Genomic DNA, 144179 nt, shown 5'->3' with positions numbered 1-144179 from the left:
TGTTTCTTTTCTCAGCTCTGACTAGTTTCCTAATGAATGTGCTGATGTAATTCTTCATCTTAATGTCATGCTTTCATTTATTTCTAGCATTTGCATTTGACTTATTTTTCTGTCTCTGCATAAATTCCCCATTTGTCTATGCATGATGTCTATTTTTCCCCTGGATTCTTTAACATTTTAATCATTAGTATTTTACAGTACGTGCATATGAATTCTAATATCTGTGTTATCTGAGTCTAATTCTGTTGATGTCTTTATGTCTTGGCAATGTTGTTTTGTTTTATTTGTCTTGCTTTTATGTGAGTCTCCTAAACTCTAAAGGGAGGCACAACATCCAGTGTAAAAGAATAGATCATGAAATACATATTTATACCCAGGTCAGGGGAGGAGTCAATATATTCAGTTGTTGGCCTGGGTTGGGTTTTGCTGTAGTTGTGGTAACAATCAGTAAACCATATCATTAAAACTCCTCCAGCAGTAGACTACTACTATCTTGTGCCCAGTGTGTGGCCCGAAGCTTTGGAGGGGATATGTCAGTGCTCTTGTGGCATGTTAGCTTTCAGCAGTGTGTGTACCCCTTCATCACAGAGAGGCTCTCCACAATCTCTTACTCCTCTAGCCATAGTACACCATTGCTGGGACTAGGCACAAAATCCATGTTGGAGGCAGGTGGATGATTCATGGCTTTCAGAAGCCAGCCTGAGAACCAGACTCAGAAGTCTGGCATTCTCAGCCCTCCCTAACTTTCACTCCCCTGGGAGCCAAATTATGCTTTTTATCTATATTCCATTTCTGCAATAAAAACATTTCTTATCCCTCCTTCATCCTCAGTGGTAACAAGCCTCTGAATTGGGTCTTTGGAAGTTTCCTTCTCCACACAAAAGGGGAAACAGTTTATCTTGTCCTTTAGCAGGAGCAGGGTCCCCTTTGCCTGATACCACTGGCTGAAGGTGTTCCCACTCTCCACAGCAGGAGCGCATCTCTGCATTTATTAGTTCAGGATACTGGGCCTCAAAGTATTTCCTGTCCCTCTGATGGTGTGGAAGTATTTTGCTTCTATACCTGCCCCTCCCCCCAACAGAGCAGTGATCCTTTTCCTGGACCCAGAACCAGAGGAAGGGAGAGTAATGTGGGGCTTCTTGAGCTTCTCTGCAGGCCGGTATGTCTTCTCCCACTCTCCCTCTGAAACAGTCGGCTTTCGCCTGGATTCGTGGTACCAGATCATTTCCTGCCCTTCTCTCCTAAACTTACGGTTTTTGATTCCCAGAAGAGAAGCAACTGTTCATATAATTACATATTTTGTGTCTTCATTTTTCTTATTTCAATAATGATAAGTGGAATTGGATCATTATTTTCAACTTAAATTTCTTGCAACTCTAACATTTAAGTTACTTAAGTCCCGGTTTGGTATTTCAGCACTAAATCAAATACATATAGTCATCAGTTATGTGAATAAAGTGTGTTGATTGAGAATACGGGTGCCAATATATTTGGGATATTAGCCTTCTTAGCACCATACGGCCCTGGTTCAAAATGTAAAAATGCTATCTAGACTGAACAAAAAATGGCCCCTCAAACTATTATCCCCCTTCACCAAAACACCACTTTTAATGCTTACATCTCATGCTTGGATTATTATGACAACTCCATACCTTATCTTCCTCATTTTATGTTCTCTGCCTTCATGACATTCATTAAAATTCACTTTGAGTAGTCTTCTCTAAACAGCGATAGACTGTATTTTTCTCACAAACTCATCAAGATCAATTCTACCTTTAGATTCTTTCCATCACTTTCAAATCCCAAGTGAGTGAAAAGATTTCCAATAATTCCCTCTGATGCCAGAAGGCCTTACATCATTTTTCTATCCTTTTTTCTCAAGTTCACTTATGAATTCTGATATTAAAATATTCATGTACAATTTTTTACCCTGAATGTAGGATATTTTCAATCTGAGTATAATAGTGTCCTAACCTGGAAATACATTTTTCTAGAGGCAGTTAAATGTCTTACATATCTTTTTTGTTCACTCGTGGGCAAGCATGAAGAGAACAACATCATTATTTCAACTCCATTTTTCTATCTGTACTAAAAGAGTGGTAAATATTTATTGAGAAATTACTATGTGCCAGGGACTGTGATTCATTTGATATATATCACATTTTAAGAACTGAATAACTAGATACTCTTATTCCTCTTGTATTATAAAAAATAATATAAAATCATAGAAATATTAAATAATTGTCCCAAATAGCATAGGGAAATTGGAATTCTGAACTTTACACTATGATGAACATTTGATGATAGGAAAATCAATGCCGGCTAAATGTACTTATCAAGCTGTCCTAGATGTTAGGAGGCCTCTGGGTTGTTAGGATCAAGTACAGCGCAGCTTTGAGGTTGTGGTTAACGTGGAAGATTTTTTTTTAAAGAATAACTATGTTTATAAGTTTTCCTATGCAAAACTTGGCTAGAAACCCAAAGCTGCTATTCTTTTCACAAAATAGCCCTTTTTGGGAAATTCATGGTAAGAAATCCTTGTTCATAAAAATGTTGGCATGACATAGAAGTGTAAATTTAAATAAAGAGTTTTGAGGGATGAAATTTTCTATATCATATACTTCAGCTTATATCCTTTATTTGACATGACATTGGAATTTCAAGTCAACTTAAACTCTTCAGCAAATTAATTTATTTATGATTCTAAATTTATCTTGAAGATGCAAATGTTAAATAATATCTCTAGTTTTAATTAGATTAACAGAAAATAATTCTGATGTTTAGTTACAATGACAGAAATAGTCTGTCTCCCCCCTCCCCATCTTTATTTTTCTAGGTTATTTATAATCCTATAGCTATGAAGCATTTTTGGAGCTCAGCAAATGCATCAGTCATGAAAATTAAGTTAAATATCAGAGGAACCGCTTCATCTAAGATGAAATATTTTGTTATTGCGGTTTAGGTTAAATATCTAACTATGGTTTATAGAGGTTTTATACTGATATATGGGCACTAAACGGGGAAAGGGTTCCCCTGAGAATCTCTGCTTCCAGTCAGGAATCTCAACCACCTTTATTCATGGGGGCCCTGGGAGCTTGGCCATACACAGAGATCTATCTGAAAAGAAGTTGTGAAGGTTATAACTTTGGGAAAGATGCTTAGGCCTGTCAGTGTTTCTGTATTTTCCCCAGAAATTTTCCTCCAGAAGGGTATGACACTTTATGAGAATGTTTCACTTGAAGAAAACAAATATCAACATCTTCCTATAAATTATTTTTTTAGGAGCAAAGCTTTATTCCACGTTAATTTAGTTGGCTAACACTGTAGCTAACATTGCATGCCCAACACATTGTTTTTAATTCTGTAAAGGGACATGATAAATGTGTGGAGAACCAGTTGTCTTTTTAGTGGCTTACAAAGAAGTTAAAAAGAAAGGGCATTAGAAGAACTTTTTGATCTTGTAAAAAATCATTAAACATAAACGGAAGTTTAGATGATTGATTTATTTGAAGGACCAAAATCTTAATAAGGAAAAAAAGTGTGTGTGTGTGTGTGTGTGTGTGTGTGTGTGTGTGTGTGTATCACATCTTCCTTATCCATTAATCAGTTGATGACCATTTGGGTTGTTTCCATAATTTGACTATTGTAGATACTACTATTGTAGTAGATGATACTGCTGCAAACATCAGAATGCATGTAACCTTTTGAATTAGTATTTTTGTATTCTTTGGGTAAATACCTAGTAGTACAATTGCTAGGTCATAGAGTAGTTCTATTTTTAACTTTTTGAGGAAGCTCCATAATGTTTTCCCAGGTGGCTGTACCAGTTTGCATTCCCACAGTGTAAGAGGGTTCCCCTTTCTCAACATCCTTGCCAGTACCTGTTCTTTCTTGTGCTATTGATTTTAGCCATTCTGACAGGTGCAATGTGATATCTCCATAGGTTTTGATTTGTATTTCCATGATGATAAGTGATGTTGAGCAATGATGAACAATAAGTCATTGATTCATGTGTTTGTTGGCCATCTGTATGCCTTCTTTGGAAAAAAGTCTTATAAGTGCTTTATATATTTTAGATTCTAACCCTTTATCATATATGTCATTTGCAAATATCTTTTCCTATTCGGTAGGGTGCCTTTTACTTTTCTTGATTGTTTCCTTCACTGTACAGAAGTGGTTTATTTTGATGAAGTCCCTTGCCTCAGGAGACATAGCTAGAAAGACATTGCTATGGCTGATGTCAGAGAGGTTACTGCCTGTATTCTCTTCCAGGATTGGTGTTGTTTCCTGTCTCACATTTAGGTTTTTCATCTATGTGGAATTTATTTTTACATAAAGTGTAAGTAATGGTCCAATGCCATTCTTCTGCATGTTGCTGTCCAGTTGTCCTACCACCATTTGTTGAAGACACTGTCTTTTTACCATTGGCTGTTCTTTCCTGTTTTATTGAAGATTAATTGACCATATAGTTGTGGGTTCATTTCTGGGTTTTCTACTCTGTTCAATTGATCCATGTGACTATTTTTGTGCCAGTACCATACTGTCTTGATCATTATAGCCTTGTAATATAACTCAAGTCTAGAATTGTGGTACCTACAACTGTCCTTTTTTTTCAAGGTTGCTTTGGCTATCCGAGGTTTTTTGTCATTCCATACAAATTTTAGGATTTTTTCTCCTAGCTCTGCGAAAAATGCTGTTGCTATTTTGATAGGGATTGCATTAAATGTGTAGATTGCTTTGGGTACTATAAATATTTTACCAATATTTGTTCTTCCAGTTCACAAGTATGGAATGTTTTTCCATTTCTTTGTATCGTCATCAATTTCTTTCAACAATGTTTTATACTTTTCAGAGTACAGTTCTTTCACCGCTTTGGTTAGTTTTTCATAGGTATCTTAGTGTTTTTGGTGGAACTGTAAATGGAATTTATTCTTTAATTTCTCCTTCTGCTTCATTATTGGTGTATAGAAATGCAACAGATTTCTGTACATTGATTTTGCATCCTGTGACTTTACTGAATTTAACTATTCTGGCTGTATTTTGGGGGAGTCTTTCAGGTTTTCTATATAGAGTATCATGGCATCTGCAAATAGTGAAAGTTTTACTTCTTCCTTGCAGATTTTTCATATATGGCCTTTATTATGTTTAAGTATGTTCCCTTTAAACCTACTTTGTTGAGAGTTTTATCATGGATGTAGGTTGTACTTTGTTAAATGCTTTCTTTTCTGACCTCAATACTATGAAACTAGAAGTCAACCACAAGAAAAAATTTGGAAAGACAACAAATACACAGAGGTTAAACTTAATATGCTACTAAACAATGAGTGGGTCAACCAGAAAATCAAAGACAAAATAATAAAGATGGCTGGAAACAAATGAAAATGAAAACACAATTATCCATCATTTTTCAGTTCTAAAAGGGGTCCTAAGAGGGTAGTATATAGCAATACGAACCTACCTTATGAAGTAAGAAAAATCTTAGATAAATAACATAAGTTTATACTCAAAGGAGCTGGAAAAAGAACAACAAGTGAAACCTAGAGCCAGCAGAAAGATGCAGATAATAAAGATTAGAGCAGAAATAAATGATATAGAAACAAAACAAAACAACACACACACACATACACAGCAGAACAGAAAAATAAAATCAGGGTTGGTTATTTGAAAAAATTAATAAAATTGATAAACCTTTAGCCTGACTTCTCAAAAAGAAAAGAGTAAGTACCTAAAATAAATAAAATCATAATGGGAAGGGAGAAATAACAGCCAACACCACAGAAATACAAACAATTATAAGTGAATATTATGAAAAACTATGTGCCAACAAATTGGACAACCTAGAAGAAATGAGTCCATTCCTAGAAACATGCAAACTACCTAAACTGAAACAGGAAAAAATTAAAACCTTGAACAGACTAATCACCAGCAAAGAAATTGAAACAGTAATCAAATATCTCCCAACAAGCAAAATTCCAGGGCCAGATGGGTTCCCAGGGGAATTCTACCAAACATTAAAAGAGGAGTTAATACCTATTTTTCTCAAACTATTCCAAAAAATAGAAAAGGAAGGAAAACTTCCAAACTCATTCTATGAGACCAGCATTACCTTGATATTAAAACCAGTAAGACTCCACTAAAAAAGACAACTACAGGCCAATATCCCTGATGAACTTGGATGCAAAAATTCTCAATAACATACTAGCAAACCAAATCCAACAATATATTTAAATAAAAAGTTATTCACAACAATCAAGTGGGACTTATTCCTAGTTTGCAAGTGTGGTTCAATATTTGCAAATCAATCAATATGATACACTACATTAATTAAAGAAAGGATAAGAACCATATGGTCATTTTATTAGTTGGTTTTCTTTGTTTTTTATGTGTCTTCTTTTTAGAAATTAAGAAGCTGATTGTAAAATTCACATAAGAATTCAAAGGACCAACAATGCCAAATCACTTTGAAAGAAATCAGTGAGATGTAGAGAACTAACACCACCTGGTTTCAAGGCTTATAAAGTTACAGGAATCAAGACATTACAGTACTAGTGTAAAGATAGACCAAAAGGAACAGCAGAAACAGACCAGAAGTATATTTTGTATATGGTCACTGATTTCAACAAAGCTTCAAAGACAATGCATGGCATAAGGCTAATATGTTAAACAAATGATGCTGAGTCAATTATATATCCATATGTAAATTAACGAGTGGGGATTACAAAGGGGAGCCAGGAAGTTTCTGGAGGTGTTGGACATGTTCTTTTTGTGGAGTGATTGTTTAATGGGAATATATAAATGTCAGTTTCCATCTTGTACGCTTGACATATGGGCAATGTGTTATGTGTTAATTATTCATAAAAAACTATGAAAATGTCCTCCAGATATACACTTAATAGATATTTCCTTGTGTATAAATGAAAAATTCATATATAAAAAACAACAAATATGTAGTCCATAGAGCCAAAAGATAAATACAGGCAAGAGGTGTTACTCCCAGGGCGTTTTAGTGCATGCTGAATTTCTTACGATCGAGGGGTGTCCATATGTGTGGAAGCAATGGAAAAGAAAAAGATTTTTGTCAGGTAGGCATGATTTCTATCTAATGAAACAGATAAACTGCAAATATTATGACTCCTGGTCTTGTTACACACTAACTGTGTCTATAACAAGCTAAATCATAACTTTGGCTATAAACAGCCAGCTTCTTAAATGTTTCATGGAATGGTTTTAATGTGTTATGGAAACCTCATCACTTAGTCAAGTACCGTTTCGGGTAAGTGCTTATTTTATGTTTCCATGAGTCCCAACTTTACCTGTTATAAAGTGATATTTTAACAAATAAAATAATTAAACAATACCTGGTATTTGATCATTTGTAATGTGTCAACTGTATGCATTTCATTTCAAATTTTATTAAGGAGAGCAAATATACAGTGAATTTTAGAAATGTTAAGGAAAGCATGACTCTTGAAAAATGTTAAAGGGGCGCCTGGGTGGCTCAGTCGGTTAAGCGTCCGACTTCAGCTCAGGTCACGATCTCGCGGTTCGTGAGTTCGAGCCCCGTGTCGGGCTCTGGGCTGATGGCTCAGAGCCTGGAGCCTACTTCCGATTCTGTGTCTCCCTCTCTCTCTGCCCCTCCCCTGTTCATGCTCTGTCTCTCTCTGTCCCCAAAATAAATAAACGTTAAAAAAAAATTAAAAAAAAAAAAGAAAAGAAAAATGTTAAAAACTGGGCTACAGGTAAGATTCCATGCTAGTCTCCTTCTGTGTAAAGCATCTAATTTAAGGGAATTTTCTTTGAATCTGTGGCATAATGAATAGTGTCTTATACTTTGGTAGCGAGTACATCCTTAAAAAGCATTGTAATCAGAATGCCAATATGTATGGATCTATTATTTTGTCTGAATTTTGATCAGCATGAGAAACAATAATACTTTTATATTATTTTGTTATAGTGCCAAATTGCAATGCAGTAACATTCACTTTACACTTTGGGAAAAACAATTTCAAATTTCCAGCTTCCAGCAGGTTTCTGTTATAGCTTCAAATACAGTATCTTACCAAAAGCCACAGTCCTTACAACTTATAAACAATGCATTTTTTTTCTTTAGACATATTTTTTAAAGTGCATGTTAACTCCACCCTGTCACGTTTTAACACAGACCTTTAGCTTTTTGCATTTATTATTTTTTTAAATTTTTTAATGTTTATTTATTTTTGACAGAGAGAGAGAGAGAGAGAAAGAGAGAGAGGGAGAGAACATGAGCAAGGGAGGGGCAGAGAGAGAGGGAGACACACAATCCTAAGCAGGCTCCAGGCTCTGAGCTGTCAGCACAGAGGCTGACGCGGGGCTCGAACTCACAGACCTTGATATCATGACCTGAGCCGAAGTCAGACGCTCAATCCACTGAGCCACTCAGGCACCCCTTTGCATTTATTATTAAAAGACAGATGTTCATTGAATCAGTCTCCTCTCACATATCACATGTTGGAAAAAACAACTATGTGTGTCCATTGTACATTCTGCAGATTAGTCTATTTTACAAGGTAGTCTATAATTTATAGTGTATTCAATCTTTATATTTACATTTGAATAGACTATAATAGTGGTAGCTATGAGATAAGTTATGAAAATAAAATCAAAATGAATTCTTCTTTTTACTAGTATGGTTAATTATATAACTTATGCACTATCCCAAATAAAAAAGTACAAACAAAATATTGAATATTGTACCTATACATATATATGGATGTGTGTGTATATCTATCTATCTGTATTCATTATCTTTTATATATCTAGGTATATGTGCATACTATTTGTATATATAAATGTACATGTATTTTAAATATATATATGTATATATATATATATATATATAGTGTATATGTATGTGTGGTAATGTTTGTGTACATATAATAATGCATTGTGAAGCTGGTATGAAAGTATCCATAGGACCCCAATTACAAAAATTTTTGGAGGTACAAGATCTCTCTATACTTTTATGTTGGAGGAGATCTTGGGCTTCTGTTTTCCTGGTTGCTTGGAGAACTGACAACAGGATATTCATAGGTTTTCCCAACTGAAGTGTTTAATACACATAACCATAAAGCTCAGACTTTCAGTGGAATACATTTTCATGGACAAGATAAATGAGAAATTTACCTATGTCATAGAAAGAGACAATAAGAAAATATGTCTCTACCTTGGAACTGAGTAGGAGGAAATAAATTACTTCTGAAATTTCTAACCATAAGATAGCCCATTAGCAGGAGTTTTTGTGCAACTTCATGCTCCTTAGTCTGAAAATCTTAAGCAAAATAATAATAATAAAATAATAATAATAATAATAATAATAATAATAATAATAAAAGTACTTGCAGTTTGATAGTACTTCAGGAAGGATTATTACCAGCAAATCTTAAGTTCTCTCTGGAGAAGCTTAACTTCCACCTACTTCTAAAAGAATTCTTATGGATAAACTTAAAGAAAACAACAGCTCATAGTTAAAGCAATAACAATTCAACATAAAAGAATCATATGACAAGAATTGACAAGATATCTCAGAATTAGATCCATAAAGACTTTAAGAGAACAGATTTTTCAGACACTAAATATGAAAAAATGTGTTTATATATTCAAAAATAAAAGAAAAACTTGAAAATGTAAGCATGTACAAGAGTCCATAAACAAGATTCGAAATTAAGATAACAGTTAGAAATTCTTGATCTGAAAAATGTAATTATCGTAAGCAATGCACAAATGTGGAATTTTGCTTCCAAGTAGGAATATAGTATATCATAGCATGCCAACATTCCAACTGCAACAACTAAAAAAAGTGAGATAAAGTTAAACTATATTATAGTCCTTAGGGAGCCATGACACCAGGAAGAACTAAATGATTTTAAAACATCGGACAGGAAAAACTCTTCTAAAATGATGTATTATTTCTATGCACTTTTCCCCTTGGACATTTGCTTATCTCAGGCATCATTAAAAATTTAGCTTTAGCTTGGGAAGACTCCTGATGGGGTTAAGAGAAACCAGCAAATCTTCTGGTGGTTGCAAGTGACTAGATACAAATTGTAAAGGTGTAGCAACTTAAAACTCACTGCTTTCCTCAAGGCTCATTTGTTTATTTGTAGATCTACTTGGGAGGCCAGAAAGCTAAGCCAAATGTATAGGAAAGGCAGAATGGAATCTTCTACAGTCCCTGGAGTCTCAGATAAGAAAATACCAGCCAGAGGGAGGTGACCTGCTTGGAGCACATAGCTGGTTTTTCACTCAAGAAATCTGTCACATTTTGAAATTGAGTGTTCAGGAGTCTGAAGAATTAGACTGAACACTTGAAGGGCAAAATTGAATTTCTCACAGTTTTTAGGGCTAGGAAGAGACAAACCTGTGACTTTTTAAATTAAAACCTAGGAGATTCATGTATCAGAAAATAAGGTTAAGCAGAAGTTCACTACTTTTCCTAAAACGTCAAATAAAACACAACAAACCCACTAAGTGTTTTGAGATTACCAATTCCTTATTGTCTTAGTATATGAAAAGTCAAACCTTTTCGGTAAATGATAATGTGGTCAAGAGAGTCTTCTGTGTGTAAAGTCCACCAGACAACCTAACATAGCTAGATACATGAAGAGGCAAGACTGTAGCAGGACTGTTGCACAGAGAGTCATGTCACCGAGGCTTTTCTTTCCATAAAGTACCTTTATTCCTGCTGGCACCACTCATTTGGGTTCATACTCGAAGAACTGACCCCGAATGACCCGTGGCATAGTTTTTTTTATTTTTTTACCTCCTTGTCTGCCATATATGGTAACACATAAACATGCAGTCTGATTAAGTGGTCTCATGTTACAAGGTCATGAGGGATGTTGTCATGTATGTGTATAGCCAGGTTGCCTGTGTGTGATTTTTCTCTTCTTTCCTTAGGGAGGGGACCCTATCACACAACCATTACTAAAAAATAAGAGGAAATGTAAACGATAGAGGCAGGCCCACAAATGACTGAGAGGGGTATTTAGAAGATAGACTTTAAAATAACTTTGATATGTTCATGAAAATAAAGAAAAATGAATAAATTAGATGAATACATAGATCAATTCAAAAGGGAATTTAACTTTAAAAAAATAATCAAGGGGCGCTTGGGTGGCTCAGTCGGTTAAGCGGCCGACTTCGGCTCAGGTCACGATCTTGCGGTCCGTGAGTTCGAGCCCCGTGTTGGGCTCTGTGCTGACCGCTCAGAGCCTGGAGCCTGTTTCAGATTCTGTGTCTCCCTCTCTCTCTGACCCTCCCCCGTTCATGCTCTGTCTCTCTCTGTCTCAAAAATAAATAAACGTTAAAAAAAATTTAAAAAATAATCAAATAGGTAATTTTGAAAAAGAGGTAGAGAACCGTATCAGACCAGGATAGATGAGCAGATATTAGACTTGGCCTCCTACTCTAAATATAAGGAAATTAGAGAAATTATATTTCAACATTGGCAGCTGAAAAGGTCATACAGGGATCACCTAATTTCAGTCTAGAAGGACTTTCTAGACTTCAGCACAAGGAGGGAGGATGCATGGTAATCTCATTGAGTTTAAGAGGCAGTTAGGAATTTGGAAAGGCAGTGTTGGCTGGATTTTCAAGAAAAGAGTACTAAGGAAGAAAGAAGTACCTAGAGGACAAAAGGCCGGAAATCTCCATAGATTCCTCTCAAAAATGTTACCAAGTGTGATGATAGGAAGAAACATCACATAGCTTCACAAAGGACTACAGGGCAGGGAGGGGTATAAACTGAACAATATGGGAACTGTTCACAGAGCTGAGAATCTTCTAAGTTCTAATCAACACTAAAAATACACATTATCTAGGGCAATTTTGCACATGCTTAATGGACTGCAGACAATAAAATGTACAGAGAAATTTTACAAAGATACTTTAAAACAAGTCCAGTTAATCTCTCCATTGGAATATGTGGGACATATAAACAGAGACTTTGTCTTATTTCTTTTCTGACTCATCAATAACTTTAATATTGCCTTCTACCTACCTTTTAGAAATTATTTGTTGTGTGAAGCAAAAAGAACTGTACTGTGTTATTTGATAAACATATTCAGCCATTTCCAGTACTATTATGGGCTGTCTTTCCTATTCTCCATTACCAAATTCCTTAAAGAATGCTAAACTAACTAAAAAATAATAATTCTCAGAAAAATTAAGTGACTTATCTAGGTCACACAGATATTAATTGTAAACCGTGGTTCAAATTCATGGCTTGTGAAACCTTACCTAGAAATGTTTCACTACATCATGCTTTCAGGCCAGATTATATTATGTGTACGTCTATCCATAAGCAAATCTAAACCATTGGTTCACCTAACAAACACATCCAAATCAAAATGGCAATTTTCAGCCTATTCCTACTGTCATACAGGAGAACATGAAAAGCCTGTTCTATATTATGCATATGTGTGTGTGGTGATGTTTGGCTAAAACTCTTGCATTTTTCCATATATCCTAAAGAAGATAAACTTGCAATTTACTTTTCATCCTCTCTGTATGAATGTGTATGTTCCATTATTAAGTTAGTAAAAGTTGTTTGATGATGTTTTACTTGATAGGCACCTTTGTTGTTTCACATCATAAGTAAGTTATTGTTGATAATCTCTTCTATTTATGACATCAACTGAATATTTTCTATTTGCCTATTAGGAGCACACCATATATGATAGCCTTAATTTTAAATTTTTTTAATGTTATTTATTACTGAGATATAAAGAGAGACAGAGCATGAGGAGGAGATGGGCAGAGAGAGAAGGAGACACAGAATCTGAAGCAGGCTCCAGGCTCTGAGCTGTCAGCACAGAGCCCGACGTGGGGCTCAAACTCACAAACTGCGAGATCATGACCTTAGCCGAAGTCGGACACTTAACCAACTGAGCAACCCAGGTGCCCCTTGATAGCCTTAGTTTTAAAAATTAAATATATATGTGTGTGTGTGTGTGTGTGTGTATACATATATATGAATTATTTGAGCAAATTATTACAAATTATGTACCTAGTAAATTGAATTTTCATTTTTAATAGTTAAGTAAATTTAAATCTTTAGGAAATACATATACTATTTGTTAAAAAAAGAAAAACTATCTGAAATTTTTATTAGCTGATTTTAAACAAATTGTATAATTATAAATTGAGGAACATCATGTGTATTACTGCAAAAATGAGTTTCAGAAATATGCACACATTGGGGCACCTGGGCAGATCAGTCACTTGAGCATCCAACCTTGGCACAGGTCATGATCTCACGGTTGGTGGGTTGGAGCCACGTGTCGGGCTTTGTGCTGACTGCTTAGTGCCTGCTTTGGAATCTCTGTCTCCCCCTCTTTCTGCCCATCCCCCACTCATTCCCTCCCTCTCTCTCACTCCCCCAAAATAAATAAACTTTAAAAAAGAAAGATATATGCACACATCAATAAACTAGGAGAGAAAGTTGAACACAGTTGACACAACAGCTCTCTGTGAAGGTCACTGCTGTCCAGAGCAGTTGTTTTACGCACTTCTGTTTTCTTTCCACAATGATAACATCTCCAGTGTTCTTCCCAAATATCACTGGAGATGTACATTTGTTGCCACTCATTTTTTTTTCTTCTTTTTAACATTGTCTGCATCAACACTGTTTTCTTTTTACATTGTCTACCTAACCTTGCTATATTGCTCACCTGAATTATTGCAAAAAATGCTAGCATTTATGTTTGACCTCTAATGTTTGATTTAATAATTTGCTACCTGCACGACTGCCAGAGTTAACTTCTTAAATTTTGTAACGTTTTTCTATTGTGCATGCCTTTCAACAGTCCTGCGTTCCATGTTGATAGGAAGCCCTAACTTCTGTGTCGGGCAAATCAGGTGAATCGAATGTTATTTCCACCTACCATCCTACTACACCCTTCATTTGTTACACTTACTCTACTCTTCCTTTACAATTTTCCTAGATTTCTTACAGTAGTTTATTTTATCCCTCCAAGAGTAGTTTCGGGAAAGCATGAAAATTAGTGACCTGGTGCACTCATCTATATTTTTTTCTCCACTGTACTATTATTCAAGGTTGATAAGATATGTTGTTTGTATACCCAAATGTATTTAATGAACAGCCTACAGTAAGTGCTCACATGAAAACTTTTTTCAATTAAATAATATGTGAATATACATCAAGAAAGGTTGAATGTGTGCACATAACATGCACATATTGTCACATAGTTTTAAAAATTAAAACCTGAATAAAATTTCCACAGTTAATCCTCTTGTTTTCATCAGTGTGTTCCAGTGGATTACTTTACAAGACATTGAACTGAAGCAGTAGTAATTTTTCTAGTTACCTCACCAATTTACCTAGTCACTAAGTATTGAAAAGTCACACAAATCATAATATTAGGCATTACTGATTTTTCAAAATTTTGCCAAAAGTAATAAAGTATTGTTAACATCTTCACTGTATCTACCACCATTCTTACCATAGTACTAGAATTCAGAATTCTCCTTAGATCATCATATATTTTCAGAAACTGTAAACATGCCACCAATGATGAACATGATATGTAATGAGGAAAGCTCGTTTCCTTGTGTCTTAACAAGTGATTCAGCAAAGGATCAATCATTCTAAGCAATTTCAAGACTATAACCAGCCCTAATGTCCCTAAAGTGAAGTCTATTGGAGATTCAGCAACATTTAATTTGATGATAAACCAATTTAACTTAGAATTTTCTGGCTTCCATGTCTTTCAGATTTCAACAACTTCAACAATAAATAAACTTTGTTTTCTAATAGAGGATAATGGTGGGGGGGGGGGGGGAAGGGGAAAAAAACAGTCTGGTTAATTCAACAGAGAATTTTGATCATATCTTTCTCATTTTACACAAGTTCTCCGAACTGGAAATGTTCTATTTTCATACTTACAAAAGTATTAAAAATGTTTAATTAAGATGAAATAACTGGGGTGCCTGGGTGGCTTAGTCACTTAAGCAACTGACTCTTAATCTCAGCTGAGGTCATGATCTCACAATTTGTGAGGTCAAGCCCCACTTTGGGCTCTGTGTTGATGGTGCAGAGCCTGCTTGGGATTCTCTCTTTCTCCCTCTGTCTCTGCCCACTCTCTCTGTCTCTCTCTCTCAAAATGAATAAATGATTTTTAAAAAAATGATTAAATAACCAAATGACATAGTTGCCCTTCAGAAATTTTTCCATCTCATATATTTTCAGAGATTGAATAAATATATGCATTTTAAGTGTAAATACATATGTGAATCTCCTCTTTAACACTGTTTTATGGTTTCTAAACATTTAATAAGTATTTTATTTTATTAAACTTTTATAGCAGAAAATTTGCAAGGTTTGTTCAGATAGTTCCCATTACCTGAGTCAGTTTGAGAATGCACTAATTAAATGGACGACAGCATCCCTAAATCCAATGTTGGTTCTTTTCTTTAGAATAGGGCTGATGGTAGAAAAGATAGTCCCAGGATTTGGCTTATTAATAGCAATGGGGATGACAGATCCCCAAAGTAATAAAAACCAGATGGGAGCACATAACTTCCAGAAGCCATGATGCTACATTTCTCATAGCAAATGGCAAGGTTGGAGGGACTGCGATGGGCTGTACCTGCAGAGAGTTCTGGAGATAGTTAATATAACATGGTATTCTGTCTCAGGGGCAAAACACATGAAACAAATGAAGACACTACTTAACATCTACAAGTGAAAGAAAACACACATTTAGGAGCAAGAAGTTTAGAGAAATTGCCCTAATAATAAATCACAATCCATTTTTCAGTTACTTAGCTTAGGTCAGTATTCAGATAGAGTTTGTTGACTGAAAGTAAACTCCTAAGAGGAATGGCCCTACAACACTACATCACGTATATCTTACAATGATTACTCCAGCCCTGCCCCAAAGAGACCTATAGCCATTTACTTAGTTATATTTATTGTGGGCAATGGGTAAAAACCAGGACATTTCAAGACTGTTTGCACAATGAGTCTGAGTTGACATCGATAACTAGAGATCTCAGGCATCAACCCCATACCCTCTTGCAGTAGAAGCATATACGGGTCAAGTAATAACTGAAGTTCCAGATAAACTTCACTGGCTTAATGTCCCACTTATAATTCTGACACTGGATCCTTGGCCTGTGGGATAAGGGCTGTCATAGTGAGGAAGGCCAAATGGAAGCCTCTGAATCTGTTCCTCCCACCAGTCAAGATAGTGAATAAAAATAATATGCATGCCAGAGTGGGAGGAAATGGTGATGGTGGGTATAAGTACCACCTTTAAAGATCTAAATGGTGTGAGGATGGTTGTCCTTATCATATTTTATATTTAATGAACCAGTCTGTCTCCTGTAGAAACCAGAAGGATTCAGGAGTATGAGTACTTAACCAATTGGCAATTCAAATCACAGCTACCCTGTAGAACACAGTCTTGTTGCTCAAACAAATTAGTAAGACCTCAGATGCATGATATGTGGCCACTGATATGGCAAATGTATTGTTTTCTATTCCTATTAGAGAAAAGAAACTAATAGTATCCATTGATTTGAATGGACAACAATATGCGTTCACAATTTTGACAAGGGTTTACACCCCTGGCTATTCCCCTCTGTCATAATATAATCACAAAACATCTAGACCACTTACACATCTCGAGAAACATCAAAACATCACATTAATGTACTACACCGATAACATCATTCCTTGGTATACTAGATGCCATGATAAGACACCTGAATGGCAGATGGTGGGGTAAAGTCAGGGATTTGCACTTCAGGAAAAAAAAAAAAAATTGGGAGCCAGTACTTAAGGGCAGGCATAACAGGACAATCCCTCCAAAGTAAAATACAAGTTGCTAATTCTCTAAGTTTCTAAATGTTGGTTTAAACTTGATATATGTTCTTTTTTTTTCAATAAAGTCTTAGAATAAAAATAGCCATATTCTTACACTTAAAGGCAGAGTGAATCTTAATCTGATCTAACAAAAAATATGTATATGCAATCTACTTATCATTTTCTTGTTCATTGAGCTTTCCCAGCTTGGATATCAAAATACATATAATTTAAATATATTAAATGAAATTATATTTAAATTTAAATGAAATTTAAATTTGGATGACTCCAAATTTAAATAATTTTAAATATATTAAATGAAATTATATCAAATTATCTTGATTTTATTATTTTTTTAAATTTTGGTTAAGTTCTAAGCAAAAATTAAATTTACTTTGACGTTTTTGACCTGATTGTCATAGAAATTCATTTTTCAGTGTACTAGATTCTCACGGTGTTTGGATTAGCAAGGTCCTAAATATCACTGTTTAGTACTTTTCAGGTCAGTTTAACCAATGAAATTGGTTTTCCATGCGAAATACTTTCTAAACATTATAAAAAATAGGTTGAAACAGACTTGATTTTATTAAAGTAAGGGTTGCAATGTGTTTCTGGGGACTTAATCATCTCTGAGAAATCCCAAGGCTTCACAGAATTCATCAATTTCAGTGACTTCATTTTTAAAAAAATGAAGAAAAACTTATTCATGAGAGTGACATAGTAGATAGTGGCAGGACTAGGCAAACTGTTCAGAGTCTTGCTTTTTAATTCTGGTGTTTACATTATATCAGAGTAGACAGGCACTAATGACTCCCAGATGATAAAAATTTGAGGTTAAAGTATTTCTGGCATATATTTCAAAATAATCCATTTAAAAAGGGTATATATGGCTGTAAACATCATTCCACATTTATGGCTCTAACCCCAATAATTATTTTCTGATAGAGTAATTAGCCCCATAAAAGTCATTTTCATTAGCACTTATTCTATGGTGCTGTAATTAACCCTTTACATTCCATCACCAGCTGCGATATAATAAACATAAACAACCTGAAATTTATTACTCCATGCTTTACCTAGCATAGAAATTGAGAGCTAATTATAACATAAGTAAATATTTGTTGGACTGATTAATCCTACAGTTTGTGCCATTTCTTTATACCTTTGTAACTAAAGGGATATTGACAAAGAAATAAGTATTTGTTAGTGTTTATTTAATATTTGAAAGTTTTTTTTCCATGTGAAAGTTTTCTTTTTTTTTAAATTTATTTTTTTAATTTACATCCAAGTTAGTTAGCATATCATGCAACAATGATTTCAGGAGTAGATTCCTTAATGCCTGTTACCCATTTAGCCCACCCCACCTCCCACACCCCCTCCAGTAATGCTGTTTGTTCTCCATATTTAAGAGTCTCTTATGTTTTGCCCCCCTCTCTGTTTTTGTATTATTTTCGCTTCCCTTCCCTTATGTTCATCTATTTTGTATCTTAAAATATTCATATGAGTGAAGTCATGATATTTGTCTTTCTCTGACTAATTTTGCTTAGCTTAATGCCCTCTAGTTCCACACATGTAGTTGCAAACGGCAAGATTTCTTTCTTTTTAATTGCCGATATATATATATATATATATATATATATATATACACACACACACACACACACACACACACATATGTATATATACACACCACATCTTCTATATCCATTCATCCATCGATGAACATTTCCATACTTTGGCTATTGTTGATAGTGCTGCTATAAACATGGGGGTGCATGTGTCTCTTTGAAACAGCACACCTGTATCCCGTGGATAAATGCCTAGTAGTGCAATTGCTGGGTCATAGGGTAGTTCTATTTTTAGTTTTTTTTGTTTGTTTTGTTTTGTTTTATTTATTTTTATTTTTTGTAATTTAACTTTATTTTTTATTTTTTAAAATTTACATCCAAATTAATTAGTATATAGTGAAGAAATGATTTCAGGAGTAGATTCCTTAATGCCCCTTACCCATTTAGCCCATCCGCCCTCCCACAACCCCTCCAGCAACCCTCAGTTTGTTCTCCATATTTTTGAGTTTCTTTTGTTTTGTCCCCCTCCCTGTTTTTATATTATTTTTGTTTCCCTTCGCTTATATTCATCTGTTTTGTCTCTTAAAGTCCTCATATGAGTGAAGTCATATGATATTTGTCTTTCTCTGACTGACTAATTTCACTTAGCATAATACCCTCCAGTTCCACCCACATAGTTGCAAATGGCAAGATTTCATTCTTTTTGATTGCTGAGTAATACTCCATTGTATATATATACCACAACTTCTTTATCCATTCATCCATCAATGGACATTTGGACTCTTTCCATACTTTGGATACTGTTGATGGTGCTGCTATAAACATGGGGTCCAGTGTCCCTTTGAAACAGTACATCTGTATCCTGTGGATAAATGCCTAGTAGTGCAATTGCTGGGTTGTAGGGTAGTTCTATTTTTAGTTTTTTGAGAAACCTCCATACTGTTTTCCAGAGTGGCTGCACCAGCTTGCATTCCCACCAACAATGCAAAAGAGATCCTCTTTCTCTGCATCCTTGCCAACATCTGTTGTTGCCTGAGTTGTTAATGGTAGCCATTCTGACAGGTGTAAGGTGGTATTTCATTGGGGTTTTGATTTGTATTTCCCTGATGATGAGTGATGTTGAGCATGTTTTCATGTGTCGGTTGGCCATCTGGATGTCTTCTTTGGAGAGGTGTCTATTCATGTCTTGTGCCCATTTCTTCAGTGGATTATTTGTTTTTTGGGTGTTGAGTTTGATGAGTTCTTTGCAGATTTTGGATACTAACCCTTTATCTGATATGTCATTTGCAAATATATTCTCCCATTCTGTCGGTTGCCTTTTAGTTTTGCTGATTGTTTCCCTCACTGTGCAGAAGCTTTTTATTTTGATGAGGTCCCAGTAGTTCATTTTTGCTTTGCCTTGCCTCTGGAGATGTGTTGAGTAAGAAGTTGCTGCAGCCAAGACCAAAGAGTTGTTTGCCTGCTTTCTCCTCAAGAATTTTGATGGCTTCCTATCTTACATTGAGGTCTTTAATCCACTTTGAGTTTATTTTTGTGTATGGTGTAAGAAAGTGGTCCAGGTTCATTCTTCTGCATGTCGCTGTCCAGTTTTCCCAGCACCATTTGCTGAAGAGACTGTCTTTATTCCATTGGATATTCTTTCCTGCTTTGTCAAAGATTAGTTGGCCATACGTTTGTGGGCCCATTTCTGGGTTCTGTATTCTATTCCATTGATCTGAGTGTCTGTTCTTGTGCCAGTACCATACTGTCTTGATGATTACAGCTTTGTAGTATAGCTTGAAGTCTGGGATTGGATGCCTCCTGCTTTTGTTTTCTTTTTCCAGATAGCTTTGGCTACTGGGGGTCTTTTCTGGTTCCATACAAATTTTAGGGTTACTTGTTCTAGCCCTGTGAAGAATGCTGGTGTTACTTTGATAGAGATTGTGTTGAATATGTAGATTGCTTTGGGGAGTATCGACATTTCAACAATATTTGTTCTTCCTATCCAGGAGCATGGAATCTTTTTCCATTTCTTTGTGTCTAATATTTGAAAGTTTTAAAAGAAATATTTTTAAAATTTTATAGAACCTCAATTTCATTTGTTTAATCTCTCTGTCCCATCTATTCCATGAGCCAAACTTCACTTTCAGACATAGTTTAAGAAGACTTTGATGCCTCATGTGTATTAGAAAATGCATTTTCTGAACAAATATTGAGCAATGACCAGGCAAGGCTATTTTTGTATTCATAATGGCTATTGGAAACACAGCAGACACACACAAAAATATGAAAACGTAGTTAGTATGAAGCTTTATCCTAAGTCTTATAGTCAAAAGAAAAGACTTAATCTTGTTACTGGTTGCACATTCAGAAGTGGGCATGTGTTTTGTATCTGTCTATGTGTAAATGTCAGTTAATGCACATGACAAGACTGGATTAATGCAATGTGCTGGAGAATACTCACACATGTACAAGAGGGATACCCAACAGTGTCAATTATCGGTGGTCCAAAAAGTAATTTCAGTAAATGACAAAAAATTCTGGATTTTTCTGTATTGATCCCATAGAAAAGCATGGCCCATATTGTCTTAATTATACCAGGAAGAAGCATCTCCTCTTCTATAAGAGAATCACTTTCCTTGTTCTCCCACTGGTTTCTTTGTCTATGATCAGAGAATGTGTAAATTATCTTTGCAACTACATAAATACATTTAAAGTTAGGAGTCCTTTACTTAGTAGTTCTTGCCAAAAAATCAATTCTATTTTTACTCATAGCTATGCTTTCCGTGCTTTTTGGAAAGAAATACTTTTGCTGAAAATTCTAATGCATGCAAATTATAACATGGGTAAAGAATAGTTTTGTATAGAATTATGACCTAATCTGTACTTGAAACAATAAAGTCTCATGGTCCTTAAAAAGAATATTATTTGGAGCTAAGCAGCACTTTCTTTATCAAAATAACTAACACTGCAGCAATACTTTTTAATATGCATAGCAAAGTTAGCATTCTCACACCTCAACCCTATCATAAGCAACCAAAGTCAACTGTGAAAATTTAAACACATTTTCAGATATTAGTGTTTAAAGCATAGACAACCATACCTGTGATACCACCTGAGCTATCCTACCTTGTTACCTTCTGCCCCACCCTTTCTATTGTCATTGAGCTATCAAGAAGTGGTCCTTTGGTGTCCACCTTGGAGAATCCAAGTATGATAGGCATCAACATGAGTGACCCTCTCCTGAAATTTTTGGAATTTCAGGTTATTTATTTATCTATGGAGATAATGCCTGTGTCCTCAAATTGCGATTTTCTTTTTTTCTTTTTCCAAAAATGTATCACACTGTGCACTGCCAGCCACTTTAGAGATTTCTCTGTGCAAACCATTGCATGATTTTATTTAGTTTTTATTTATTTTTAATTTGGAGGACTAAGTAGAGGAACTAATAACATAACTGATTGTTCCTTCTTTGGATTTCACTTTCATCTGTTCCTCATGCCTCTTTTTAAAATTATATTTAAATATATAAATATGTAATGTGTATCGCCTGGTGCAATACAGGTGCCTGGATGGCTCAGTTGGTTATGCATCTGGCTCTTGATTTCGAGTCAGGTCATGATCTCAGTATTCGTGAACTTGAGTTCAGCACCAGGCTCTGTGCTGACAGCATTGATCCTGCTTCCAATTCTCTCCCTCTCCCTCCCTCTCTGTCCTTCCACCGTGTGCACATGCTCGCTCTCTCTCGCTCTCTCTCTCAAAATAAACCTCTCAAATAAATTTCTCTCAAAATATATGAAAAATATATATTTTACAGTTTCTATCTATAATGTGTATGTATTTGTGTTCTCCTTTACTCTGTTATCAGCAGAGAAGGCAACTGAATACACGTAACTCATCTTGAGGATTTTCTCCCTGAGCACAGAATGCTGTTTAAATTCTTATATATATGTATAGATTTCACTCTCAGGCACCTGGAAAACTACCCCCCCCACCTCCTTGTATGTAAGAATCTTTCCATTCTCCTCAAGCCTTGATATCAAGTGTCACTAGTTCTGTCATGAGGAACTATCCTATTTCCAAATTTGCCTACACAGGTCCAAAAGAGTGCTCAGAAAAACAGACTCCTTCATGGCTTCAATATCTTTCTCCTTCTGAATAGAGTATGAGATGGAAAATCAAACCAAGTAAACAGTGACAAAACATTTTCTATCACAACGGTATAAACTGTAATCTTGAGATGCTTCTCCAATCCTCCACCTATCTCTGAGAACTACAGTTCTACTTCAGAAGCATGTAGATCTCAGGGGTTCTCTTCTCTGTCTAGACTCTAACTCTGTATTCTGTCATAGTGTGTCATGTTTCATTAAGCCTTGCTCTTTGTATGAGGAATACATCTCCCGATTGTATTTTTAAACTACAAGGATTTTGTTTTCTAAACTTCCTCTGGTAACCTGACCTTAGAACTTAAACCAGTCCCTCCCTCTAAATATTAAATTCCAGGGGCACCTGGGTGGCTCATTTGATTAAGCGTCTGACTTTGGTTCAGGTCATGATTTCACAGTTTATGGGTTCAAGCCCCATGTCAGGCTCTGTGCTGACAGCTCAGAGCCTGGAGCTGCTTTGGATTCTGTGTCTCCCTCTCTCTGCCCCTCCTCCACTCATGCTCTGTCTCTCTTTCTCTCAAAAATGAATAAATGTTAAATTAAAAATAAATAAATGAATAAATGTTAAATTACCAATTATTATAAGTTGCCAGCACCTCTTTATAAAAATCCGGACAGTTACCTTGATGATCTAATAAATATTCCTTTTAGGTATTTAGGCATCTTATACTTGAACTGATTAAAAATCAAATTCATCAGTCTGTACTCAATAACTCTCCTATAATCCTGACTTTGTATTAAAGTTCTAAATATCCCTATACTTGAAATTTCGGAATACCCATTGGCACCCAATTTTTGTCCTCCTATGTGATATCCAACACTTTCTTCAAATCATTTGTTGTCTAAATCACACTATCAGATATATAACAATATTTTTTCTCATTCCAGATATGTATTTGTGTTTTCCTTTACTCTGTCATCAGTAGAGGAAGGCAGCTGGGTACACATTACTCATCCTCAGGATTTTCTCCTTGGGCACAGAGTGCTATTCACATTCTTAGAGGAGGAAAAGAGCATTCTAAGATTACACTGAGCATTCATTTTTAATTGGGGATATAATAGATGCTTGGAATATATTGCCTTATTTAAATTTTCTAGAAATTGTAAAAGATATATAGTATTATTTCTTTACTTACAAATGCTAAAAAAAAAAATAGGTATGAGGGAGGTGTATTCATTTGCCAAGGTTGCCATAACAAAGCACCACAAACTGGGTGGCTTAACCAAAAGAAATGTATCTTCTTATAGTTCTGGAGGGTAGGTAGTCTGAGAAGAAAGTGTTGGCAGGGTTGGTTTCTTCTGAGGATGGTACTCTGTCTTTAGCTTCTAAGGAGCCATCTTTTTTGTCTTCACATGGTCTTCCTGAGCATGTCTGTGTCCTCATCTCCTCCCCTTACAAGAACTTTAGTCACATTGGCTTAGGGCACACCCGAAGGACCTCATTTTACTTTTTAAAATACCTTATCTCCAAGCACAATCACCTTCCGAGGTAGTGGAGGTTAAAAGGGGACACACTGTGGGAGGGGGCACAACTTAGCTGATAATAGGAGGTCTTATCCTCAACAAACTGTCAAAGACAGAAAATGGTAGAGCCACAGAGTCATAGATGTATGCAACCATGCCTCCTGGTAATCGGTAAGGTATAGATTAGGAGTATTTAAGAGAAAAGTAAACTGTCAATTATATCTTAGCCTAAATGCACTGGGGATATGTCTACCAATTATATAATAACAATGCCTGTCTTAGCAAATGGAATTTATAATTTTCTACAAAACTAAAGGCCAGAATGAAAGCACTGTTTTCTTTTTTTTTTCTTTTTATATGCCTCCCCAAAGAGGACAATTCTTCAGATGCTTCCTCTGTTAGTCTCCCAGGCTTATTGAATTTTGCCTTTAATGTAGTAATTCAGGTAATTATGCAGATCTCAATCACTTTTCCATTGAGCTAAAACAGTTTTTATTTTTACTATGACATGCCAATCCATTTTATATTAAATTTCAAAACTTAGGGTTATAAACTGTAAAAGGATTTATAACAGATTATAACTGTTTATATGCAATTTTTATTACAAATATGTGGCCACAATATTGGTTTTTATCTCATTTCTTTTTTAAAAAATTTTAAAATGTTTATTCATTTTTTAGAGAGAGACAGAGCATGAGGGGGGGAGGTGCAGAGAGAGAGGTTAGAAACAGAACTCGAAACAGGCTCCAAGCTCCATGCTGTCCGTACAGAGCCTGAAACAGGGCTCAAACCCACGAACCGTGAGCTTATGACCTGAGCTGAAGTCAGACTCTTAACCGACTGAGCCACTGACATGCCCCTATCCCAACTTTCTAATATAGCATCTAATGAGAACCAATGAGTATTTGGGAATTTGTATTGGGTACTTTCAAGAACTGCAAAGAGTCTGAGATTTTTTACCTTACTTACAGTTAGCTCGACACAGTTTCATGGATGCTGGTAAGAGACGTGAGACTCTTGGGTCAGAGACAAAGATTTTATACTCATTTGGTTTTCGCTCTTCAATCATTCTTGAAATGATAATGTGAAAGAAAAGTTGTCAGTGTCTCTGCTCGCAAGATGTGTGTAAATGCAAGAAAACCACAGAGAATTGTGTTCCATTAAATTAATAAGAAAAGGGATCTTGTATCTGCTCATTAAAAGTCATGCATCATCTAGTATTTTTCATTCTGAGTAAATTTGTTTCAAAAAGTAAATAGCTTATCTTTAATTTAATGCTGCTTTTTAGGCCAGGCATGAATGATTTCCAAAGCAAGTCATTTCTGAAGTGTTCAGCAAAAAAAAAAAAAAGTAATATGGTACAACTTCAGTAATTGCTACAAAAGTTGTATTTCACTCATGTATACTTACGCATAAAAGTCAATAAGAGTTTCCCCACATTCCAAAACGTATGTGTACATCTAATGCATCATTTAGTTCAACTCTTCATCTGAAAGGTAATATTTGGATAAGGTCATGTGTGAGCCATTTTTGTTCAAATAATGTTCTTACATTTAGTTAGAGCATAATATCAAATCCCTATTTATTGAGGAAGTACATTCCTTATTTTGTCTATTTAGTAGTGAACTGTAATTTGTAACTAATTAGATATGTGGGAAAGAAAGCTACTATTTTCCCTGTTCCTGTGTACATATACTCTAATTTCATGTTGATTTTGTAATGGGGTGTGTGTATGCCATGCAATTAGATGCTGTCAACAAAACTGTTCTTTACTTAAGCTTATGAGGTCAGCAGTGTAATTGCTGTAATGTGGTTGACCAAAGGAGTCAACTAATTGGACAGTAATGAATGATGCAATATCCCATTATTTCATCAAGGATGAAATTCCTTGAGGCTAGAAAACTTTTTTGTTTCTCATTTGTTTGTTTTGAGAGTCCCTACAAAGCTTTTATATTGAGAGGAGAAATTTGTTTAGTATTCACTTCTGGTTGGTAGAAATATTTGTGATTGTTTTCAAGTTCTGAGAAGGTTTTCTAGCTGGTTGTAATTAACAGGCCTCATTTCTTTATCTGCCTTCAGTTCAATAACAACTTAACATTATATGATGACTAAGCAATGTATCAACATGTTGCATGGACAGCTGTATGTTTGGGTTTTTTTCATGTGAAAGTGGTTTATTCTGAACACCACTATGTTGCCTAAAAGTAACTCTTTTAATAACATTTCCAAATAATTCCTCCTGTCCCTGTTACCTTATATAGCAATTTATAGATTAAGGAAATTTTTATCATAAACATCTTCCCAAATATATTACACATTAAAAGATTATAGGTTATTTGACTTTTATATATCTAAATCTCATACAGAGGAAAGAGATACTTTTAAATTCCTCATTTTTTAAAAAAATTCAGTGTATTTTTAAATTATTAGAAGTCAATCTGATACTATAACTTTGATCTAAATCTGCTAGGTTACCCAGAAGCAGAAATGTTACAATCTTTATGTGTTTTATCACATAGTTTTTATCGCTTTAATATGATAATGGGTCATTCTCCACTCAACCACTGCCAAAGCATGACATTTTTACAATCCCCATTACCTCAGCAGTACACTTAAATTTGATTTATAGCTACTATTTTATGGCATGTTTGTCCTTAGGAGGCACTGAGCAATGAGATAAAGAATATTAATGTGATTGGTTTTCAGAATAAATGAATATCTTGGTTGTCATAGTCTGGAGACACAATGCTGACAGCAACAACAAAAATATCAAATTGCCAAGCAAGAGAAAACCAGCATTTTGCTTATTCACAAATGTAAAAAAAAGAACAAGAGAGAGAGAGATAGGCTAACGCAGAAACAACTGGGAAAAGATGGATGAGTTATAAATAGAAATTCTAAGAAGAAAGAGAGAATACAAAATGGAATTATATAAATGACAGAAATCATACCTCTCTCTCTCTCTCTCTCTCTCTCTCTATATATATATATATATATATATATATATATTTATCAATACCTCTACTGATATATGTATATATATATACATGATTTATAAATACCTCTATCAATACTTCTATTGATATATATATACATATAGATAGATAGATATAGATACACACACACACATACATGATTTACGTGCAATATGACAGAATGAAGAAATGACAACTATATCTGGTTTAAAAATATGTGGAATCTTGAACAATTCTGAGTTGTAGTTGTCAGGGAAATGGAAGAAGAGGAGAGTTCACCTGGAAATAAGCCATGTCTTCTGAAGCATTTTTTTGAACTCTTAACACCTTTTCTCTTTCATGTTCTCCTACTTTGCATTCATATCCATGTCTAACTATATATGAGATCTTTATCTTTACATTGAATGTTGACTGACTTAAAAGTGATCTGCGTATCATTGCCTGACTCGTAAATGAAACGGCTGTGATTTGGAATTATTTTATGTTTCTTGTAGTGGATTGTTAAGGGTTATTTTTCATTTATTCACCTGGACTAATAGTCATTGACTTCAGCATACTATATGTTTAGATATCTTATTTGTAGTATTCATAATAAGTAGGAGATAGAGTCTGTATTTGTAGTGTATGTTATGTTACAGGGAGTAACACATCTGATCAAGGGTGAATGAGGGATAAAAGTGAAAATGTAAAGTGGATTACAGTAAACTAATGCAGAATTTATCATTGGTTTCCATTTTAGCATTGATTTCAACATTAGTTTTTATTTTGATCTCATAATCTGTGATGAATAGACATAGCATACACCTGAATATCTTTTGCTAATTTAAACTATAATTGTGGAGTCCTCACCCTTGAAAAATATAATATGAATTTGACAAGATCATATATATATATGTATATATATATATATATACTCACACACCTGTGTCTGTTTATTATCTGTATCTACACACACACTAGCACAGGTCTGAGGCAGCATGCTTATATATGTCTATATCTCTATGTATACGGAGAGAGAGGGAGGAAGAAAGAGAAAGAGGAAAAGAGACAGAGACAGACAGAGATATATAGCAATATATAGACACAGATCTATGCAGATATATATGTAAATCCCCTTACTACTACATAAGCTTTAATTTTTTTAAGTTTTTATTTAAATTCCAGTTAATACACAGTGTAATATTACTTTCACGTGTAAAATATAGTGATTCAGCACTTCGATACAACATCTGGTGCTCATCACAGCAAATGCACTCCTTAATCCCTCCTCTTCTCAGGGTTACCTTTCCTTTTTTGAAAATGTTTTACTTATTTTTGAGAGAGAACATATGAGTGGGGGGTGCAGAAAGGGGGACTGAGGATCCGAAGTGTGATCTGTTCTGACAGCAGGGAGCCCAGTGCAGGGCTGGAAATCATGGCTCAAACTCACAGCTCAAATTCACCAACGATGAGATCATGACTTGAGTAAAATTTGGGCACTCAACGAGTTGAGCCACCCAGGCATCCCTCAAGGTGACCTTTCCCTAAGGACACATAAGAACATTCATACTTGATTATGCAAGTGAACTTTTTTCCCCTGGATATAGATCTATGTCTACGCTTTTAGGACTCTGAGGTTAGAATGTATCCATGGTTAGCTCTGATTTCTAACAGTTCCAGGCATATTTCTTTATCAGATATTAATGTTATAATTCAAACCTTTTTTTTAATTTTTAAAAATTTTATGGTTGTTTATTTTTATTTGTTTATTTTTTTTAAAGTACATTATTTATTTAAATTCAAGTTAGTTAACATACAATGTAGTATTGATTTCAGGAGTAGAACCCAGTGACTCATCATATACATACCACACCCAGCACTCATTCAAACAAGCTCCCTCATTGACACCCATGCCCCATTTAGCCCATCCCCCCAGCCCCCTCCCCTCTAGCAACCCTCAGTTTGTTCTCTGTATTTAAGAGTCTCTTATGGTTTGCCTCCCTGTTTTTATCTTATTTTTCCTTCCCTTCCCCTATGTTCATCTGTTTTGTTTTTTAAGTTCCACATATTACTGAAATCATAAGATATTTCTTTTTCTGACTGACTTATTTTGCTTAACATAATGCACTCTAGTTCCATTCACATTGTTTCTCATGGCAAGATTTCATTCTTTTTGATCACCAAGTAATATTTCATTATACATATAATTTATATATTATATAAAATACAAATTATATTAAATATATATTAACATTATATTAAAATATGATATAATATATTTTATGTTATATATGCATATATTTTATTATATTATATATATTAATTAATATATATATTATATTAATATATTAAAATTATATAAATCACATCTTTTTTTTACTTTTTAAAAAATGTTTATTTAGTTTTTGAAAGAGAGAGAGAGCAAGTGGGAGAGGGACAGAAAGAGAGGGAGACACAGAATCTGAAACCAGCTCCAGGCTTTAAGCTATCAGCACAAAGCCTGATGCGGGGCTCAAACCCATGAACCATGAGATCATGACCTGAGCCAAAGTTGGTTGCTTACCCTACTGAAGTCACCCAGGTGCCCCTGTATCACATCTTATTTATGTCCTACGACTCATCAATTGCACTACTAGGTATTATCCAAAGTATACAAATTGCTGACTCAAAGGGGCACATGCACTCCAATGTTTATAGCAGTGCTATCAACAATAGCCAAATTATGGTAAGAGCCCAATGTCCATTGAATGATGAATGGACAAACTAAATTTATTTAAAGCAAATTATATAGGGTTCAAATTTAGATCCAATAGTATGACTGTTTTATCATATATAAACTTAACAATAGTTTTGGTCTAAAAGAAAGTACCACAGGTTTTTGTTTTTGCTTTTGCATTAAATTTCTTTTTTAAATTAGAAACTATAGGCATACCTGGGTGGCTCAGTCAGTTAAGCAACAGACTTTTGATTTTGGCTCAGATCATAATCTCAGGGTTTGTGATATGGAGCCCCCTGTTGGGCTCTGTGTTGACAGCAAGGAGACTGATTGGGATTCTCTCTCTCTCATTCTCTCTTCTCCATCTCGGCTCATGTTCTTGTATACACACATACACACACAAACACACACACTCTCTCTCTCTCTCTCTATCAAAATAAAGAAACATTAAAAATTTAAAATGTACAGAAGATATTTTAAAGCACTATAGAGTATCAATTACCCAAAATAAATAAATGTTGACATTTTATGTTTTCACATAATATTTGAATATATTAAATATTGCATACAAAGTTTAAATAACTTTGTTTCCCTCCCTGAGTTCACTCCCCTGTATTCTAGCGGCACCTGGGTGGCTCAGATGGTTGAGCATACAACTTCACCTCAGGTCATGATCTCATGGCTCTGATTTCAAGCTCCACATTGGATTCTGCACTGACAGCTCAGAGCCTGGAGCCTGCCTCGGATCCTGTGTCTTCCTTTCTGTCTGCCCCACCCCCTCTCAATCTCCCTCTCTCTCTCTCTCTCTCTCTCCCTCAAAAGTAAATAAATAAAACATTAAAAAAAAAAAGAACAAGGTATCCTACAAGTCCGTCTTTGTATATTTAATATATAAAAATAGACACATAAATGATAATAGTTACTAATTATATTCCTTGCTACCATTTATTTACTTATCTTTTAAAAATTTTATATATTTATTTATTTTAATATAATTTATTGTGAAGTTAGCTAACATACATTGTATACAGTGTGCTCTTGGTTTTGGGGTAGATTCCTGTGTTTCATTTGTTATTAAATATTTAGTGTTTATTTATCTTAATATTTCCAGTATTCTGCTGTGTTGAACAGATTCCCTTTTCCACTTTTATCTTATACTGGCTTCAAGGTCATCTATTTCTCTTCTATAAATGGTTAGTTTATAAGTTTTAATTTTTTTTATTTTAGAGAGTACAAGTCGGGGAGAGGGGCAGACGGAGAGAGAGAGATTCATTTTTTAATGTTTATTAATTTATTTCTTTTGAGAGACAGCATGAGTGGGGGAGGGACAGAGAGAGAGGAGAGAGAATCCCACCCACACAGCACAGCTCCACACCCAGCACTGACCCCACTTTGGGCTTGATCTCATGACTGTGAGATCATGACCTGACCCAAAATCAAGAGTTGGATGCTCAACAAACTGAGCCACCCCAGCGCCAGTATAATTTTTTTTTCGGTGTCAACTAATGAATTTTCTTTTCTTTCTTCTTACTTTTCTTTTGTTTTTCTTTCTTTTTTTTTTAATTATATCCAAGTTAGTTAGCATATAGTGCAACAGTGATTTCAGGAGTAGGTTCCTTAATGCCCCTTACCCATTTGGCCCATCCCCTCTCTCACAACCCCTCCAGTAACCCTCTGTTTGTTCTCCATATTTAAGAGTCTCTTCTGTTTTGTCCCCCTCCCTGTTTTTATATTATTTTTGCTTCCCTTCCCTTGTGTTCATCTGTTCTGTGTCTTAAAGTCCTCATATGAGTGAAGTCATATGATACTTGTCTTTCTCTGACTAATTTCACTTAGCATAATACCTTCTAGTTCCATCCATGTAGTTGCAAATGGTGAGATTTCCTTCTTTTTGATTGCCAAGTAATACTCCATTGTATGTGTGTATACAACATTTTTATCCATTCATCCATCGGTGGGCATTTGGACTCTTTGCATACTTTGGCTATTGTTGATTTTTATCAAATTGTTCTTATCTTAATATATATAAGGACCTTGGAATATAAATCTGATCACCTTTCTCCATGTCACTCTTAATCCCCATCACCTATTTCACCCATCTCCCTACCTACCTCCCCTCTGGTAACCATCAGATTGTTCTCTATAGTTAAGAGCATGTGTATGGCTTTCTCTCTGTCTCTCTCTCTCTCTCTGTCTCTCTCTCTGTCTCTCTCTCTTTTCTTTTGCTCATCTGTTCTATTCTCAAATTCCACTTATGAGTGAGATCATATGGTATTTGTCTTTCTCTGACTTATTTTGCTCAGCCTTATATTCTCTAGCTCTATCCAAGTTCATGCAAATGGCAAGATTTCATTCCTTTTATGGCTGAATAATATTCTGTTGTGTATATATACCATCTGTTCTTTATCCATTCATCGATCAGTGTATACTTGGGCTGCCTCCATATCTTGGCTACTGTAAATAATGCTGTAATAGACACAGGGGTGCATGTGTCCCTTTGAATTAGTGTCTTCATAGTTTTTTGGGTGGCTATTCAGTAGTCAAATTACTGGAATGTAGGATAATTCTATTTTCAATATTTTGAGGAAACTCCGTACAGTTTTACACAATAGCTGTACCAGTTTTCATTCCCACTAACATTGCATGAAGTTCTCCGCAACTTCATCTACATCTGTTGTTTTTGTGTTTTTGATTTAGTCCTTCCAACAGGTGTGAGATGATATCTAATTATGGTTTTGATTTGCATTTCCCTGATGATGAGTCATGTTGAGCATCTTTACATGTGTCTGATGGTCAACTCTATGTCCTCTTTGGGGAAATGTCTGCTCATGTCTTCTGACCATGTTTTTGATGGATTATTTGTTTTTTGGGTGTTGAGTTGTATTGGTTCTTTATATTTTTTGGATACTAACCCTTTATCAGATATATCATTTGCAAACATCTTCTCTCATTCAGTAGATTGCATTTTAATTTTGTTAAACTTTTCTATTTTAGTGGGGTCCTAATAGTTTATTTTTTGGTTTTATGTCCTTTACCTTAGGAGACATGTCTGGAAATATTGTCACAGCTAATATCATTGACATTACTGCTTCTGTTCTCTTCAAGGATTTTTATGATTTCAGATCTCAGATTTAGGTGTTTAATCTATTTTTAGTTTATTTTTGTGTGTGGTGAAAGAAGTGGTTAGGTTTCATTGTTTTGCATATGGCTATCCAGACTTCCCAATACCATTTGTTAAAAAGACTGTCTCTTTCCCATGGCATATCCTTGCCTCCTTTTTCAGAGATCAATTGACCATTTGGTTGTGGGTTTATTTCTAGGTTTTCTGTTATATTTCATTGATCTACATGTCTGTTTGTATGCCAGTACCATACAGTTTTAATTACTAATGTTTTGTGATATAACATAAAATCTGGAATTGTGATACCTTCAGTTTTGTTTTTCTTTTTCAAAATAGCTTTAGCTCTTCAAGGTTTGTGGTTTCATAAAAATTTTATGATTATTTCTTCTAGTTCTGTGAAAAACACTTTTAGTGTTTTGATAAGGGCATATTTGTAGATTTCTTTGAGTAGTATAGATATTTTAATAATATTTAAGTCACACATTCTTGGTGTGTTAACCAACTATCCCAGGTCCAGTGGTAACCTAATTAGTGCCCATGTGCCATGGTGGCGATTGGCAGATATTATCCAAACATTGATAACATCAGAGAATGTAATAAAATTAGTAGTAAAAAAATAAAATAGTAGTAATAAAGTTAAAATTCTTCACCTCCAGTGACAATTTCTACTCAATTTCCTAACTTATTTACCATTAAGCTGTAAAACTCTGTAACGGATGCCTGGGTGGCCCACTCAGATCAGCGTCCTACTTCAGCTCACGTCATGATCTCACCGTTTGTGGGTTCAAGCCCCATGTAAGGCTCTATGCTGATAGGTTGGAGCCTGGAGCCTGCTTTAGATTCTGTGTCTCTCTCTCTGCTCTCAAAACTCTCAAACTCGTGCTCTCTCTGTCTCTCAAAAATAAATAAACATTAAAATAACAACGACAGAAAAACTCTGTATCCAAATACAAGTTCTTTGAGGGAAACAATATATCCAATCAATCTTTGTATCACTCAGTATCTACTGCTGTGCCTAAAACAAGGTATATAATTAATCTATGTCTGTTTAAATTAATTGAACTCAGCTTCCTTATCTCCCAACCTCAGAACCTCAGTTTTTTTCTGCAAACGTTGAAAAATGATTATACAAGTAATACTAAAGGATTAGATAAGTGGTAGAAAGATTTGTTAATAATTATTTCTAATTTTTAAAAAATATTTATTTATTTTTGAAAGAGAGAGAGAGAGCGAGCGCGCATGCATGAGCGGGGGAGGGGCAGAGAGGGAGGGAGACACCGAATCCGAAGCAGGTTCCAGGCTCCGATCTGTCTGCAGAGTCCCACTCGGGCTCAAACTCATGAACTATGAGACCATGACCTGAGTCGAAGTCAGATGCTCAACTGACTGAGCCACCCAGGTGCCCCAATATGTTAATAATTATTAAGAAGAAATCGACTACTAAGAGCTATCATATTATAGTGCGTAAATAAAAATAAAATAAACGTGATATTTAATAACTGAGGACCTGGAAATGATTCTCGTCAAATCATTTTAAATTCCCAACTGTTATATTCTTATTTTAAAATAAAAGTATTAATAATGCTTCCCATGTATAAATTTTAAAGTTAGTGTGAGAAATGACTTTGTGAATTATATGATTCTTGTTAAGTGTTAAGTTGGATCTGTCTTACAGTGTGCCTAACCATATTATTTACTCCAGGACCACTTGTATTATATAAAAAGAGGACATCTGTAGCAGGCACTGCTTAAGTCAAAGCAACTAGACAGTGAGAGACATACATCTTGCGTATATTTCCATGTGGCCAATATTATGGCCATAATAGGACATCATTAGTCTTGCCACACTCTTATTTAAAAGCTGCTTTATGCTGTGGTCTCAAACATTAAGGTTTACCGAATCACCAAGAAGTCAGGTTAAAACTCGCACCCCTGCCCTTTCCACTCACTCTGCAGTTTTTGGTTCCATAGCTCTGGGATAGGGCTCAAATATTTCCATTTCTGAAAGATCCCAGAGAACACCGATGCTCCTGGACTGGGAAGTGCATTTTGAGAATCTCTGCTCTCAGGCAAATATGGTCACTTTGGTAAATTAATAGGAGGTAACAAATATTAATTGCCCAACAACGTTTTAAGAATTTTAAGTGTCTTATCTCAGGAACTGTTGGCAATGACTATATAAAATCGTTATGCAATTTCATTACATTTAAACAATTTCCCTAATGGCATGTAGCTTATAAATGCCAATGGTAGGATTTGAACCCAGGGATTCTGGCTCCAGAATCAATTCAGGGCTCAAGAATCCATGTGCTATATCATCACATTAAGCTACTTTTCAAGCGTCAGAAGAATTGATACGAGGAATCCTGTCACTGAACCCTCCTCCCATGGCCTGTTTCTCTTCCCTCTGACATTTCTAGCTCATCTGTGCTCTGGGTTTTACATTACAACTGGAATGGATTTTTTTTCCCCAAATTTTTATCAACCCTTCATTGCCTGCCTAGGGCAATAGATTTTATTTTATTTTTAAAATTTTTTTCAACATTTTTTATTTATTTTTGAGACAGAGAGAGACAGAGCATGAACGGGGGAGGGGCAGAGAGAGAGGGAGACACAGAATCGGAAACAGGCTCCAGGCTCCGAGCCATCAGCCCAGAACCCGACGCGGGGCTCGAACTCACGGACCGCGAGATCGTGACCTGGCTGAAGTCGGACGCTTAACCGACTGCGCCACCCAGGTGCCCCGGGCAATAGATTTTAAGCCACATACTAAACCTGACTGTGATCAGAAAATTATTATTATTATTATTATTATTATTATTATTATTATTTTAGATATATATTTTTAAGTGATCTATCCACCTGATATGAGTCTCAGACTCACAGCCCTGAGATCAGGAGTCACATGTTGTCCAATTGAGCCAGCCAGGCGCCCCCGACCAGATTATTAATTCCCACGCTTGTCTCTATTCTTCATTTTTGTCATGTTAAATTTTGGTAATTCCAAGTAATATTTCTGTTCTATTTTTTTTTTTTTAAATAATTCAATCCTATGTCCTTTTTTGCTAGTGGTTCCAAGACTTTTCCCAGGATACCCTGTGGCTCATGCTCTTATGCTTCTGCCTTGTCTACCTGATGAACTACTACTTATCTCTGTGACCTTAAATGAGTCATCTCCTCTATGAAGCCTGAACCTTCTCCTTCAGGCAATTATTTGTTGCTGATTCTTAGTCTGTACATGTAGATTCTGCAAGTCAAGGGCTAGTGTCAGATCAGTGTGGCAGAGAACTAGCCTAGAAAAGAGATTCGGGTATCAAACGGCAAATGTTTATTTATTTTTTATTTTTTTAATGTAATTTATTGTCAAATTGGCTTACATACAACACCCAGTGCTCATCCCAACAAGTGCCCTCCTCAATGGCCATCACCCATTTTTCACTCTCTCCCCCACCCTTCCATCCACCCTCAGTTTGTTCTCTGTATTTAAGAGTCTCTTTTTTTGTTGTTTTAAATTTTTTAATGTTTATTTATTTTGAGAGAGAGAAGGAGAAAGAGGGAGGGAGGGAGGGAGGGAGAGAGAGAGAGAGAAAGCATGAGCTGGGGATGGGCAGAGAGAGAGGGAGACACAGAATCTTAAGCAGCCTCTGGGCTCTGAGCTCTCAGCACAGAGCCCGATGCAGGGCTTAAACTCACGAATCGTGAAATCATGACCTGAGCTGAAGTCGGATGCTCAACCAACAGAACCACCCAGTTGCCCCTGTATTTAAGAGTCTCTTGTGGTTTGCCTCCCTCCTTTCTTTTCGTAACTATTATTTTACCCTTCCCTTCCGCCATGGACTTATGTTAAGTTTCTCAAGATCCACATATGAGTGAAAACATAATATCTGTCCTTCTCTGACTTATTTCACTCAGCATAATGCCTTCCAGTTCCATCCACATTTCTGCAAATGGCATGATTTCATTCTTCCTCATTGCCAAGTAGTATTCCATTGTATATATAAACCACATCTTCTTTATCCATTCATCACTTGATGGACATTAAGGCTCTTTCCAGAATTTGGCTGTTGTTGAAAGTGTTGCTATAAACATTGGGGTACAAGTGCCCCTATGTATTAGCACTCCTGTATCCCTTGGGTAAATTCCTAGCAGTGCTATTGCTGGGTCACAGGGTAGATCTATTTTTAATTTTTTGAGGAACCTCCATACTGTTTTCCATAGTGGCTGCACCAGTTTGCATTCCTACCAACAGTGCAAGAAACTAAATGTGAGACAGGAAACCATCAAAACCTTAGAGGAGAAAGCAGGCAACAACCTCTTTGACCTCAGGCACAGTGATTTCTTACTCAACATGTCTGCAAAGGTAAGGGAATTAAAAGCAAAAATGAACTATTGGGACCTCATCAAGATAAAAAGCTTCTGCACAGCAAAGGAAACAATCAACAAAACTAAAAGGCAACCAACAGAATGGGAAAAGGTATTTGCAAATGACATCATATAAAGGGCTAGTATTCAAAATCTATAAAGAATTCACCAAACTCAATACTGAAAAACAAATAATCCAGTGAAGAAAGGGGCAGAAGACATGGATAGACACTTTTCCAAAGAAGACATTCAGATGGCTAGCAGACACATGAAAAGATGCTCAAGGTCACTCATCATCAGGGAAATACAAATCAAAGCCACACCGAGATATACCGCCTCACACAGTTCACATTGGCCCAAACTGTGAATGTTTAACACAGACATGGCAGAGGCTCTCTACTTTCCCTTGCCATCAAACTTTCTTCCTTCTCCTTTTGTCATTTTTCTCTCCAGACTTTTTTTTTTTTTTTTGGAACTCCTCCTGAACATTGATAAGGCATAATATTTGCTGAAAACAATTAAAAAAAATAAAAGCAAGCTCTTGAAAGGACTGTTTGGTCAGGATGGGATTGTGTCAGAGATATCGAGCAAGAGGCATGAAAAACTGGGATAATGCTCAATATCCAAACTCCAAGCACAAGCGTTCTAGCAGTTGTAGATGAAAACTGATACTTGAGCCCTATCACCAGAACAAGTTCCCCTCTAGGCTCCGCATCCTATAGAAGTTCAGCCCTGCTTCTACTGGGAGAGCACCTGCTACGCATGTCTCCCTCATGTACATTCATGCATGAGCTGAATGAAGCCTTTAACATCTTTTTGAGTTGCTCAAATTCTTTTGACAAGAAGAGAACCCTAAAATTTAATCTCAAGGGAGCTATTTAATAGCTGATTCATCTAGGGAAAATTAACCCACACTTGAAAGTTTTGATCATTATCCAATAAAGTATAGATTAGAAAATTAGACACTATGTGTAAAACATGAGGTACGTGACTCCCCTTACCCTTTATTTCTCAATTATTCCATGTACCATAATTATTTAAACATTTATTTTTTTTCCTATTACTGGAACATGAGTTGTTAGGAAATTGAAAAGAATGGGTTTATTCATTTTTTTGGGTGTAATGATCACTTACCACATACCTGGTATGAAAGACACAGCAATAAGTGCTGTATATTTTCTGAATAAATACATGAGCTGTGGGGCATTAATCTCTCCCATATATATATATATATATATATATATATATATATACACACACACACACACACACACATATATATGTATATATATGCCATATATATATATGCCATATATATACATATACATACTTGCAGCACATACAACCATTTAATAAAAGAAAATACTGAAAGTATGAATTAGATGTATGTTTCTAAAATAAGTGTATGTAACTTATTTTGTGGGAAGAACTGGAATGTCTTATTTAACCTTCATCTCTTCCTGTCCCTTTTGGTAAAGAAGACACCTTTCCAATAACCAGTGCCAATCCTTCCAGTCCTGCCCCCAAATTCACAGATTCTTCTTCATTCTCGTTGTCGAGAAATGAACACATGCTTGTTTCTAACCCTGTCACTGTACAGACGAGCACATGTCCGTGAGGAGGAGGATACGACTATCCAAACAGGGCTGGGAAGGAGGTAGCATTGAAAAGCTGCTCACTGGCACTTGACACTTTCCCCAGGTCATCTCATCTCTCCCTATGTCTTCAGTGACTGTATAAATGTATAGGGCAGTTAATTTCAGAATCTATTTTTCCCGTACTCCCAACCCTTCTGGATTATAATACCAATTTTCGATTTGAACACATTCTTAATTAGACAGTGAAACCAAGACTGATGAATCAGCAAATATCAAATTTAGTAAGTCCAGGGGCACCTGGGTGGCTCAGGTGGTTAAGCATCCGACTCTTGATTTCAGTTCAGGTCATGGTCTCAGGGTCGTGAAATCAAGCCCCGCCTCGGGCTCTGCGCTGAGCGTGAGGTCTGCTTGGGAGTCTCTCCCTCCCTCTCTGTCTGCTTTTCTCACTCTCTCTCAAAATAAATAGATACATAAATAAATAAACAAACTTAAAAACAACTTAGTATGTCCAAAACGGAACTCATATTTCTCCCTCAAATATGTTCTTCGTTAGAGTTTACATCTTGTTAAGGGAGTTTTTCTAGGAATCCAGCTAAATCTTGGGGGTCATCACGACTCCCTCTTCATTCATGTCATCGATTAGTCATATTATCTTCATATTCCACCTCATCAATATGTCTAGATTCTGTCTCTCGCATACCTCCACTACCTTGCTTCAGACCTTCGTTATTTCTTACCTGGCATTTTACGGTAATTCCTTAACCAGTTTCTCTGCTTACATGTATATATGACTTTAATTTTATCCTGCTTCCCATTTACTATAATGTAATGTGCACTCCTCCTCCCTCTGTCCCTTTTGGACAGAGCCTGTGTTCTGGCCGTATTTATCTATTTAGGATTCCCTGAATGTCCTGTGCCCTTTGACAAAGTATGCCATTTATGCAATGTTCTCATTGCTTGGCCTATTTTACATTCACATTCTCTTGCTGGCAAGGTTTCTAATTACCCTTCAAGGCTCAGCATTAATGTCACCTTTCTCTGATATCTTTCCTGGTACCCTTGACAAGATTAGTTTTTCCTCCCTCTCTAATCTCAGAGTAATCTATACATATACCTACTATGGAGCCTATCAACACACATGGCCGTTTCTTTATGCGTCCTTCACTCTCTCCCAGTTAGACAGCACTGCTATTCTTTGAGGTTCTGCCTCGCATGGACTGTACAATTCTTTTTCCCCTCGGGGAAAAGCAGATAGCTTCAGATATCTGAAGCTCTAAATTAATGTTTGAAATGTTTTTGAATGCATCAACACATTCCTACTTTCCTGTTCCACATAGTGAGGCCAAACAGTGAGGCTCTTGAAAACCTGTACAATTTTTAAAAATAAGAATATGTACATATATTATGTTATTACCAAATATTATTTCTCTAAAGGAATATCCCTTTTTATGTGTGTAATAAATGGACACCTTTCAGACAGAATCATATTAATATCATTTTACCGACATTGATTTTTCAGTTGTTCAGACCTCTGTGCTGATGCATTGTCTATATTAATATGCCGGATATATTTTATAACTTTTTATTATATTATACTCAAAATTCCTATATTAAGTCCTATTATTGATATTATATTGTAAGCCATAAAATTTCACTGGAGTTTAAAGCAAAAAAACAGTTCCTGAGAGTTTGACACATAAAATTATAATCCTATCTGCTGAGTTAGACTTCATCCCACTGACTGATAGCCCAAAGTAGTTCAGACCGCAAATAGGAGGCGAATTGTATCCTACAGCAAATTGAGCTCTGGATCTGCTTGGACGAGACCCACTTTGCTGGGCACCAGTGCCTGATGGTACTTGAAACATGTGCTGTGGACTGTGGCCTGTCGCTGCTCCTGAATGCCGCCATTTTGACAGGCAGCACCACCTCCTATGGTCATGGACCCTGCAGCTAGATAGCATTACATCCATCAGCATCAGCCAGGAAGGGTCACCATTTCACTGCTTACAGGGAAGAATTTCAACTGTTTTGCAGAGCACTGGTGCATCTTACGAGGTACTGTGTGTTCCTAGGCACCCTCACGACTGCTTACCACCGTTGCTCCTTCTTTCTTCAATGCACCAAAACTCCTGCTGAGGACTAAGAGGCCTGCCGGGAATCACTGCATCTGGGTCCAACTGTATCGTCTGAAGCATCCAGGTGTTTGGTCAGCACAGACACCAGTGCTGTGGTATGCTGCCAGCTTTCACTAGGCATTTCATTGCCCTGCTGGGGTTTCCCAGGTGGGAAGGAGAGCGTGTACTCTAGAGACTTCATTTTCTTGAGGCCGAGCTGCGTTCCTCAGGGAAGCGCTAAAAACCCAACAGTATAGGTCCAAGCAGTGTTAGTGGCATTCCTATGCTGCGGTGTCGCACAGCTCTATGAACAATTCGGTATCTTCTCCTGTTCTTCCCTCGCTTCTTCTTCCTTCTGTGATCTGTACTCACAGGAGTTCTTACAAGTCAAGAGACATTTAATTCTGAAACTTCATGCCATAAGTCAGACTCACTCCATCCTCCATTTTTCAGTTCAGTATTTGCTAAATGTTGTTCTGTGACACATTCTTGATCAGATAAATTAGGGGGAACATGGCATACTAACAGCTTCATCATGACATTTATTACACACACATATGCCTGTAAAAATCTCTGTGAAATGCTGTAGTAAGGGAATCAGAACGTCTTTGTTTAATCTGTCACATTTCATAACTTACAACAGAATTTTCTGTGCACGTGTGGGTGTGTGTTTGTATGTGTAAGCGTATTGATAGAGTCTGTGTCTGTGGACACATTGGATTAGTAGGATATTTATTTATTTATTTATTTATTTATTATTTTTTTTTATATATTTTTAATGTTTATAATTTCAGAGACAGAGAGACAGAGTGTAAGTAGGGAAGGGGCAGAGAGAGAGGGAGACACAGAATCCGAAGCAGGCTCCAGGCTCCGAGCTGCCAGCACAGAGCCCGATGCGGGGCTTGAACCCACAAACTGTGAGATCAGGACCTGAGCCGAAGTCTGATGCTTAACCAACTGAGCCACCCAGGTGTGGACTAGTAGGACTTTTCTATGGGGCCCAGTTGTCTTCTTGACAATTTGCTCTTCTAAGACTAATCTCTCATAGGAATATAATCAATCTCTCCTGGAGAAAGACTTCTTCGAGTTCTGTCCCACAGTCACTCACCATTTATTGCTCAGACATGGTTAAAACTTAAGAACTTACAGAAACTGGGATTTTCTCTGAAATTTTAAGAACATGTACTTTCTTTCTTTACACATGGACACATGCACACATGTACATGTATGTATGTGTATATATGTATGTACGTACATACATGTGTATGTTTGTGTTAATATGTATGTACACATATGAATATATTCATTTATACACACAAACACATATGTGTACCAACATATGCAATGTATGTAAATACACATATATAACATTTGCTCTTTGGGGAACTACACAAAGCAATAAAAAGTTTTTTGTTGTTGTTGTTTATTTGTTTATTTGTTTTTCCTGAAGCTCACTATTACTTTGATTCTACAGTTGAAGGAAAGGCAAAAAAAACAAAAAAAAAAACAAAAAAAAACAAAATCACAATTCAATAGGATTTTACTCCTGTAAAACTCATGGGGTTGAGAGATTGCAATTTCAATCCATTTAATAAATCAGTCTTTCCTCTGCCAACTGGAGATCACATCTTTAGTTAGGTTGTACTTCCCATCATCAAGGAAGAAGAATGGTCTCTTTGATCCCATGCCAGCCTGGAAGGCCTGGAGTGCAGCCTTTCCACAGATGTCCATTTATAAGATGCATCTGTCCCCACATCCCAGCCTGCCAGCTGGCCTTGACTAAGCTAGTTGGCAGTGTGTACAATCTCAGGCTGCTGGCCAGCAGGCTACAGCCCCAGTGCACTGGCTTCTAAGCCTTATGGCTCATCTCCCCTAGGGGACCAAAGAAACTTGGGAATGCTATAGAAATATTGGCTCCAGGGAAGTCGCTTCTCATTATAGGAATATCAAGAAATATTGAAAGTTCAACATGAATGTTGGCATATTCATCAGGGACAGTTTCAAAAAAGTAGTCCAGACTAATTGTTATAAGGTAGTTGTATGTCTATCAAACCTTAGCATGGACGGCATTCTGCCATGACTTTGAGGAAAACATCAAATGCATATGATAAACAAGAAAGGCAGAGATGTAACAAGCTTCCAGTGCTAGTCAGACATGAACAGGTGGTGTTTCTCCAGAGAGATTTCGGGGTAAGCCTCACAGAATGGTTGGCTCAGCATTCTTAAGTTTGAGCCCTGCCTCATCTTCTGTTTTGCTGAAGAGCCAGAAACCATTGAACTGGAATAAAGTCCAAGGTTACCTTGACCATTCTATTAGTGAAGGCACTCTATAAACTATTTCAGGCAGGTGGATATTTATGTTACACCCTAAGCTTCCAGGTGGAATATATCCTTTTTTCTTTACTCTCTTACCGGCCAAAGTTGCCTGAAGAGAGTGTTCAAGAAATGCCCCACCCCCGTCTCTGCATTTGATAGTCATATGCAGGCGAAGATTCAATGAAGCCTGGTTGAATTTTATTCTCTCGCTTGCTTGGGACACAAAAGAGACCACTGTGTGCCAGCTGGAGGCTGGGGAAGCTGCATGCAGAAGGCAAATACCACGTTTCAAGATCTAAGACCTGTTTACACTCTAAATTTTCTGCCCCATTTTCAAATACCATACTAGTCTAATCTTACTTTCGGATTAACAGTTGGGCTTTTGTCATTCGAAGCATTAATAAGCACACTATGCAAACAACGAGCATTACAAGCAAAACCATAGCTTTGGCGCAGCAATATCTCTTTTTAACACAAACACATGTGTCCTTTAATCCTCTGTCTTCTGTCATCTGGCTCCCACAGTCCTTATTTCTCAGGTTTCCTGATGGCCAAGGTGGTTTCTGGTTGGGTTGTCCTCCCATTTTCAGGGACTCTTACCCTCAGTGGGCCTGTTTATATTGCCACACATTCAGTTGCTGTTGGTTTTCCCTTGTCACAGAGATGAGAGAAAGCAGATGGACCACTATTATTAGACATTGACAATAGCTAATCCCATTTTTGGCCCACCTCCAGAGATAGACCTTGGAACATCTGAAGGTTTAGATTGCAGAAAATCACATCAGAAAGAATTTTAAATATTGCCTTAACATTGACTAAAAGCTCTCTGCATTTCTTTAGGTGACAGCCACTTTGGCACCAATATTCGGTCACCTTTGTGGTGTCTGTGAGGATGACGTGTAGAAAATTTTGTAAAGAATTTGGGGACAGCATAGTTTGTTGTATAAAACTGAGAGAGATATCTTTTATTTTACATACAAAGCCCCCCATGAGGAAACTACCTTGTTATATGCTTAATGTTTGTAGTGTCATGAATAAAATTATCTTTTTCTAGGCCAGCAAACCTTTTGTTCTAATATTGACAAAATGATACTCTCTTTCATTGAACATTAGTGGAGCCCTCTTAGTCTGTAGAGGATGATGTAGAGCTGTTTTCCCTGCTCGTCCCCATTCCTATCTATAAGCACAGTTATAAATCCTGGAAATAACACAAGAGTGAATCAGAGAAGAAAGCTGGTAAGAATATGGATGCCTGGGGGGAGTGGGGGACGCCTGGGTGGCTCAGCTGCTTAAGTGTCTGACTTCAGCTCAGGTCTGATCTCATAGTTTGTGACTTTGAGCCCCGAGTCAGGCTCTGTGCTGACAGCTCGGAGCTTGGAGCATGCTTCGGATTCTGTGTCTCCCTCTCTCTCTGCCCCTCCCCCTCTCAGGCTCTGTCTCTCTCTCTCTCTCTCTCAAAAATGAATAAACATAAAAAAAAAAAGAATATGACACCCAATTTTGGACCCCAGGGCTGGGGGAATAATAGAATAGAAGGGTACCTTATATACCCCCACCCAACAGAAGGAGAAAATCTAGATCTGATGGTTCCTTATCCCTGCTGTAGGAACAAAAGGCAGCTCAGATAGATGCATTTCTCCTGTAGATGAAACAGGAGTCCCTCTCACATTGGGTGACCTGACACCACCTGAAAGGAGGATCAACAGGGAGAGCTAATGAAAAGAAATGGGCAAAGAAGCACTCCTTTTCTCACCAAGCTTGAGGATTCCCTTTTGTGCTGACAGACACAAGTGGGAGGATGGAATGGGCAGAAGATACTCAGCCACAGCAGTTGGGTTGGCCCAGAAAGCCTCTTAGTCCCTTAGGACTGGGACTTCTCTTTCACACCCAGGAAGAGTGAGATGCATGGGAAGTGTCAGCAAGATGGACCCTCAGAAACAAGCATCCAAGCCCAGGAAGTCTCTTAGGCCACAAGGTGACATTACCCTTTGCCACCAAAGGAAATATGATTATTCAAACTATAGAAGCTCCTCTGACCCCTGTGGGTAGTACTAACGGACATCACTGAGAACCCCAGCAGCATCAGATACCAAAGAGAAATTAAAATTGCAAAGACTCTGAAAATTAAATTGTCATTGGAACCACAGCATACAAATGTAGGCTAGGACCTGCCTGCTGAAGCCTCACAGGGTGGCATCCTCTTAAAATAAAAGATTTAAATAAATCCAGAGTTCTAACATCATATAAAAAATGTCCATTATAAATTAAAAATCACCCATTGTGCCAAGAACCAAGAAAATAACAATTTGCATGACAATTAACTGATGTAAACACTGTGATGAATTGTATTGATGAAATTATCTGACAAGGATTTTAAAGAAGCCGTAGAAGAAAATTTTCAATAATCAATGAAAAGATATCTTGAAAAAAATGAAAAAAAAAGAATCTCTTAGCAAATAGATGTTGTAGAAAAGCTACAGAGAGAGAGAGGGAGGGAGGGAGAAAAGCTACAAATGAAAATTATGCAACTAAAAAAAATACACTAACATAGTTTTTAAAAATTCAGTTTGCTGAGTGACTTTGTAGGAAAGTAAAGATGACAAAGAATAGAATAATAAATTGAAGGAAGGATCAATAAAAGGTACCCGATCTGAACAACAGAGAGGAAGTAAAATTGGAAAAAAACAATAAGAACAGGGCTTCAGTGATTTTTGGAACATCAAAAGATCCAACATTCATATCATGAGCACCAAGGAGAAGAGAAAGAGTGTGAAGCTAAAAGAATGTTCAAAGAAATAATGGCTGAAAACCTCCCCCATTTGACACAGGACACAAATCTGAAGATTTAAGAAGCTGAGGGAACCCTAAAAAGGATAAAATCAAGGAATCCATGCCAAAACACATCATAATTAAATTTCTGAAAATTAAAGATGTCCTCTAAGAGCTAAGGGGAATCAATATATTGCCTATAGGAGAACACAAATTCAAATGACTCTGGATTTGCTGTTAAAAAACCAGAGAGGCCAGAAGAAAGTTACACAGTTTTTTTCAAACTCTGCAAAGAGGAACTGTCAACTATGAGTTGTATATCCACTAAAACTATTATTCAAAAATGAAGAAGAAATATAGACATTCTAAAGCAAAGTAAAATAAAAAGACTCTGTCACTCGCAGAACTGTCTTTCAAGTCTGGCTAAAGAGAGTTCTTGAAGCAAAAATGAAATGTTTATAAAAAAAAAGAAACTTGTAGTATCAGGAAGAATAAATAGTGGAAAGGACAGATATTTGTATATGCAATAGACTATATATTTTCCTCATGAATTTTATAAATTGCATTCTATGATTAAAGCAAAAACATCACCCAGTACTCAAAACAATATTATTTAAGGGACACCTGGATGGCTCAGTGGGTTAAGTGTCCAACTCTTTACTTGGGCTCAGGTCATGATCTCACATTTGTGAGTTTGAACCCTGCATTGGACTCTGGGCTGACGGCGTGGACCCTGATTGGGATTCTGTCTCCCTCTCTCACTGCCCCTCCCCCACTGGATCTTTATCTTTCTTGAAATAAATAAAAATAAACTTCAAAAAAAGCAATATTATTTAAAAGTGAGGAAGCTAAATGGACGTCATTCCACACTTCACTTGAAGTGTAAACTGTAGATGTTGGAAGATTGCATTAAGTCATATATGTAATGAAAAATATACTGGAATGCCCAGAGAAAGTATACAAAAACACACAGAGATATATACCAAAAAAAATTCACAAATAAATCAAGCTCAAATAGATGAGGGAAGGAGGGGCTCAAGTAACCCACAGGAAGGCCGGGAAAAAAGAGAGAGAGAGAGAGAGAGAGAGAAAGTGAGAGAGAGAGAGAGAGAGGGAGAGAGAGAAAGTGAGAGAGAGAGATAGGGAAAGCAGAAGAAAAAATTTTTACAAGGGTACACTTAAGCAGTAACATAATAATATTAACCTTAAATGCATATAATCGAAATGTACTAATCAAAAGACAGAGATTGGCATAGTGGATAAACCCACTTGAGTTCTAACTTGGACTTGACAAGGTTTAAGGTTCACACCTCTGTGGAAATCTGCTGCTCCAATCTTTAGACTTTTCAATCTTCCTTCTATAGGAGGTAACCACCTCTTTATATATTGCCAAAGAAGTCTCCTGGTTTTCACACTTCACCTTCAGTTGGCAATTAATCACCCTCCGTTTTTCTCTGCCTGTCTTCAATGCATTAATTCCACCCAGCAAGTGCCACTAACTTCCACTGTACTTAGAATTACTACTTTTATTTTGCCCTTGTAAAGCCTGTCAGTGCATTCTTTGCATTGGAATCCTTTTACATTCTGTTACCATTAAAAGTTTTTGAAAATACATTGTGACAGATTGCCAAAGGTTTTCAGGGCTGCACCTGTCACTCATAATGTGCTCCTCATTATCATCCAGCCAATAAGTGATCTAATTCCCAAATTCCGTTTTAGAGTTTGCTTTCCTAGACCATGCCTGACCCCACTTGTTGTAGATCTCACTTCCCCGGGAGGAAGATGAGGATTCACAGGCAAGAGGTACACTGTGGAGTGCCTCAGGGTCAAGACTTGCGAGGAAGTGAAGGAGAAATATTGGGCAAAGGTAGGCGCTCGTCTGTGACGCAGTTTTAACAAAGATCTCACGTAAGCCTGTTCCTAATGTGTCTTTGAGGTCAGGGTTTATCCCTTTCACTCCACACTATGGATGCTCATTTGACATGGACTGCTCTCCGGAGGGTGTCCTTGGAGAAGAGTCTTTCGCATGGAGAGTTGCAAAATAATTCACCTTGGCCAATCAGAAGGAACATTTCTAGCTGCTCAGCATTTCAGTAGTGAAGGGGATCCTAGTGATGCACTGTATCCCCCGTTGAACGCCATTGGAGCTTAAAAGAAAAAAAAGAAAGGAATGGAGAAATTGTACAAAGGTAAACAGTAAAAGAGGACAGGAAAGCTAACAAGCCTCCAGAAAGCGATTATCATGATCTCTTAGCAGAAACAAGAACATCGTAGAAATAATAGCGTCACTTTTCTGATCCAGTCTTTAGGTAGCTGGCAGGACCTGAACATGGTAGTGTCCTTTAAGCAGGAATGATAAAATAGGATCTGTAAAATATATTCATACTTAGCACAACCACTTTAGAGGACCAGGATTTCCATATTGCCCACCATTTAGAGACAACAATTCGGATCTCATTCTGTCTAGTCTGAAAAACTGTGGAAGACATTGACTTTCTGTGGTGAAAGATCACCGGGGAAGGTGAAGAGAAACAATTAAGTGTATCGTATTTATATTATTATGCATTCTTGCTGTATTGTGACTTATGTTTACTTGATAGCTTGTACTTTTCTTTAACATTATTTTTTTTTCAACGTTTATTTATTTTTGGGACAGAGAGAGACAGAGCATGAATGGGGGAGGGGCAGAGAGAGAGGGAGACACAGAATCTGAAATAGGCTCCAGGCTCTGAGCCATCAGCCCAGAGCCTGACGTGGGGCTCGAACTTACGGACCACGAGATCGTGACCTGGCTGAAGTCGGACGCTTAACCGACTGTGCCACCCAGGCGCCCCTTTAACATTATTTTTGAGAGAGCACAAGCAGGGGAGGGGCAGAGATAGAGGAAGACACCGAATCTGAAGCAGGCTCAGAGCCGTCAGCACAGAGCCTGAGGCGAGTCTTGAACTCATGGACTGTGAGATCAAGACCTGAGCCGAAGTCAGACGCTTAATGGACTGAGCGGCCCAGGCGCCCTGATAATTTGTAAAATTAAGAAAGTCCCCATTGTGTTTTGGTTTTGTTTTGTTGTGTGTTGTTTTGTTTTGTTTTTTGGTAATAGTGATAGGGTCTGGAAAAATGGAATGTCTTCGAAGAACATTTCTCTTTAGATACCAGAAGACAATATCAAGAAGAAAATTTCACCTTATTCCATCTTAGATACTGAAATCTGGTATTACATTTATTTGTTTCTTAGCTGCTTAGATCACACAAATAATTTCACAGAGTTAACAGTCTTAAATTTTCAATTTGAAAATGTGTTCTCAAATAGTATATACTTACTTGGAATTCAACGTCCAAGAGTAAAATGGATGACTTTTTATTACTTTATTATTAATACAATTCATTTTAATGAAGGTCGAACATGGCACATATTTATATGTAAGTGTTTAGTAAGTTCTTTATTCAGTCTTGTGAAATTACAAGAACACCATTGGGAACAGAAAATATTCTGTTGCGTTAGAGAAGTTGCTCATAGCTTTTCATTATGTCCCAAATGTTTTATTACCCTACCATCACTTTCATCATTGAATGGAATAATATATTGAAAGCACTTTTTGGAGAAAGGAAGCAAAACTACTCAAATTGGATTTTAAAATAAGATAGTTTCAATTTATTCCAGATTTCTATTAGAGAGTGAATTGAGTTTCATAAATGTGAACTTTTAAATAAATTTTTCAGAGTGGACAATTATTGCTTTTTCTGCCAGAGGCAATACGAATTAGCAAGCTGTGGCCTTATTTAACACCACATTCAGCCGAGGACTCGTTGCCTCCTTAACAGCACCCCTAACAAATTCAGATATTGATTCTACAGAAAAGGTGTGGTTGTAATTCTAATTCTTAGCTTTGAACATGCGGTCCATTCTTATTTCCACAGCACACGAGGTTACTAATGATTCAATGAACATTAAAAATAAGGTAAAATTATTGAATCCAAATATGGTATTTCACTTTAGCTTGTGAAGTCAGGTTCGTCTTATGTGCTTTCAACCTAGACTTAACCAATGCAGATTAGTTAAGCCTAAGAAAAACTGAGACTTCAGGCGCCTGGGTTTCTCAGTTGGTTAAGCGTCTGACTTTGGCTCAGGTCATGATCTCGTGGTTCAGGAGTTTGAGCCCCAGCCGGGCTCTGTGCTGACAGCTCAGAGCCTAGAACCTGCTTCAGATCTTGTGTCTCCCTCTTTCTGCTCCTCCCCTGCTCATGCTCTGTCTCTGAAAAAAGGAATAAATGTTAAAAAAATTAAAAAAAGAAAAACTGAGCCATTGTTTTTGAATGAGGGTGAATATTTTTGTTGTTGTTTTTCTTAGAAATGGAAATAAAAACAGAAAAAATATTAACCTTGAGCAGAAAGATCTATATTCTCATTTTTTACATAAGAAATCCCAAGGATACTGGATTATCCCAGCTCCTTGCCAAGTGGGGCAGTCACAATATCACATTTCTTTAAATGTTTGAAGGAAAGGTGAATATAGCAAGCTTTTAGCTAAGATTTCTTAAGATTAGCATGGGCCCTTGCTTTCCTAGTGCAAATTTTAACTTAAGAAAAATTTACTATTTTTCAGCCATAGAAACCAGAAATAAACATTTTTGCCACTGAATTTAGTCATTCCCTCTGTTAATGTTATGCATTGTGACAGAATTGCTGCTGAAATATTTAAATTATAGCTCACCAAAGGGCTATTGAAGGATAGGTATTATTTGAAAAAATAAATAATTGTTTCATCTTACTTCAAGAAGTCAACAGAAGATTCATTTCTAAAGCAGCAATTTTTGAACCTTAGCACAAGAACTGAAATAATAGGTTCAGGGGAAAGAACAGCATGTGTTTGTTAGTATAAGAAAGGACTTGGTCAGATTCAAGGAGTGGTCTATCCACAGAGGATTTGGAGTCCTTCCCACTTTGAAGTCCCTAACTATTTAAGCACAGGTTGAGCACATGAGGATACATGAATACTACAAGGAGCTTGGATATCTGTGAAATGAATTCCATACAAGTACTGAAACTACCTTTTGTAATATTAATTTTGTATCCAGTCTGAAGCAACTTGTAAATCAGAGCTGGGGTTAGGGTAGGACAAAGATAAAACAAGTTTATTATATGCTTTGCTGGTTTTAAACGCACAATAAAATTGCTTACATTAACAGGCCTGTTGATTTGATTTCTCTAACAGAAATTCTTGTGCTTCTTATTGATTAAGTTTTATATATTGATTTGAATTTTGGGTAATAGTGTTCTTGTTCATTAAAGAAGGTTTAATTTAATTACTCCAGGAAAGTCTAAATTCTGTGTTCCAAGTTTATTACCATTCTCAATTACACGCTCCGCACAGCTGCCAGAGTGACCTTTATAAAATACAAAACTAATCATGTCACTTTCCAGCTAAAAACCCTTCAAGAGCTCCCCATAGTCTTCCAAATAAAGTTCAAATTCCCTAGCTTGGCCACAAGATAGTTCATGATCTAACTCTTGACGGCTGCCCTTTCCTGGCTTCCCAAGGAGTAGGGGCAAATTGTGAAATCTGCCATGCTATTTTTAACATTTATACTAAGCATTCCCCAGTCTTTCTGAAACTGTTTTTATCCCTACACCATTTGTCCTGACTTGCAACTCATTCGATTCTGCCTTTATTTTTTTTTTTTTTAGTTAAAGAAAAATGTTTTAATGTTTATTTATTTTTGAGAGGGGGGAGAGAGGGAGGGACAGAGAGAGAGATGGAGACGCAAAATCGGAAGCAGTTCCAGGGTCTGAGCTGTCAGCACAGAGCCCAATGTGGGGCTTGAACCCACCAACCATGAGATCATGACCTGAGACAAAGTTGGACCCTTAACTGACTGAGCCACCCAGGTGCCCCTCTGATTGTGCCTTTAAATCTTTGGAACTTCAACACTCTCTCTTGCGTTGTTTACTATTCTCTATTTTGTTTCCTATTTCCCTCTTGACTTGTTCCATTGCTGACTCCACCAGTAAAACTCCTCACTCTGGGCCTTGCCTACAGACCCCGTTCCTCACATTCCCTTAAAAGGGTCATTTAGATGCTGTCTTCAACCTTATGTTTCTGACTCCACTTCAAGTTCCAAATTTACAACAGAGTTTGATACTTGTTGAATTTTAAAAACATCTTTTCACTTTTATATCTTAACATTTGTTAATCTCAATGTTCTGAAAATTTTTTTCTCTTCTTTGTAGAGGGCAACATGTTTAATATCTCCAATAATAACTTTCTCAAAAGGACACTCACTTTGATCATTCTTTCAAGAAATATTTATTAAGTATCCATATGCTGTATCCTCTTTGTTGGGGATACTGCAGAGAACAAATTAATGAAATATCAAATTAATGACGCTTATAGTATCACATTGTGCCAGACTTGCCATGCCTCTAAATTAAATATATGTGTTCATTGATGGCTTTAGGAAGATACAACCTGATAACAGATTGCAAAATCTGATTGCCTTTTTATTATCCCATTACTATTCCCATATGTAAAAAGAAGTCCCTGACATAGTATAGGTGATGTGTATTATATTTCTCTGTGTCGATATGTGTTGTACATTGTGAGTGATGTTTGGAATGAAGCTCAATATGATGAGACTTCATGTGAAACTTTTATTAGTGATGTAACTCTAGGCGTTGAAGAAACCCTGAACTTCTAGGTCATAATTTACTAGTGCAAATGACAAAATAAGTGCTATTTATCCATATAAAAACCTGTGAATTGTGATTATAAAAAGAAGTCTTAGTGACAGGATTTTAGAATCAAAGATTTCATCCATAAATTTGATACTTTGAGTTCAATCCTTTAGGTTGTCGTCCTGTCTCATATTAGATGCGCTAAGGGAAGGGGCATTGTCCAAATGAAACACAATTAAGTATAGACTTTTCTTTGCAGTATGCTTCCAGGATAATTTCGGTAATCCATTTTCACAAATCAGGAAGCCCAGCTATGTCTGAACTTTTCCTTCATAATCAGTTTATTTGGGTTAAAGGAGTTTTCTATCAAGAAGTATATCGTTATTTATAGTCATTATGCCGCCTTCAGTTACCAGCAAACTGACATGAATGTATTTAAAAAATGTTTCCAACATGATACCTAGAAAAGAGCGTATGCATTTAAAATAACTGAAGTGTGAAGAGATGGTTAGAGAGATTGTTGTGAGTCATTCAGCAGGTTCATGTCTCTGAGATTCCAGCTCTGACGGGCATTACACAGTAGAAGCATGAGAGCATGTTTCTTATGTCAGTATATAATCCCCAAGGAAAGATGGCGTCAGTAGCAGAACAATATGCAAAGATGACTGATTCAGACAGACCTAGGTTCAAGCCTGTTGCATGCCATGTAACAACCTCAATATATTTGGTTAATTAATTGCACTCCCAATCCACCGATGCATGCAGCAAATAGTAATTGAACACTTAGCATTGTCAAGGTCTGTCTAATTGAAGTTCATATTCTAGCAGGAAAAATAACCCATACGATTTAAATAGACTTAGTACAGTTGTGATGAATATTATGACAGAGGAATGTAAAATATTATGATTGAGGATAAAAAGTAAATTAGTCAGGGCCCTCACCTCTAACCTGTGTTTAATAGATGCAGTATACCTACTTCATAGGGTTCATATATATTATATATATATTACTGCGTTTAATCATATGTATAATCATATTTATTATATATTTATAATATTATTTATAATAAATTATAATAAACATATAAACAATTATGTTATATATATATATATTTCACAATGTTTTAGCACTTTTCACTTGGTAGATTTTCAAATATAGAACAGATAAATTATCAGGGATGTGAGACTCAGATTTGGGTAGCAAACATCAAATGATCAGTTAATGACTAAACACTTAGGATACAGGGGTGAGATATTACTTGGTGGAGATTTCTATGTTCATTGGAGACTTATAGCACCACCATCATGAGCAGAGTTCCAACAGCCTTAACAATGTAAGTTGCCTATTACGGCCTCTAACGTTAGGCAAGTATCAAAGTTAGTGTTCGTGGATAAATTACCTACAGGGGGAATATGAGCATGATGAACCTATGAGGGAACAAAATGAGAAGATGAAATATATAAATATCAGTAAAACTCAAAGAAGCTTAGGTTTTGCTATAACAATTTTAAAAACCTTGAAAATCTCAGTGACTTAAAACAATAAAAGTTTAATCAAGTTACATATCTATTAGGATGTGGCCACGGCTTGTGCTTCAATCTGGGAGTCAAAGTAAAGGGAGAAAATATCAGCTCTTTTAAGTTATGCACAGAGGCGACACATATCATTTTCTGTCATATCTTATACCTAAAGCAATTCATATGGCCAAATGTTCTGTCCCTCCAGATGGAGTATAAAATTTTCTCCAAGGGGGAGGAGAGAATAAGTATAAGCAATATTACCGTCTACCATGAAATTATAAAATAGAATTTTCATGATACAAACTAACAAAATTCAACTCTTCATAAACTATAGAATTCACTCTATTATTTCTTCATAATTTCAGTGGTTAAATATTGCTTTGTGACTTTTAAAGGAGTTCAGAAAAACCAAAGTAAAATATATCTTTTCATGCTGTTCTGGACCCACAGAGTGCAAACATTCCATATGGCACCAGGATTGTTTCTTAATGTTTGGTGCATTGGGGATCTTACTGATTGACATTAGGCAGAATGTATGAACATGACCTTGGGAAAATATTGTGAATTTATTTGCAGAAGTTATAAGAAGATTATTTTTCCATTTGAATTCCTGTTATTATCTTTTCAAAACAATAAGAATGAATTATAATCATCTTTTATAAATAAACTGAGGTTTGAGTCCTGGTTATACAACTCTTCCATAATGAATTCATTTGAGACTATCCACTATGAGATATGGGATTAATATATCTAAATGTAATTATAATTATTTGAGAAAAATAATATGAATATAATAAAGATGAAGTAAAATATAAATATTAACTGCATTTCAAGCGATTTTGATAAAAATATCTTTTCTCATTAAAAGATGTATTTTTAAATCAATTTAGTAATACTGTGTGTTCAATCAAGATTCAGGAAGCTAAAGCTAATTGGTAAAAGCAAAGTGTAAACTATTTCTAACTATGCATTTAATATAATTACCTAAAACATGAACTTGTGCACATTACTTAATTTCTCCACTTGTTTCACTTCCTATGTCTACTTCTATCCTTTTAATCTCTTCTTGTTATTGAGCCAACTACAGAGGATATTTCAGGTGTTCAGAGAGTCGAGAGCTAAACATTATTCACTATAGTACATACATTTTGCCTGAAATTAATTTTTATTGAAGATAGCTTTAAATGTTGGAGAATCATTCAATTATGTGTACCTCAGTTCACTGTTTCAATTCCAGTTCTGTCCTTGTGTGAATCTCTAAAGATCCCTAAGCCTCAATTTGCTAGCTTAAAAAACGATTAAGATAATTAAAGAAATAACAATTTTATACAGGTATTTTGAGAATTAACATAAAATAAAATCCAGTAAGTGCCTGACACGTAGTAGGTCTTTGTAAAGGAAATGATTAGCAGCCAACCTTCAAGTCTTTCTTTTAGGGGACTCTCTAGGAAGTAAAGGAAAAAGCATATGGTCAAATGTCTTATAAATCTTCAATAACAGCTCCCGAGAAAACTCTCCTCATCAATGGAATGCTTTGACAGGACATGCCTAGTTTGGAATGCTTAAGGTACATAAACCGAATCTGTAGATTTGTGGCACTTGACTTTCTGCAAAATGTCAAGCAACATGGATCAGTCTGAAGATAAAATGGAAATTTTCATGATCAAAATCACACTCTTTTGATAAGCAATGAAAACATATGTCAATTAGAAATCTCAAATTTTAATCTGAGCCAGTGCAAATCCTAAAATGCAAGGAAATATGGAGGAGACATAATGGTGGTCCTAGTCTACCCTGTTTTGTATGTGCCTGTAAAATAATTGTCTTTACATTTGTTAGTAAAGCTTGGTCTCAACTTTGTATCTGATTCTTGCGAGGCTAATTTTACAACCTAATCCTTTGTGTTGTATCAATATTTAAAAAATAATTATTATTTTGCTCCAAATTAGAATACTATAGACATCATACAAGAGAAACAGTGGTGAATTTTGTACTTTAACATGTAGAAATCATGTCATTGTCCCAATTTCTTTTTCAATATAGTTTTATACATAATTTTATAACAAAACTATAAAAAACTATAAATGGGAAAATCATTCAGGGGACAGTGAGTCAGACTGTATATAGCAGGATGCCTTTATCTTCAATCAACACAGATATTAATAAAGAAAATCATTGATCATAAATTTCCAGATTGTTATATTATCAGTGCAAGTTGGCCAAAAGATATAGCATATGATTTTGTCATTTTAAGTGTTTCTGTTTGTTAAATATATTTATAAATTAAAAGAGGGAATGAAATGTTCTAAATTAAAATTAACTACTTTATAAATATTGGATGCTTTTGCAGAATCATATAAGTAAGTATCTTTATTCATATCTATTAACAGGTTTTTATAAGATGATAATAAAGCATATGCTGTCGATACATAAGATATTACCTGAGAAGAAAAATATTTAATTATCTACATTGCCAATAGGAAAATTATTGTTCATGTGGTTAATTTAAGGGGACTTGCTGCCATTATTTAAAACCATGTTCTTATTAATGTTAATATTTTCAGTTTATCTAAAACATATATTAGCTGAATTGTGAATGGGACGATATTTATCCAATTGTGTAAAGTTATTTTCTTCTTGTGTCAAGCTAAGATCCAATCAACCAAAAAAGAGCTTAGGCTGGCATTCTATAATGGTGTATAAAATAATACACTGTATGTCATATTACATTGATTAAGTTTTGAAATAACTTAAGTTGCATATGTTATATTTTAAGGATAAAAACATGCACCTAGCAATATTACCAAATACATAGAGAAATACTGAAAGGAACCACAAGAATCTATTCATTGTATTACTTGAATCCAATGATATAATATGGGCTTCATCTACCTTCAGGAATACACTTAACAAATATAGAGGCAATTTAGCATTTTCCCAATTCACATCTAGTACAATATTTAAGAAGATTTCATCTAATTGAACACATGTTGGAACAAATTTAATAAAAGTGTTCTTGTAAATGCTTCAATGGCTAGATGGGAGACAAGCTAGGCAGGCAGTGAAGTGAACATCATTCTGGTTGGGCTCTCCAGGCAAAGAAGTCATTTGCAAGATGTTTTGACTGCTGAGAATGTCAGCCATAATCAATCTTAGAGATAGAAGGCGGCTGCAAATGGGTGAGGTAATGTTCAAATTCATGGAAAGATGACTAGTCGTAATAAAAAGAAATGGATATGGCTCTACCGCCATGAAAGAATTCGAGAACATTTAGGTTCACAAATGGTAAATTTCTATCTTATTGGAGAAATGTAGTCAATGTAGTTATGTAACATAGTTATCACCTTCCAGAGCTGTGTGTATCTACCCTACATACTTTAGCTTTGGGGAAGAACGCATATTGTAAAGAAGCACACTTTAATATAAGCGCTCTCGATTCTTAATAGAAATACAAAAAACATAGACTTCCTATATATCTTTTTTTTTTAAACAATAAAGTTGTATTTTTCTTTAATGTTTAATTCAAGTTTCTTATTTAATCGGATCATTCCCCGGAAGGTACAAAACTAATATATCCACCTTTTGTAGGTTTATCGGGGAAAACATATTGGAATCTGACTGCTTCACTAGGATAGGGGAAAAGCAGTTCAGAATATTAACAAGTATGTGAAACATTTCGTCTTATTATATTCAAGCATTTTAAACCCCTGCAGCTGGACTTGGGTAAGCATGTTTCACCGAACAGATAGCAATGATTTTAGAATATTACCAAGTTTTGTTTTGTAGAGAAATATTCTGTTTTACTTAATAGTGCATTTTCTCAACCATTTTGAAGACTGTGTGCAAACAGTTTCACCTAGTTTACAGAGAAAAAAATTACCTAACCTTCAACATTAATTCAATCCACAAACATTGCATAAGTACTTGGTATAAGGTTCCATCCTGGGAATTGGAGGTACAAAGCCACACCTAATCCAGGTCAATAAGTAGATGAGAACACAGTCGTGGAGGAGCATAGCTCTCATCTGCACTACAAAGAGTGGCAAATTAATGATGTACTGCTACAGAAAGGTATTCACACTTAGTCACTGGAACCCTCAAGGAGTTTCCTTTTAGTTTTGCACTTAGGAAAATACTTGAGGCCAGATGGGGTGGTGTATGGTGGAAGGTGGGGGATAGAGGAGAAAGAAGGTAAGTGGTACCTTATCTTTTTTCCCCTCCCCTTTTAATAACATAGACTCAAGCCACTCTATCTATTGCACCTCTGTCTATAAATGGACAGAATACTGTTGTAAGGAAAAGATAACCCTAGACCACACACTAATAAAAGCTATTCTGATCATTGATAGAGGGCTTCTTCATTATCCTATCTTGTCTCAGGATGTATGTTAAAGAAAATCACTAGTAAACATTTAAGTGTGAAAACTTCAATGCCAGTACTCCCATCTTATAATGGCAAAGCTGATTCAATAATGTTCTTTATAGGTTTTATAAATGAAACTTGCTTAAAGTTCTACACTTTCCAAATTAGAAGGTAATTAGTGCATTATCTCTACTCTTTATCAGCCATGACAAGTCCGTAGACTTCTTTCTCAGAAGGAAATTTGAGAATTGGCTTACAATGATTTTCTTTAATCTGATCTCATTGATTACAGACATTCCTCAAAATTTGTGGCACTCATAGTTTCTTAAATGAATGGAAGTTTTTTTTTTTTTTCTCTATACACATTTCTTTGGTCATTTCAGTGTATTTATTTATTTATTTATTTATTTATTCATTTATTTATTTATTTGTTATTATTATTATTTTGTTTTATTTCTATTTTTTTTGTGGGGGAAAGGTGGCAGAGGTTAGGTTAAGAAAAGAGGGCTTCTTTTGTCTTATTTAGATTTTGTTGTTGTTGTTAGGGAGACAGTGTGTGTCTAAGTCCCCCCTATACAGAAATAAGTAGCTGTGAAGCTTGAAGCAATTCAGCCAAAATCTCAATCCAAAGCAGTATTCTCTGTAAAATGGCCTAGAAAACTAAAATTCACAGAGTTGAGAATGGTGATGTTAGAGATCTCCCCAAACTGGGCAGTGTTACCCAAACTGACACTTAACCCGTTTTTCCTGCAGACTTCATTGCTTTGAGAGACAAAAGTACTGTGAGCTTGATGTCCAATCAAGTATACTCCTTTGTATAACAGATACAGAAAACAGTTTCTGGTATGGCAAGATACAGCAGAAAGAACCAGAAAGAACTTCTGGTGCCATGAAGACCTGATTTCAAGTTGTGTTTTCACTATTTAATGGTTGTGTGTTTTTGATAATCTGATATACCTTAACTCCAAGTTTATTCATTTCTAAAATTAGAATAATAAAAAGACTCCAGTAAGTTTTTGAGATTAAGTTAGATAATGTAGAAACTACATAGGCTATAACATATTTTTATTTCATGAACCTAACTTATTCAGCTGTTTGGGTTAGCCATATGAGCATATTTTTAACAATGAGTACAAAAACATCACTGTGGTTATGTGGATAATTTTAATGTATACAATGGCTTAACAACCAATTTTGCTCTTAATCCTGCCTTCGAAATTAAACAAACAAAAAAAATAGCATCAGCCATATTAAATTGTGGCATATCAAAGGAAACACTCAACACTTGAATTCATATTTCCTAGAAAAAAATTGTTTTTATTTAATAAGAATTTATACGCCTTCAAGTTTATACTTTAACTTTCTTTTTTCCATTTTAAGGTGTAGCAACATATCAATTCAAGTTGAATATGAATGTTGACAACTGCATTTTTACAAATAGAATATTTCTACCCAAGGAGAAAAGAGAGAAAAATTAGTTTTAGAATTTCATTATTGCTGTGGGACACAGAAATACATTTCTGTGGCTATGGGATTTCATGATGAATCATTGCAAGAGTTGATTGAAAAATAATATGTGAATATACTAAGCAGGATGAGTGGTTTTAGGAAAGAAAGTATTAAAGTGATCCCCTATATGACCTGAATATTTCACTTTAGGGTTATTTTTTCATCACTTCTAAGATATTAGCATACAAAAAGTAATGAAATACACTATGAAGAAAATCAAGGCAAAGAGTTCTTTTTTAACTTTAACACTTTTATGTTGTCCTCACTATGAAAAATGAACATTAATGTAACAATTCAATCCTTACGATCAGTTTTTTGGTCGGAGCTTTCTGCTATTCCAATTAAACAAAAGCTGTATTTCTTTCCTCCTTCCTCAGACAATAAAATAAGTGTGCATTTTGGGAAATATTCACATTGTTTATGAAAAATGCACATGAATAACTAATAAAATGGATTTTTAAAAAGCAACTTGTGGAAAACCAAATAATTTGCATTTTCCCTAGGGAATGTTTATTAATTCCTTTTTTTTTAATTTCTTGGAAGTATATGTTGTTACTTCTCACTCACTCTACACTCTGTGCCATTGTTGAACATCTGGCTTTCTTGGAATTTCATTCTACTTTCTACATGATGCTTCTCCTTTCTCATTCTTCCCTTACGTTTGTGATTATGTATCCAAATCTTCCTTGATAGCCGACCTTCCACTACCAAGTTCCGAAAGTATGCATACATCCAACAACCATATATCATGATTCTCTTCTCATCTGTATGTTTTCTAGCTTTTTTTAAATGAAGATTATTTATGGTTTCTTGGATGATCTTCTCTAATTCTGTTTTAATGATCATAATTGTAATTATTTACTTACATATCATTGATTCAAAAAGAACTGTGTTTCTTGGTTATAGAATTATTATGTTTTCTTTATTTATTTAGAGAGAGCACAAGCAGGGGAAGGACAGAGAGAGGGAGAGAGAGAGAATCCCAAGCAGGTTCCACACTGTCAGCACAGATCCTAACCTGTGGCTTGAACTCATGAACCGTGAGATCCTGACCTGAGCAGAAATCAAGAGCCGGATGCCTAACCAACTGAGCTATACTGGTGTCCCTGGAATTATTATGTTTTTATACTTCTAACTCAAATCCAGAAAGTTTACAGGAATGTATCCATTACTTCGCCTTATATTTAGTAAACCCATTATTCTCTAAAATCAGTGCTTTGGTAATCTTGGTTATATGGTTTTTGTAGTCTTGTAACCAAGCTTCCAGGAAAAGAACTGTATTTTTAAAACCTTAAGTCCTGTTACTCCTTAGTCATCCAGTGAATTACTTTGTTTTCTTATTATTATAATAATCTATTATAATAGATTATTATTAATAATCGGACTTTCTTCATTTACATGTAATTCTATAAATGTCCTAAATTCTCCATCTCCCAAGTTTTGGTGTGACGTTGGTGTGACGTAACCCTGCTTTTCTGATTCGGTCTCGTTGCCCCGCAGGCAAATCTGTGTGGTGGGCTTGGGAAATCTGTGTGGAAACTCACAAGCTTATTCTGACATACAGTGAAGTTTAAGAAATAGTGCTAAAAATACCAGAAATAAGATGAAAGTTTAACATTGATCAATATCTAATATTGTGAGCATTCCTTAAGTTATTTAAGTATAACTAAGTACCTTCACCTGCAAAATGAGATCACTGAGTTAGTGATCTCAGTCTCATCAACTGAAGATAGGAGTCACTGTCCCATCCCCCCAAAATTAGAAAATTCGCTATAAGATAATGCAAGGAGAGTTTATTATTTTAAGCTATTTATGAAGACGTAAGTGTGTGGAAATGATAAGGTGGCAATAGTCATACGTTACCTCACCTGGGCTTAAAAGGGAGCAAATAATTAGTCACTCCACCCCGAGTAATGTTATATGGCCACTTTAAGGCTATTTGTAGCAAGGAACGTAAAATCGTAAGAAAACCAGAGGTACTTTTCTTTGATATAATCCAGTAGGAAAACTTTGGGGATTAAAGAAAGCTGAAGAATTGAGAGTTCACTTTAGGGATGCTGTGCTGTGCTGTGGTTCTAATATTTTTTTATGTAGATATTGAAAACTGTGTGGCTCTAGCTATGCCTTCTGTTCTATCTTAAACTTGGCATTAACTCCAAAATATGTTATAAATATTTCTTAAAGTCTCTGTCACGTGGATGGCACATTTTCAGAAGTGACACTGATTTTTGTGGCTATTATATTTGTTTTTCCATATGATTTCTTTCTTTTGTGAAACACTGTCTTTATGAAAATAGAAAATTTGTCAATAAAAGTATTTGCGTTAAAAGAATACAATTTACATTCAGGTAAAAGACAATGAAAATTGTGAACATAGCTTTCTCATAGAAATGGTTCTGTATCCTAGAAACAAAGTTAAAATTACTTTAGGTCAAGGTTTGTCATTGTTTTCACTGCTGTTTTTGAACCACTGGAAGTTCTGGAAGATTAAATATGCATTGTGCTATGTAGTCTGCTCGTCTTAGTGGTGTCAAGGTACTTAAAAGAGAATCTTTATAAATACTTAGAATTGTCTAAAGTTCTATTTTTGTATCTGAAATTAGGGAATGGGAATCTAAGAAACAAATGAATTGATTTGCAAGAGTATAGTCAGGGTGGTGTCAAAAAGAAGAAACTTTTAAGCATTAAGTTATCATGCCTTGGCTTAAACATAAAATGCTAAGTATTTGATATTTGAAAAGACAGATTACTAATAAAAATGCATATTATTTCTGAAAACATCTCTAGAATATTCTGAATCCAATACAGAAAGCACAGGAAGCTGAATGCAAGAAGTGAATGAGCTTTTTCCAGAGAGTCATTAAGTTTTTAAGAAAGAAAGAAAGAGAGAGAGAGAGAGAGAGAGAAGGAGGGAGGGAGGGAGGAAGGAAGAAAAAAGAGGGAGGGAGGAAGGAAGGAATGAAACAAAGAAGAGAAAGAAAGAGAAAGAAAAGAAAAGAAAGAGAGAGAAAGAAGCAGAGGGAGCAAAGAAGGGAGGAAGACAAAGACAGCATAAGGTCTTTTTTGTGGGTAAAATAACACTTTATATAAAAATTTTAAGATGTGGAACTTTTCTAACAAATTGTTTTCTCCTTTAAAACGCATTCTTCCCAAGTCACAAATCTCTTTTTTTCTTAATCTTTATTTCATAGGAGAGATTTGTAGTATAACTGAAAGCCATTTGCCTTTATATTTTTGTGTAAATTAGGCAAAGCTTATTTGGTATCCAGTATTTGAATAATAATATTAGGTAATTTTTGATGTATGCATATTTTGCTTATACTCTCCAATAATGTTATTATAATTTAAAAATGCACATAATTCTGTGCTCCTGGGAGCATAATTCTTATTTGGCAAAAAAAAAAAAAAAAAAAAAAGTGAGTGGCAATCAGAAACTAGCAAGAAAGTAAGTACCTACCATTGGGCTGTTTGCTAACCATGATAAACATATCGATCATGGAAAATCTGAGAAAACAAAAATTAAGCTTTCTCTACTATAAAGTTTGAATTTGGAAACTTGATTTGCTTAGTTTTTTTTAATGACCCCAGATGGTACATAATGATAAGTTTGTAGTTGAGGAGAGGCTATGCATAAATAATTTTATAATGTATGATGATATTAGTAGACATATTTACAAAATCACACAAAGACAAATCATTGAATATGACTTATAACTTAAGAACTAGGAGTAACGTGCTACACATGTAACATTTGCTTATACTTTCTATATTACAATGCAGATTATTAACATTTCTTCTCTACTAGGTTCTATAAAAATATATACTCTCCTCTAGGGTTTTAAATTTTTATTTTAGTTTAATATTTTTATTAAATATTCATTGATTAAACGTAAATATGTAACACAAACCATTTTGGTAAGCTCATTTTTACATGTCGTCTTCCTTTTTTTTTTTTTTTTTTTTAGGTATCCTAAGGGAGCTCTCTAATATCCAATTCTGATTACTTATTTAAACATTTAACATTTTTAATTATCATGGCAAAATTTTTAAGAATATATTCTCATTTCTTTCCCGTTCTGCATGCAAATAAAGCAGCTTAAGAGTCAAAAATAGTAGCTATTCTCTAATATTGGATTTTGAATGAAGATGTACTAGCTAAACTGAATTATTTTCTAAAAATGCACACATGTCATTTATTATCATATAAGTTTAATTATTCAACTCTTTTATTAACTCACAAAATGTCTTTGTCTATGTTACATGCGCTAAACAGATTTTGCTTGCATACTGTCAAAGAGTGCTGTACCTGTAACAACTTTTGTTCAGGACTATTGTTTAGAGGGGTGCGTGATTGTGTGTGTGTGTGTGTGTGTGTGGTGTTCACACCTGCTGTATCTATCTCCTGCTCTTATATTGATTTGAAAGATGATGGAATTTTTTATTAGAAATAAAGATACATCTATTAATCTTGTAGTGATCCTATCTCTGCATAACATTTTTATAGAATTCTTCCTTAATCCTCAAGAAAAAAGATGATAAAAGATTTAAGTCTGATTCAAGGTAAGGTGGTTAGGATGGTCAGGATCAATGCCCTGGGTGTCTTCTGCCTATCTCCTTTATTCCTGGCTTTTTAATACCTCCCCTTGTAGGAGCGAATAGAGAGATAAGTTATATTTAGATATTAGGATATGAACACAGAAGAGCATTTTCCATTCATCTTTTGTTTGCTAGATCATAAGGACCAGGGTCTTTGAAACCTTGGATTAAGAACTGTGTGACCTTGGGACCAATGAGTGAGCAAAGGAATGACAAAGTTAATGTTCCTATTTGGTTTTCTTCATCACTGCCCTGCCACACAGAAAACAGCTATGTGTAAAGGTCTGGAGTGTGAAGAATGTTTTAATTTGAATGATCACGTAGATGATAAGATAAAAGGTATAAAAATTGTGTTTATTTCTTGGCACCTGGGTGGCTCAGTCAGTTAAGCATCTGACTTTAGCTCAGGTCATGATCTCATGGCTTCTGAGATCTCATGGCTTGTGAGTTCAAGCCCGCAGCTGGGCTCTATGCTGACAGCTGAGAGCCTGGATCCTGCTTCTGATTCTGTCTTCCTGCCTTTCTGCTCCTCCCCTGTTCTCTCTCTCTCTCTCTCTCTCTCTCTCTCTCAGAAATAAATAAACATTAAAAAATAGTGTTTACTTCTAGAATAACTATGTCTATACTTGTACCTGCTTGTACCTGGCTGGAATCTGATGAGATATGCCAAGGAGGTCATAGTCTCAGTCTGTATAAAAGTCAGTGACCACAAAGAGGACAGGAGGGGGTGTGCTCCAAGATCTCCAGAGGCTCTTAAAGTTGTATAGAGAGAAAAGGAAGATGTTTTGTGGAAGTGTATGTTGTTTCCTGTCTGTGATTCCCTTCAGGTGTTCATATGGCTTTCTTCTGCTGCTCTGCTTTATGTCACTAGTGGGAGGGGGACCGCTTCACCCTCCGCCTGTTGTTTGACCAAAGCCTCATAACCGAGCCTCATTTATTAATGGGTATGTCAAACAAACACTCTTGGGACAATTTAAGTAGATTTTATTTTTAGAAGAAAACTTTTTATGTACGTTTAAATTATATTTTCTTGGGGCGCCTGGGTGGCGCAGTCGGTTAAGCGTCCGACTTCAGCCAGGTCACGATCTCGCGGTCCGGGTGTTCGAGCCCCGCGTCGGGCTCTGGGCTGACGGCTCAGAGCCTGGAGCCTGTTTCCGATTCTGTGTCTCCCTCTCTCTCTGCCCCTCCCCCGTTCATGCTCTGTCTCTCTCTGTCCCCCAAAAATAAATAAACGTTGAAAAAAAAATTAAAAAAAATTATATTTTCTGTTTGTCATTTTCTTTTCCAAAATAGTAATGAAACATTACAGCATGAACCCAGATGGATCTGTTAAAATACATGTTTCACTTGTAGCTGATACAGAGGCCAGTTTGCTGCATCCCATACTGGCCAGGCACACCCTCTGACCTCAGCCTTTGCCTTTACTCTTCTATTCAGTCTGTCTAGAATGCTTTTTCCCAAGGTATCTGCTTACTTTATTCCTTCATATTCTTAAGAGGTTTTACTCCAAAATGTCTTCAGTGGAGCCTTTTGTAAACAACCCTTTTTATTTTTTTTATTTTTTTATTTTTTTTTTAAATTTTTTTTTTCAACGTTTATTTATTTTTGGGACAGAGAGAGACAGAGCATGAACGGGGGAGGGGCAGAGAGAGAGGCAGACACAGAATCGGAAACAGGCTCCAGGCTCCAGGCTCCGAGCCATCAGCCCAGAGCCTGACGCGGGGCTCGAACTCCCGGACCGCGAGATCGTGACCTGGCTGAAGTCGGACGCTTAACCGACTGCGCCACCCAGGCGCCCTAAACAACCCTTTTTAAAATTACTAACCTCTCTTCATACTCTTTGTACAATCACTGCTTTTTTTTCCTCCAACAACAGAGTCTAAATCTGTTATTTTGTTTATTTCTACTTCCCTCTAATAGAACATAAGCTTCAAGAATTCACAATTTTTTTTGTGTTTTGTGTTCAAGACTTTGTTTAGAACAAAGCTTAGCACAAATTAGTAGATGATAAATAATTCTCAATGAACACAATTAATTAGGAAAGGATCCTTGATTGTGAAACATATTTCAATCTTTGATCACAGCGATCTGTCTTGCCATCCCTTTACTCTTTTCTTTCTCACTGCTCTTTGATTTCTTACAGACTTTATATGCGTATGAACTTCAATATTTTACTTAGACTCTAGCATACCGTGCTCTCCTTAAAACTGTGTGCTTGATCATTTGGACCATTTCCTCGTCACCGTCCTCAATCCCTTCCTATCAGTGCCTGTTTGCTGCGCCTGCCTACAAGTTCCAAGTCCAAGATCCAATACCCAGTCTGCCATAAGTAATCTTGGAATTATATTGCTAAGCTGATGGATAATAAAATAAAATAAAATAAAATAAAATAAAATAAAATAAAATAAAACAAAATAAATCATACAAGCAGGCAAATCATCACCCAAGAACAGATGTGAACAAAAGGATAAGTGGAGTTATTGGGCAGAGACACATACATGGCCACATGCAGTTCAGCTTTGGAAGGGTGAGAGTTGGAGGTGGAAATGGTGTCTGTTTGATATAATGTCTAAGGAACATAAAGATAGCTCTATTCCATACCCCATCCATTCTCATGTCTTCTTGGGGACGAATAGTGGTGATTCATTTAGCCCTCACTTTCCACTATCCAGGGCTCCATTCCTGGTCTATTGTTGAATAAGTGACCAAAACAAATTTGGGGATTTGAGGCTTAATATTTTTTTAATATGAAATTTATTATCAAATTGGTTTCTATACAACACCCAGTGCTCATCCCAACAGATGCCCTCCTCAATGCCCATCACCCACTTTCCCTTCCCTCCCACCCCCCATCAACCCTCAGTTTATTCTCAGTTTTTAAGAGTCTCTTAAGGTTTGCCTCCCTCCCTCTCTAACTTTTTGAGGCTTAAAATTAAAAGCATGGCAATGGTTAAATTTTCCTGATGCAGAAGAGATTTCTGAACACTGTCTGAAAGAGGGTTAACAGAAAAACGAATTGTCTTCCGTGCTGTGAACAGCTTACACCCTTATAAGTAAAATTAATTTTAGTAAAAAAATGGCACAGTTTTACAGACCCACCCTTGACTGAAAAAAAAAGCCTGAAATTGGATATATCTATCTAAAAATACATAGATTGTATAAATGTTAAAGTTTTTCTTGCTATTTTCCCTCACCACATTTCTTCCCATCCTGTGGTATTCGGTCACAAATAATTAAATTAATTATAATTCTTGATCAATGCTATTTTCATGCCATTTGCTTTATTTTATTTAAATAATATAATGCCGTATTTTTATTTAGCACATATTCTTTTTTTTTTTTCAACGTTTATTTATTTTTGGGACAGAGAGAGACAGAGCATGAACAGGCGAGGGGCAGAGAGAGAGGAAGACACAGAATCGGAAACAGGCTCCAGGCTCTGAGCCATCAGCCCAGAGCCTGACGCGGGGCTCGAACTCCCGGACCGCGAGATCATGACCTGGCTGAAGTCGGACGCTTAACCGACTGCGCCACCCAGGCGCCCCCAGCACATATTCTTAAAGTGCTTACATTACATAAGGCACAATTCCAAGTGCTTTACAAATATATCGTTAAATATATACAGATGGAAGGTATTACTATTATTCACATCTTTAGAAAGGAACTCAATGTAGAGAGATTTATGAATTTCCTGAGAATATATAAGTACTCAGCATAAACACTAGAGTTTGCACCTAAGGAGTAAGTCTCTGGAGTATGATTTTTAAAAAAATACTATGTTGTTTCTGAAGGTTGATATTTTAAATGGTTGTATTACCTAATAACTATGCTATTACTGATAAGTTATCTTATGTGCTCCTTTTTTTCCCCACTGATTTCCCTTATCTTTTCCCATGAATAACCATTATGCAGAATTTGATGTTTATTATTAACCTGTGTTTAAAACAGATGCATATTTATATTTTGATCTCAACTTCTGCTTCCAGAACAGTTAGACAATTTCCTTCCATTGGTAAGCCACTTAGGTTAGAGAAACCTAGCAAACTAATACAGAGATACAGCAATAATAAATAACCACTGCTTTTGTTTCTATATCTTTATCTATTTATATCTATCAATCCATCTATCATTTATCTATTTTATTTATATGTCAAATTATAATGCTCTGACTACTCTGTTATTAATTTTATAATGCTGTGTTCTAATATCAACTTCAAAGCTTTGTACATTACAGCCTATTAATTTTTTTCCATAAACAAATGATTTCCTTTGGAAATTAAACTGAACATAAGCTTTGGGAAGTTATAATATTCTGTCACTTTTTATGGTCCTTCTCTATTCTTAGACATGATCTTTTTTTTTTTTTTTTTTTTTTTTTTTTTTTTTTTTTTTTCCCAGAAGTCAGAGCCACTTTTACTGTTTGGAAGCATTTTCCTTCATATGACCAATAATTTTAAAAATCACTTACCATAATTTAAACTGGTGAATATGTAGCAACCTACCATTTGGTGATTAAAACGTTTACAAATTAAGGTCCTGTCATTTGGGGAAGCTGAGGTTGATTATTTATGTAACGGGCTTAAGTCTGATGATTAGTAATACTTGAGAGAAGGAAAGGCAGGTAAAGAAAGTTCATCCAGGACTACTGATGCTAACTCCTACACCAAGCCAGAGTTCTTTCTCCCCAATTTCTATCTACCATGTTTTCATTCTTTTAGTCACCCAATAAGGAGCGTTTGTTTTACCCAAGAGGAAAAAGGCCTATGAACATATAACAACCCAATTTCTGGATCACGTGGACTACTGTCGGCTCCTGGTTCCAGTGCCCATTTCTTGTGAGGCCTAGAGTAAGTAAAATAAGAGATGAGTTAAATACTACTGTCTACCTTGTATGGTAATTATCACAGATTTACATCTTAGTAAGTGTTTAGCGTTTGGAAAAGTACCTGAAACATGGTAAGTACTGTATAAATTTCCTGCAGTTTCAGAAATAATCTGGAATTCAGAACATAGAATTGGTTCCTAGGTTTTTTATGATTCCACTGTTTCCCCCCACCCCCAAAAAAACACCTTGAGGACTATGATGCATTTATGGGGGCCTAACTTCTTTGCTGAACCCTTCCTTTCTGCAACTACGGATTTGGACTAAGTCTCAATCACAGGTGGTTTTCTGACATGCTTATTAAAATAGTCATCTCTATTCAGTCCTCTATTTATCAATGTACACTAAAACTTATTTTCCTTACTCAGTTTTCTTCTAATATTAGTCTCACCAAGGTTAACAAAGTTCTCTCTTAAGCGCTTGCTACTGTTGGTTATTCACCCTTGAAACATATTCTATTGGCATCGATAATGCTATTTTATTGTGGGTTATGTTCTACTATCTGGATACTATTGTGGTTTTTTTTAACCACATCTTAAATATTGTATTTCTCAGGATTCTACCAGTCCAATTTTAGGATTAATCTATATATTCTCCTTGGGTTGCATAATGGACTCACCTGTTTATGACTTTATGTCTCCTTCCTGATTCATATTTCTCCCATGAGCACTACTCTAGAATCCAGTTTCTAAATGGATATATTAATGATCCACTCACTCCTTATATTGAACCTGTGCAAAGCTGATCTCATAGAATTTCTCCACAGACTTGAATTTTTTATGCAATCCTATTTCAGCAAATGGAGATACAGTAATATTAATCTAGCTATAGATGGCAGAATCTGAGAAATGAAACTTGATTCTCCATATCATATTCATTTCTGCTACACACCTAATTGTTCATGTAGGAAGACAATAATTGTGAGTTCTATTTACCCAATTAATCTTCTATGAACATTCTCTTATTTTTCCATGCTTAAATCCAGTGAAGTGGAAATCTTATGTATTTCCTTAACTGCTGAGATTTATATCTAAATATAAAGGTAGATGGATACTAACAATAAAACAAAAACAATGAAAAAACCTATTTGGGCCTAACTTTTGTGATAACTCAGTCTAATGTTATTAAGCAGCATTACTTCTAGATTCTAGTACATAATAATTCAGATGTTTTCATCATGCTTGTAATGAAAATTTTCAATTAGACAAAATTTAAGGACTAAAGCAAAGCAAGAGAGTACTTCAAAACAAGGATTATTGTTGCTAAAAATATTTAATTTCTTGTTGATTTGAAAAGGGCTTTTAATAAAACTATTAAATGTTTTAAAAACCACGTGCTTATAGCACACTATCATACACATTGTGGTTGCCAGTGTTTAAAATACAGTGTCTTCATAGAATAGATTATATTGAACCTGCCTTTAATATTTAGATTATATCATTATGCTTTCAGTGGCCATATCTCACTAGTTTACTCTTAAAATATCCAAAGAATATACATTTCTAGGTATATTTCCTATTCATGAAAGTATTAGATAGGCCATAAGTATACACAAATTAAAGGATGTTTAATCTGTTAGGTTAAAAAAATCCATTGTTATCGCTCTCTGGATGTTACAATTACAGTGCTATGCTGTAAGTGACATTCTTTTTGAAGGAGAGATACATAGAAATTTTCACAATGAAAGTAATTAACAGTATTTTAGTTTGAAATTCTATGCATTATCTTTTTCTGGTCTTACTCATGCTTACTGCTGGGCATAGAAAAAAAAAGTCCGAGAAAAAGTTATGAATCTTACATAACAGAATAATGTTTTATATAGAACATTAAGACAAGTTCTTCCATTCCATATAATCAGAGGTTTGTATAATGACTGCTTACCTGTTTGTTTTTCCCACTGTGCGCATTTTGATCTGTTCTATGTTTGTTTTCAGACTTGTATACCTGATTTACAGGATATGTACTTACCATTTTCCTGGAAAGATGCTTTTGCCTCTTTTCTATATTAGATTTGGGTTTGTGTGTCTCATGTATTTGTTGATCTTTATTTGCTTTCTCATCTCAATGGAGGCTACTTTCTCATCACTTCTTAAGAGAGGGCAATCAGTCTTTCAGATCCTGAATTTTTAACAAGGTCTTTAGTTTACCCTGATACTTACTTGATTGAATGTTTGGGTATAGAATTCTAGGTTAGCAAATAAGCTTTTGAAGAACTTTGAAAATATCATCCCGATGACTCCAACTTCTAATGTTAATGAGAATTTCAAAGTTAAAATCATTCACAACACCTTATACATTTAGTCTTTACCCCTACTTCCCCTGAGAAAGTCCCAGACTTCTCTCTGATCTCTCTGTCTCTCGTGTTGTGAAATGATAATCACAAGATTTTACTGAATTACTTTTCTGGACATTAGGTAGGTCCTTTCTGTCTGGTAACTTTTTGCTTTTAATTCTGGAAAGTTATCTTGAATTATATTGTTGACAATTTTCTCTGTACTTTTATCCCCTATTTTTATTTCTGGCACTACTGATGTTTTGTGAAATTATTTCATGTGAGTAGAATTCAATCTGTATTTCCTTCTGCTGCTTAGGTTCCTGCTTAATTGGGTGTACTCTAAGTCAGTTAGAGTTCCATTTCACTTTGCAGCTTCCAAGAAAATACTGTTGTACTACCCTCTCCTTTTCTTTTAGGGCTCCCAGTTCAAAGGGTTTATGTCTTTTTATTTTATTTTTTTGAAGACATATCATCCCTTTACTCTTCATCAATATCAGATGTGTGTATTCACTCCAGCACTTTATCAAGAATAAAAAAATATCTTTTAAACTTTTAAAAAATGGAATTGCTGGGCTTGGTATTTTAGACATTTCTTAACATTTTACTTTCAATTGGATAATTGGCACTCACTTTTATTTACCACACAGGAAAACCTTTTTTTGTTAAAGAAAGGATCATTCTAAATATAAATTAGCTATCCTTTTTTTTTTTTAAAAAAAAAAGATATTTCATGACATCACATTCAGCAAATAAAGTGAAAAAGAAATACAAGTTGTTTTTCCTCTAACATTTCTTAATGATACATTACATTTCACTTTAGCTTATTTTTTCCAAAAACACTTAAGTCATTGTATTTACAGCAATCATATGATGTAGTTAGTTTTGGGAACAAAATCTTTTATCTAGATAGAAAAGCTATCGAATATAAGAATAAAATGAGAACAAATATCTTGACAGAAAACATATCTTTAAAGATAGAAAGGCACAGATTTAATCACATAGGAAAAAAGGATCCAGAAAGATAATGTGCCTTGTCAAAATTCAATCAGTTAGGTGGTTGCAAAAGCTTCTATCATAAAAACCTATGTAACCCTAGAACCACATCCTCGCAATTACATTCACTTTTTTTTCTGACTTCCATACCCGTTACATTCAAGAGAATTAGATGTATAGTACATTTTGTGGTCATATTATGGACGCTCTTCTTTTTGCTTGGTAATTCTTAGTTTACTGTCATTGACTAACCAAAAATGAAAACCTTTGATAGAGGATTAATTAAAATCAATGCATTGATATATTTTTTTAATTTTTTTTCAACGTTTATTTATTTTTGGGACAGAGAGAGACAGAGCATGAACGGGGGAGGGGCAGAGAGAGAGGGAGACACAGAATCGGAAACAGGCTCCAGGCTCTGAGCCATCAGCCCAGAGCCTGACGCGGGGCTCGAACTCACGGACCGCGAGATCATGACCTGGCTGAAGTCGGACGCTTAACCGTCTGTGCCACCCAGGTGCCCCTTGATATATTTTTTTTTTTACATTTTATTTACTTGAGAGAGAGAGAGACAGAGACAGAACACAAGTGGGGGAGGGGCAGAGAGAGAGGGAGACACAGAATCCGAAAGCAGGCTCCAGGCTCCAAGCTGTCAGCACAGAGCCTGAGGCGGAGCTCGAACCCACCGTGAGATCATGACCTGAACCGAAGTCAGTTGCTTAGCCGACTGAGCTACCCAGGCACCCCAATGCATTGATCTTTAATAATTCTGCATTATGGCTTAATTTAAAAGCAACAGTCATAACATATCTTGAGGGAGGGACGAGAAAAATGTCATAAATGGTATTTTTTATTGAAATCAAGCATTTAGTGATAGATGTAAGATATATCCAAAGCTTAAAGATTTTCTTATTTCAAATGTGAAGAGACCTGATGTTTCTAAACTATAGGATCAAAGGATCATACCTACATAAACAACTGCATTTGGGCTGTTCATACGAAAAATGTGAAGGATATCTTATTCTTACATTGCTAACCATTTTGAAAACACATTTTAAAATCATGTTTTCATGCAAATACACAATAATTAAGTAAAGTGCATCACTATATTCTCATACAAAAGGGGTATAAGAGAACTAGGTAATTTGACCATTAATGCAAGTACCAATCAATCATTAGGGCCTAGACTAAAAAACAGGTAATGTGATTTAAGTTCTCTACTCTTTGTAACAGTTACTTTTGGAATCATATTTTTAGGAATTATATATAAAATAAAAATGTCATTTGTATATGATAGAATAAAGGCATGTTATTTTAACTATAAATTGAAGATACCCTTCCTTCTTCATATGCTAATTTTATCTGTGATTAACATGAGTAGACATTGTTCACACATATAAAAAGAGCAATACCTTGTTATAATTTATTTCTCTCAATAGGCATTTCAAACATGAATATTGAATTAATCCATTCTAATGATCCTTCTATCCTCTGCTTTACGCATATTTGTGAAAATTTCTCCTGCTGCTGAGTGTTCAAACTAAACCTAATTTTGAGGTCATGGTAGTTTTTGTCTTTTTGGATCCTCAAAGGCCGATTTTCTAGGATGGCAAACTATTATTTTTAAAAAGAAATTAAGAGTATATTTTTTATTAAAAACAATACAGAGATGCAAGTGTACTAAAGTCATTGCCGAAAAATCCATTGAATCGCAGCAAGTAGGCAGACCTTTCACATTTCTAAAGTCTGTTTTAGGAAGGCACCATTTAATGGTGACTTGGATAGCTGTGCTTGTATCATAACTGTGTCTTCCTGTGGACCTGGACAGTTGTTTACTGGTAAGAGTCTAACCTTGCCATCCGCAGCGGCTTCCAATTTTATCTGTAACTGAGGAAGAGGTATATGAAAGACTTCATTTCAAGGCTGCCTGGATGATAATTTGTACGCACTGATTTTGCCTCACAAAGAACTGTTCCTTCTTCCATGCATTCCTCCATTTTGAAATTAAAGATCTTGGTTCAAAAGTAGCTTTTCTCATTACCTATCTGAACCATAAGTTTCTTTGCCTATAAATGAAGTTAATACTATTTGCTTATTATAATAGATTTTGAAATCATTGTGAGGTTCAAATATTTTATACAAATATGCTTCATAAGCCTTCAAGTACTCTAAAACACAAAACAGTAATGGCAATAATAATACAGTTTTAAAAATATGCTGATTATTTTCTTTGGGACTTTAATATCTTATAAGCCTAAAGAAATCTAGACTTTAAAATAAGTATAATAGTAGCCTTTCATATGGAACAGAGACAGAAGTCCCAGAGTTTGGTCTAAAGTAAATTGCTGCTGATTATAGAGTAAGAGGAAACTCATCCTCACTAAATCCTATCCAATTTGCAACTTTTCACTAAATCTAGTTATCTAAATTGCTTTCATGGGTTTTTCATAAATGTTCTCTCTTAAGATTATGTTGTTTGAAGTTTGGAGATATATTTAACATTATGTCTTGTATATTGAAGGAAAAATTAAGAAACAACAATAGTAGAAAAGTCACAAAAACATACCCGATATGCCATTTGACAAAGGTTATATACTATGTATCTCATTGTAGTTTATGAGAACTTCGGTAAGCCTCTTCCACGGCAACCAACTTTTTGTCTGCTACAAGTATTGCCCCCATACTGATTGCACAACTTTTCCTTCAAGACTTTGTAGTCAGTGTTTTTACTTTTTGCTTTTTTTTTTTCATGAAGCAGTTGAGTAATAGTATGGTTGGATTAAAATATTAGCTTCAATTTTCTTTTTCTTAACAGTAATTTCTGAATATTGCACTAAATTTCTGTTGTAATGAAAGATTTAAAACATGTGGTACTTGAATGAGGAAGAGAATTTTTTGGTACCAAAAACAATGTAATCAGTTAAACCGTAGACATAGAAGCTATACCATCTTAGATAGAATTTGATGCTTGATTGATCTTACATTATTTTGGTAATCACTTTTTATTGCATGTCTTTGTATAGGATGCATCCCAAATAATTTATGACTTTCGTATTTAGACATTATGTTAGCCTTGAAGCATCCCCTACCGCCACCATTAGAGCAGACTAGATAAGTGGTTGTATTCAGGTCCTTTGTCAGGAAGTGAGCCTAGGAAACAGGAGTGGGGATCTGAGGATAGAAAAATAGACAAAAAAGAAAGCCATTGTTCTAGAGTTTTTCACAATTGTGGGCAAATGCAGCTGGATCCTTTCAGAACCTTGAGAAGAGCAGTGTTGAATGCCACTTAGAATTTTCTGCCTAAATGATTGAACAGGAGATCTATCCAAAGGCAATAGTTGGCCTATAGCAAAACGAGTGGTCTTGCACCTTCAGGTTGCACTTGTCTTAATTGCCTATTGGAATGTTCCATGCATACTAAGCATCTAAATCAGAAAAGCTCTAGTATAGTTCATCTGTGATGATGGGTGAGGTGCAATCATTCTATACCTGTGAATTATTGCTACAATGGCAAGAACAAAAAGTGGAAGGGGAAATGGGGCAGAGTATATCACATTATTATACAAAGGATGCAGCATGATGAGAAAATCACACTTATCACATGATGTTTCTTTTTTTTTTAAATATTAAATTTATTGTCAAATTGGTTTCCATACAACACCCAGTGCTCATCCAAACAGGTGCCCTCCTCAATGCCCATCACCCACTTTCCCCTTCCTCCCACCCCCCCATCAACCCTCAGTTTATTCTCAGTTGTTAAGAGTCTCTTATGGTTTGCCTCCGTCTGTCTCTACCTTCCCCTCCACCATGGTCTTTTTATCCCCTTCCCCTCCACCATGGTCTTCTGTTAAGTTTCTCAGGATCCACATAAGAGTGAAAACATATGGTATCTGTCTTTCTCTGTATGACTTATTTCACTTAGCATAACGTTCTCCAGTTCCATCCATGTTGCTACAAAAGGCCATATTTCATTCTTTCTCATTGCCAAGTAGTATTCCATTGCATATATAAACCACAACTTCTTTATCCATTCGTCAGTTGATGGACATTTAGGCTCTTTCCATAATTTGGCTATTGTTGAGAGTGCTGCTATGAACATTGGGGTACAAGTGCCCCTATGCATCAGCATTACTGTATCCTTTGGGTAAATTCCTAGCAGTGCTATTGCTGGGCCATAGGGTAGATCTATTTTTAATTTTTTTAGGAACCTTCACACTTTTCCAGAGTGGCTGCACCAGTTTTCATTCCCACCAACAGTGCAAGAGGGTTCCCGTTTCTCCACATCCTCTCCAGAATCTAGTCTCCTGATTTGTTAATTTTAGTCATTCTGACTGGTGTGAGGTGATATCTCAGTGTGGTTTTGATTTGTATTTTCCTGATGAGGAGTGACTTTGAGCATCTTTTCATGTGCCTGTTAGCCACATGATAAGTTTCTAAAGGATATGAAGCCAGTCTTAACAGCTTTGCAACCTAGTGAAGAGGTTGCTACATACATGCAGATTATTATTTCCCAGGCTTTACTCCCTATGCCTTTTTCAGATTAATATTTCTCTAACAGCATTCTGGTCACCTGCTAAGAGACCTTACATGCATTTTCTTTAAAACAAGATAAAAGTTCCTTTCCTTAGCATGACATTCAACTTGTTTAAGAAAGTGGTTTTCATATACTTTCCCAACATATTTCCAACTCCTTAGTCACCCACCTCCCTTTCCCTTTCCTTTTCCTGTGCAGTAAACACTAACTTATGTATGTTGGGAAAGTTGAAGACAGTATCATGAGTGCATCTTGAAAAAACAGTTCAAATTCAGTATCTTCCTCATGGTGAGTAAATGATATTTTCTGAAATTTGAATAAATGCAGTAGAGAAATAGGGAAAATGCTGTTTCTTTTCTGTTTCATTGTTCTGTCTTTCTAATATACTTATTACCTTCACTGTCTTTCTCCAGGTATTTATAATTTAGATAATGGTTGTGGTCTTCGTTGGTATTTCTCTTTCAAAGACATTCCAACAAATCTCTTGCTAAGTTATTTCAAATCAAAATGTTATTCTGCATGTAAACTGTGCAGAATAACAGGGTTCAATACTGTTCCTAATACCTTTGGTTGAAAAACATAGATTTTCAATGAAATAATGAGATATACCTATGAAGATTGGAGAGCCAACATTTTGTGTAGGCTGTTTAGAGCAGGGTCATGATACATTTCAATCATATACATCAAGAATAAGGAAAAAAAAAACCTTCAGTCTTCATTGGTATATGAGGACTTCAGAATGCTTGGTTCACTGACTTCATCTTTCACATAACATTGCCTGGGATCAAGAGATAAAACATTCAGCAAAGTAAATGAACAATGGATGAAAAACTACAAAATACACTGGTCCTAGTGTATAGAATGTCACCTGGAAGCTAACATCCTGGTAAAGATATGGAAGAGTCCTTTTAAGATGTAATTGAGGTGTCAGCTTGTGAGATAATACCCTTTGAGAATTAGGCATCATCCTCTAGGAGATAGTATACAATCTAAAACAATATAATTATATTGTTCCTTGATGGCAGTGAGTAGAATGCATGAGTCCAAGAACCAAGAAAAGGAAGTAACAGTGACCGTGCTTACTCTCATTCCCATTCATGCTTGAGAATTTGTCCTTCTCCCCACCCCCACATCCCATGCAAATCTATGCACTTCTAACTATGGGAACACTTTCACCAGCAGATGCTCAAGGGTTCCATTTAATTTTACTGGTGGTAATCTTAGGTTCCTTGAGGCAAGAGAAAAACAGTCACAGAAAGGAGTTGTCATCTCCTGGCTATGTGAAATGGTAAATAAACAGTATAACTGACATAGATAGATAGATAGATAGATAGATAGATAGATAGATAGATATAACTGATCATTAGGCAGAGGTTGAGATGCTGTTATACAATAATGTCTTTAGTGACAAGGTAATTCATGGTAGTGAGTTTTGTTACTTACCTTTCCACTTTGAACATTAGGTAAACAAGTGCAGCAGTTACAATCTTGGCAGGGCAAGGTGACAGTTATGGGTATCTGTATCTGTGGTTGAGTATATATATATATACTATATACCAGTATATAGTAATCTGATCTTCTATAATCTAGTGTCAGTACTGATTAAGGGTGAAAGGAAGTTATAATGAAGGAGATCTAGAATAATAGAGGAAGATGACTGGTATCAACTAAGGCACCAAGACCAGATGCAGGGACAGGTACACTAATTTATCCTCCTTCCTTTTCTAAGTTTACCTAGAAAAAAAGAGTAACATGAATCCTGGAAGAGTTTTCCCAGGCAGATTACTGTATTATCGGCCATAGGTGGGTCCTAAATGGGCAATGAGTTGAATCTTGTAGATGATGTATTTTTCCACAAAGATCTTACCTAAGGACTGACGTACTTCTTCCAGCTGTCAGAAAGGGTATGTCTTTATGGTACACAGCTAATTCCTTCCCCTGGAATTGCTCTTCACAGCCTTACTCACCATTAAATCCTCTCCCCAGGGACAGCCTACATGCAATAACTAGTCTACTCATTCACTCCCTCCTGGGTGTTGCCCAGAGCATTCTAAGTAAACATCCTTTAGGCAAATCATTGTCTCAGAGACTTTCCCAAACACAAACTAACACAAGATTTCTAAAAAATGCTTGCGGTACCTATTCATACTTGGCATATATTTGTCTCAAAGTTAGAAAGAAACCTCTCTCTTGCACACACCCTTAGAATGAACTACATCATCTTCATGATTAGACTCCAATAATCTCTAAATAATAAAACTCTCGTTAATAGTTATAGCCTCATTCTATGATTAAGGGCTTGAATATCGGATATTATTCCCTGTATCTTCATCCTTCCATATAATTTTATCTGTCTTCAACCTACCTTTACTTATGTAACCAATTTATACTTATCTGTTAGGCTGCCTCCTTTAAGAGTCTTTCCCTAGCTTTTACTCTAACTTAAATATATCATATGTAGTGAAAAAATATCGTGAAGACTCCTGTAATAGTATTTTAAACATTATAGTAGTAACAGATACAGTTATTACGCTGGTACTATATGTGCTCCTTAAGGCCAGGGACCAAATCAGAAAGAGAGAAAGTAAAGTAATTATATTCTTGTGGGCTCAGGAATTGAACTGCCTTTAATCTGTTATGAGAAATAAGAGGCTTAATAGTTAGTATAATTTCAAATTCATATAAACCAAATCTGTACTTCCAGTACCTAGTTAAATGTCTCTCAAACAAATGATTATTTGTTGAACAGATTAATAAATGAAAGACTAAATAAATAATTGGTTGACTGAAGAAAGGGTAGACTAAAAACAAAACAGTGAAGAATAAGATTTCCAATTATGGTCATATTTCCATAAGACTGATATGTTTATAAAAATATTTAATCTTCATATTAGCTTTTTAGGTTAAGGATTATTATTGCCATTTACTAGCTGAAAAAAATACAATTCAAGTGTGTAAGTAATTTTCCAAAAGTTATAGCATATATAAGGTCCTAATGTAATTCTTTTCATTCAAATTATTTTATAGATTGATAGAGGGATAAGGGTGTGTGTGTGTGTGTGTGTGTGTGTGTGTAAGAGGACAGTGAGTTGAAGAGTGCAGAGTGAGAGTTGGTTATGGCAAAGGAAATAGAAAGAATGAGATGACTTCAAGTGGTATATTGAAGGCAGACTCAGTAAGATCTATTGGCTAGTTATTTCTCAGGAGAAAAGGCTATGAACTAATCATTGACAATAATACATTTTAGCCTGGGACAATTGGAGAATAGTCATTTAATTAACAGAACTACAGGAATCAAGGTTTGGGGGTGTCTGGATGGCTCAGTCGGTTGAGCATCCGACTCTTGATTTCAGCTCAAGTCATGATCTCTGGGTTGTGGGATCGAGCCCCCTGTTGGGCTCTGCACTGAGAATGGAGCCTGCTTAACATTCTCTCTCTCTCTCTCTCTCTCTCTCTCTCTCTCTCTCTCTCTCTCTCTCACTGTCTCTCTCTCTCTCCTTCTCTCTCTCAAATAAATAAAATTGAACAAAATATTTTTTAAAAAATGAAAGAAAGTTTGGAGTTGGTTGCTGGTTTTAAAGTCATTCCATTTTCTCAATGGAAATGCAGGGCAAGAGTTCTGGGGAGATGAGTTATAACATTGATACTTAACATTGATACACCATATATTAATGTTAAAAGTTTAACAATGTGTGTTTTGGAAGTTTTGACCATAAAATTTATTTGTGTTGACTTCAAGTCAAAGACAGTCAATGCACTGAAAGTAAAGCAGGTTGGAGCCAGGAATATAATTGTGGACTTTTTCATTTGAAATAATCATAGATGATACACAATCAGTATTCCTATCCTGACAGCAAAAACGCATAATGTATGAGTGTGTTTGAGTGTAAATATTTTTTAACCTAACAAGAGTAAACTAAGTTGTTTTTTCATCATCTATTGCCTATTGGCATTTTCTAGAATCATGTTTCATTTGACCTGGATAAAAAATCATTATTATGTTGAAATTGCAACATATAAAGCATAACCAACTTTTCAAAGAAGAAAAATATATCGGCCACAAAATAAATAAGGAAAACTTGCATTTTTCTAGTCCCTTTTGGCTTCCTCATAAATCTGTATATTAATACTGATAAAACATAGAATCAGGATATTCTGTTTTTCTTTTTATAAATATTGCCTTGTTAAAGTTCACTTCAGCCTTGTGGTTCACTTTAATATCATATGGAAGACTGTTATTTATATAGTTTCATTCATTTCATTCACATGACACCTGTATCCTCTACACTCAATCTATACCTAAGAATAGAGTAAAATATGTCAGTTACTCAATGTGAATAGCCACATGACAGGCTTTTAGAGACAAAAAACAAACTTGCTTTCCCCCCAAAAGAACTTAACTGTTCAAAAGAAAAGACTTAAAAATAACTGTGGGAGCTGTTTTTCAGTAAGTGATAGCAGTTACCTTCTACCACACAGTGATCTGACATTACATTTCTCAATAAGGTTGATTCTGCATTGCCCTGAGAAATTCCAGAGCTGATAAATAGCAGAATTCAGTGATGACCATGGACTGGTCGTAGACACTATGACTGCCACAGGGCAACCTTCTCCACTCTTACAGAACTTTACCAATTGTGCCAGGGTGCTTGATAAGAATTATAACTGACTCTTCTGATTACATTTTAGTTGGTGACATTTTTAGTCAGTATATCACTGTTCTGTCTACATTCTTACAAATAGGTGGATTTATATTTTGAGACTGTATTGCTCCTAGAAGCAACCACAGTTGGTAGTTTCAAACAGACCTGGGTCTTCCACTTATCAGCTCCAAAACCTTGGACTTCTTTTAATAATTACAAGCCAAAATACCTCAGTAATAAAATAGTGATTATAAATTGTCTGCCTAATAGAATTGTGATGATTAAAAGTAATTGCTTCTATAAAGCATCTAATTCACAGCTTGGCCATAGCAGAGGACTAACAAATGTTAATTATTTTTCATTAATGCCATTATAATTATATTGGAAAGGATATTTTATTCAAGAAAGCAAATATATTTCTTAAAACTTAAAATTTATGATAGAATACAAATAAAAATCTAACTCTGTTTTTAATTTAGTATTTCTTGATTTTTGAAAAATTAAGACATTTATGGACTTTAGATGATGTTGATGTATTGCCAGAAGTTGAAAGACATTCTGTGGCTAGTAGATTACATTAAAATAATGAAAACACAATTTGCAAGGAATATAAATCATATTTAAACACTCAAAAATAATTAATTTCTCTAAGCTTTTAAAAACTATTTAACTTCATTTACACTGCTTCCATTGCTTTGTCTTGTTCATTATAATAAGCTTACTGCACAAATGAACATTAATTGAAAATTACTATTGAAAATATTCAACATGTCCCTGGATAATGACTTATTAGGGTAAATTTTATGTCTATAGCTTCATGTTATGGATACATTTACTGCACTTATGGAAAATACAATTATCTTGCCTAAGAGCATTTCAGATCTGAGATTTTTTTTAAAAAATAATCTGGCTTTTTTTAAAAATATTGTTTCTACTAGGTAAAACAATTTTGCCTCTAAAAACCAGTTACATGTGACAAAGGATGCTAAAGGGCAAATATAATTTTGAAGGCTATTTGTGGCATATCAACATATAAGTACGTTCTAACTTTCACTTATTAACCATCTTAGAACAGAGAATAATTGTAAATACAGTAAATACTGACCGTAATAGAAATATTAGGTTGTACATTTAAGGAAGAATAAGACATTAAGATTTTGGAAATGGGAATTTCCAGACATTTTCCAATTCTTACTCAGCCCTGGACTTTGTGTGGTGGAGAGTTGGTAAGAAAACAGAGAGGTGGGGCGCCTGGGTGGCTCAGTCAGTTAAGCAGCTGACTTTGGCTCAGGTCATGATCTCATGGTCAGTGAGTTCGAGCCTTGCCTCGGGCTCTGTGCTGACAGCTCAGAGCCTGGAGCCTGTTTCGGATTCTGTGTCTCCCTCTCTCTGACCCTCCCCTGTTCATGCTCTGTCTCTCCCTGTCTCAAAATAAATAAATAAATAAATAAAATGTTAAAAAAAAAAAAAAGAAAAAGAAAACAGAGAGGAAATAAACAAAGGTGTGAGGTTGGGATCAGCTATCAACCCAAGGGCCTACTCAACTGTGTTAGCAGAATGATGCACCAAAGATGTCCATGCTACTCGCCCACCAAAGAGGTCCCTGGAAGCTGTGAATATGTTATGTTACATGTCAAAAGGGATTATGCAGATTTACTTAAGGTTACATACCTTAAGCTAGAGTAGCCACCTCTAGTAAGTTTAAAATACAACAAATTCAACATTCCTCTTGAATTATATAATAATACATTTCTAAAAGTTCAATTTATATTATAACCAGCAAGAATGTAAAAGAGATTTATGTTTTTCCTCCAACAATTATAGTGATTTTTTTTCACCTGAATTTCGGGAGGGATGCTGAAAGGTCAGAGAGGATGTAGAAAAATTCTTGATTACATATCAGTTATCCATGTATTGAACTGCTTCTAGCAAAATTATCTTCACCTAGTTAAAGCCACTGAGAGTCTCTAATGCTTGTGATAACTAAAAACATACCTCCCCACTTTTCTAAAACGTTTCTTGGAATCACAGCTACCTTAAGTGAAAACCACACTGGTAAGTAATAAAAGAAATGCACAGAAAAAAAGTGGCCATGCTTCTGAAGTATCTGACAGTTTAAACCATGAAATATCCATACTAAGGCAAAATAAATATTTACAGAATTTTTGAGAAACATTCTCAGATCAAATTAGTCTTCCCTGTGTATGATAGCCCTCACTGCAGTTTATAGTAATAAATTGAATGATTTAAGATGAATTGTTTTAATGTCAATGATTACCTTAAAATTTATATAAAGTGCTCCATTTTCTTACCTATTTTAGGAATTGAACATTTTCTGTGTAAAGAGACAAAACTGACTGGAGCTTAGAAATATTTTTATTTTTCTAGAATTGTTAAAACACATGAATTTAAATATGTGTTCATTTCAAAACAAACCCCCTCTATCTTCACAAACCCAATTCTTTATGTGTTTATTTTGTGGCCTCTGAAGGCATTTGGGTTACATCCTTTGCAATCCCAGATCACAGAACACATTTATGATATCATTATTTTGTTCCTTGTTTTTTTTTTCTTTTAGGGTTATTGTAAGGATTCAATTAGATCATTCATGTAAAGAACTTGCACAAGGCCTGAACACAGAGTAAGTCAGTGAGCATTGGCTCTTTATATGGTATTAGCTATTACAATTAATGTTTCAGTGTATATGTCTACTGCTCATCTTAAAGTAAACTTTATTGATCATCTTTGGTTACTTGACTAATAAAAATTTGGTATTATTTTTAGGGTTGTTCTAAATTGCTGGGACAACCCCTATATTTTTTCCTTAGATAATTTTAACTTAATGATCGAGAAATGTTTTAATGACCTGACTTTGATATTTTTTTAGATTACTTTAAGACTTAATGCAGTTGTCATCAGATTTCTATGGTGTTCCTTTATGTGCATTAGCTGTCCTTGGTCCTCTTAAATACAATGTCATGATGATGACTTTGCCTTGTGATCTCATCATGTCCTTTTGATGGGATACTTTATTTAGCAAGTCTAGAGAGAACCGATTACACAATTTTCACTAGACAAAAAGTCAGCTTCGGTGTATTACACAGAGCCATATTACATCACTAGTCGGATTTACCAGAATCTTTTTTGGTGACCCCCTATTTGATAACATGTAAAATTAACCAATTTTCAGGCCATTGCTCTCATCTTTGGCCTTCTTGCTTTTGCTGTCTTTATGATACATTTAGGTACTCTCAGAAAATAAATAGTTTATACATCTTTGGGAACTCAGCCATCTCAATCACCCAACCAATCTTGACTCAGAAAATCCTTTTGCTTTTTCTGATAATGACTTTCATCCATATTTGCTGTTTCATCTTTGAAATTTTATGATAATTTTTGCAGATACCTGGTTCTCATTGATGTTCTTTGATCTTTTGTAAGACTACTATATGAAGAGATGGATTTATTTGTCCAGTGATATGTGGCAGTTTTCATTTTTTGTTTCCCCATAGGTCATGATCCTTTGACAGACATGAGAAATTTTGCTCTAATTTCTACTGGTCACATCTCTCCTTGTTCAGTCCCCCTTGGCCAAAAAATTTTCAGATTGGCTTCAATTTCCAAAAATGGTTCTGGAGATTATCCACATTGGCGTTTAGGCATCAATTATTTGAGTTAGATTTAGAACCTTTAGTTATAATGCCTTGTCATCAGCAACTCTTTGGTGTTCCTCTCCATTTCCCTTGCCATGACATCTAATTGGTCATAACCCTTTACTTGCTATGTAAGGTGCCTCAGAAGGTCCACTTGCTTGGTCAGATACTCAAATTCTAGTAACTGATCCTGATCTATTGTGCACTTCTGCTGAAGACAATCTTCTTACACTCAGTAGCAGGCTGGAAATCTTGTTGGAGTCCTGGAGGTCACACAACAGGTTTGTCCTCCTTCATCTTAAACTTTACCAAGTTCCCTGCCACCTCTTTGATGGTTCCTGGAACTGCCAGCTCAGCTGCTGCCTCAGATAAACTCAAGCCCTCAAGCTTCACAGAAGCTGCACCTGGGTTGAAGTTGCTTGATGGGCTTCCGGCTTTGGTCTGTGCCACCCATGGAATCTTAGTTCCTCCAGCCCATCCCTCACTACACAGGTGGGTGCAGTGTGCCACTTTGGCTATTTTGTGATTAAATGAAAGCACAGATAAGCTGTTTGGTTCTACGGAACCAACAAAAAGCAGTGTTTTGTTTTGTTTTCCTTGTCAAGTCTGGGAAGAAACATCGTCAACCTGAGTTGGAATTCTGGAAGGGGGAATAAAACTAGGAGTCCTTACATCTGGATTCTAATCTACTGATTTAGGTAAGGTGTCCTTTAAATCAGAAGTTCTGGGGCATCTGGGTAGCTTAGTTGGTTAAATGGCCAACTCTTTATTTCAGCTCAGGTCATGATCTCACTTTGGTGAGATCGAGCCTCGTGTCAACAGTGCAGACAGAGCCTGCTTGAGATTTTCTTTGCCCCTTCCCCTCTCTCTGTCTCTTTATCTTTCTCAAAGTAAATAAACTTAATTAAAACACACACACACATACACACACACACACAAACCCAGAATTTCCCTACATGGTGACAGTGAGTATTTGTAATCTTCTAATTTTTCTTTCAAATTTTTATTGGATATTCTTTAAGATTTTTATTGGATATTTTCAACATAAAATGTATCAAAGCTTATATAACAAGAATTTTGTGTTTTAAAAATTCCTCATATAACTTAGACAAAATCATGGATTTGTGAAAACAGTGATATTTTAGAGGGTACAACAGACTGCAGTTCTTGGGTTAAATTAAAAACTGGTCGTTTTTCATGGCCTGTGACGGTGAGCTGGATTCCAAGTAAAAAATTCCAAAGACATCACATATCCAAAATGAAGATAATGCCCAGTGACAGCTTGATTAGTCTTTCTCATGCAGCAAAAGAGGGAAAGATGTATTATTTTGGGCACAAGTAATTAAGTCTCACTTAGTGCTCCTGGTCAAGGTCTGGGAAAGGGTATTAACGGTATTAGAAGAACAAAAGAAAAAGTGTACCAGGTAGAGACTAATGCCACCTTCAATTTTGTGATTGTTGTAGACGGAAAAACATATAGCTTGAGTAGCCAAATCTGCAGACTATCCATATGTGTCCTGAACTTACCATAATGGAATTCAGCTCTGTGATTCAAATCTGGGAGGTTCATAACATTTATTTTGATGCTGGGATAAGTTTAAGTCTGGTCCACAGCAAAACGCTAGTGTTCTCATTTTGTACCTTTTCAAAATCAGCTCACTTTCTTTACTTACATTTTCTCTAACATTGTCCATTGTGGTTTATTAATATACGCATTTTCTTGCTAGAAGATAGATGCCGTTAGATGATAACTTTCTTTGCGGGAAGATCTGTATGATTTGTCCTTTCTGTAATTAGTACATGTAGAAAGAGTTTAAGATGCTTCATGATTTTAAAAATGAAATTATATTCTAGTTTACCTGAAATATTAAATCATAAAATATGTTTCTTATTCTGAGTGACAACTTAATGCATATATTTTACCCATTAACACAAAACCAACAAAATTTATAAGTTATATACATCCCAACTAATTATGTATTTTTGCATGTATTTTGTCTTTTTTGCATGGTGTTAGTTCTCCATCACATACAATTGAGTGGGTCCACAATTTAATGTTCAAACTTGGAATCAGATTTTAATACTAACAGTGGGAGAAATTACTACTATTTCAGATACCCAGGGAACTAGCATGATCTTTTACATTAAAAAAAAAATAGATATTTGTGATCAAGGACAGTATGCCCTCATTATCCTAAGAATTGTCCATGACCAACCTAACCTATTAAAATTTCCTCAAGCTTCACACTATTATCCTTATGCTCTGTACTCACTTTATTTATAATTGGAACTAGCATATATTACAATATAGCTATCCCCAAAAGCACTGTTCTAAGTGTTTTTACAAATAGTAGTTTATTGAATACCCCAAACAACATTGGGACATTATCATTTGTGACTTACAATCTAGGGCATAGACACGCAGAGACATATTAATGTGTCCGTTGACTTACAGCTAAGCTAGTAAGTGGAGGGAGGGGATGCCAGCCTTTCCTAGCAGTCTGTTTCTAGAATTTGTACCCTAAGTAACCATACAAAACTATCTGTACTTTCATACAACTTGTTGTTACTATGCATATTTTGTGTGTGTTTACCTGTTTATTTTCTCTCTCTGCCCAATGGGATGTGAGTTCTATGGGAGCACAGATTTTCCTTTTTTTTTTTCTTTTTACTGTTGACCCTCATTAATTAGAATATTGTCTGGCTTATGATAGATCCTCAGATATTTTTAGAATGAATCAGAGAATGAAAAAGCCATTATCAACCTTACATATACATTATTTTTACATGTATATGTTTTGATAATGTCATATTTATGACTTGAGAGCCCGGAGCCTTTCTAGTAGGTTCACGTGAATCCAAAATAATTCCATAAATAACATGAAACTGAAGGTAAAGCCGGGTGGACAATCCCACGTGACTCTAAAAAGACTCCTTTTAGGTTAAAAATGAGTTTCTGAGAAAAAGTCAGACCCTTGAGACTTCTGAAGTAGCAGTCTTCAAAGTGTATTGTGTGCTCATTTTGGCATTAACAAAGGAATACATACAGATTCTGGAATACATTTTAATTTTTTATCTCCACCTTCTTAAATTCCACTTGTTTGTAAGATTTTAATGAACATATGAAGCTACTTTACATGCAGAATTCATAAGTAAATTGATACAGGTTTTCAGGGGGGGAGTGTGCCTAAAATGTGGTGATTAGATGACGAGTTAAAGTAGTTCTGAGACCACCTTTAATTGTCACCCGAAAAAGAAGCCACTTAAAAACTTGGCAGTCTCCTGGTATTTCATTGCCTCAGTACCTTTCTTACCCGGTACTTCCTCTCACTGATCTACATCAGTGAAGTGATAGCTTTGTGCAACCATTGTTTTCTATCCCAGGTCTTAGAAGGCTTGAGGCAAGAGAAATTCTGGGACCTGGGTCTGTGAACCCTCCTTATATGACAGCAGCCTGATCATCATCTGGATGATCTTCCCGTATCTGGATGTTTGAAGTCAGAGGATGGGACAGAGGCTGCAAAGCGAAAGGAAGAGGCAAAGGGAAGAAGTGCCATCATGTGCATCCCGAGAAAGAATCTGCCTCTCATATCTTTTCTCCAAACACCTTACCCGTATCTTGTCAGTGGTCACAGGTGACTTCACCAACAGGCCACTCTCATGATATAACTATAGGAAAAAAGCTAAAACTGTACATTCTCTGGGAAATACACTGGAATGAGTGATTTTTAATGAACGTAAGAATGTCTCTCAGGTGTCTTTATGTTCTAATGTTGGTTGGCACCTGGTATCACATGGAACCTGACATGAATGCAATAGATGCTGGGGCGCCTGGGTGGCGCAGTCGGTTGGGCGTCCGACTTCAGCCAGGTCACGATCTTGCGGTGCGTGAGTTCGAGCCCCGCATCAGGCTCTGGGCTGATGGCTCAGAGCCTGGAGCCTGTTTCCGATTCTGTGTCTCCCTCTCTCTCTGCCCCTCCCCCGTTCATGCTCTGTCTCTCTCTGTCCCAAAAATAAATAAACGTTGAAAAAAAAAAAAAAGAATGCAATAGATGCTAATGAGGGAGTGGGAAGGAAATGAAGGCTCAGACAATAAACATTCATTTTGCAGCACTGTGCCTAGCTTTAGCTGACCTTCATGAGGACTGATAGAAAGAATAGGCAAAGACTTCCATACCTGGTTATGAATCTTAGATAAATTAATCTTCATCTCTCTGAGCCTCACTTGCCCCAATTGTAAATAAAATAGGCATAAGAACAGTATCTAAAGTTGTTTTAAAGACTAAGAAAGTGTATTTAAAATGCTTCTAATACTATCTGATAAGCATTAAATAAATATTATTTTTTTTGTTATGTTGTTTTTTCAATATGAGAGCCAGCTTGGAAGCTAAGGTATAGATCCACTAGTATTTCCACATTAAATTAATGCTTGGTATCATGATGAAACAGAACATTCTTAAAATAATTTGTAAGTCCTGTTTCTTTTAAGCTATCAGTGACAGAGGCTGTATTTATTCATTTGCCTAAATTCACTTAATTTCTTATTTCTGATGACTTGGGAAAGAAAATATTGCTATGAGCAGCTGTCCTTTGATTTTTGTTTTATGATATTTCTAAAAAATAAATTTTACATTATTTGTATTAAAAATTCAAATATGATGAATTAATTGCAATACTTCGGCTTTACTTTTTGTTTTCTAAGAGGCCAGGTTCCCAGATATTTAAAGTTCATGTACCATTTACAATTTATCAAACATGTATGTTACTTAAAAACTGTATATAGGGGCACCTGGGTTGCTCAGTTGGTTAAGCGTCCGAGTTCAGCTCGGGTCATGATCTCACCGTTTGTGAGTTCAAGCCCCGTGTTGGGCTCTGTGCTGACAGCTTGAAACCTGGAGCCTGCTTCAGATTCTTTGCCTCCCCCTCTCTCTGCCTCTCTCTTTCTCTCTCAAAAATAAACATAAAAAAATAGCAAAATATATATATATATATTTATACTTATATATATTTGTATATTTATATATTTATATATTATATTTATATATTTATATTTATATATTTATAAATTTATATATTTATATATATTTATGGTTGGCATGTTTAAAAACTGGTAATGTAGCTTGTGGCACAAATAACAACAGTTCCCTTACTCTTAAACTATAAATTTAAGCTACGGCACTGAGATAAAGTTTGTATGTTTGTTGCCTTAAGAAAATAACGCATCCTCCACTATCCTTAAATTTCTTGTGGCAAACAAAGAAGATCATGCTGAAACATTCAGATTTTCAGTCCTCTTATTCTTGGGATGCAGTTGAAAACCTCATTATTATTTTTATAATTTCAGTTTATTGTGCTTCTTCTGAGATATACTGTACTGACAAAGGACATGGGTATATCCTAGTAGATGACTAGCTATTCCCTTAAATGTCCTTAACAATTCCTGCAAGAGACCAAGGGAACCCAGGATTCTATACCAGTTCAGCAATTTATAGAATATATATAAACATGGCTTCTGGTTCAAATATTACCTAACATGGTAGATTATTACACATATTTTTTCTAAAATTATAATTTAAATTATATCTTCAGGTACATCTGGATAAGGTTAAACAAACTTCCATAAATCGCCCTAGTAATGATCTGTCAGAACTCCTTTACAACTGATAAAAATAAGCATCTGCCTCTTACCAAGTCAAAACTGTATCTCCAAAATTCAGCTTTATTGTCTCGTAAAAATATTTACTGAACGCCATAACTGTACTATGTTCTCACATTATACTCTCTACCAAGTTTTATCCCTATTTTCTAATCTGCCTGAAATGGCTCTAATGAAAATGAATTGAAGATCATGTCTGCTAATATTGACTTTAATTGAATATTACTGTTCAACCAACAGAACATTTTTTTCATTTGTAGGTATAAAGTATTACAAGAAATACTTCTATATCCAAATAATGCGTGTAATACCAATTTTAAGTAAATATGAAAATAGTTTATCATATATGTAGATGGGAAATGTCTTGGTTATGAAATACTATCACTCTCAAGACGTTTCCCAGAAGAGTTTATTTTAACATTATAATTAATTTTTTAAGTTTTTCAGTGTAAATTTGATTTGAATCCATAAAGACCATTATATTAATTATACTAAATTAGAATAGAGAAATTTTCTAGTTAACATAAAGTAAAATACAGGAGAAAATAATTACATGGAATACATTAAATGCCTAAGGTAGCTTTTCTATTGAAAAAAATAAAAAGGGTTTCAATTATATTCTATACCAGGACTCAAGTTCATGTTGTGAATTTCTACATTTATGGCCTTTCTGTAGGTATGTAATAAATTACTACAAGCTTAGTGGCTTAAAACAACACACACTTATCATCTTATAGTTTCATGTGTCAATAGCCTAATCATAGCCTAGCTAAATTCTCTGATCAGTGTCTTAAAGGCTGTAATCAACATTGTACTACCTCTTCTAAGCTCACTGGTGTCATTTAAAAATAAATCCTGCCTTAAATAAAGAGAAACTTTATTGCCTATTGCCATAGGGAGAATGCTTCAATCTCAGGATCTATAGAGTGTCTCAAAATCAAACAGGGCAAAGCTTGTCTTTTATAGAGAAGGGATAATAGAGCAAGCAGAAACTTTATTGGGGAAAAGGATAGTGGTGGCATGAGCAGGGAGAAAAAGCAGGATGCTTCAACCAGAAGTGCGTTTTTTGGAAGTTGGTTCATTCTTGGAATGAGCTGTTAAGGGAAGATGTTCTGTACCTTAGTGCTTACTTAACCTTGGTGGGGACCCAAAGTGCAGGAGCCCGAGGGGAGGAGAAAAGCCTGACTGGAGTTTGGCCAAGTCAGGTCAATGGATAAGTTATAAATAATTGTGAACATTTGGGTAGGCTTCCACCCCTTGTTATTTAAAACAAACAAAATCTGCCCTTAAACATTGCTATGGTTAGAATGTAAGTCATTGTGAAGTTATTTGCAAAATGGTTTTTTAGAGTTAGGTTGACCTTCAAGTTCCATGTTGGCCTTGAAGGGCTGGTTAAATAATTATTAAATATTTAATACAGGAATAAAAACAAGATTTGAGATTTGAAGGGGGCTATTTTAGAATCTTTTAGAAGATTGGACCTTTAGATGATAGAATGAAGACAATGGTGGAGGTTCAACAAATTTCCTGGTTTACAGTCTGAGTATTTTTGATGATACCATAGACATCAGAAAAGTTTCAGGTAACGTATACAACAGTCATTTCTGACCATTACCATACAACCATAAGAAGCCACAACCATATCTTATGCCACACCATTTTACAGAGCCAGTCACCAGAGTTCCTATAGTTCTCTAGCAGTGATGTTGGTTTCAGTAAGATTGTCCATAGTCCTGGTTATTTTCTAGAGCTGCAGTCACAAAAATTGCTCAAACATGAAATGCTGTAGTAGTTACGCATTATAGATTTATTCTCAATCTCTCAGACTCTTATTCTAGGCTTCTTGAGAAACTAGTAAATACAAGAAGGCCACATCATCCTTATGGAACTATAATTTTGTGCCTAAGCTTATAGGTATAACACATTTTTTGACCTTTGAGATCATCTCGTGTCTGGAAAACTTAAATCAGAGGAAAGGAAGGAGTTTAGTAAGAAAAGAAGTCAGTTTTTATAAAGATTAGATAAGGGCTGATTAGATTAACTAGATAGTAGTTTGCAAACCACTTAATAGGCAGATATGTATATGTACAGTTGCCACAAATAAAATATGTTTTATCAGAGACTATGCAATGCTCATGAGGATAATTAGACATAGATTTATATTTGAGACATCGTATCAGCTGTTTTGATGGAGACATTGCCCCATCTAATCAGCAAGAGAATTATCAGGTTTTCATTTGCAGGGCGGACAGTTCCAAATGTTCCAGGTAAATTATGGGATCATCAGGATCTATTAGATGTTCTTAGATACGTAGAACAAGGCAAGGGATGTGTACTCTGGCCTCCTATATTAACAGAGTAAGTATTGGCAGAAAATTAGTTGTAATTGCAAGAACTTAGGTCCATTGAGGGACCCTTGGTTATATTAAACTAGAAGCATAGATTGCTCTTTTGAAAAGTATTGAAGAATATTCCTTTTGAAATCTACAGTTAAAAGCTAAGTACCTTAGTGTCAACACAAAGAATGCCCTTAAATTGAAGACAGGTTTAGGAATTTGGGGGAAGCTGAGGCTTCCAAAGGAAACATAGTACCTAATCAGCAATCAGAAATAGTAGTATAAGATTGTGAGACAAGTTGAATGAAAGAATGCCATAGATTCTGGGATCCTTGGAGAGAGACAGGGGATGGCTGCTATTAAAAGAACACTTGGGGGAGATGAGAGGAGATGGGAGAAGAGGAGTAAATAGTATAATTTAGGTTTCTTCATAGAAGATTGAAGTGAGGATAAAGAAAATGGATATAGCAAAGGACAGTGAAAATGGTGAGAATAGGAAGTAGAAAAGGGAATCCTTTGGTGTGTTGTTCTGACATCTTGGATGGAAAATTATGACCTCATGATTTCATCTGCTGGGTCCAATTTTTTTGGGAAGATTTCTACCTCATGATGATACACGCTTGTGGGGCCTCTTGGGAGAGAGCCTTAATTTTACGCTGCCAGTTGGGGTGAACTTCCATTCACACTAGCTTTGGTATCTTTTAAGTTGATAGACATGAATCCAAGGCTGGAACAAAGAAAAGAATTCCTTGAATACCTTGGATGACTTTCCTCATGAAATGGGTCCCTCAAGTTTTTCTGATTAATTTGTGGATTGAAGGCATAATCAAAATCTAGGAGGGCCATCCAATGGTTTGGCTTTCCAGGATTGCTATAAATAAATAAAAGATGGCAAGATAAGAACTGAGAAAGGTAGATAAAAGGTAAAACAAATTGTAATGAAACTAGTATGTGGAAGCTAGCAGTATTTATTAGCTTTTTAAAATTTCTTATAAAATAGTGTTTCTGAACCAAGGCAATTATTTGGGGATCTGGGACCAAATCTAAACATTTAGGTATGAAACACATAAGCACAAAAATAAAGTGCTGTGGCTGATATATTTTGACTAAAGGATGGAAACTGTAGACATTAAGAAAACTAATGAAAAGCTTTGAGGGGCCAGATGTTAACTAACTTTGAATTCTAGACTGTGGCATTTGAGCTTTTCAACTCACTAATTATAATGATTCAGACTCTAAATTAATCATCTGTAATTGTAAAATGATCCATTTAAAATTGTTCAATTTAATAATTGTACAACAACGAAACAGTCACTGACATTAATGTAAGTTCTCCATGTTACAATCCAAGTTTCCACATCTCTTTACCACATACATTTAGATAAGGGCTGATCTTAGAAAAAAAATTGTGAAGTGATAAAGATTACCTCTGGACCACTCACTACCTGATCGTCTTACTTTTTCAGCAAAACTTGGTAAAGATAACTGATTAAAAAAAAATTAAGGTGGTATGCCATCTGTATTTTCAATACATATGTAAAAATGGTAACATTTTATTGCATTATTCTACAATATGGTGTTTAATGAATATGTACAATCTAATTTTTCACGCATTTAAATTGACAACACATCTTGCATATATTAGATAACTTGAGTGCACTGGTTTTTCAAGACAATGAAACAAAAGTCATTCTTAGCTTGATATTTTAAACCTGTATAGAAAATTTTGTCTCCAAAATTTTAGAGGCTTTTCTCATTGGAAAAGAAAATCGGGGTTTCTTTGGTGTTTTTCAGATGTCACGACTCATTGAAATTGTAGGCAACCACTTGAATCATGTATTTTCATGTGCATTTGAATTGTAAAGTGTTGATGCATCTCTAGAAACCAGAGGTATTGTGTTGATAAGTGGTATGGTAAAATTTACTTCTGAACCAAATAGTGGCAGTTTGGGAAAGAGATAATCTTATTCCAATTGACTTCTTATAGGTATTTTCCTTAGGCTACCATGTTGAATTCTGAAGAGATAAACATTTCTCAGAATGCATAAACAACAGCCATATTGTACAAGTTCACTTGGAATATTATTTGGAATTGCAGACTTTTAGAATGAAGAAAATGAATTTAACTTTCTGTTGGAGAAACTAGGGATATGATCTTTAAAATTCATCACAAACAAGATGAATGCATACTTTGTTGCTGTCTGCACTTATTGAACTGTTTCTGTTCAAAACTAATGTAGCAATCATCATGAAGATAGTTTTTTTCTTGACATCCTTGAGAGTTAGGGATCATTATTTGGCCTACTTAAGGCCAATGAAACGTGAGGAAATGTCTAATAGGAAAGTTCAGGGATAGCCTTTGCCAAAATTTAAAACACAGATGCTAGAGAATTCTTCACTGGCACCATTGCTTTTCCTTTATTTCTTCCTTGTACCTGGTTAAGTGTCTAAAGTTACATAAGCTATATTCTGATCGTGAATAGAAAAAATTTAATGATTAAAAAATCAACAGCTATATATGGTCCACTTAGAATCTGAAAAGAGCCTAGTTTCTTGGTAATGTTATTAAGTGATAAGCTAAACCTGACACAATCAACCTTCAGACCTCTTATTAAGTAAATATAAAAAAAAATCTATATCAGTTATGCCTCTGTTCATTAGGCTTCTAATGCTTGCAGCTAAATGTGTCCTAGTGATGCAACAGTCCAAGGAAAACTGGGACAAAATTTTAATAACAGAACGACAAATAGCTAAAGGGACTTTGACCTATGGAAACATTAATACCGATAATGATCAGATGTTGAGAAAGAAGGCTGGAGCCTGGATCCATAAAAGAGTGAGTTAAAATGAGATGCATTTGGGAGATTGAGTGCATCAGATATAAGAGATCAAATCTTGAATCAAATTTAGGTTTGTAAGAAATTATCCAGTCATTTAAGCATCATTGTTGTTTCATAGTACCTGAAAAATTATAAAAAAATATAAAGTTTATGTATACACACATAATCCTGATTTCTTATAACTGTTACTAACTTGGTTCATGGAATAAAAATCCTAACTTCAGCACTTCTCATCTATACTCACTCTCTCTATTTTTCCTAATAAATGTGACAGTATTTATATATATTTACAATTCATTTTCATCCTGTAAGGCGATATTGGGTTTCTAGGAGACCTACAATGTAGGATGTAGCATTGGGTAAGGAGTGATTTAACTGGCAGTCTGTGGTTATACTTTCTCCCTGCTAGACTCCACTCAAATCTAAGTCATCTTGAACTCCCTTTGTCCCTATGTCCTTAGCTACTTATAATTTCTGCTCCTTGATAATATCTAATTATTGAAAAAACTCTACATTTTCCTTTTACAAATTTTGAAGGCCTTTTCTAAATTTCTTCCAATCCTTTCAGCTACTTATATATTCCTTTTGAAGGCCTGGAATTTTCATAGTTTCCCCTGTACTTCTTAAGGAACTCTTTCTGACAAATGAAATATTGTGTGACTTTCAAGATTTTGTTCTGCTAACAATTTTCAGAAATTTTTTAAATGTTCAAAGCAAAGAGTTCTACTTTTTGATCATCCTTTTCTTAAAAATACTTTGAATATACTTTACTGATTTAATTTTGTTGACAAGAAAGTAAGGGGGAAGGGGTGCAGGTAGCATCAATTGAAGAAACACAGAGCTTAATACCAGATAGTTAGCCTGGTCCATGTACCATGTACCAGGCACTTGGTTAAGCTTAAAGGTAAATCAGATGCAGCATCTGACCCTCAGGTCTTTACAATTGATGGAGAAACTCAAACATATAAACAATATAAACTAATTAGTGGTAAGACATAGATTTGTGATTTTGCTCTAAATATTCTGAAAGTGTTTATTGTTAAGAGACTTTATTTATTGTTAATTTAGAAACTATTGTCTTGGCATATAGTATTCATACTGGTGATTATCAGTGATAGACATCATCATAAGAGTTGGAGAAAAGCTAGTCCAGTACCTCTGTTTCCTCTTTCCATATTTCTTACATTCCAGTTATTAACATGAGTTATTGAAGGTTAATGGAGATCTTTATTTTTTTAAGTTTATTTATTTATTTTGAGAGAGCAAGAGAGCACAAGTGAGGAAGGGGCAGGAGAAAGAGAGACAGAACCCAAGCAGGCTATCAGTGCAGAGCCCAATGAGGGGCTTGAACTCATGAACTGTGAAAATGGAGATTTTTAAAAGGAAACTGATACTGTGGAAAAGTGTGTGGGTAGGAAAAACAAGGTGAAAGTCAAATTTAGAAAGAAGATACATATGTGAAGGAGAAAAAGCAGAATCAAATTAAAGTTAAACACATTTGAATAGCAGGTAAAGTAAAACTAAGAAAAAATGCAGCTGCAGAAATAAGAATGACTGAAAAAGAAAAACTTTTGAACACTCAATTATTGAAATATTTCAAAACAATATTCTTATAGAGAAGGTAGTTTAGAGCTGGAAGATTTATTGCCGCCAAGACTGGAATATGGATCCTGAGCACTTTGCAGAAAAGTTATGTCTTCCCTCACGTTTCTTATCTTTCAAAACCAAGCCCACATGCATGTTCTCTGCAGTGTTCCAGTCACACCTTTTCCAGTTTGGTTAACTGTACCTCCTTTATAGTCCCATAGTATCAGGACTTACTCTGGACAAGTAGGAGGGGTCCTAGTCTAGCTCCCTGTTTTGACAGAGCCTCTCTCTGGCTTTCTTCTGTAGCAAAGGAGTTCGTTGTCAAAGGGACTTATCTTTTGACCAGTCTCTGGGTAAACCATTAGAAAATCTCTGTCCCCTGGGTGCTTGGCTGGCTCAGTTGAGTGTCTGACTCTTGATTTTGGCTCAGGTCATGATCCCACGGTCATGGGATGGAGCCCAATGATGGACTCCATACTGAGCATGGAACCTGCTTAAGATTCTCTCTCTCTCTCTCTCTCTCTCTCTCTCTCTCCTTCTACCCCCTCCCAAGTTTGTGCATGCTTTCTTTCTCTCTATTAAATTAAAAAGAAATAGGAAGGAAGGAAGGAAGGAAGGAAGGAAGGAAGGAAGGAAGGAAGGAAGGGGGGAGGGAAGGAGGGAGGGAGGGAGGGAAGGAGGGAAGGAGGGAGGGAAGGAGGGAGAGAGGGAAGGAAGGAAGGGAGGGAGGAAGGATGGAAGGGAGGGAGGGAGGGAGGGAGGGAGGGAGGGAGGGAGGGAAAGAAAGAAAGAAAATCTCTGCCCTAAAAATCCCCAGCCTGGTTTTGGTCCTTGTGCAGCCCACTCTTCCCCACACCATCTTACCAGAGAGGTAGACTGGTGGAGCTAATAAGTGTAATATACATACCTGAAGAATAGGTAAGGGATAGTTACTTGGGTGGGTGTAAAGGAAGCCCTTGCAATCTGTGGAATGAACTTGACATAGTAAAAGAGGGGAAGCTGCCGTCTGCTCTCACATACTACCATGTCCCTATGTAGAATTGCAGGGAAGCTCAGTAATTCTAAATTTGAATTTGATCTTAAAGGTCAAATTCCTTTAAAATACTTCAAAGATAATTCTGGCCAGAATAGAGGCCTGGAATACCTTGCAGCAGAAGTTGTCTCTCTTGGACTGAATGGGGCTATTTGGAAAGCACCTAGACCCTAGAGAGTAGCTGCGGGAGCGAGGCAAAGGTCACACAGAAGCCAGACTTTGTACAGAGGATAAAGAAGTCTGCATATCCCCTCACCCAGAGAGGTATTTATTTTGTGAGTTCCTCTCATTATTAAGGGAATAGTGTGAAGCAGCAAGGAGAGACTAGTTAGCAAGCAGAAATACTCTGCTCTTCTCTTTCAACTGTAGCCCAACAACAACTGTAGCTTCTCTGAAAAGGGGATCACTTTTTGGAAGGGAAAACAGAAAAGTTAATCTTGAAAGTTGTGCAAGGCTATCCACCATTATTTTGGCATGAACTGTTGCCTTAAACATAATTAAAAAAAAATTTTGCTGGGGCACCTGGGTGGCTCACTCGGCTGTGTCCGACTTCGGCTCAGGTCATGATCTCATGGTCCATGAGTTCAAGCCCCGCATTGGGTTCTGTTGCTGCCAGCTCGGAGCCTGGAGCCTGCTTTGGATTCTGTGTCTCCCTGTCTCTCTGACCCTCCCCCATGCATGCTCTGTCACTTTCTGTCTCAAAACTACGTAAATGTTAAAAAAATATATATTTAAAAAAAAAGAAGAGAATTTGCTTCCTGTCCTGCATTTTTCTTTTCTTCCATTTGGCTGGGAATGGGAAAAACTGGAGCAGTGTCGTGGATGCAAGGATAGAAGCACATGTTGAAGATGGCAAAATTATTTTGCAAACCTTGGGATCCCTTCCTGACTTCGGACTGTTATGTGATGAAAAAAAATCTTTAATTTTAGCCATTGTTTTCTGTGATTTTTCTGTTGCAGCAACTTATTTATTTATTTATTTATTTATTTATTTATTTATTTGAGAGAGAGCAGGCATGCATGTGAGGGAGGGGCAGCAGGAGAGGGAGAATCCCAAGCAGGCCCCACTCTCAGTGCAGAGCCAGATGTGGGCTCAGTCTCACGACCACGAGATCATGACCTGAGCCAAAAGCAAGAGTCTGACACTTAACCAACTGAGCCACCCAGACACCCCCAGCAGCTTATTCTATACCCCACCTAATTACCATCTAGCTGACACAGTATCGCGATTCCAAGGGCATGACTAAACCTATTGAGATCTGAGGAAATGCCAGGCTACATACATATTAAGCAAAATGGAGTTTTGTGATATGAAGTGAACTTTGCACAAGTTTAAAGAACTACATAATCCTTAACTGGCCTACAGCAATTACATGTCCCTTCCTGGTTCAGGAATCCTTGTGTTGTCACCTAGAAAATCTGGGGAAAAATTATTATTCTAATCTATTAGATACAGGCACAATAGTTTAGACATGCAAGTAAAAGGATACATTTTATAGGACTTGCTAATACAAAAATAGGCCACATAACACATACTGCATTGTTGTTTGGGTGTTTTTCTCATTTTGGATAGTTGGTATCTTCAGTAAGGAGAGATTATTGATTAAATAAAAGAAAAAAAATTGGTACTCCTCAAAAAACTTTATCAACCTTTTCCTCTTTTCATTTAATAACTCTTAATTATTTCCTGAAGTGAAAGTTTACAAAATAAGATAGATGTTAATGTGAAAGAGTTTCCTGGAAAATTCAAAATTATACTATATTCCCCAATATATTAAAATAAAAGCCCTACAGCCAAATTGCTTTAAATGAATTTTCTTTTTCCTATGGGAAATCACTGTGATTATTTATTTGAGTGGGAATGATGCAATTATTTTTATCATTGCTGTTTACAAACCAAAAAATTATACTGTATGGAAACATAAATAAGAAGCTTCTTTTTTGGTAGAAAGTTTTAGGTTTTTCCTTCCACTTTGCTGAATGTCAACACACAAAGAGAAATACCAACTTTTCATGCAGTAGATATTTTATCCACAATAAACGAACATATCGTTAACAGAATCATAATAACCCAGATTCCAATATAATTATACTTTAAATTAGTTACATTTATTAATCTTATGCATGAACAGATTAAAGAAAACTCTGTCCATAATTTAGACTGTTTTACATGATTACCATCACAAAATTGCCTTCTTTGCCAAGAGAATATTTTATTGCATTAACACCTACATATTTATATACATGTATGTTTGAGTTAGAAAAAAATGATTCCTTTTGTCATTTAGGAAAATTTTCAAATTGAATACCTTCCCTTTTCCTATAAAAATTGAACTCAAATTGAAATATGCCTCCATTATTTAGGAATTATTGTGACTGACAAGAAAATATTTATAATGAAATAACTTTAAAAGCCCAGAAACTTTTTTTTTTTTTTAATTTTTTTTTTTCAACGTTTATTTATTTTTGGGACAGAGAGAGACAGAGCATGAACGGGGGAGGGGCAGAGAGAGAGGGAGACACAGAATCGGAAACAGGCTCCAGGCTCTGAGCCATCAGCCCAGAGCCTGATGCGGGGCTCGAATAAAAGCCCAGAAACTCTTAAAAAATATTAGATCTTCACTTGCAACTGGAAACTGATTTTTATATAATTTTAATATTCATTAATATCTCTCTGACATTCAAAATACTTACCTATGTGTGGGCTCCTTATTTCATCTTCCATAATGCTGTTTACCTCTATTAACAGCAAACACACAACAGTGATAAGGAGAGGAACTGGCTCTCAAGGAAGAAATACATCACAGGTGGCTGTAAAATCTCTTGATTATCTGCCCAGTAGCTGCTCCTCAGATTATCCCTTGCCGATTATTAGTTGTAGGTAGTTGATTTTTAAATTAATCCACTTGGGCTGGTAGCTTATTCTGAACATTTTCTCTTTTATTATCTCAGTCTTAAAACTACTGTCACATGGTTTCTCTCATCATTTTATTTTAATGTGTCTTACTAAGTTGAGCAGTAAACTTTCCTATATATATATATGTATATATATATATATACACACATATATATATACACACACACACATATATATAACATTAAATATATACACATATATTTAATGTTAATAAATAATTTAATATATAAACTTTATATATTATATATAACATTAAAATTACATATGTAATATATATATATATATATAATTTATTTAATGTTTATTTCTATTTGAGAGAGAGAGAGAGAGAGAGGCAGGGGAGGGGCAGAGGGATATTGAGACAATCTGAAGCAGGCTCCAGGCTCTGAGCTGTCAGCACGGAGCCCAACTCAGGGCTCAAACCCATGAACCATGAGATCATGACCTGAGCCAATGCTGGATGCTTAAAGACTGAGCCACCCAGGTGCCAGAGTAGTAAAGGTACTTACTTACATTCTTTCTTTGTTTCTTTGTTTGTTTGTTTCTTTGTTTGTTTGTTTCTTTCTTTTCTTTTCTTTTCTTTTCTTTTTTTTCTTTCTTTTCTTCCTTCATTCCTTCGTTCCTTCCTTCCTTCCTTCCTTCCTTCACTTCCTTCCTTCCTTAAATATGATTTATTGTCAAATTGGCTTACATACAATACCCAGTGCTCATCCCAATAAGTGCCCTCCTCAATGTCCATCACCCATTTCCCTCTCCCCCTCCTCCCCATCCACCCTCAGTTTGTTCTCTGTATTTAATAGACTCTTGTGACTTGCCTCCCTCTCTCTCTATTTGTATCTGTTTTTCCCCCATTCCCTTCCCCCATGGTATTCTGCTCAGTTTCTCAAGATACACATATGAGTGAAAACATGATATCTGTTCTTCTGACTGAATTATATTCTATGGAATGAATCTCATTTGTTCTTTGCCATATTTGGTGATTTACCATTTCTACCTTAAAATTCTGTACTCTTATTTTCTTTACATATATGTAAACATTTCTTCTTCTCCTTACGTTTCTCTTCCTCTTTCTTCAGCTTCTCCATTTCTCTTTACCCGCTTACTCCTCCTCCTCCTTCTCACACATCGGTCTCTATGCACTATTGCATGTCCTTACATGTACTTACTCCTTAGTATTTTATATTCAGTTCTGTTCTTCTCAGTCCTGATTTAATTTTAGGCTATCAGTTACCTTGTTTTTACCGTTTACTTCCTTAGAAATTTGTTTCCAGAACAACATATTTCATGGATTTATTAAGATTTTTTAAACTGTATATTTAACTCTCTACCATACATTTTTGTACTTTGACTGACAGGCATTTTAATCTTAACATATCTCAAATGGAATGTGTCATTTTGATCCATCGTTTTCTAAACCAGTGTTTTCTTCTGTAGTGAGACACCTTAACCTCATCACTCAGTTGGGAAGCGTCGGTGTCTCTTCTTTTTCTCATCCACACCAATTAATTATAAAACTCAACTGATATATTCTACATGTCTGAAGAAATATTTCCTCCTCTTGATCTCTGTTACTAAAGTCATGACACCATTAATTGTCTGATGTTCTTTGTCACCTGCCTAAATTGTCTTTATGTTGCCTGTAATGTCACTCTCGAATTTATCCTCCACAAATCACCCAGTGAATGCAGATGACACCATACTTCCCTATTTTAGAAAACAGTAGTCATTTCTGTAAACCACAGTACAGATGTAAATATCCATCCTTTATTTGTCTTCTCTTGATCTTTCTAATCATTCTTACCTTACACTGCTTTCTTTGGCAAATTGAAGAGCCTGGGATTTCTCACACATACCGTGTTTTCAGTTTCTCTTTCATTTGAATGACTTCTCTTTCAAAAACCTCTTAAAATAGATCAGTATTGCTTATGGTTTAATATTAAACTCAGGTGCCATTTCCTCTAGTAAAATTTTTATGGTCAGAAGCCCTGCCCCCACCACCATAGAATGGGTTAGAATAGATTTTTGGTTGTTTTCTATAAAATTACATAATCTGGGAATAAAATCAGTTTTTATTCTTTTTAAGTACAGGTTCCACTTACTCATTTTCCTTACTTGCCTTATTTTCCTAAGTCCTTCAGTACAATGCCGAATAAAAGTGATGAGAGTAGATAATCTTGCCTTTTTCCTGATTTTAGCAATATGATATTTAGTCTCTCCCTGCTAACTATGATGTTAGCTCTAATTTTCCCATTTTTGTATGTTACATTGTCATATTTCTATTCCTAGTGTATTAAAAATTTTATTACAAATGCGTATTTGATGTTGTCAAATATTTCTTCCTCCAGTTAGATGATTTTAGAGTGTTTGCTCTGTATTCTTTTGATGTAGGTTGGAACGTTAATTGATTTTCTGATGTTAAACCGGCCTTGCATTCCTGGGGTAAATTCCACTTGATCGTGGTTTAGCAAGTTAACAGTTCTGTTCCACTTTCAGTCAAGGACTAGTAGCTTACACATTTACTCTCTTGTCACTCCTGATAGTGTGTGGCTTTGCACATGTGTATATGTTCTGCACCACCAGGGGTGTGTGGTCTTAATATGGTAGTTTTTTACTTCTTCTTTCTCTCTACCTCCTTGTTAAATTTCTGGGTGGTTTACAGTTTTAAAGTTTGTATCAACTAGCTGCACTTAGATTTTAGCTTACACTGATCATTTGCCACTGAGATCTTTATTTTTCCCACAATGTTCTTGGACATGAATTTTCCATGGGCAGCCCCAAATAATATCAATCTGTTAGGCTGGATTGTGGAGCTGGGGTGGAGTGAGTTGGGGTAAGAGTTTTCTCTGACTAAAATGGCAGCAAATCATCTCATCAAGGTTGAGTAGATTTTCTTGAATAAATACTTCTATATTTTCTTCTCGTCTTTTGCACAATGTATATATTTAGCATAGGTGGTTTAAATGGTTATTCTTGACAGTTTTGTCAAATTACACTGTTGTTTTGAGGAGAAGAGGGTTTGTCAAGTTTTTCATACTGTCTTTGAAATAGCTAGTTCTCATGAAGTAAAGGGACAGTTTGTTTGGGTTTTCTTGTGAAAATTTTATTTTGAGGATATTGAGATGTTTGTAAAAAATTTGCCAAATCATATAATAGTTCCAGATACTGTATTTTCTGTAATGTTTTCATATAGTAGGAATTGTGAAAAATGTTGCAATGAACAGGGGAGCACCGATATCTTTTTGAGGTACTTATTTCATTTCCTTTTGTTTGAAATTGCTGTACCATATAGTAATTCTGATTTTAGTATTTTGAGGAAGCTCAATACTGTTTTCAATAGCTGTACCAATTTGCATTCCAGTGGGATTGATTCATGTATATTCTTATTAATTACTGAACTGGAATCATCTTAATGATTAACAGTTATATATTTATGTGGCATAACAAAGAGTCATTCCTTTGGAATTTTCAAAATTTTAAGATATGATGACTGCTCTTCTGGCAATCTTGATGTAGTGGTATTATTTTATATAATGTTTTTCCTGTGTACTTTTTTTAATGCTGTAAACATTCTAATATACAGGTATTCCTTCCTATGTCCCCATTTTCTATTATTATTTCAACCACGTGATACAATGCATAGTAAATTACTCATTATGTACAGATGATATTTAATATATCTTCACATTTTATATGCATTTCAGATTACAATTTTTTTGTAATCAATAAAGTACAATACACACAGCTGTGGTCCACCTTCTGTCTTCTTTGACAGCCAATATCCTCCCTTCTCTTTGTAAACTATGTTGAAGTTTGCTTATCCCATACATGTTTATGATATAGATATATATGTATATATGACTATTTTCATATATACATATGTACTCATATATTTCATATATAATATATATGTACTCATACACATTTGTTTTGTCTTCTCAAGCTCATTGTATGCTACCTTCCCTTTATGGTCATATCTTTTTTTGATCAGGTCCAAACATTTCCATATCATTAAAGCATGTGATTTAGTTGGGACCAATAAGATAGGTGAGCTTCCTGGTGACCTTTCATATAGTATTTTTCTCTACTAAGAAAAGCATGAAGACGTTCTATCTACTCACTTAATTCTGTCAAATCTGTCGTTATGCTTGGGATTTCCATATTCCACCTGTTACTAGCCTAGAAGTGAAATCGTCTCTTAAAATTAACAGAGAGATGGAAAGAATTGAAGCCTAACAATATCATTGAATTACTGACTTAATAAAAAATCTTAAATTCTAAAATTCTTTAAAAATGAAATAACAAATTTTATTATTATTGACATGATTTGGGAAGTTTTTATTTTTACTTGTAGACAAATGAAACTGATATGTGATTATTGTGAAATTTTATTCATTCAATATTTAATAGTATTCATATGATAATATATATAACTTATTTCATTCACTCTATTATATAATACTTTGATTTATATACCATAATAGTATCCAGTTTTCATTAGTGTAAACTTTAGTGAAATAAGTATCCTATTCCTTTTTTGTAGTGCTACTACTTGATATTTTTACTATATATATAATCTATCACATCTTAATTTAATTTAGAAGATAAGGATTTAGCCTTTTTTCAACCCGCCACCACCTTTGTAAGTATTTCTCTTCTCTCCACTCTCTCAATATATTTATATTTTTAGATTAATATCACATAATGGCTACCACATTATGTTGGCCATTTTGATCTTCTATATTTTTTTTTCCATTTAAGTCATAGAACTACTATTCTTTGTATATTGACCCTCCTGGACTGAGTCTACCTTTAAAAAATATTTTTTCTTTACTTTTTAATAGTTGTTTTTTTTTTCCATTTTTCTGTGAGTTTCTAGCAAGTTTTTCAAATCTATGAAAATTATTTTTTGTCATTATATTCTTAATTACCAAGGGCTCTTTTCATTCTCTGTTCCTTTATTCTTTCATTGTATTCTTTTTTATGTATGTAAACATTTTCTCTGAATTATTAATTATTGTTTTAAAATGTATTCTATTGCTTACATATTCCTTTTATCTTAAATTCCTTTTATCCTTTCGTTTCTATGGTCTCTGTCTTTCCTGTCAGATTTTCTTAAATATTAGACATTTTTAAACTATGGCTTAGTTTTAAGATTGAAGAACAAACACAAAATTTGGATGTGGTATGCTTTCTTTAGGTATGGGCTGAATGGTACACGGTGATCCTCACTGTGAGTGAATTAGGTTTATTATTGTAACTCCTCAATGTCAGATGTTTTAATTTAGGAAGATCAGATTCAATAGAGAGGAATCTTTTAATATTATTCATTCAATGATACTATATCTTCAGTAGGCTTGCACTGAGGTTTAGGTGGTAATAAGTTTCCTGACAGTATTTTCAGAGTCAAGCGTTGGGGGAATGACTGTTGCTCTAACATTAAATGCAGAACCTGACCCTTCATCTCATGCTGGGCCTGGTATCCATAACTGTGCAATTTCTCCAGTTATGACTCTCAGCAGACTAAAGTTTATTCTGCCATTTTGAGGATTGGAAGAAGATAGGAGGAAATAAAATTTCCTCATAAAAATGTACAACCAATCTTATTTTCAGCTACAAGGGACCCTCATTTTTGAATGTATATAGTGCTTCCAATTCCTGAATATTTCTGGGGTTATAGGACGTGTAAAGTCTTACTAATTGATGTCAGTATCCCTTACTAGGTCATTTTCAGATTTACAGTATAAGTTTATATTTTTTAAAATCTGTTTCCAGATTCAAAGATACTGCTTGCTTGCTTGCTTGCTTGCTTGCTTGCTTTCTTTCTCTCTTTTTCTTTCTTTCTTTCTTTCTTTCTTTCTTTCTTTCTTTCTTTCTCTTTCCTTCCTTCCTTCCTTCCTTCCTTCCTTCCTTCCCTCTTCCATTTACTTTGTTCTTATGCGTTCATGTCCTTTTAGTTCTTTCCTGACATTTTTTGGGGGTAATTCTGTGAAACAGAGCAGTAACCATATATATCCAAGCTGCCATGTTTAATTTGAAAACTACTGCTTTAAAAATGTTAAACATATGTAAGTCAAGACTTTTATAACTATGTAAATGTAGCAAATCTCAGTCTTTAAGGAACAATATAAATAAAATGATTTAATTGTGGGATATGAATATTTCATAACAATTTATTATAGGAGTCCATTTTCCACTTTTTAACACCAAACATCAATTTTGGTTTTATAAATTTTACAATAGATTATTGATTCATTTGTCTACCTAGTAACCAATTTCTTTCCTTGCTATCTTTCCTAACATTCCTCTATGTGTACTCTTCTTACCTAAGAATATTCTTTATTAACTTTTTCAATGAGAAAATGTGAGTTTTCTCATTTTAACAATATTATATCTGAAATGTTTTCTTGGCAAAGTATTCTAGGTAAACAGATTTTTCTATTTTTTTTGATGTACATTTTGAATATCTTCACTAGCATCTGTTTTCTGATGAGAATCCTGCCATTAATCTTACTATCCTTCCCTTTTAGCTAATTTGTCTCTTCTTACTTAATTTTTAAGATTTTTTTCTTTGTCCTGAATGATATTCAGACTCAGCTCTACATGTCAGGGTGTGGAATAATTTACTCAGTAATAGTGGTGAATTTTAACATGAAGTTCAACACTTTATTGAATAGCAGTCTCTATACTCTTGATATTTGGGGCCAGATCATTTTTGTTGTGAGGCGTTTTTTGCTTTGTAGGTGTTTAGAGCAACCTTGGCCTCTGCCCACTAGATGCCAGTAGCAATTTTCTAGTCATGGCAAAATATCCTTGATGGGGAAGGAGGAAGAGAGAGAGAAACTTACCCCTAATTCAGAAGCACCGATTTAAGGGATTTATTATGATGAATAAAAGTGGAAGAATTATAAATTTTAATTTTAGAGAGTCAAAGTTCTCTGAAAATAATTGTTGATTACCCACAGTTTTCTTTACACAAGACCCTTTCCTATAATCTGATGACTTTAGTAAAAATTAAACCCGAATATTTCTTACCAGATTTCTGACATAACCTTTAGAATTATTTTGGTAATTAATATATTCAATAACTTGCATTTAATTTGTGGAGCATCACTGAATGCCTACTTTAATATACTAAATTATTGCCAATGGACTTTATCCAAAGTCACATTAGAAATACAGACCTATGGGGCGCCTGGGTGGTGCAGTCGGTTAAGCGTCTGACTTCAGCCAGGTCACGATCTTGCGGTCCGTGTGTTCCAGCCCCGCGTCAGGCTCTGGGCTGATGGCTCAGAGCCTGGAGCCTGTTTCCGATTCTGTGTCTCCCTCTCTCTCTGCCCCTTCCCCGTTCATGCTCTGTCTCTCTCTGTCCCAAAAATAAATAAAAAACGTTGAAAAAAAATTAAAAAAAAAAGAAATACAGACCTACAGACTGTAAGTCTTCCGTAGCTAAACCCAGAACTCAAAAAGAGAAATTCATTAGGAAGTTCATTATTTAGCAGCCTGGAAACCTATGAAATTTATATAAGATATTGGAGATGAAGGCCTTTGATTTAATAAAATGCTTCTATTTCAAGAAACATTTTTATATTGTATCTTTTGAGTTGTTTACAGGTATCTGACCTTAATACTTTTATAATATATATGTATCATAAGAAGTATAAACATGATTTATGTGTAATATAAGAAGTATAAACGTACGTATAAACATGATTTATATGTATGATAACAAGGAGGCCAAAACAGCATCATGTCCATTTTTAAAGGAGTACCATGTCTTTAAAAATTAAAACATTACTGTTAGTCTAGTGATTCCGAGATGGTAAAACTGACTAGCCTATTTCTATTATTTCTATACTTCCCTACTTCCCTACTTGTATCTGAAGAAAAACAGCTTGTGTAAATTTTTGAGCCTGATTAAAGGTATTTTCTAAAATATTTATCTTTTGGAAGCATCTGCCCTAACAAGTAGATAGATATGTGTCATGTCATCTACAATAGGGATTCCATCCCACCATGTAATCTAAGAAAACAGAGACTCTCAGTCACTAGAAGTTGTAGTGTATGCAGCTATTCATCTAATGAAACTAAGAATTGGGTAAAATAAAAAATGATGTCATCAGATTATTGTATTACATCACTTCCAGAGCTTGGTAGGCCTTGTTTAAATTAAAGTGTGTCCTGTCTTACCAATATGTGTGTGTGTGTGTGTGTGTGTGTGTGTGTGTGTGTGTGCGTGTGTTTACCTTCTATGTGCTGGACCCCCCAGAGTTAAGAGAGAAGGAGCCTGAGCCTTTGAGAGGCCTTGCACCATCTTGTCATCTTTCTGGACGGCTTTACCGGCTTAGATGGCCATCTAGTCCCTGGTGAAGTAAGCAAACCAATATCCTAATTAATATAAAGCATATGAATAGGACTCCATATTCTATGAAGCCATTTCCTTTTATAGGATTCCATGAGGAAAAAGAGAATGCTGACTATGGGCTCTCTGGAACACCTGTCTCAATCAGTATGATTTGTGTATTCATGTTCTGTGTTATAACAATGACAAGTCCAACCTAACCGTAAAAAGATGAAGTGGCAGTGAAGTCTATGAAAACAATTAAAAATTATTCCCTACTGTTCATAACAATATTTCTTGCATAGCAAAGTTTATTTAGTCATTTATATTCATCATATGTATTAATAAAGACCTAACTATGCAGAGTGGTTGACAAGGTATCATGTGGTCATAGATGTTGACTTGTCATGCCAAGGCAGGAAATTCATCTCGCACAAAGATTCTAACCAGGCATTGTATTTAAAAACTCTTTGGGGCGCCTGGTTGGCTCAGTTGGTTAAGCGTCCAACTCTTGGTTTTGACTCAGGTCATGATCTCACAGTGTGTGGATTCGAGCCCCACATCAGGCTGCTTGCTGACAGCATGGAGCCTGCTCCCAAGAATCCCATTCTGTCTTCCTCTCACTCTGCCCCTCCCCTGCTCATGCTCCCTCTCACAAAATAAACTTAAAGAAAATTTAAAAATATAAACTTTTCAGTAAAGTATAATCTAATATACAAAATCCCTAATTGCTCACTGTCCGCCCATTTGTAAAATAAAGTGGCTGGTTTAGAAAATCATGAATGTTGCATTTACCTTCCGTGTACTTGGACAGAAGTTTGAAAATTGAGAAAAGCTATGTAGCTAGCAGATATAGAGAAATCCCTGTTCTGTATGTATTACTAATTTTATGTATAAAACTACAAAATTTCTCTGAAACTGGCTATATTTCACATTGGATATTTTGTTTACTCACTTATAAGTTCCTCAGAAGAAATTAAATTAACATTACACCATTTTCTTGTGTTTCAAAACAATCCACTTTTACAGGGTCTATTCTTCATTAATGGTTGGCATTTTAATAGCTTTATTAACTAGTGATAAAAGTGATACATTTATTTAAGTCTATATTCAATGGATATTAACCTTGAAGAGAAATATTCTATTTAATTATTCAATTCATACACAGTTACCAATTTTAGAGAAATAGTAAGAATTTCTTGAAATTATCATTGCTTATATAATGTTAACTTCGTAGTATACATTCTGCTTACAATCTCTAAAGTTTCTGTGCATTCAGTATTAACTGAAGCATATTTTTGTTAATCAGTTTGATACAGGCTTCAGGTATACTAGGGACCCAACAGCAAGGTGTGGAGAGGAATAAGAGAGATGACACTGCATAGAATTAGTTGGGCTAAGTTGTTAGTTTCTCAGAGGTAGAAGAATGTAATTAGCTACCCAATGATGCTAGAAAATTAATCCATTTAAAGCATGGAGAAGGTCAATTAATCTGGAAAATGGAGGGGTGCCTGGATGACTCAGTGGGTTGAGCTTCAGAGTCGTGATTTTGGCTCAAGTCATGATCCCAGGGTCCTAGGATTGAGCCCCATGTTGGGCTCCACACTGCATGTGGAGTGTGCTTAAGATTCTTTGTCTCTCTCTCTTTTCTTCTGTCCATCTCCCCTTCTCACAGTCTCTCTCTCTTTCTTTAAAATAAAATTTTTAAAAACTTTGGAAAATGGGGAGAAAAATATAGTTTCCTAGAGAAAGCTTAGCTTGGTAGGTAATACATTACTCACCCAAGGACACTATTCCAGGTGTCTGAGGTTCTGACAGGAATTTCTACCTAGTGAAAAACTAAAACCGTATATGGAAAAAGTTAGCAGAAGTCAAGATTTTTTGGTTTGTGACAATATGGTAAAGAAGAGGAACAGGCTAATGACTGAGCAGCATGGGGATACACAGAGCTCTACACAAATATTCCCCGCTCCAAATCTAAAGTAAACGTACCATGAGGCTAAGAATTCTGACACATTTCATACCTTAGCTGGGATTTTTTCTAGAATCTATGGGGCTTAGCATTTGGGTGAAAGTCATCAGTTATGTGCACATACGTGTAGTAGGCCAGCGTCTGTCAGAAACAATCATAGATAAATTTTATAGCTTTGGGAATGCAAAGTGAATTTAAAAATAAAAATATACATGGGCACCTGAATGGCAGACTGTTGATTTCAGCTCAGGTCATGATCTTGTGGTTTGAGATCAAGCTTCATGATCTCAGGCTTCATGCTGATAGTGTGCAGAGCCTGCTTCTGAATCTCTCTCTTCCCCTTTCTCTCTGCTCCCCTCCTGCTTGCTCTCACTCTCTCTAAAAATAAATAAACCTTCAAAAATTAAAAAAAATAGAAATATACAATCACTGTCTGAAGTGGGTGGGAAAAATGTAGAATATTTTATAAATATGTAATGCAATCCCCAGAGACACTTAGATATTGAAAATAGTCTATTAATCACAGCAAAATATATTTCTCTTCTCCTCCACTTTTTCCCTTTCTTCCTTTTCTCCTCCCCATCATGTACCTCTTCCTTCCCCTCCTCCCTCTTCTCCTTCCCCTTCTCCTCTTCTTTCCCTCTTTTCTGGTTCATCTTTAGAAAAGGAACCATAAGGGCTCTGTATAATAGTATGGCCTAATAAACAGTTAAAAATGCTATATTGTTAATATACATGATTTTAGAGCCTAATAATGTTTTTTTTCTGGATTTCATATGGAAGGTTTACTTCATGACATCTAAATGTAAGCATAGTGCAATGTGTTAAATTATTAGTACCAGATATTACATCTAGCAGCGTTAAGTACTGCAAGGTTTAAAATTGAGAAATGTTATGTTTGCTTTATGGTCTTTGTTTTCATGCTTAATGTGAATAAAAGGTTGTCATTTGGTATCTCATTTCACATTTACGCCTTTTTAATGTTTATTTATTTTTGAGAGGCAGAGAGAGACAGAGTGTGAGTGGGGGAGGGGCAGAGAGAGAGGGAGACACAGAATCCAAAGCAGGCTCCAGGCTCTGAGCTGTCAGCCCACAGCCCCACGCAGGGCCAAAACCCACGGACTGTGAGATCATGACCTGAACCGAAGTCGGATGCATAACCAACTGAGCCACCCAGGTGCCCCTCACGTTTACATTTTTTATATACAAACATCACATGGAATCAACCAAAGCATTATGTATTAAAAGCCAGTCTATATTTTAATACATACCAGTGCTAATATCAGAACATTAATTTTTACCTTTTTTTCACTTTATACTGAAACTGACCATATTAACATTTATCATATTACCTGGGTTTTTTGTTTGTTTGTTTGTTTTATTCTTTTTAACTTATTATGCTTTGTGCATCTGGGTTCTCCAGAGAGGGGAAATAGATACACACACACACACACACACACACACACACACACACACAGTTAACACTTGAATATTGTGTGGGGCCAGGGGTCCTGATCCCCTACACCATAAAAAAATCCACATATAACTTTTGACTGCCCCAAAACTTAACTACTAATAGCCTACTGTTGACCAGAAGCCTTAGCAAAAGCATAAATAGTTGGTTAACACATATTTTGTAAGTGTTATATACTGTATTCTTAAAATAAGTGAGAAAATGTAAATGTTATTAAGAAAGTCGGGAAGAGAAAATGGATTTAAAGTGCCATATTTATTGAAAAAATATCTTTGTATAAGTGGACCCACCCAGTTTAAACCTATGTTGTTCAAGGGTGTGTGTGTGTATTCTATGTGTGTGTGTGTGTGTGTGTGTGTGTGTGTATTTTTTTCCAGTGGAATTGCTTGTGGGAGCAAACAAGTTCAAAATCTATGAAGGGCAGGCATGCAGACTAGAACCTCGTGATTTGAGAGCAAGATAGGGTTTAAGTCTGCAGTCTTAAGGAAGAATTTCTTCTTTCAAAATCCTTAGTTTCTACTTTAAAGGCCTTTCAACTGATGGGATAAAGTCCACGCACGTCATGAAGGGTAGACTACTTAAAATCAACTGATTGTAGACGTTAACTACAGCTACAAAATGCTTTCACAGCAGCACCTACATGAGTGTTTGATTAAGTAGCTAGATACTGCAGCCTAGTCATGGTGACACCTAAAGCTAACCATGTTGCAAACTCCTTTCTGTGATAAAACCTATGGGGTGGGAACAGTTTAGGACATAGAGTGTTACACTGACACTTTCAGAATGTACTCACTCGCCTTTGGAATCACAGAGTACTGTAATTACTTTGAATTACACCTTCCAATACATGCAGGAATACAGGATCCCAAACCTCCTCAGGTATAACTAAATTATCCCCCTTTCTGAGCCTAATCTAGTGGATAATATCAATTGTATTTAAACAAAAGTTTGCATTAAACCTGAGAGTATCAAGGATCGCACAATACCATTAAGGTTGCATAATAAGTGTCAAGTGTCTTCACAGAAAAGAAAAAATTAAGATAAAGACAGTGGTCTCTCAGAGCTATCAAGTAATTCTAGTAGGATATGACAAATTATACAACTCTTATGAGGATACCAATAAAACACAAAGGAAAGAGTGTACAACTCAGCCTGTGGCATCAATTCAAGCCTCTTCTAGAAAGGTGCTTCCTTAGGAAGGGAGCCTTCTCGTTACACTGAAATACAGAGGCATGATTTGGAGGATTGAGAAAACATGATTCCACGGGCAGAGAGGAAGGCAGTTTAGTATCATTGCTGGAATGGGTGATGCTTTGAAACACCGGTGGGAGGTGAGTTCCCTGAGGTTAATCCTGGGCCAGCTGCCCAAAGACTGCATGCTTATTCCAGAATTGGAACTTATGTTTTTCTCTTATTTATTTTTTTGGCAGACAGTACAACTAACAGGCGATGAAAAAAAATTCTCTTATCCTTTTACATTCATGACCCTTTTTGAAACATAGATGTAGCAGTAATAACTATGCATGATAGTCTTTGAATATACATTTATAAAAAGGATTCCCTGATATCATATGGCTTCATATTTAATTCTACCCCTACAAAAGTGAGCATTATATCTTATTCAACTTACTATACCTTATTCAACTTATATTAATACCTCATGAAGGTTGCCAAATTGTGTATTATATGATTTTAATGATGCTATAGTTTTTTTAAACGATGAGCTTATGTATTTTTTTAAAGTTCTAATTTTCCTTTATTTCCATGCTTTTCAATTTTTTTCTCTCCACCAACAGTTTTTTTCAAGTTAAATATATACAAAAGAATAACAAACTTCTGCACCTTAGGGTGGGAAACACAATCCCAGTGCTCATTCAGATTTTCATAGCACCCCACAAACCACCATGTGGAGTCATGTCGCACATCTGTAGTGGTAGAATTTTGTGGAACGCAGTGTGAAAAGCACTGCATTCCAAGATGCTTTAAGCCATGTGTACAACCGGCATAAATATCCACTGGTGTAAAAGAATTTTTGTAAGAAATAGAATTTTGTTCATGAAATATTAATTGATTACTTAATTGAAGATGTAAAGCTCTTCCATACATGAAATTATTACTGCCTTTTTATTATTGTATTTCTTCCCCTTTCTTCCCCCACATGCTCTGTTTCTCCCATTTCCTCCTTCCTCCAAACCCATTTTCTTTACCATCTCTTCTTCCTCCCCTTCTTCCTTGCCCTCTCCTCTCCCCAACACAACACTGACCTACACTAGTTATCCTGCCTCCCACATTCAATGCAGACCTTGGACTCTTTCTGGCCAAGCAATAAATACAATTAAAACCTTTTCGTATGTTTTCCCTAGTGAAGAGGGAATCCACCGTACCTGTAAGAATAGAAAAGGAGCAGCAGAGTACAGGATGAATTTCATATCCAAGTGTCTTGGGCTTTCGGAAGAGTGATCCTAGGATTTGTTTCCAGCCTTTGTCTAACTACCTAGCTTAATCACATCTGCCAGTTTATTTTAACTTATTTGAGCTCATTTCCAAATACTTCAACTGAATAAAAAGTTTATTATATAGATATTCTATGGATTTGACTTGTGCTTATAGGAACAATTTTGTTTGTTTATGAGATTTTTCCCCAACTTTGCTACTTTGGGGCAGAATTCATCATCATCATCTTTGTTATCACCCCCATGTTCAGTCTCTTAGCTCCAAAAACTAAGCTTCACACATATTACCCCATAGATTTGCACATTTACCACATTACCACATTTACCTTCTCCATTTTCCCAATAAGAACTCAGTCTTAAATATTTAGCAGTTAAATGAATCACCCAATATAACACAGCCAAAAAGTATAAGAGCTGAGAAGATTCCAAAGATCATGTTCAGCATCATTTATGGAGAGTCAAATCTACACAAATTTCAAAAACACCTCAAGTTTGTTGATGATGTTGCCTGTGATAGTATCATTATGGGTTGGTCTTATTGTGGTAATTTTGAGTGACTGTTAAACTTTCCAGTATTTTATAAAGTTTCTAAATTGAGCGTGTTTATATATATGTAAATAATATATCATATATGTAAATAACTATATATTAAATATCTATTTCTGAGAAAATTATTATTTAACTTAAATATTCTTATATTTTATTTCTTTTTGATTTATAAGGATCTAACAATTGATCATGTATCTTTAGATCCACATTTCACTGATTCTACAATATATATGATGACATCTAATGTATTGATGTTAATAGTCTAAAGTCACCCAGATTTGTTCTACTTCCTTCTTTCATTCCAGCACTTTTAAAAAGGAAACAAATGGGCAAAGGGGAGGCAGACATTCACAGATATATGTAAAGTCACCGATCAATACTTTTTATTTGGAGTATATAGATATATAACTAGCTGAAAAGGTATTTGGTTTTTAACCAGAAAGGGTCAAAAGGTCAAAGGTTAAATTAATTGTTGGGGGGGTATACTGTAGAAAATATAAGACCTATACTTGTTAGATATAGTGGAGCATGATAAGCACTATGTTCTATCACCTTCATAGAGCTTTCAGTGGTCAATTTACCATAGCACAGTGATCAGTTCAGAGCCATCATGATGATGTCCTATGGAGAACACTGAGTTAAATAGTTAATTCAAGTGAAAGGTAGCCTTTAATGCCCCTGCAGATCAACTTAATGAAGAACACATACATTTCTCTAATAATTCACCAGAAAAAAAAAAGCCCTCCATAATTTTGAAATGACATACTAGAGAAAATGTAAAATATGAATGTGGGAAAGAATGAGGTTGCCTCTGACCACTAGGCCTAAATGGAGTGGGCAGCTTTTGTGCAGTTCATGAAAAATAACCAAAATTCTTATATTTATCTTCATCTTTAAAATCAGTAATAAAGTATTTCTCTAAAAGAAATGATCCCTCCCTTTCAGATAAGACAAATACAATGGCCAAAATAGCTGGTAGTAGATGTATATAGAAGAACGAAAGGGGAATGTGGCGGGTTACCCACAGCTAATTCACATCAACCACCATGAATGACATTAAACTCATGTAAAACTTCATAACTCAACAAGGCTACAGTGGCGCACACATTATAATTAACAAACTTTATTTTGATGGGTTTTGAAGAATCATTAAACATAAATTTGAATTTCATTGATTAATAAAATTATGCAGATTTATTAACCCTAGGCATATTATTACATATTAAAACCAACCAAGATAGGTTGTTTCATCTATAGAATTTTGAGTTACCGACATGGATATCTTGCAGACTGCTGTGCAAGCAACAATTGAATGCTTTAGTGCAGCTCCCAAATGAGCAGTTCCCTTTACTGCTTCATTAATATAATTGGAACTAGGACTTATTTAGCTCTAGCCAAATGATTTCAAAGGGGCTGATTATTTTGGGAGCCCTTTGGAACAGCATTCAAAGCGGAAGAGGCATGTGCATGAAGAACCCATCTACTGATGCAGTTGAAATTCCTTGTAAATGAGAAAATTAAAATTTGACACTAACAAGGTGGTTGCCATGGCCCCACTTTTTCTGATTAGCAGTCCTTTTTTTTTTCTCTTTTCTTTCTTTTAATTCAATGCCAAAGTTATGGGAAGAAGGATCTAGTGGATGAGGTATGGCATAATATGTAAAGTAGAAAAAAGGTATTTTGTTAAAAGTTTGCATTTCAAATTAAAGTTCTGCATTATGAATATATAAACTATAAATTCATTAACTTTGATTTGAGGTCTGGGCTTCTTTCAAAGAAATGTAAAATAGATTAATGCTTAACATTCAATAGAAGCTCGGAAAAGTGCTTACAAAACAGCATAGTAATTTCAATCCCTTACTCTTTTACTCATTCATTATATTTAATTTTTAAAAATGTTTATTGAATGCATACTATATACCAAGGATAAGCATGTTAGGAAGCATAGCAGAAGCTTCAATCTCTGTTTCCCTCTCTTTCACATTTTCTATCTTTGTGTTCCTCTACAATATACGCAGTTTATTGTGTGTATATATAATATGTATACATGTATACATAGGAAGATATGTTAATGAACATTTAGAATTCACTAAAAACTTTAAGACAGAAAATAAGGAAATAAATGCAATGGATATAATCTCTGTTAGTGGACTGTTCCTATTTCAGCAGTTTTCTTTTAAAAATGTATGACTTATATATAAAAATAAATATAAATAAATAAAAAATAAATAAACTTTGAGTTTCAGGACAGAGGGAAGAAAATATAAATGGCTTTAAAATATATCAAAATAAAAATACATAATCACATTTATAAGAAAAAGAACAGACAAATTTTACTAAATCTGTCAACCTAAGGGCATATGTCCCCAAATAATATGCCTGTGCTTGTACCAATAATGCTTTGGACTGAATTATGTCACCCCAAAATTCATATGCGGAAATTCTAACTCCCGCTATGATAGTTTTTAGAGATAGGGCTTTTGGAAGGCAATTTGGTCTAGATGAGGCCATGAGGGTGGGGCCTTCATGATGGAATTAGTGCCCTTATAAGAAGAGACACCAAGATCAACCTCCCTCCTCCCCTGCCTCCCTCCCTCTCTCTAGTCATGTAAGAGTACAGTGAAAAGGTGATTGTCTGCAAGCTAGGAAACAAACAAACAAACAAACAATCACCGAAAACCTACCATATGCCATCCTGACCTCAGACTTTCAACTGCCAGAACTGTGAGAAAATAAATTTCTGTTTTTTAAGCCACCTACTCAGTGGTGTTTTGTTATGGCAGTCTAAGCTATGAGAAAAGACTACCTCCTTTCCTTGTCCTATAAATCCCATCCACTTTTGCCCATTCAGTGACTTAGTTCTTCTCTGGGAATATTTCTCTCCTCTTTCTGCAGCACCAATTTCCCCTCTCTATTGGGTCATTGTAATCAGAATACAAATTTAGAAAGTATTGGTCAACACCAAATCACTCTTTGACCCCTGTGCCATTTCTCTACTATTGTCTGACATTATTGAAAGTTAAATTTACTGAAGACTAATCCATATTTCTAATTCTAATGTTTCAGCTCTCATTTTCTCAGTCAGGAGTCTATCACTAGACTCAAACAGCTCATGCAAGTCAAGAGTAACCTTCCCATTGTGAAATACCCATGGTCTGATCTCAGTCAACTCTTCAGTAGTGTTCAGAGACAGTTGATCATGCCCCGTGGAGTTATTTCTAGAGTGTGTGTTGTAATAAGCTCTGGGAAAGTGAATGGAGTGATTGCTGAAACGTCAGTGATGCTCTGGTCTCAAGGCTGTCAATGTGATAGTACTGTGAGAACAGAGCCCCATGATCTCCCAGGAGCCAGTTAGGGAACAGACCCACTGTAATTGCTTAGCAGTCCTTGAAACTGCACATCTTCCCTGCATGCTTTCCCATAAACACCAGGGGTGTGTGTGGCCTATGTCTGGAGACTCTTTGTGTTTGCCTCACATGCTTTGACATTCTTTGATGTTTATACCTGGTGACATGAAATAAAGACTATGTGCAGTTTGCTGCTGCTGCTGCTGTTTCACTGGCAGAGGCAACCCTGCACATCCGCTAAGTGTCTGAGAACTTTTTCTTCAGTACATGGCTACAATGCCCTATGTGAAAACAAAAAGACAAATAAATTTTAAAAACTTTGTCAAATCTCAGCTGTGAGAATACCATATTCTCATATTTTTTCTCACCTTTGGCCCACTCCTTCTCAGTCTCTTTTGCCTAATTCTATCTTTCTCTTCCTCTAAATGTTAGTGTCCCAGGCTTTTGCCATTGAAATGTTTCTCTTCTCAGGCGCACATTTTCACTGGATGAACCATCTAGCTTAACCACTCCCCTGAATTCAGCACTCGTATATCGAGCCATGAATTGTACATCATTGCTTGGACCTATATAAAAAGCATCTTAAAATTACCAGGCAATAAAATTGAACTCCTGTTTCCCCCTACAAAGCCCATGCAGCAAGTAGAGCCACAGGTTTTTCTAGAAAAACTGTTGGTAATATTTTAAGGTCCTCTCTTACTCTCATAAACCCATATCACTATGTCAGGTCTACAGCGCTTTTATAATGTATTCCAAATCCAACCACATTTCACTTCTTCTATTGGTAACATCCCATCCTCAGCCAAATGTTATTTTCCTAGAATAACGCAATAACCTTCTAACCCGTCTTCTTGCCTCCACTCTTGGCTTCCTTTAATTTTTTTTCTCCACAAGCTGGAGTGACCCATTTAAAATCACTATCTCATTCAAAGTCCTCCCTCCAAAATGTTTTTGTCACATTAAAAATGTAATCCTTACCAGTCCCTATTAGTCCCAACATGAACTAATCCACAGATAATATATCTAATTTCATCTCCTGACCTTTTATGTCTTGGTTTGTGGTGTCCAACACACTGAAATTCTTATCGATTCTTGAATAAGTGAACCTCATTCTGTCTTCATGACATTCTATTCCCATTGACCTAGAAACTCATTCCTGATCACTTGTATCACTGCTTAGAAATCTCCTCCTCAGATAAGACTTCTTTTATCATTTTATCTCAAGTAGCTGCCCCTCTACCCAGTACTCATAGTTCTCTTATCTTGCTTTTCAATTCTTCATGTAATTATATATGTTAGAGTTATATGAAAAAATATGTAAGTAGTTATAATATATATTTTTTTCACTTTTCTTATTTTTCCCTCTTAGCTGCTTCTCCATTTTTAAGAGGCATGAGGACATGAATTTTATCAATTCTTTTACTGGTAAACAAAGGGCATACACATTTTATATTTCAATAAATATTGCCAAATTCCCCTACTTAGAGGTTGAGGCAATTTTATTTGTACTGTAAATGCAAGTGTAAGCATCGTAGCCTCTCCTCAGTGATGTTATGGATCATTTGTTTTTTGCTAAACTTTTGAGTAAAAAAAGGTTAAATGTATAGTGTATTTTCATAGGTTTAAACATTTTTCTATTTCATTTCTTTGTCCAATTTTCCATTTTATTATTGGTCTTTTTTTCCTGCTTTGAATAAGTGACAGAATTATGTGTCTGGGTAACTAAAACCAGAATCAAGGTATAGAACATTTTTACCACCTCAAAAGATACTTATTTTAGTTAATTTGTTATGCTACAACAAAAATACCATAGACTGGGTGGCTTAAAAAATAAACATTTAGGGGCGCCTGGGTGGCGCAGTCGGTTAAGCGTCCGACTTCAGCCAGGTCACGATCTCGCGGTCCGTGAGTTCGAGCCCCGCGTCGGGCTCTGGGCTGATGGCTCAGAGCCTGGAGCCTGTTTCCGATTCTGTGTCTCCCTCTCTCTCTGCCCCTCCCCTGTTCATGCTCTGTCTCTCTCTGTCCCCAAAATAAATAAACGTTGAAAAAAAAATTTAAAAAAATAAAAATAAAAAAAAATAAACATTTATTTCTCAGAGTTCTAGAGGCTGGGAAGTCTGAGATCAAGATGGCACTATGGTTGGGTTCTGGTGAGAGACTCTTCCTAGTTTGCAGGAAGCTGTCTTCTCATTGTATCCTCACATGATAAGGAGAGAGAGAGAGAGCTCTGGTCTCTTCTTCTTAGAAGGTCATTGATCCCATAATCAGGGCTCCATTCTCATGACCTCATCTAAATCTAACCAGCTCTCAAAGGCTCTACCTCTAAACACATGATCATGATGAGAGATCAGGTTTCAACATAGGAATTTTGAGGGGACACAAACATGCATCCATAACAGTACTTTTATACTACTACCCCAGTATAAGAATTCTCACCAAAGCTTTATTCATAATATTCAAAAACTGGAGGAAAAATATAACCCAACTGTTCAGCATCCAAATTATCAATATGTGTAGTGGTTTTTTCCCTTACCTATGCATCTTATTTTCCTAATAATGTGAGTTTAATTTTTATTGTATGCTTGGTATCATGTCTAAAATGATAGTAGATATTGAAATATGTATTACAAAAATTTTGTTTATAGAATTGCTTTCTTAAAACTTTAATAATTGAAATAGCCAAGAATTAGAAATTATTTGAATATATTGTATACATACTAAATTTCCATGTTAAAATTTTATCTATCTATCTATCTATCTATCTATCTAAATATGGAGGATTGACAAGTTATTATCATCAGTAATCTTTAGGGTGTGAAAAATAGTAGTATTCAGATTTGTATGCATTTGACTATAGAGAAAACTCCTAATCTCTAATGCCTATTAAGTATTTATCTGCTGAATACAACATCTGGGCACTTCAGCAACAGTGTTCTTGACTGCCATATTTTCAGAGTACTGGTCACACTTTTCTGTTTCCCTGGATAATTCATATTAATTCTAGTTGTTGAAAACTAGGCATTTTAGAGAAACAATTCTGAATTAAATTCTCTGTGTTTGCTTCATTGTTTTTATGCTCCTTGATTTGTTTGTTTTTAGTAACTACTTGTCTAAATCTACCCAATCTCTCTTTGTTATGTGTGGCCACTGATGTGTCTGTTCAGGTTGTGGTTGCTGTTGTTGTTAATCTTATTTTAACTTTGAAACTTTGGGGTTTTAGGAGTAGCCTAGGATGAGTTTTAGTGTTCTTAGTCTACATTGCTTAGTTGTCAACCAACAATTGATTAGAGTTTGTGATCAAACATTTTGAGCCAATTAGTGTTTCAGTCTTTTCTGATGGATTATGAGTAGGTTGGAGAGATTACTTTGATTTAAAGCAATTTTAAGGTCCTCAGTTAATTACTGTTTTGTGGATAGTTTGAACTCTCTATGATCTCTCCTCTGTGTATATGCAGAAGATACCATGGACGTGTGGAGGGCTTATCAATTTGGGATTGGACTTTAAAAAAAAAAATTATGTCTTCTCCATCTTCTCATTTTCTTTTCTGGTGACTTAATATACACAGATGGGCATCAGGTCCTACACATAAAGAGACACTGTTCCATGAATCACCACATGGAGAAGAGCCAGTCAGTAACTAGGATTTGGTACATGACTGAGAGAAAACTCATTTGTTTACTCTCATATATTTTATGATTCTCTTGCGCATGTCCTACCCTTTTCTAATACACTTGTAACATACGGTTTGGCAATTGGGTTAATATTTCCAATCTGAAAGCATAACAAAGAGAACATTTTTCACACCTTTAAAATTGACATACCATGCTTTAGTATCGTGTACTATGTTGTATTTGGAAAGACTTTTTACATAGAAATTTTTAAATTAAGGGGAAATTATAAATGGAAAAAATTTCACCTGACAATTTCACCTGACATCAGACTGTTATACTTTTAATTAAATATAGTTCCATAGTTTGTATAAGTATATTAAAGTTAGTTGGCTATAGAAGTATGTTTGACTTTATTCAAATAGATTATCTGGGAGTGATTGAATTTAGCTATTTACAAACAATTTATGTCTCATAAATAGACATCCTATAGCATTAATGCTGCAGTTGATAAAATATGGTGAGAAAAGTATAGGAAATTCAAAATAACTTTAAAACTTCATCTCTTTTTATTTCTCTGTTAAAATATTAAACAAGTTATGTTCAATGAATTATATATCTTCAACATTTATATGCTTGCTAGAGAGGAACCTCTTGAAGGTATTTAAACTGTTGTAGTAAACCTAAATATAAACAAAAAATTTGTTAAATCAATAGCTAATAATACTTTCAAATAATATTGAATATTATAATATTCAGCCTTCTGTCACAAAAATATTTTCCTTTTTATTCTTTGCTAAGGCTAATGTAATCACACATTTAACATTTGTGAACATAATATATTCTGAAATATAATCACTATTTATATTTCAATGTGTCCACTTGCACTCATAAATAGTATCCATTTGTATTACCAATTCCAATTAAAAAAAAAGAGTCATGTTGAGATACTTCAACTTTATCTTTATGGTATTCAGTTCAACAGAATAGAAATGTCCAAGATTTCTTTCAATAGAATATAAGTCCTATCATCTATCTCAGACTAATAAAATATCAGGCTTATCCCTCTGAACTTTGAAACCGTAACAAGTGCCCCTATAGGTCTGTACTCTATTTCACAAATTACAGTAAACATGGAGGATTACATTTTGTATCCTCCCATATTTTCTAATTTGTTTGTAATTGGCAGTTGCCTGAGTGTCAAGTCCAAAATTTCATTGAGAGAAGAGATAATATTGTCTGTATTATGTGTCCTACATCTAGTAAAATCAAGCAAATAAGCAGTTTTATTTGTGTTTTACTTTAATCTTGATGACTCATTTTTAATTATTTGCTCAATTTTTCTCTCCTTAATCTCAGAATATTGAGAACAAGAACTATTTAAGCTTATGGTGCAAGTCTCTTCTGAATATTATAAAATTCTTATTTTTTAAGGTTCTGTAGATGCTTCAGTATGTTGCCACAGATGCTGTAGTAAGGCATTCTTTTATTCTCCCTTTATCTTTTCAAAACCAAACACTAAAAGAAAAAAAAATAGAAGTAAACAGCAGTTTTACCATATCTAGGACTCTTGTACAAATCCTCTCTGCCTTCTAGCCAGTATCCAAAACCATATTTCAATGAAGAATTTTGTTTCGAAGACTAGTTTTCACAGCAAAACTTTGACAGCATTAATTAAATAGAAAAATGTTTCATCTTTAAGAAAGATCCCACCCTTAAACGTGGAAACTGATTTTCAAGGACATGTTTATTGATATTCTTTAAATTTCTAGAGGAGCTTCCCAATATCTCCTCTGAGCACATACTTTCACACTAAAGAATATTCAGCTTCTTAGATGATAACTATCTTCTGGATATCTATGTTCTTCAAAGTGAGTCACTTCTAAACACAGATCTTGATGGCAATTCTTCTTTGACTGATATATCACACTGGATCACAAGTCTCAGCCAAGTTTTGTATCTTTTGGTGTATTTGGTAGAAAACCCTACAGTTATCCCTCACCTAAAAAACTTTCCCTAAATGTAGTTTATAAAATCTTACTGCTAAGTTTCTCAAGATCCGCATATGAGTGAACACATACGGTGTCTTTCTTTCTCTGACTGACTTATTTAACTTAGCATAATACCCTCCAGTTCCATCCACATTGCTGCAAATGGCAAGAAGACCATGGGAGAGGGTAAGGGGAAAAAAAGTTACAAACAGAGAGGGAGGGAGGCAAACTGTAAGAGACTCTCAAATACGGAGAACAAAATGAGGGTTGATGGGAGGTGGGGGAGAAGGGAAAGTGGGTGATGGGCTTTGAGAAGGGCACTTGTTAGGATGAGCACTGGGTGTTGTATGGAAGCCAATTTGACAATAAATTATATTAAAAAAAATCTTACTGAACCCTCTGTAGCTATACTTTTGAAGTATATGTGAACTAGTAGTAAGCAAGCACATCCCAGGATTACAGTTCGATTTTGTATTATCTTAATACCCAAGATAAAATGAGATGATACCAAATGGAAGAAAAATATTACATTTTCCACATATAATATTTGGAAAATTTTAAAAATGTTCTTTAAATAGTCCATTAGTTAAAGTTTAAATAATGCACAAAGAAAATTAGAAAGTCTTTGGCACCAAATAGGAGTATAGAACATCAAAATGAGCGGGATACTGAAACAACTATATAGCCACATGCCAAAAAAATTAAAAATCATGACATGGACCTTACACCTTTCAAAAAATGAACTCAAAATGGATTATAGGGGTACCTAGGGGCTCAGTTGATTAAGGGTTTGACTCTTGATTATGGATCGGGTCATGATCTCATGGTTCATGGAATCAAGACCCACTGGGACTTCTCTCTGTCAGCACAAAGCCTGCTTGAGATTCTCTCCCTCTCTCTTTGACATCCCCCCTCCCCAATAAATGAACTTAAAAAAAGAGTTAAAATTTTAAAACATGGATTACAGAGAAAAAGACAAATTTGAAAAATGGATTACAGACCTAAATGTAAAACGCAAAACTATAAAACTCCTAGGGAATGACATACTAGAAAACCTAGATGACCTTGGGATTGATGATGACTTTTTAGGTATAACACCAAAGGCACAATCAAAGAAGTAATGGATAAGCTGGTCTTCATGACCATTTAAATCTGCTCTGCAAAAGACAATGTCAAGAGAATTAGAAGACCAGCCACAGACCAGGAGAAATATTTGTAAAAGGCTGTCATCTAACATATACAAAGAACTCGTCAAACTCAACAATAAGAAAGCAAGTTAATTTTAAAAAAGAGCCAAAGGCCTGAATAGACATCTCACCCAATAGCATATATAGATGGCAAATAAGCATATAAGATGTTCCACATTGCATGTCATCAAGAAGTGCAAATTAAAACAAGATACCACTGTACATCTATTAGAATGGCCAAAATCCGACCCGCTGATAGCACCAAATTCTCATGAGGATGTGGAGGAATAGAAGCTTTTATTCATTGCTGGTGGAAACGTAAAATGATAGAGCTGCTTTGGCAGACAGTTTGACAGTTTATTACAGTAGCCATGCTGTGTTACCATACCATCCAGCAATCATGCTTCTTAGTATTTACCAAAGGAGTTGAAAACATACTCACACAAAAACTTGCACACATGTATTTATAATAGTATTATTCATTATTGCCAGACTTCAAAGTAACCACAATTTCCACTGGTAAGTGAATGGATAAATACACTGTGGTCTATCCAAAAAATTGAAATTATTCACTAAAAAAAAAATGAACTTTCAAGTCATGGAAAGTCATGGAGGAAACTTAGATGAATATTATTTAGTAAAAGAAGCCAATCTAAAAACGTTATATCCTGTGTCATTCCAAATAAATGACATTCAGGGAAAGGAAAAATGATGGAGATGATTAAAAAAAATCAGTAATCACAAGGGAGAGGGGAAAATAGGCAGAACACAGAGGAATTTTAGAGCAGTGAAATAGTCTTTATGGTATTATAATGACAATACCTATTATATGTTTACACAAATGCACAGAATGTACAGCATCAAGAGTGACCCATAAGGTAAACTGTGGACTTCAGTGTTTATGATCTTCCTCAATTTTAACTAATGTACCACACTGGTGGGGGATGTTGATAATGGGACAGGCCATGAATATGTCAGGGCAAGTGGGTACATGAGAGATATCTGTATCTTCCCCTCAATTTTTCCATGAACCTAAAACTGCTCTAAAAATGCATCTTAAAAGAAGTGTGGGATACAGCTAAATTAGTGACTTGAGAGAAATTTAGAACTTTAATTGTGTATGTTAGAAAAAATGTATAAAAATACAATTTTAAGCTGTTGTGTCAATAAGATAGAATAACTTCAGCTATTAAAACCAAAGAAAGCAGGAAAAACATTAAAATATATATTATATATATAAATTAAATATATATTAAATTAAATATATAAATTAAATATATATATATATATATATATATATATACACACACACACATATATATATAAATTAAAATTGGAAACAAACAGGGGCACCTGGGTGGCTCAGTTGGTTAAGCGACCGACTTCAGCTCAGGTCATGATCTCGCAGTTTGTGAGTTTGAGTCCCACATCGGGCTCTATGCTGACAGCTCAGAGCCTGGGGCCTACTTCAGATTCTGTGTCTCCCTCTCTCTCTACCCCTCCCCTGCTCATGCTCTGTGTCTCTCTGTCCCACAATAATATATAAATGTTAAAGAAAAAAAGATTAGAAACAAACGTAAAGAGATAAAATGACAAAAATTGTTTCTTAAAAGAATAATAAATTGATAAATCTTCAATCAGATTGATTCAAAAATTTGAAAACATAAATTAAAAAAACAACAATACAATACCATTTCAAGTCCTCCCCACACTAAAAAGATAAGAGAATTAAATAAAGAAATTTATGTAAATACATCCCCAAATTCAGACAAAATAGATACATTTTTGAAGAAGATATTTTTATCAAAACTGACAGAAGAAGAAATGAAAAGTATGGGTAATCTCATAGGTGATAAAATTTTAATTAAAAACATACTCCATGAAGAAAAACTATAAACATTGAAAGAAGATATAATACCAACCTTAGTTATATTTGTGAGATCAGTGTAATTCTGATACATTACACATATATGAAAACTAAAGGAAGCAATATACCCCACGAACATAAATGCAAAAATTCATAAAATGTTAGCAAACTGAATTGTCAAATTGAATATAATAAATTTATTCCAAAAATGTAAGTTTATTTGAAAACCAGTGTGATTATTTGTTAAGTACAAAATAAGATGTAGAAAACATGTTAATTATCTCAAAACAGGTTTATGTGATTAAACTGTCATTTATTAAAAGACAGCAGACTACAAATAGAAACACTGTTGATCTGATAAATGACATTTACAAAACACCTACATCACACTCACTGTTGAAATACATTTACTTGCCTTGTGAGGTCTGGTGAAAAACAAGGATACCTAGTATGTAAATATTTTATCAAAGACTCTATTATGAATTATGAAATAAATTATTTAATATAGGAATTAGACTTGTACATCAGTGGGAAGAACTATAAATGTGAAGGTCTGAAAGATGGAAACTGGAAGATTAAAGATATCAACAATGTGTCTATCTGAGAAGACCACAAAATGGAATCACAAAGAAGAGCCAGAAAGGGAGACCTGGAAGAGCAGTCTAGAGGAAGTTGTTGCGTCTGAGGATGCACAGCTGAATGTCTTGTGTTCAGCAAGAGAACCCTTTTTCAGCAGGCTCAGTTGGCAAGAAGATCTATACACACAGTAATGATTAAGGACAAGCTTGAATCTCTTGGGCATTTCTGCATCTATTTGTATAACGCTGTGAACATTCAGAGAGTACAATCTCCTGCTTTTTGTCTGCCTTCCAAATCTCCAGGTAGTTACTTTGACCAAATTTTGCTTGGGTTAATACATGGAAGGGAGTTCAGGGGAATATAGCTCTTGTTGAGTTAAAGTGACGATAGAATGGCCCTGTCTAAAGATTGCTCTTGTTACGTGACATCATTCAGAACTATTTTTCTTATTAAACTGTGTGCAAATAAACACTTAACAAGTTAAATGAAATCAGTATTTTCAAAGACATCTGAGAGGCTATTATTAAGGTAATTAAGATAAAAAGAAATGCTAAGGAGTAACACCTATCTTTGGGAAAGTATATTAGCAAAATTAAATATAATAATAATTTCAGTGCTACGAAATAAAATGAAAGACATCTCTCTGAAAGAAACACGCAAAACAAAAAGACCAACAATTAGGTGAAAAGGGATCAAAACATTTGAGAATACATTTTTTAGTTTAGAGATCTTGTTAATGATGATTTCAACATGAGACAAAAAGCAGAAAGTAGGAAACAAAAAAATAAATGAATAGTAGCAGAAAAATTTCTAGAATGCAAGAATTTCTCAAAAGTATTGATTGTCTTCCTGGAAAAAAAAGAACTTTTGGAATACAGAAAACAACGAGTCTAAAATTTCCTGGAGTGTTAAACATAATCACATACAATGGAACAGAATTACAATCACATCAGTTCTCTGAGTAGCAGTTTTAGAAGATTGATGATGTGGATTGTGCCTTTAAAATTCTAAGGAAAATTATTTTTACCCCAGAATTCCTATTTCAAGCCACACACTTTATACACTTTCAGAGTAAAATAGGGATAGTTTCTGAAACTTGAGTTCAAAAATGTCCTTGCACTCAATCATTTCTTAGTAGTTAATAGGAGATTTGATTTAGCAAAGTGAGGGGAAAAATAAGAAAGTGTGCAGTCATCAGGTCTGTAAGAACTAGACCCAACACGGGGCAGGTGAAGGTAGTCCTAAATTTACTGATCTCCAGATTATAATAGTAAAGGTTTCCAAGAGAGAAATATACAAATTAAAAATTTGTCATGTCGCATAATGACCATTTGTGTTTGTGTGTGTTGTGATAACCTTAACATTTACTCTTAAACACTTTCAAATATATGATACAGTACTATTAAGTATAGTTACTAGACTGTGCATTAGATACCCAGAATCTATTCATCTTATAGTTAGCTTTTGAACCTTTTAACCAACATCTCCCCATTTCCCCTAACCACAGCCTCTGCCAACCACCATTCTATTCTCTATTCTCTATTTCTGAGTTTAGTTTTTTCAGATCCCAGTGTAAATGAGAACATACAGTATTTGTTTTTGTCTGTCTGACTTACTTCACTCCGCATAATGTGCTCAGAGTCCATCCATGTTGTCGCAAAAATCGGGATTCTTTCTTTTACATGGCTGAATAATATTTCATTTTGTGTGTGATGTGTATGTATATATATGTGTGTGTACATATATATGTATATACATGTACATAAATGTACATGCACACAAACACACATTTATATGTATTTACATAAATGTATTTTCTGTATGGCTCTTTTGGCTATCTATTTGGCTATCTCTAATAGCTAATAAATAAACTAATAGCCTAGTTTAGCTCCTTGCTTTCATTGAGCTATCCTATTATTTACTTACCACCAACATTGCCATTGTTTCTAATGGCACTTTTAGGCTTTGATTTCCTACACTCTGTTCTATTTAAAGTCAATTTGACTTTCTCCCTGAGCCAAATCTCTGAGTCAGTGCTCTGGAATTGGGTATGTCAATGGTGGCTTGCTTCTCTCATACTGATACCTCAACTTGACAAACAGAACACTGGCGAGAATAGTAGCCTCTGGTCTTCTTAGATGGCTTCCCCAAGTTTGGGACCTCTGTCCTATGAATGAACTAAGCTGAGGGAAATCAATGGTTCAGTATTCTTGACCTGCTGTGCCTGAGGTAGTATTTCACCTTAGGAATAAGTGATAGAATGGAATTCCTACCTTTCAGGTATAATTATCAAGAATATAGATTCTCCAACCCTCAAAGAAGGGTATTGAGAAATGTTGACAGCTTGTCCCTCCCATGGAGATTCCATAGCCATGAATTGGAGCTGGGGAAATTGTAAGCCCATCTTTGTACTAACATTTGCTTTGAATGGAGTTTCTTTGCCACTTGTTTGTGGGTGAGGGTGAGTGAGAACAACTCACAGCTCCAGTGCCACAGATCTCACTGTACTTAAAAATATTTACTAGACTATCGCGAATAAATGTTTATTCATTTGTTCTATGCCTCTAGGACTATTTCCAGAGACTTAACTTTTTTCAGTTAAGTTTTTCCAGTTATATCTCTTTCACTCAGATTTGAGTCCATGGACCTCCCCATTCTAGATGTGGATCCTCCACCACCTGAGAGATTAGTTGCTGGTTTTGTGATAAGATTTTCATTTCTTTTTAGGTTACGCATTCTTTGGGGAAATAGTCATTAGTGCTCCTTTGAATGACAAGGCATCTCTCATGTAAAACTTTATGATAAGTATCTGTGGAGAGAATTAATTAATTATGAGAAATTCCCTCATTTCTTTGCTAATTAATACTGTAGCACAATTTATGCTTAAAGGGATTTTTAAAAACTACATTATGTGAGTATCTGTGTGTGCAAAACAAGAGAGACAAGTATTACTTCAGCCACTTCCCAGGTCAGATTTCCTTAGATACAAATATAGGATACTCCATTATCTTATGGATACAGTCACTTATTCTCTGTATCTAAAAGGGAAAGAATTTAAGAAAACATGAATTTTCTTCTTGTTTTAGATCACCTTATTTCATAAATTAAATTTAGGATATTTAAAAAAACATTGGTAGAATGTTCTCCATCTCTCTTTAAGTAATTTCAGTTACTCCTGGATTTGGCTATTAATTTGTGAATCTAGAGTTTCAGCATCATTTTGAGCTTTTTTTCTAGTGAGAAGTTATGAATTACTGGCTATGAGCTACTGAGTATAGTCTATTTTGAACCCAACATCTCATTTTTTTAAAACTACCACATGGTACAATTATTTATTAATTTACAAAAAAAATATGAGTCTGAGAAAATAATATTATTAATTATAGCTGGAAATACAGAGAAAACAAGAAGAAGTTCAATAAAAAACATCTGAACAGCATACTTAAACTGAAATGGCAAGGAATGCCAATGAAGTTCAATAAATCTAAATATTCAATCATGACAAAATTAATAAATTGTGGTGTAATTTCCAGTGGAGTGCCATAAGTAAAAAGAATGAATGAAATAACAGCTACCTACAAGAACATTAAGTGAATCTCATAAACATAAATTTGAACCAGGGAGTCAAAAGTAAAATAGTATGATTTTGTTCATAAAATGTTCAAAACAAGGCAAAGCACACAATGTGATCTAGAAAAAACATTCACAAATCATTTAAGTAAAAAGAAAACTAAGGGAAAGATTACCAAGTGACCTGAAATAGTAGTCACATGTAAAGCTTAGTAATTTACAGAGTATTAAAGGGCGGTTTTATTATCAAAATTTCCCTTTCAGTATAATGTTCTAAATTCTTCATTGGCTTTTACAATCTTTGCATATATAATGGATATTTTTCCTAAAATCTGTAAAACATTTTAAAAGGAGAAGTTATATCTGATCTTTGGAGTCACTTGGAAGAATGCAATCCTGTGAAACTTCATGTCTAATGACATTTTGACGCACTAGCAGGCATTTTTGGAAGCAAACAAGGAGAGTGCCAGTTCACACTGCGCTCCTACTTAATCCCCACTGTGTTAAAACCTCATTTTATGGCCCCATGTGTATTTACAAGTACAATTTTGTTTTTGTGAGTACAATATTGTCTTCATAGCTTTATGCCTTTGAGTTAGAAGGTCTGCCCTTAATTGTGTTTTCTTTCCTCAGAAAGGCATCTGCTTTTATGAAATGGTACCACATTAGTAAAGCATACATACAGTGAGGGCTTAATTAGGCTGTTTATTTTGAACCACACTCCCAAACTGTTCTGGAGAGAACACCAAACTCTTAAAAATCTAAACTTTAAACCAAAGGCATACTCGTGAGGTACCAGGTTTTCTTTTAGGTAACTCATTTCAAAGAGTATTTCATTGTCAAGAGACACGATTTTTAGTTCTTTTTAAATGTGTGTGTGTGTCTGTGTTTCATTTTGTACCTCCTTTTACAAGATTATAAAGTTCCTCAGTGTAGGGCGGTGTCTTTTTTATTTGTGTTTTTGGTTGCTTTTTTTTCCCCCTACATTTATGGCTCAGTACTTGATAATTACAGGGACCTAAGAGTGATGTTTGAAATTAAAGTGAAGTTACATATTTTTAAGGACAAAATTGAACAGAGATGCAGAGGGACATTCAAGAGCCTCTCTTCGCCTTCCGCTCACAATAATTCTTTGTCTCCCCAGAGATATGAAATTTCTTTGTGGGTCATAGTTGCCTAGGGCAGTGTTACCTGGCAGAAATATAAGCTACACATATAATTTTAAGTGTTTTAGTAACTACATTAAAAATGTTAAAAAAATCAGGTTCAATTTGTGTTAATAATAGATTTTATTTAAGCCAATATATCCAAATATTATAATTGCAACATATAATCCGTACAAAAGCTACTAAGTTGTTTACATTACATTTCATACTAAATCTTTAAAGTATGTATTGTATACTTATAGCCCATCTTAATTTGAACATTAAACAGTCAATAGAAAAACTGTGGTTGTATTTAAATTTCATAAAATTTATATTTGAAAAAATAGTTACATACCCAAGTTGTTTCGAAAAGATATATATTTTCCAATAACTGAGTTAAGTATATAAAATTATTCTCTGATATTTGCTCCACTCTCATAAAAATAGTATATCATATGTAGAAGAATAGATTGAACTTTGAAGCAAAATTATACCACTTTCAAAACTAGATATCTTTATAAGTAAATTCATGAACTCTTGTTTCAACTTGATATTATTAATATTAAATATAAAAATATATCATGAATTGAGGGGCATGTGAGTGGCTCAGTTGGTTAAGCATCCACTTAATCTCAGGCCATGATCTCACAGTTTGCGGGTTCAAGCCTCATATTGGGCCCTGTGCTGACAGCTCAGAGCCTGGAGCCTGCTTTGGATTCTGTGTCTCCCTCTCTGTCTGTCAGTTCCCTGCTTGTGCTCTGTCTCTGTCTCTGTCTCTCTTTCTCAAAAGTAAATAAACATGAAAAAATTTTCTAAAAATAAATAAGTATATAAAAATAAAAATATATCATGAATTGAAAAAATTAAATTTATTAGTGTCAACAAAGTATTCTTCATCTTTTTTCCTTTAGACACATAGTCAATTTATATAATTCTATTATTACAGTGAAATTGTCTGCAGTTTGGTCTTCTGCATAATGTATAAGAACTTTATTGTTGATTTATATTGTAAAAAATATTAAGGTCAACAGAAAGCTCTGAACTTTTCTAGCTTGGTCACAAATAAGTTTTTCCTTTCCTTGGATATTCAAATTTAGCTTGTTCATAAGCAGTGTGATAGTAGTGAAAAATATAAGCTGCATTACTTTTAGATTATTTATTTGATCATTAAATATTTTTCAAGCATTATTTGACTTCAACAAAACCTTTTTTAAAATTTTCAATGTTTATTTTATTTATTTTTATAATTTTTTAATGTTTATTTGTTTTTTGAGAAAGAGAGACAGAGTACGAGAGGGGGAAGGGTAGAGAGAGAGAGGGAGACACAGAATCTGAAGCAGGCTCCAGGCTCCCAGCTGTCAGCACAGAGCCCAATGTGGGGCCCAAACCCACAAGTAGCGAGATCATGACCTGAGTGGAAATCGGATGCGAAACCCACTGAGCCACCCGGGCTCTCCTGACTTCAAAAAATCTTAAATGGACTTAACAATACAGTTGCTCTTTACAAAACTCTTTCACAGCTTACCAAAGTATTTTAAACTTTTCTTTATTTCTACAATTTGATTAACTGGACATTATTTCTTACATTTGCATGTACATACTAAACAATTTAAACAACTGTATCCATTTCACTTTTCATAGTCTCATTCAAAGAGTAAATACAAATTTTAGTTTTCAGTATATACCATGTAGCAAAAATGGAAACATTAGTCTCTTGTTTATAAATTCCATTTATCCAGATTTTCTACCTAATGTAGCTGAAACATTGTGATAGAGTTTCTATCTTTCTTTCCTTCCTTCCTTCCTTCCTTCCTTCCTTCCTTCCTTTTTTTCACATGAGGCTGGAATTATTTTTGATACATGCAAAAAATTAGGATGTATCTGTGACATGAATTAAATTATTTTGGTTATAAATTCATGACATTTTTTCATAAATATGGAAGTTCTTTAAGACAAAATGTATCCAAAGGATTAATGAGGCAGTATCTGTCCTATCACATAACTCATTTAACTTTAAAGTGAAAAAAAAAAAACTTGCTATTTTTCACATTGGGAATGTGTTGTATTTTGAAACTATCAGAAAACTCATATTCTGAGAAATAGCTTGGTGGCTACCTGAAGAAATTTTACTTTTAAAAAGTCTTTATAATTTTCAAACAAAATTTTCATAACTGAAATAGCATTTTTTTTTTACCATCTCTACATTCATAGAGACAATGGTCTTTTACATGTGACAAGTTAGCTAACCCAGATCCCCAAGCTATTCAATCAAACATTAATCTGGTTGTTGTTGTGGATGTATTTTGCAGATGTAATGTAATTAATGTCACTGATCAGTTGAGTTTGAGGGAAGTTATCCTTTTTAATCTTGCTGGACCTGAATCATTCAGTTGAAAGGCCTTAAAACATGTCTGAAATTTCCCTAAGGCAGACAGAGAAGAACAGAAAGAGACAGAAAGTCCACCTGTAGACATCTTTTACCTGTACCGGTAATTATAAGATCTAGTCTTCTGGTCTTCCCTTCTTGATTGGCCTGCCATTGGGATTTAGACTTGCTTAGCCAGCTCTCACATTTATGTAAGGAAATTCTTTTACTTTTCTGTCTCTCAATCTCTCCCTCTCTTATTCCCATTCTCCCCCCTTTTTTTCTCTCTCTTCTTTTTTCTCTCTCTCCCTCCCCCTCTTTCCTCTCTTCCTCTTTATGCATATATGTATATATCTATCTATAGCTATATCCATATACAAACGTACACATGTAAGCACATTGTATATGTATAGTCTCTATATCTCTCAGATATAGATGTAGATATAGATGTAGATATAGATATACAGATATACAGGCACACACATACACACACACACACACACATACATCTCCTCTTTCTCTAGTTGACCCATGACTAATATAGCATAGGAATGTTTTTAATTTTATGTAAGAATTCAAACCATTTTGTAGCTGGACCAAGTTACAGGCTCAGATATAGTTAACAAATATTTTAAAATTATTTGTTGGACATTTAATTTTGATTTTAGAGATAAGTTTGTCAATGCTTTCTGTCTGTAGAAAAGAATCTTCTGTCAAATTTGCTATACGTTTGGTAAAGTCTCAATATTTTCCTCTGTTATGCACTTAAATATTTTAAACAATAATCATAAAGCTCTTTTGTTTTGTTCTATTGCAGCCAATTTTTATTGTCAACTATACCAAAGTTCATACATACCTACTCCCATTTATTTTCTTAACTTTTACAGTTTTATAGAATTTTAGTAGCTTCATCAGCACCACTTGACCCTGCATCCTACAGCTGGTCTATTTTGTTAAAAGAATAACTTAAACATATTTTAACCAAAATAATACATATTTCCCATTTAATTGCCAATTCTAATTTACAATGGTATCATTGTAGCTTATGCTATATTTGTAAAATATACACACAAACACTTGACAATATTTTTTAATGTTTATTTTTGAGGGGGGGGGAGGGGCAGAGAGAGAAGGAGACACAGAATCTGAAGAAGGCTCCAGGCTCTGAGCTGTCAGCACAGAGACCGACACGGGGCTCAAACCCACAAACCGTGAGATCATGACCTGAGCCAAAGTCAGACGTTAACCAACTAAGCCACCCAGATGCCCCAACACACAAACACATTATGGTGGTATATCTTTGTATAGAAAAATATCATGTGACCTGAATTTCTTCACATTGACTGCTTTTGTGATAGATTTGTATGTAATGAGAGAAACAATGCAGGTCCACCGTAATATAACAATAATTTCTTACATGATTCAGCAAGTAAAGGGAAATGCATTTCTAGCAAAACTGTAAACTTCTATTTACTTAATAAAAAATAGCCTTCAGTTTTTAAATTTATTTTAAGTAAACTAAAATTAATAATTCTGTTCCTCCATTATAGTGGCTATACTTCAATTGCTCAATAGACAAATATAGTTACTGGCTCTGTACCTGATGATTCGCTCTTATACCATAAAATTAGCTTCTTATAACAACACTTGGTAATTTAAGAGCTGATTCAATTCTCCTTCCCAACTTTGTATACAACAACCAGTATTGTCAAAAGCATGGAATCTGGAATCAGACTTCCAAGAATCAAATCCAAAATCAACATGTAGTATATGATGAATGCAGCTCTTCAAATCAATGAGATGGATTATGAAAAAAATGCAGTTTTATAGCAATTAGCTATCTATTTTATTAGGGAGGGTGAATCATTGCATTCACAGATATAAATTTCAAATCAGTTCAGTATCAGAACAATAACAAAAACTAATCAACAAACTGCTGAAAATATAAAGAGGTTGTGGAAAGCCATGTTTAAAACCTTGGAGCAGATTATAATTTGTTAATTTAAAACGGATAAACTATAAAATAAAAGAAACATGTATTTCCAGTATCAGGAAACAAAGATGACTTACAACTATTGATCCCAAAGATATTAAAAAAAAAAACAACAACAAAGTAATATTGTGACTGACTTAATACCAATACATTAGATAACTTAAATGGACAATTTCCTAGAAAGATACTACCAAATCTCAATGAAGAAAAACACTGATAACCCATATACTCCTATATGTTTTTTTTTTTTAATTTTTTTTCAACGTTTATTTATTTTTGGGACAGAGAGAGACAGAGCATGAACGGGGGAGGGGCAGAGAGAGAGGGAGACACAGAATCGGAAACAGGCTCCAGGCTCTGAGCCATCAGCCCAGAGCCAGACGCGGGGCTCGAACTCACGGACCGCGAGATCGTGACCTGGCTGAAGTCGGCGGCTTAACCGACTGCGCCACCCAGGCGCCCCTCTCCTATATGTTTTTAAAAATTTAAGTACATAACTCAAAATATTCCCCAAAAGAAAACTACTGCCCAGATTGTTTCATTTTTGAATTCTACCAAATATTTGAGAAAATAATTCTACACAAAAATTTCCATAAATAAAAAAGGACACTTTTTAAAATCATCTTATAAATTCACTTCATCTTGATATCAAAACTAGGCAAAAATATTATAAGCAAAGAAAATTGCAGATAGATATCCCTCATGAACATAAATGTAAATATCCTTAATGAGGTATTAGTAAATCAATTCTAGAAATTTATGAGAAAGATCATATGTTATAATCAAGTCAGGATTACTCTAGGAATGCAAGATGCATTCAACTCTCAAAAATGAATTGTTTTTCATTATATGAACTGATAAAAACAATTTCAGAAGGTATTGGATTTGTTGGGTCATGCTAAACCAGAGGTACCTGTGAAAAGAAGCAAGTAGTCTGGATATTAGAGATGTAGAACTCAGCAAAGAAGCTGGAAATAGGCATATAATTATGATATGTCATTATAGAAATGATTTATCTAAAATGGATGTGGTTTAAATTAGGTAAGAAAAGTGCTCAGAATAAGAGAAAAAGAGGACTTTGATCAGAATTATTAAGATGACCAAAAGTAAGAGAAATATGACAAGGTGAAAACACTGAGACAATGACATACTTGAATAGAAAAACAACAAGAACAGCAACTATAACACTTAATCTCTTGAAGTCTACTAAAGATAACATTTCAAGAGAAAGGAAAAACCAAATACTTTTTAATGCTGCTAAAGTGCCAGGTGAAACAATAAACAAACAAACAAACAAATAGACAAACAAATAGACAAACAAACAAACAAATAGCACAAATAAATAGTGCTATAATAGTGTAGAAAACAATCAAATTTAAGATCTATTTCAGTAGAATGATGCTGAGTGTGGGGTGTGTTGGGGAGTGAAAGATGAGAAGTAATAGAAATGACAATACTTAATGGAAGTTTTTTTTTAATGTTTTTATTTATTTTTGAGACAGAGAGAGACAGAGCATGAGCAGGGGAGGGGCAGAGAGAGAGGGAGATGCAGAATCCAAAGCAGGCTCCAGGCTCTGAGCTGTCAGCACATAGCCCAACACGGGGCTCGAACTCACAGACTGTGAGATCATGACCTGAGCTGAAATCGGAAGCTCAACCGACTGAGCCACCCAGGCGCCCCAGTTAATGGAAATTTTAATACTTAGGTTTTAGGGGAAGGTTGAGCACATGAATTTAGCAAAGATAACTGATGTACAGAAAATTATTATTTTCCTTTTCTTTAATATTTTTTGTTGTTATGAAGGAAACTTCTTGTTAGAGATAAGTTAATACTGATACTATTTCCTTAAGCCTCCTTCTGGAACTTACCGCAACAAATAAACGAAGAAATAAAGAAGGAAGGAAGGAGAGGAGCGCCTGGGTGGCTCAGTTGGTTAAGCGTCCCTCTCGGCTCAGGTCATGATTTCACGGTTTGTGGGTTCGAGCCCCGCGTCGGCCTGTGTGTTGACAGCTCAGATCCTGGAGCCTGCTTTGGATTCTGCATCTCCCTCTCTCTCTGCCCCTCCCCTGCTCATGCTTTGTCTCAAAAATAAATAAAACATTAAAAATTTTTAAGAAGGAAGGAAGGAGAGAAACAAAAAAAGAAAGGGGGGGGGGGACAATTTTCATGTCTTAAAAAACAGGAAAGGATCTGTTATCCATAATTGTGAAATGTTATTTGTATGTGCCATGTACTGGAAGGGATGGATCAAAATGAAGGGGATATTGAGATAGAACAATATTGTCTTAAACATTAAGCAGTAAAGCCAATTATTATAGAATTAAATATCACCCACCAGATGTAGATATTGATCTATCTCAAAATTATTTATTAAAACAGTGAGATCAAGGGGCATGGATAACCCAATGCAGAGACCTAGATCTATATGAATACATGACTGTGGATGGGAGATAATACCATGTTTGAGTCTCTGGCTCAGACTTCCACACTTTCTCAAATTGAAGAAAGAAGAGAGGGGGGAGCAATGGTAAATATCATCAAGTGCTCATGGTTATAAGAAGTTTTTCCAGGACCACACTGATAAAAAGGAGTTAAATGGGGAATCAGGAAATAATAAAGCAAATATGACTGCAAATAGAGTCAGGAAATTGTAAGATTTCATACTGGAAAAGAGAAGCCTATACAGTAATTATGGTGTGGATAATAGATGTGGAAGACTACAAAATAAGTATATAAGTCATATTCCTGAAGAGTAAAGAAAATGGAACTAAAAAACCCCTAAACCAACACAATATGTATACATACAATGATATATATATGGTTAGTGTATCTATCTGTCTATATAGTATGTGTATATATAAGCTATATATATATATAAGCTTTATATTTATATATATAAACATATATAAACTTTATATTTATAAATAAATATATATGTGTATACACACACACACACACACACACATATATATATATAGAGAGAGAGAAATAAAAGAAGGATATTAGTGGAGGTGATGGAGTAAGTACTTCCAAAATTCCTCTTCACAATGAAAGCAATCCATGCATTTGCAAAAATTGTCATTTCCAACATTTTCAGAACTTATGAAGTCAGTCATAACTGCAACAATCCTGGGAGCATTTACTCAAAAAATGGTTAAATTCAAGTAAGAATAGTGAGGTTTGTGGCATTGTAACTTTTTCTACTTTAATCCTTTTTTTTCTTCTGCTCTGAGATAGCTTTGAAAGCAAAAGGGCTGAGATGATGTTGTAAACCAGTAGCCTAGAAGCCTAGGATATAACATAACGGAATTGAAGTTCCTCTAAAGCCATATATCCTGAGAGTGGTCATTACTGTACCTGTATAGAATTTTCCTGGAAAAACCCTACTCACCAGGCTTGTCTTTATTTGATTGCAATCAGAGATATTCCTGAGCTAACAAATAACATTTACTTTGGGTGCATTTTCAGAAACAATCAGTAACAATTCGTTGGTTAACAATGAAAGCTGCCTGCAACAGTAATAAAAGTTAGGGAAAATGTCAGACTGACACTTATTTAAAAGGAAAAACTAGGGAAGAAGATGTTCATAGGGGACTTTGAAAAGCTTCAACATATTCCTGGGACTCTAGAAGGCTACACGCAAGTGTAGGACTGTGCATGAGATGGATGTATCCTGAAAAAAGCTGAGAAGGCCCTTAGCTCTCACTGCTAGCTGACTTTGAGTCTCTATGTAGTCAAAAATGAAAACTAACCATAGCTCTAAACTGCCTGCCTGGCAATAAAGGTATGCCTTAAGTGCACATAGAGTCCCTTGGCAAATGCAAGAAGATTTATTTATTTGAGACATTTAAGGTAATTTCTGTCCTGTCATTATCTGTCCGCTAAGATAATTGACCTGGGATTTCAGTAGCTACTGCTAAAAAATAATATAGACTTTACAGAATAAGTTCAGAAAAGCAAATTAAATAAAAAGGAATAACAAGTCCTGTGGAGGAGGGAGAATCTGATTTCCAGAGCTATCACATTATATTATTTAAAATTTAAAATTTCAGGGTGCCTGGGTGGCTCAGTCGTTTAGATGTCTGACTTTGGCTCAGGTCACAATCTCACGGTTCATGGTTCGAGCCCCACATCGGGCTCTGTGCTGACAGCTCAGAGCCTAGAGCCTATTTCAGATTCTGTCTCCATTTCTCTCTGGGCCTACCCTGCTCACACTCTCTCTCTCTCAAAAATAAACATTAAAATTTTTTTAAAAAAATAAAATTTCAAATTTTCTTTTAAAAATATATGAGACATGAAATTATGGCCCATACACAGGGAAAAGAAGCAGTCATTAGAAACCATTCTATGGGGCACCTGGGTGGCTCAGACGGTTAGGCGTCCAACTTCAGCTCAGATCATGATCTTGGGGTCCATGAGTTCAAGCCCTGCGTCGGGCTCTGTGCTGACAGCTCAGAGCCTGGAACCTGTTTCGGATTCTGTGTCTCCCTCTCTATGACCCTCCCCCGTTCATGTTCTGTCTCTCTCTGTCTCAAAAATAAATAAACGTTAAAAAAAAAAAAGAAACCATTCTTGGGGCGCCTGGGTGGCTCAGTCGGTTAAGCGGCCGACTTCGGCTCAGGTCATGATCTCGCGGTCCGTGAGTTCCAGCCCCGTGTCGGGCTCTGTGCTGACAGCTCAAAGCCTGGAGCCTGTTTCAGATTCTGTGTCTCCCTCTCTCTGACCCTGAATATATACCATCTATAAACTATATATACAGTTAACACTAGAGTCCTAAAATATATGGAACAAAAGTACAGAACTTGAAATAGACAATAGAGAAATAGACAATACAAGAGAATTCAGCACACCGCATTTGATAATAGAATACATAGATCAAATACAAAGTAGAAGACTTAAATAACACAGTAGTATAACACAACTAGAAACACCAGGCACATATAGAATACCCTCACAACATATGCAGGATATATATGCTTGTCAAATGTACATGAAACTTTTTTCAGGATAGACTACATATGAGATCATAAAACATTTCAAGTTTAAAAAGATTGAAACCATACAATATATGTTCTTAGACCTCAATGCAAAGGAGTTAGAAAATAACAAAGACATTTGAGAAATTCACAATTTTGTGATGTTGAAAACAACAATCATAAAAACAATGGGTTAAAGAGAAAATCAGGACAGAAATTAGAAAATACCTTGTGATGGGGGCGCCTGGGTGGCTCAGTCGGTTAGGCATCTGAACAGCTCAGGTCATGATCTCAGGGTTTTTGAGTTTGAGCCTCATGTCAGGCTCTCTGCTGTCAGCCAAGAGTCTGCTTCGGATCATCTGTCCTCCTCCCTCTCTCTGTTCTGCCCCTCCTCTACTCACTCTCTCTTTGTCTCTCTCTCACAAAACAAAACAAAACAAAACAAAACAAAACAAAAAGAGCCCTTTGAGAAAAAAAAATACCTTGTGAGAAATGAAAACAAAACACAGCATACCAAAACTCCATGGACTTCAGCTAAAGCAGTACTAATAGGGATAATTATCTGTAACTAGTTATGTTAAAGAAAAGAGATACTTCAAATTACTAATTGAATTGGTGCAGCCACTATGGATTACATTAAGGAGGTTCTTCAAAAAACTTAAAAATAGAACTACCATGTGATCCAGGAGTTCTATGTCTTGAGTGTTTATCTGAAAAAAAAAAAAAAAAGACAAAGGCACCAAAATGAAGAAATA

Source organism: Lynx rufus, unplaced genomic scaffold (genome assembly GCF_022079265.1).
Source record: "Lynx rufus isolate CCGP_SWC_20201006 ecotype Redwood Valley unplaced genomic scaffold, mLynRuf1.p SCAF_10, whole genome shotgun sequence".
In the NCBI taxonomy this organism is placed as follows: domain Eukaryota; kingdom Metazoa; phylum Chordata; class Mammalia; order Carnivora; family Felidae; genus Lynx; species Lynx rufus.
Note: the sequence above shows the minus strand (reverse complement) of the source record.